General features: G+C 47.1%; 5 protein-coding genes across 5 annotated transcripts in view; 1 reads left to right on the plus strand and 4 right to left on the minus strand.

The window, feature by feature from the left end:
- Nucleotides 1-3,437: 3,437 nt before the first annotated feature.
- On the minus strand, nt 3,438-19,098 carry LOC140216547 (high-affinity choline transporter 1-like). Its single transcript, XM_072286913.1, has 6 exons — nt 18,966-19,098; nt 17,988-18,136; nt 13,714-13,863; nt 5,923-6,052; nt 4,266-4,483; nt 3,438-3,647 (listed from the first exon to the last, which is right to left on the minus strand). Exons 1-6 carry the CDS (start codon nt 19,096-19,098, stop codon nt 3,438-3,440), a joined length of 990 nt encoding a protein of 329 aa, XP_072143014.1.
- Nucleotides 19,099-25,971: 6,873 nt separating this feature from the next.
- On the plus strand, nt 25,972-30,372 carry LOC140216296 (uncharacterized). Its single transcript, XM_072286684.1, has 2 exons — nt 25,972-29,258; nt 30,357-30,372. Exons 1-2 carry the CDS (start codon nt 26,065-26,067, stop codon nt 30,370-30,372), a joined length of 3,210 nt encoding a protein of 1,069 aa, XP_072142785.1. The 5' UTR covers nt 25,972-26,064.
- A 1,949-nt stretch (nt 30,373-32,321) lies between these two features.
- LOC126525025 (organic cation transporter protein-like) lies at nt 32,322-39,695 on the minus strand. The gene is made up of 2 exons (XM_072286914.1): nt 39,681-39,695; nt 32,322-33,716 (listed from the first exon to the last, which is right to left on the minus strand). The coding sequence occupies exons 1-2, from the start codon at nt 39,693-39,695 to the stop codon at nt 32,322-32,324; spliced, it is 1,410 nt and encodes a 469-aa protein (XP_072143015.1).
- A 13,122-nt stretch (nt 39,696-52,817) lies between these two features.
- LOC126525024 (uncharacterized) lies at nt 52,818-74,089 on the minus strand. The gene is made up of 6 exons (XM_055067440.2): nt 73,994-74,089; nt 71,228-71,463; nt 70,030-70,210; nt 69,250-69,393; nt 66,337-66,446; nt 52,818-53,102 (listed from the first exon to the last, which is right to left on the minus strand). The coding sequence occupies exons 1-6, from the start codon at nt 74,082-74,084 to the stop codon at nt 52,818-52,820; spliced, it is 1,047 nt and encodes a 348-aa protein (XP_054923415.2). The 5' UTR covers nt 74,085-74,089.
- Nucleotides 74,090-125,358: 51,269 nt separating this feature from the next.
- The window catches only part of LOC126525169 (polycystin-1-like protein 2), a 31,117-nt gene continuing 12,296 nt past the window's right edge, over nt 125,359-144,179 (minus strand). Inside the window, exons 4-10 of the mRNA XM_050173222.3 lie at nt 142,132-142,497; nt 140,108-140,329; nt 134,674-134,817; nt 130,865-131,070; nt 129,690-129,921; nt 128,584-128,766; nt 125,359-126,344 (exon numbers count right to left, since the gene is read on the minus strand). Of these exons, the coding sequence (XP_050029179.3) occupies nt 126,021-126,344; nt 128,584-128,766; nt 129,690-129,921; nt 130,865-131,070; nt 134,674-134,817; nt 140,108-140,329; nt 142,132-142,497 (1,677 nt within the window). The 3' untranslated portion in view covers nt 125,359-126,020. The remainder of the gene's footprint in view (nt 126,345-128,583; nt 128,767-129,689; nt 129,922-130,864; nt 131,071-134,673; nt 134,818-140,107; nt 140,330-142,131; nt 142,498-144,179) is intronic.

The raw sequence follows: 144,179 nt of genomic DNA on the forward strand, positions 1-144,179 counted from the left end.
GGCCCAGCTCCTCGTCATACAGCGGCAGCCTGATGGTCACCGGCACGTTCATCAACGGCTCGCCGCACAGCCAGCGGAAGACGACGCTGACGGAGAAAGCTGCGAGAGCGCACGGCATCAGAGTCGGGGGGGGGGGGGGGGGGGTTGCATTGCGCTGAACGCGTATAGAGTTTGCCAGTAATCCGCTACCATTAGGCTGTGTCTGGAATTGGCGTTTTATGCAAGCGCGTGAGCACGAAAGCATCGCAGGAACTGAACTAAGCGGTACTATACCCGCCTGGAAGGTGCGTCAGTTAACAACAGTACAATGTCATAACCGACGTGGATTGATTGCATAAGTATGCGCTAAGCAGCATAGAAAACACAGACACGCACGTAGATATGCGCGCACTCGCGTACAGAGCGTAGTATTAACACGCTTTGTTTCGAGAACCACTTTGCCTCACCGTAACGGAATGAAGTTTTAATGCGCTACGGAAAGTGGATGTGTTTTCCTCATGCAGAAAGAAACGGCGATATAACGGCAAATGCGAGAGAAAAGCTTTGAGGCACCGGATCCATTAGCGCACTCGACACACGCCCTGCCTCTTGAAGCAGCGAAGTGTAACTGAAATTGTTTCCGAGCAAGTACAGGTACACAAATATATACAGAGTGGCCCGCATAACTTGAGCCAAGAAGTTAAAAATGAAAGGCGCGTCGGAAGCGAATTGAACCGAACGTATACTATTCGCAATAGCCTGTTGTAACTCAGGCAATTTTTGTTTTCCCACATAACTCACTAATTAATTAATATTAATTACCCAACTATTTAATTGTTAGCTGAGGACCCCAAGTACGATACGCAGATTTGTAGAGCACCTTCAGAAACTACCGATCGAGTTCTTTCATGTACGATACGTCTCGCGTTGTCCTTTTTTCCCAGGTTGCAAAGAAATCCCGTGAAATACGAAAAAAGCCACGTGACGGAGCGCTTGCGCAGTGGTATCGTGCTCCTCCTCTGAAGCGTTCGTTCGTTGAACAAGGTCGGCTCTTTTCGCATTTCGCCCCCACCGAAATGCGGCCGCCGAGGCCGGGATTCGATCCCGCGACCTCGTGCTCAGCAGCCCAACACCATAGCCACTAAGCAACCACGGCGGGTGCTTCGCTCAATTGCGGCTCTGCAGCTGAGCCAGGGCAGCGTTCTGCCTTCCGATGCTGGCGTGAAAGTTGCGCGCACATTCCTGCCGGGCAGATGTGTGCATACCACATGGTAGATTGAGTGTGAAATGCAGTAATATATATGATTTTCTTAAATTGAACACGGACAAGCGCCGACTGTTTTCCGTCCGTCTCGTTCTCGTGCACAATCGAGGTGCCGCGCCTGTAATGCTGCCACCGGTGTTCCGTAGAGAAATATGTAAGTACAGAGCGGAAACTCCCATGGGGCCCTGCGGCCGAGATACTACACTGCCGCCAGTGCCCCCGAGCGGCCGGTCAGACCGCTAATTTTGTCTTCCGAGATTTTAGACGCGTGGTTTAGCTCTGTTTTGGTTTCGTCTTCGATAGCAATGCTTTCGATTCTGGTTTACTTTTCGCTACTAAAACGTTCAACTACGTCGTCTATAGCGGAGCGCTAGAGCTTTAATATTTCATCTTTAAGCATGCTTTACATATAGGCGCTATAAACTCGCGGATCGCAACCTTTTTCTGGAAAAGCCACCAAGCTTCTCAAAGAACCATAGACAGGCAGGATTTGCTCTCTTTATTGAAATTCTTTCGCAGTTCCTAAGCCGCTGTTCTCAGTTGCATACAATATGAAGCAGTTGTTCCATATAAGAACGTTTATTTTTCTTGTTTACATAGGGAATTGAACAGAAAAAATTCCGGATCACGCACTTGATAAAGACAGACACAGATTACAAGAAGAATGTTTTAGCCATAACAAGCAACGCGTGAAGTAAAAGTGGCACTTGCGAAACGGGCTGCAGGCTTATGCAGTGTGCATATACAGTCAGGCACACATCCTTCACAAAACGGTCCCAAAAGCGCATTACACTGCTCCAGCCGCACCAAATGAAACGTTCTTGTGATGGTGCGGGTGAGCCACAGATAACAAATTCTGTGCTTTAAATCGACGGTCTTGCGAGTGAATTTTGCAAAATTACGCGTTGGAAGTAATGCACAGCTCTTGCGGAAACTACTAGAGCAAGAACGCGAACAGGTGGGGGCTCGGTAAACGGCTGCCACTGCTCAGATTCTATGCTGTGCACGTGCAAAGTACGCTCACGCAGCATAACAAACGTCTTTCTAACAATGTTATTAACCCGGGAAACAGCAGAATTATCTCTGCATAGAAAAGAAAACACCTTGCCGCACGAGCGAGGCGACGCGTGGAAAAGCGCATTGGGGTGGGCGCCACCGGCGGCACATGACCGGCGCAGCATCAACGTCTCTATAGCAACGGAATGTGCGGACGTAACCCAGTAGACGTAGGATAAGCTGTCAACCTTTGAGGTGAAGTGGAAGCGGACATCGCTACGCCGCCTGGCGGGTGGTCAGACCCTTACGTGCTCGGCCGCGTAACAGCTCGCGTGTCCGCTCTTTACGTAGGCATGTTTCTCTATGGGCGTTTGACATCGCGCCAGCGTTGTGAGACGCCTAGTATATACTTGCCAGGGCGCTGTTTCAGCTGCGCTGCAGCAGTTGTGTCAAGCTCGGCGTCGCGCCAACATGTCGCCTTCCTGTATTATTATAACACCGTCCGAGATAGCTACCATATCATAGGGAGCTGGAATAATAATGTATTCGAGAAAAATTAACAGGAGATACAGGCTTGGTTCATTCTTCTGTGAGGAGTTCGAACGCAAAACTAGACCTTGCTAAATCGCCTTCACTTCTTCCCATCTTGGTAAAACCGCAAATAAAAGAAAAAGAAAAACGTGACATGACAGCGTATTGAGCTCACATGACGGCGGATCTTTCACGATAAATGCGGTACGTTGACACCTTTCGCCGGAGTCCGTGAGGGTTATTGTTGAATCAATCTCAATCTCGAATTTACCCGATGAATAAGCGGCCAAAGAGCTTGCTGACGAGATCACATACCGTCTCAACATTATAGCTCAGTTATGCCATTAATTCCGTGTGCATGAACAACTTACTGCGCACTTCACACGTAAGGTGACCCTGGTCGGGGTGTGGGGTCATCTCTCGGGTGTGTTGGGCCATCTTTGAGGGTGTTGCGCCATCAGCCATGCCATCAGTCGTACTTCACGTCATCAGTGATGCCATCATGCATACTTCACGATTACAAAACATCAACAGAAAATGCAGTTTCGCAAGTTTCGCCAAAGATTAGATGCATGCCTCCTTGAATTCGTTTTAATGGAATATCCTACAGCAACCACTGAATAAATTTGCGTAACACTGACGCATCTATTGCGATGTGAATCGTAATTCATGACTCACCCAACAAGAAGCCGTATGTGTTGCTGTTCTTGAAGTAGAGGACGCAGAGCAGCTGCGGGAACAGCAGCACGTAGACGAAGTCCGAGCAGAGCAACCACAGCTCGAACACGGAATCCACGGACAGCGCCAAGTAGGTTGCCCAAGACCCGATGGTGAAAACCATGATTCGCAGGACCATGGACACCTCGACGTCGGAAGCCTGCAGCAGGCAGTTGGATACTCTGTGAACGGATATCAGGTGCATGCGCTCTTGAATGGAATTTCTACTTTCTCTTGAAGCCATGAACGTATGCCATTTCGCCATATCCTCCGTCCTTATGGACGTACCACATTTGCTCGTGAAGGACCCATCCTCGTGCAAGGCTATCACAGCCTGTTATGAACGCGTTGTGGCCCGAAGGTTTCCCCAGCTCGGGCTACTCCAGAAGCAGTTTTCGGTGCTTTCAGTACACAAAAGCGCGGCCTTTGTGTTCGGCTTCCGCTGCTCCGAGGCGGCTATTTTCGGGGGCTCGTTCCATGTCTTCCCCAATACGTGTTTCCGGACTGCAGCACAGCTTACGTTAGATATTTAAAAAAAAAACTTCAAATACAACTTTTGCAAAAATTGAAATTGAATTTGTGCCTTCATTCGTTCTGCTATATGTCAATGTCCCACCGTAAAACCAAATATAGAGTTCTCGTGGAAAACTGCATGTTTCAACCAAGAAGGTTTCAAAACCTCTTTGATCTGCCCTGATTTGGCGTTTGGTGACGCGATTGAAAATTGAATGACTGTCCTTCTAAACAAAGCATACTTCTAGAGCCATATGTGACATACCATTGGCCGAAGAAGGGCCTTGTAGACGTTATTGCTGACCATGGCGGATGCACTGAGCATGGAAGAGTCCGCCGACGACATGATCGCAGCCGCGATGCCGATCATGCCCATGATGGTGACCAGGCCGGAGGTCAGGTAGCGGATGGAGTACGGCAGCACCCGGACGATGTCCTTGTCGCGCAGATTAGGCGGACCCGGGTAGCCGGCCGCCGTGAAGTCTGCAAAAAAAAATACGTTCTCTGGGACCGTGCTCACATAAAATTTGTAGACTAAAACAGTTCGCGAGATTTCTTGATGCGCGACAACAGAGGCAGGAGGACAGAACACGTAAAAAACAGGATCAGCGGTTCATTCGCAAGGCTGTTGCTGTTTGCACGTTCTATACGCTCCTGTACTTGTCGTCGCGCGGCAAAAAATATTCAGCGTGAATAGTAAGTTTTGAGACCAAATAAGAAAGCGCCAAAAGTAAATTGGATCAAATCGAATATCAAGTACCTTCCGAATAGCCTTCGAATGATCAACGGGCCTTTTTCTCCATTACTATAAAACAATGTTTGAGATCCCAGTATTCGCGGCGTTAGCAAGTTGCCGTCATTACACTGCGCATTATGGAGCATGCTTTAACAAGAACTCCAGTGGAGCGTTATGAAGAAATAATCAGGGTTCTTCAGAATGAAATTTAAAAGACAGATTTATGACCGTGAAAGGTTTATAAAGGTAACGCGCGTTTACTGCAGCGATGACGGAGCGGGAAATAAAGAACAGTTATTCTATATAGCTAGGATTGTTGCTGCGGACGTTACCACTATTATATCAAATGTTGTTGGGATATTGAGTGCATTCAGAGATAACTCCAAGAAAGCACACGATGTTATAGAACCTGATAAATACTATACTAAACAATTCTATCCAATAATGTATGCTATGTATGGACTAAATTTGAGCGCTAATGATTGCGGTTTAGCTAGAAAAGCTTGACTCCCTGTTCAACCTATCGTGCCCACGTAACTTTCCGTTTTTTATGTCTACTGTGATAGGGGTGACATTTGTCCTGTTGCTTCAGCTTCGTATTTTATCGTGCACAGCAGGCAGTGCGAATTATTCGAAGATTATCGCAAAGATATTCAGGTTTCGCGTATACAGTGACGCCTTGATTCGGGGACCAAATTGAATACAGGGCAATATTGGAATCGTTATTCGCAATTTTTGAATGCGCACTTTTTTTGCGTATTGCGGGCTAAATTTCTTTAACTTGCTCCAGGCGACGGCGAGCAACATTGCCTTTGTCCTGTCCAGCTATGCGGCACTCGCATATCTTCAAAAATTGGCACAAGATACGTTACGTAGGACACCATATATATATATATATATATATATATATATATATATATATATATATATATATATATATATATATATATATATATTTTTTTTTTTTTTTGAAGATATACGTACGACAGCCTTTATATATTGAGGCAATATCCGTGTGGGAAGAGCGCTAAGGACACGGACACAGGTGAAGAGGAGCATCGTGTCGTTTTCAATGTGCCTTTGTCACCTGTGTCCCCGTGCCCGCATCCCACGTCAATTGCATTTCACAACACGCGGACACTTAGCTGGGACACGGCGGGCGCCATTGTATGCGTGCCGAACTTACTCGCGCTCTTCGCCACTGCGCCAATGACCGCGGGCGGAATGGCCAGCGCGACGCATCCCACGGCGGCCAAGTAGGACAGCATGCGGGCGTCGAAGTCGCTCTCGCAGCTTAGCACCCGCTGGAAGTACACCTGCATCACACGTGCACGGATATTGCACGGAGTGAGGAGTCTTTCTTTAATGCAAAGCATTCTCTGCCTCATTCTTGGCGCTTTGCGGTAGCTATAGTCTGCTGTCTCGCCTCGCTTTAAGAACAGCAATGCGTTGCCAATTCGGCAATGGAACTTCTGCCATCGAGCACACCAACCGGATGCTCCGACCATTAGGCCCGGATGGCTTCCTTTTGTCTTTTTTTATTACCTGCGTTTGCTCAGAATATTTACAATAATAAGCGGGAATAAAATATGCCAGCGAATCATGGACCGATTCACAAGTTTCAAAATTATTTTAAGCATTCAAGTGGCTGCAATTCATTCAGCCATTCTGGTATGGTGTTTTTGCTGTTTATATATTTCAATAAATCTTGAGATATGTTCTGTGAAATACACAATAATTGGTATAATGTCAGCATCGGTATTAAACACTGCCAAGCGCTTCTTTCAAATGTTATACAAGGCAATATGTGCATGACGAAGGTCACCGTTAGCGCACTGACAACTTCAGCAGTGGACAACTACCACGCGGGTTCGATGAACACCGAAATAAAGTGCCTGCAAGAAGGTACAGCGGTCTACATTGTACTACATCCGTCAAGAAAAATGCGGGAATGACGAACCGGATGACTCAGACGGGCCTCTGCGTCCTTCTACGATGATGATGATAGCATGCTGTTGAATTTGATTTCCGTTTTGCTAGCTGCGAAGCATCGACGGAAAGAGGGTTTCGCTCGTATGCTTGCAGTCACTGCGATGGCGAGGAGATTATAGAACATGCACTTTGCCACTGTCCTCGATACAGCGCGCACCGGCTGTCTCTACCGGCCACGTTGGCACGCCTTGACAACAGGCCGCTTTCAGAACACACAGTCTTGGAATGCCGACATGAACTGTCGTCGCACCGAAAGTCGGCCGAGGCTTTGTTGAACTTTTTGCGTGGCAGTGGCCTATTAGACTACAATGATTCTATCCCGTCCCGTCCCGTTTCTTTCTTTCTTTCTTTCTTTCTTTCTTTCTTTCTTTCTTTCTTTCTTTCTTTCTTTCTTTCTTTCTTTCTTTCTTTCTTTCTTTTTCACGCTTTTATTTTTATCACCGTTCTTCTTTCCGTCTTTACATCCCCTTTTGCAAACCGGGGGCTTTAACTCTGGCTAACCTCCATGCCTTTATCTCATTTGCATCTCTCTCTCTCTTTCTCTCAACAGTGGTGGAACGGCCCTTTCACCTTTCGGTGCAAGTCCTGGCGCAGGCAAAAAGCCGATTTGGCGCAGCAGCCAGCACTTTTGGCGCAGGATGAAAGGCACGTACGCATACCATATACCACGCAAATTTTAACTGATATAGTTGATATGTTGTAGAGACGGGTTTGCGCGAAGCTTACCTTGCGAGCGCGGTCCCGTAACGACCCGACGCCCGTTCACACCGCGACGCACAAAGGGTGCCGCAGCCAAGTTCGTCGACTACGGCGCGGAGAAGGCACAGTGGAGAGATCGTCAACGCTGGTTTATGAACAAGGATGCAACACAGTGCGACAGTCACGGCTTGTGGGCAAAGGCTCACCGCAAGACCAATTGAAAAAAAAATTAAATTATGGGGTCGTACCTGCCAAAACCACTTTCTGATTATGCGGCACGCCGTAGTGGAGGACTCCGGAAATTTCAACGAGCTGAGGTTCTTTAACGTGCACCTAAATCTAAGTACACGGGCGTTTTCGCATTTCGCCCCCGTCGAAATGCGGCCGCCGTGGCCGGGATTCGATCCCGCGACCTCGTGCTCAGCAGCCTAACGCCATAGCCACTGAGCAACCGCGGCGGGTGGCAAGACCAATTGAGTACGCGCGCCTGCGCTGAATACGACATTATGCAATACACTCATGTCATACCGTGCACATTATGGAATTTTTGAACAAAGTAATAGCGCCAGCACGACTGTGCATGCGCAAGACGCAAAGAGGGCTTTGCGTTTGCGTCGGCGACGCTATTTTGCCCACATAGCGCAGTGACTCAAACTCGACACAATAGTTTCGCGTCAACAAACGTGGCGGCACCCGTCGAAATGGCGGCTCTCGCTGTGAACACATTCGACCTCAATTCTCGTAAATCTGCGGCTATCAAAAGCGATAAGCCGTGTCGTACGTTCTCGCTTTCTCTCATTTGATTCAATAGAGCACGGCACAACATAAAAGAATCGCGCAAGCAAAGTTTATTTGTGCACCTTTGCCATTTTTGCATTATAAGCGTTCTTGCATCTCTCCGTCACCGAAACGCGGCGGCTGCAGCCGCGAGCACAGCCGAGACCTCGAGCTCAGCAGTGCAACGTATGGCATAGCCATTGTAAAGGTTACCCCGGCGAGTCACGAACTTCGGGACGCACTGATAGCTAAGTCGCAAGTGCGAAATGACGTCGCGAAAATCGGTCGCAGTATCTGGCCATGGGAAATAAGTTCAAGGATACATGTAAAAAGTAACTGTAGGACAAACTTTTTCCAGCGACGATACTCGCACGGTTATCTTTTTCTATTTTCTTTCGCAATGGTTCCCATGTGTCCACGCTGAGCGTTTACACATATTACCAAAATTAACAACCTGGCCCATATCCATGGGCCATAATCATAATCTATTCATAATCATAATCATAATCTAATCATAATCTATTCACTAACTCGGACATGCGGCAGCAGACCCGCGCTGGCTAATACCATTCTATACCTATTCACCACGGACGATTCAGATCACAGCGGCTCTTTTAGAAAACCCTGCTATCACCCATAAACATATAAAAAGTTGACCTTTAATCCTAGAATGTGACATCTTCCTTCGGTAAACTGCGCACTACCACGCGGGTTTGATGAATACCGAAATAAAGCGCCAGCAAGACGGTACAGCGGTACTACAATGCGGGAATGACGAACCGGATGACTCAGACGGGCCTCTGCTTCCTTCTACGATGATGATGACAGCCTGTTGTTGCATTTGATTTGCGTTTTGCTAGCTGCGAAGCATCGACGGAAAGAGGGTTTCGCTCGTACGCTTGCTTGGTGCAAATTGCCTCGGCGCAATTTTCCGCTAAAATGCCGTTTTGGCGTAGGATGGCGCAGAGGGCCACTCTCGGCACACTTTGGCCCGCAAATGGCGCAGCTGTTCCACCACTGCTTCTGATAGAAAGGCTGTCAGAGGGAACCATTACCAATCAATCTTACACGATCGCAGGCATGCTTCCCTCCTTCCAAAGCCAGCCAGATCTTTTTAAACACTCGGCGGGCGCACCCCGCGTCACTTCGTCGTCTTCCTTCCTGGTGACAGCTCGTGCTTCGAGGCGACGTGAGACACTGCGCAATCACCGGAACCGGTCCAATTTGTCCAGTACTTTCTACGTAAAAACCGTGCGACGTTGTACAAACTTCATAATCGCCCAGTTTGATCAAGTTGTAACGTTTCTTCGCTGCAGTACAAATGCCATCGTCGTTTTAACACACATATAAAAGAGTCATATGTACGTACGATTGTATAACTCGTGGTCGCTGATTACGTCACAATCCGTGTTTCTCTCGCTTACGCTCGTTTACTATGTATGTAGAACCCAACAATCGCCATGTCGAACGCGTCAAGCTGCTGGCATAGAAAGCATGCGATTGCCGTCGTACGATCGTCCACAACGTGGTTGTCGTGCTGATGTCGTCACGTACACCGATTCGGGATAACCACACACACAACTACTTAATTTAAAGGAACACGCTGATACACCTGGTATGGTTTTGCGGAACCCCAAGAAACGCCGGATAGCCAGGAACTTGCAAAACGCTTCGCATAAGATCAATTCCCACAGTGCGTGGGAACTGCATAAATTTTTCTTACTAACAACACCTGCGTACTTTATAGCCTCATTGCTACATGACGTCAGCAAATGTTCATCTGTCTTCATTCTACGATAACGTCTATATGACGCGAGGTCCGGCACTGCGAGAAGCATCAAATTACGAGTAAAATATCTCACAAGTGTCTCCGAACATTCATAATAGCTGATGCTGATCCTTTTACAGGCGGTTGAATTTCTACAACTTATTGAAGCTATGCGTCAGTACTCGTACAGTACAGTATATGGTGCGCTGGATGATTAGCTCGCAAGCCACTGCGGCAAGCTGGTGTCTATACCGTTATCAGGGGCGTAGCCAGGGGGGGGGCTTATGGGGCTTGAGCCCCCCCCCGAAATTGTTTCGTGCTGTCATGCGCCGCCGACAAAAACAACTCTCGGCGCCGGAAATCATGCTCGATTTTGTCTAGAACGTCCTGAATTCACGCTCGAAAAGACATTTTAGCGCAAACATTGCGAAATCGGGCCGGATTTCGCGGAAACGCCGATGCATGGGGAGTCACATATCGTAACGCAAGGAGCCCCACCGAGCACAATATTTCAAGGGCGTTTTGATGGCGAGCGGGCTCGTCTCAACATCTCGTGGAGGCCGCGGAATCTACGGAGCGCTTGGATTTCAATTCTGAAACTTTGTGGGTATAAAGTTCCATTAACATTTTGATGCGAAAGATGCATTGACATTTCCAAAGTCGTGCTTTAGATGTTCGATTCCGGAACTTTGTGGGTTTAATGCTGTTGTAAACATTTGACGCCAAAGGTGCATCGACCTTTCTAAAGTCGTACATCGGGATACAAGTTGACAAAGCACGCAGCGAGGTCCGATGAGACAAAGCGTTGTGGTGGTTCATTTGTGCCATCAGGTCACAGAAAAGAATATGAATTTTTTTTTCACCTGCGCCAAAGCATCCATGTCAAGACATTAAAGCCACCATTGTAACTAAGTTCTTATTGATTTTTCTACCTAAACTGTTATTCGCGAGGATACATTAGGCCTCTTTCTCATCTTTTTTTTTTTTTTTTTTTTGTTCTCGCAACCCGCGGGCTGCCGATCCAGCCAAAGCGCATGCGTTTTTCTCGTGCTGCATCGACAACCGCGCGGCGCACTTGGATGCGCGTTCGTTTTTCTCTTGACATAAAAATTGTAACAGCGCAAACACATGCAACCACAAAGTAGCAAAGACGAGACTCAAGCGCTTGTGTCACAGCGCTTGTGTCTCGTCTTTGCTACTTAGTGGTTGCAAGTGTTTGCGCTGTTACAATTTTTATGCCAAGTATGCACCAACTCGCCCAGAAAGAAGTTTTAATGAAGTACGTTTTTCTCTGGCCGACTGCAATTTCACCTGGCAGAGTTTTGGACGCTTTCTGGCTAGCAGACGAGAAAAAGAAACAATGCATAGTCGCTCGCCGCCAGCACTGCGGGGACTCGACGGATTGCAACGCGTTCGCTTGTGTGCGCAAGGGAGAAAAGCGGGGAGGAAGCGCGCCGCCTTCTGCCGCACGCGATATATTTTGGGAGTGGAGGGAGGGGGGGGGGGGTGCTGTGATCTGTGAATCTGTGGTTGCGCAACCTGTTTATTTGCCTTGTTTGACGCATTATATTTAGTGACTTTTTCTTAGGTACGTAGATTTATTGGAGACTTATACGCATATTTAAACATCTTGTTGCGAGGTTTTCTGTATATGCGCAGTGAACTTTGTTTCCATTGCCAATTTTTGCCCTGTATCACGCTGTGTCTTCACATTTGTATATTCCATTGTATATTCGAATTTCTAATGTATGAAGGCGAGTCAAATGAAAGTGAGACAAGCCGCCCCGCGCAATAATGGTTCGGTTCATTATTTTCGAGGCATGCGCGTAGCACATACGCATCTCATTTACAAGTGACATGCAGAGGTGAGGTTAAATGTTCTTTAATGTTCTCATACACTGGGTTGAACAGGGTTACGTGACATAATGGACACTCCAAAAGTTGAACAGCTTGGTGTCGTGAGGTTTTTGACAAATGAAGATGTTTCCCAAAAAGAAATTATTCGCCATATGGCTGCCGTATGCGTTGAACATTGCGTTTCATTGGCCACTGTGAAGCATTGTTGCAAACTGTTCAAAGAAGGACATGAAAGTTACAAAGACTATCCATGGCCGGGCCAAAGCCACCGTGCAATCATCCCCAACACAATTGAAAAGGCCGTGGTTGCTCAGTGGCTATGGTGCTGGGCTGCTGAGCACGGAGGTCGCGGGATCGTATCCCGGTCACGGCGGCTGCATTTCGGTGGAGGCGAAATGCGAAAACACCCGTGTACTTAGAGTTAAGTGCACGTCAAAGAACCCCAGATGAGGGTGACGACATTTTGTCTGCAATTGTGACTGGGGATGACTCATGGTGCCGCTACTACTAGCCTGAAACACTACGGCAAAGCTTACAGTGGAAGCATTTGAATTCACCCCTCCCAAGGAAAACAAAGGCCGACATTTCTGCCGGAAAAGTGTTGACTTCTTTTTAGATCGTTAGGGGCCATTATTGATCGAATTTTCTAAACCTGGAGAGACTCTAAATCATTTCAGATATTGTGAAAGGTCGGATCGGTTGCGTGTCGCAATCAAGAACAAACGACGTGGAAAATTGAGCATTGGAAACATCTTGCTTCACAACATTGCCCGTTCCTACGTCGCTGATGTGGTTAATACGAAACTGGCAAAGTTCAAGTGAGAAACGTTGCAACATTCCTCATGCAGCCCAGACCTGTTGCCTTGCGTCTTCCACATTTGGTAAAATTTGAAAAAACTGCTCAAGGGAACCAGATTCGTGTCGGAAGATGAGGTGTAGTCATTTACAGATTTTTGAGGCAGCAATTCAAGGAGTTTTATGAGACGGGAATTACGCGACTCGTTAGTAGGGCAAGTGTCTAAATACTCATGGTGACTACTTTTAAATAAAGTACCCCGTTTATCATATATTCGCATTGGCTCACTTTCATTTGACTCGCCCTCGAATATTTTGCAGAACTCCTGCTTTTTTACATGTGCTCGCAATACACGAGCGGTGACAGCTGCTCCTGCGCAATACATTTTAACAAAGGACAGCGTCATTGAGATTTTGCCCTGGTCGTTGCATATGTACGAAAATGTAAACAAGGTTGTTGAATGACAGATATATATATATATATATATATATATATATATATATATATATATATATATATATATATATATATATATATATATATATATATATATATATATAGATCCCTCGACTAATTCTATAGGGTGGAGGCCGAGCTGCAAAGTGAGCCCCCCACGAACGAAATTTCTGGCTACGCCACTGACCGTTATACAGCTGCACGTTTACGTGAACTTGAACATACGAGTAACAGGACCTGCAGAACATGCGAATAGAAGATGCAGTGCACTTGCGGCATAAAACTGGGCCAGTTTGATTGCTGATAACTGATGCATTTCCGGCGCTTTGGAAGACACGGAAACAAATTAGAAGTTGGAAAGAGGACAGGAAAAGGAAAATGACGGTCTTTTAATGATGATTCAAATCAGTTGAAGACCAGCGTCTTTCATGTCCTGTCCTCTTGCACTCTCCGGATTTTCCCGTTTCTTTCGAAGCACTGGAAATACATCAGTCCAGCGGATCTTTCTTCACAGTCGAGTTTGCATTACTGGTTTCCATCGATTGCTCGAGCTCTCCCCCCCACCCCCAGCCTCCACCCCCGGTGGGAGTAGGGCCACAAGACCTAGTTGCCGCCGGTCTCTCCAGGTGTACCTGCCACGGGATGCCTCCGAGCGCGGTCATCAGGAAGCCGTCGAAAAGCTGGCTCATCTGGCGAGACGCGATGGTGCCGACCCAGTCGCTGTGCGGAGGCCCGATCAAGCCGACGGCGTGGTTGCGCAGGCAGTAGGGCACGCAAATCCACTGCGCGAATGGTGTTCACTCGTGAGAAAGTGCGAGTGCGCTGTATTGCTGCTATAGGGCTTTACACTTGTCAGACGCGCTTCGACCGTTTGTGAATACGGGTCATTTCTTGGCATCGGTGTGCCGGCCTTCCCCAAGCAAGCAGTGTAAACGGCGTTTACATGAATGCGGCAAGTGGCGCTTAGCATCCCATTTCTAGCGCATCGCATCCATGTAGGCCTCGGTAGTGCGCTGTAGGAAGTCGAGTCGCAACAATGCAGCGGAAGAAGGGGTAGTCAGAAGCATCATATACATGAATTCGACGTTAGCGGGTCGAGCCAGAAGTCGAGCTGACCCAACCCGATTCTATCGCACGTTTGCATCCATCTTTACAAGCACCTTGAATGAATCAATCCACCCATTGAAGGCTGTCTGACTGAACTCGCATCGACGCTCACTCGAACCGAGCCACTATCCCTAACATGAACCCGACGACTTGTCCTTGGCCCGACAAGAAGCCGACACAGGTACTTAATTTGTCTGGTCACACGTAAACGTAGCTAGAGACGGATATATCGAGACTCAATATCGAGACACGTGGTGCACATGAACGCTGGCGTATCGCATCGAGGGAGAGAAAAAAAAAATGAGACGGCTGCCGGCGTTTGCTCTCCAACCCGCCGGCAAAACGCATCCGCCCGAAGCAGACTTGGGCTTGTTTCGGACAAAGAGGGATGCACCACACGTAAACGCCGTCACAGCACTCTTTGGCCACGTAAAGCACGTGACTCCAGGAGTGGAGGTAGCGTGGAAATTTCAAAACTCGACTTTCGCTGTCGCGTTTTTTTTTTTAATTTTCTTTCTTTCTTGATTGCCAAGGCCTGGTTCATGCGTCAAGACTAACTTTTTTGGCGTTACGAGGTGTAATAACTCACCAATCAAGCTTAACATAAACGTTCTTCTTCAATGTCTGTCGCTTTAACGTGCACCGAAATTCCAGTACACGAGAGCGTACAGAGGTAGCTCGTAAACGTATATTCTCCAAAATTCGGGTCGTTTATTGCAGGTACCATCATAATCGTCATCACCATCGTCATATATATTCTTATTATATTATGCTGTGTAGATAGCGCTCCAAACTATGCAGACATATAAAACCAAGAATAGGGAAAAGAATATAGTGACAATAGTTCTAAAGATCACATGCACAGCATATGCCCCTTTTTATTTTATTCTTAACAGAATAATTTTTAAACCACCTGTTACGTCTAGTACAATTTAACTTCCTCAGCTAGATTATTCTCAAAGGGGGAGATTATTTGAACGAGAACTCTAAATGAATATTTAACTGATTAACAAAGTTTCATTATTAATTTTTAAACGAATTACATTACAGCACATATTTCAATTTACGAACTGTAGCCGGCGACTTCGAAAATCATGTCCACTTAGAACGAACTCTGAGGATGATACCAGTTTCCAGATATGCATTCCCAGAGTTTACGAAAAAATGCACTGGCGTTCTAGTACCTTTTCGGCTTCAATAAAAAAAAGCATTCTACGAAGAAAAAAGTTAGTGGGACAACAGCGCATTTTTACCTTAAATTTGACCGTGCTTATATCAAAAAGTGGTAACAGCAAAATTCCTCCTAAATGGACGTGTCGTATGAAACCAGTGGCTTCAATTCGTACATTGCAATAGGTATGCCGAAGTAATCAGTTAAAAGTGGTTTAGTTAGGTATCGCTAATTAGTAAATCTTGCATTTCGATTTCTTGTGTAAACAATGTCCTGCCCTTCGAGTAATGCAGCTCAAAGAGTAGATTTGTGCTATATGCCACAAGGGATGCAAAAAAAAATTTTGTTAACGCTTAAGTACGCCAGGTATACAAATACACAGAAACAAATATTCGCCGGCAGTTCACAAGATTGAAATGTTCGTGTGAAGGTACAAATTATGTTCCTCGTTCTTGTCAAACAACACTGCACTCGCGAACAAGCGCGAAGGAGCCAATGAAACATGATTACAAAATTTAAAAAAAATTATGGAAACAGGAATATGCGCAAACAAGGAAAGAATTTACATTCACAATTAGCTTTTATCTATTGCAGATTGCTCAAGGAACTGTATGAATGCGCGTGCTGCACTGTGTTACAATTTATTTGTTATGATGGCCACGCACCGAGCATTTTACCGGAAGTGATATAGCACTCGCATCGTGAGCATGTATCGTCGCGGAAAACCCCTTACGGTGAGTACCATGATTTTTTACAGTGGAAGACGTTTTATTTCTTCTTCGGCCCCGGCACATGAGCACATACGGCGCTTATTATTCCCTATATCTTAAACGAAGCTTTTAGTATTGGTTATGCGAATCCGAAGTTTATAAATTTGTGCCGCAACTTTTTATGCCCCAAAATTTGTTTTCATAGCTGGAGTAAATTGCATCTCAGGGGCTATCTCATACAACCTCGAGTTTTCCGCATCATTTGTGAACAAACTTTCCTTGCACATTTGGTTACAGAGTTTGCTTAGAAAACGAAGTTGCATAATTGTAGTGATAGCATTCCATTCTGTTGAGACGCGCGTGCCATGAACGACATTAGCTGTAATCTCGCATTGGCTTGGATTCCACCAGAATGTGTCGTGAGGAGTCTTTGTCGTAGTGTAAAGCCTTCTATATTTCATATAGTGATCTTTCGCTTAGTATCCCAAGGCTGATTTATTTTATGCCCAACAATGAAGCTTGCGAATCGCTCAGAATTACCCACCGATGAGAATCCGGCTGTCAAGATGCGAAGCGTACTGCGTCGATCTCTGCCGTCGTTTATGTTACATGGCACAGCCTAAATGTTCTTCGCTTTCGATACTCCGATATAAAGAACGCGGGTGGAAAAGCTTGCATCTTTACACGAACCACCTGCGCATATGCTTGAAGGCGATCTTGGTTGTAGACGTCACAAGGTTGATCGTTTGACTACAATTACGGACATGTCGCCCTTGTAGGTTAGACGCAAAATGCAAGTGATTTTTGTGATTGGGAGTATAGCCATAGTAGATGCGAAACGTTTGTAAAGCAATATTCATGAGCAGGCAGAAATTTTCTTGAGTGTACTGTGATTTCGTGCAAGCGGGCCACGTTTCGATCCCGAATTGCTTGGCATGCTGATTGAGTGACTAAGCGAAAATAGCGGCCACGTGTTTTCACAAATCTTAGCGTCTGAGAAAGGCTGGCCTAAGCGCTTGTAGATGCCACAGGTATACACCCAGATATACGCAACGTCTTTTGACGAGTAGTCGATGCAGAGTTTCTTATGAAGTACGTGACAGCCCACGAAGAGCTGCTTCGCTTAAACAGCGATTCCCATAGCTCGTGGGATCCACATAATTTTTTTTTTTGCTACAATCTACAAGGCTGCCGCCATGTGAAAAGAGCTGGAAAACGTGGCAGAGAAGTAAAATCACTCTTTGTCGCGAAACAGCAATGCGGGAAAGGCAGACTTTGCGGACCGTCGTGATTAGCGCGAAGAAACAGATAAAAGACAAGCTAACGTTCCATGATAGAACCTTCCCGGTCATAAATTCCAGCTCACGCGGCTTCTGCCGGGCATGTGGCGCCTGCAGGCAAAACCCATACACAGCGCCATACGATGAGCTGCAGGCCTTCACATCGCAACAAATAATGTTCTTCGCGTTCATGACTTCTTCCGCCCCTTCAATGAGGCACCCTATCCGCGTTTGTTATAGGTGTCTATGTGGCCCATGATGCCATTCAGCGACAGTGATTGAGAAAATGGTAGAGCCATCGTGAAGCGCTAAGCCAAATATGAGCTGACGTGAAGGACGCCCATGTGCTCGGGGGCTTCTATACTCTCCGTGAACGCAATAGGATGGATGGATGAATGTTATGAGCGTCCCCTTTGGAACGGGGTGGTGGGTTGCGCCACCAAGCTCTTGCTATTATACTGCCTAATGTCCTACCTAGGTTAAACAATAAAAAAAGAAATCGGAAACACTATGAACTCCCATAACCAAATTTTCTGATGCCCTATTGCGAACTGTGCTTTTGCACGTCTCCGTTTTTGTACGTCGCCTTGCGCGCCACCTATAGGCGACGGAACTTGCGGATACGCCGCTCTACTCGCCATGAAAAGAGTCGTGCTGGCAAGCTGGAGCACGTCGGTGTGTGTGACCACGTAGACGCCTCCCAGCGATGTGTAGAAGAACACCACGAGCGCGGAGGCAATGATGAAGAAGCGTACGTCCACCTCAATGATAGCGCCGGCGGTGTCACCTGAAGGGAAAAAAAATATATTTTGCGTTTCCGCTAACACTTTCAGTCTGCAGGTGGTACCACGAGGCTGCTCACGAGGCACGCCGCTGCCAACTATTGTGTATGGCACGACCTTTCGATTCTATAAATCTGGCGAGGGTTTCCCCCTCTGCACAAAGCTGCGACCTCCACAACGAGCCGGATGAAGGCTTAAGTTAAGCGCAGTACGGTTGACATTCGAACGCACCTTTTTAACTCGCACTATCATTAAATAACCTTGCTCCAGTGTCTCTTTTCGTTCCGGGCATTAAAGATCACATTTCACATTCATCGCATAACCTGCCAGTCTCGTACGCAAGGACCTCGCGCGTAATTACAGTATAGTTGCGATTACAACAAATTTTCGCGTGACATGACCACACTTTGGCATATGCTATTTATCAGTTCGCGTTTGCACAAGAAACAAAAAATCTACATTAACGACATTCGCGAGGCCGTAAGCTGGGCGTCCGAAATTGGGCGGCGCGAGCGCACCTCTCGCTGCCCCATGTCGTAGGTCATGCTGATGGCGCAGCTTTTTCACTTTAATCTGGGATAGAGTTTAAATGAAAAGCGTGCACCTTTATATAAAGGTTACCGTGAGAAAGTCCGGGCAAAACCGTTCGCACCGGTGGCCGTAGTGTTCTGTGGCCGCCGGATAAGAAGCGCTGATCAGATCATCACTTCGCACATTATTACGGGAACATCGGTAAAGTTCAAGAGCGGTTTAGCCGAAAGAGCTGTTCACATCTAATTCCCTTATTTTACGCAATATATTCCGAATGCAGTTGGCTAGATTAGCAAGACACACCGAGAGCTGCCAAGACGGCGGCAGTCCAGAAGACTTCGCCGACAACGGCTGGAAAGCAGAGCAGCAGCGCCATCCACCGACCATAGCGGTGCTCGAACGGGTCCAGCATCGTCAGCGGCTTGGCCTCGCGCATCTTGCTCGCGAAGAAAGTGCCGCTTTCGTAACTACGAATACCACGAAGATCACATTTAGTGACAAGGAGGGAACACCTATGGAAAATCTCTGTGGGCAGTTAAATGCTCTTAGATCAAACAGTGCCTCTGCAAGTTTTCTCTATGTGTTCGAAGAGGTCATGCGTTATCCGCAGTATCTCATGGAGTCATTAAACTGTAGAAGTCACTAACTTCAAATTCAATAACTTAAAGGAAGTGTCCATTTTGACGTGCTCCGAAGCTTTCAAGTGTCTGGCTTGACGAGTTCAAAAGAATGAGTGAACTATCGTTTTATTCCTATTTTTCTGCGTCATCAGGGTTTAGCAGTTGGTTTCTCCGCCGTCCTTACTGGACTAAACAATACACCTTGTTTATATTTAGCGGAAATAAGAGGCACGGTTTTAGCAGTGAGTAGACAAATTGTTCAAAGTGTGTGGGTTAATGGCGGCCTTTACAATAAAATACGTGTGCAAGTGCTGCACAGCGTTCGAAGTGTACATTTTACGAGCGGTGCCAAATTGACCACGACGCCCTGGCTTAACTACAAGTGCTGCCATGATCAGACTTAGCAAAATAGGGCTGACCACTGTGGTAAATCAGCATTCGAAGTTCAGTACCAGTGTATGAAAAAAAGCTTTTTCTTTTTGAAAAATTTCTTAAGCAAATGTTAAATTGAGTTGCGCGGCAGTTATCAGCTGCGTTTTTCAATGTCCCGAGACAGCTCTGCGTTACACAAGCTTGATGTTCGGTTGAAACTGGTGCCATCTTAAGTGCATAATTTTGACGTTCTCTGTCTCAGTTGCGAGCATTACAAACATTTATTTCACAGTCATTTTTTTTCTCTTTATGCGTTATATTTGCTTCTCCCGCTATCCTCAGTGACATAAGTGAGGTAGCTTGTTTACGTTTGGCGAATGTAGGGATCAGGTGATGGGTGATGCGCAGGCAAAGTTTGAAGTATGTGGGCTTATTGCATCCTTTACAATACATCACACCAGTAACTGCTCCGAAATGGGCTCAAACAGGTGCTCTGAGCAAGTGCTCCACTTATGAGTGTGTCTTACGAGCGGCGCAGAACTTAGCTTATTGCCCTGACAGAACAACGTATACGCCATCGAAATCAAATTTACCGAAAATGGGGGGAATGGGGCACTCTTTTGGAAGTTAAACGCGTGTTGATAAACTGCAACTTTGGCAAAAAAAAATGGCATCAAGTGTTCATAGGGGTCATACAGCCGTTTTCACCTATGCTTGCCAATGTCCTCAGATAATATCGAGTTAAACCAAGTTCATGTTTCGTTGAAATGGAGGCCATGTTTAGTGCATTGTGTGGGAAGAAACTTTAACGTTCCTGGTATAATTAGTGAAGTTGTAAGTTCAACCCTTGTTCTATCCTTTTTTATGCGTTATACGAGGTTCAGAATATGTTCCTCTGGTGCTCTTGGAGAACTAAACGAGTAACCTTGTTTATATTTAACATTAGAGACTGGTTATGGGTAATGTGCAGGCGAGGATCAAGATGCCTGCACTAATTATGGTATTAGTAGTAAATTACGTCTGCAAGCGATCCGCAGAGTTACAGTTTACGAACAACAAAGAATTTATCCAGCTGCCCTGGTAGAACTGGGAACGCAACCAAGAATAAATTTCGAGGTAAGAAAAGACCCTATGATCTAATGACCCTATCACCAATGTTCTGGGAAAATAAGATGCGTATGGATGAATTACTGTTTTTGTAAAAATTTCTAAAGCGCCAGAAAGCATCATATGCGCCAAGGTTGCCAATAGACAAATCATATACGGACAACATTTGAAAGTATGTGATTTAATTACAGCCAAAATATTTTTTTTTGCCCCTGTAGAAAATAAACAGTTTCCATGGAAATTAGGTTGTGATTCTGCAATATCACACAAGTCTGCTTCATTCGTTTTTCAAAAATTATTTACTTTAAAGTTTACAATAATCGTATTACCGGGAATGTTCTCGCAATCACGAAATCAGCCAATAGCTATTGGTGGGCTTCACTGCTTGAGACAATGACAGTGCGAAGGCGAGAGTAAGAGAACAGGGAGAGAGGATAGCAGTGCCTTGAGCAGCCAGTCGCGTGGCAGTTTTACGTGTATTCGTGGGCTTCTTCCACCCTTCGAAAAACACTTTTTTGTAGCACGAATTGAGCAACAGAAAAGTGTATTGGGAGTATTGGGAGAAAACTGTATTCCTGTGCGCTGTTGTGAATGTCGCGGGTCTGTGCGGCCACGAAGGCTCCATGAATGGTGCTGTGCCAGGTGCTGGGAGAAAGAAGGATTCCGAGCGATCTTTAAGGGACCAGAAAAAAGATTATATTCAAAAAAGGTACATGATCAAGTTTTACACACACGGCTCATCCTCTCGGAGAACGCTACATGCTATAGAGTCTTTGCATGTCCGAGCCTCCCTCACAGCCGTCCGAATCCGCTTTTCATGCCATTTATTTCCCTCCTTCCCTCTTCGAGAGAATTCACTGGCCAATCACAAACGCCGAATCGCTCACCACCTCCTGTCTCTATCGTCCCACCGTTGCCCGATCCCACCGTTGCTCGCTCTCAACGACCCCTCGTGTCCCAGTCTCAGCATCCCACCAGGTCGCAAATTGTGAATAAACTGTTGGCGTCCTTTTCCGGGAGTCCTTAACAGTGACCCTGTCATCAATTAGTCGCCTTCAGGATCGGGAGATCGGCCTTCGCGGTAGCAGGAAGGCGTCGTTGTTGTCTTGAAGTGAACGATGAGGCGTGAACAGCTCCCGTGACAGCTGCATGTCTGCCGGTGAAACATCCTTTGCTGCGAGGGATCGCCAAGCACAACAGCGCACGCCTCTTTCGCTTCGATCAAAGCGGTTTTCCTCTCGGCGTGAAAAAACTATTTGCAAGCCGAATACGCTTTGAACTCTTTCTGCTACGTAAATCTCACGATAGGGATCTGAGGAGCGGGCAACGCAGCCGCGTAGATCCTATGTGAGAGATTTTCTTAGTATAGACGAAGAGCGGCATAGATCAGTCCTTCCTCCGTGAAAGCGCTTCGCTCGCTTGGCTGGCCCTGAACGGAAGTCAACCTTGTTTTTTAGCTACAGCTATAGTGTATGCACCCCTGTCGAAGCTACGAGAAGAGCGAAGCTCGGTTTGGTTGCGGGTGTGTCGAACACGCAAAAAGGGGGCGCAAGTAATTGAGCAGGCGCTGCACACGTTGCGGGGGTATAGAAATGTTCGTTGCGGGTTTCTGGACGCCATCGCTTCTCGACGCTGTTCGCTGCACCGTGTGCAATCACGAGCAAGATGCCGACGCTGGTGATTTCTGTGCTGGTGCTCAGCTTCTGCTCGGTGTGCCAATGCACGGGTAAGTGTATTGCCCGTAAGCAATTGCGTAGCATTTACAAGTTTATAAGATATCCAGCATTGTAGTCACAATTGCCTCGAGATGAACACATTTGACTATAAACGTTCGAGACGCACAGGTTGCTCGGTTTTGATTAATTGGGTACCGTAGGCTGCACCGTTGCAGAGTTAAATATAAATCGTTTTGAGTTTTTCGCGTGCCTCAAAGAAACACCGTCACCGAAATGGTCAACCGCTGGAGCTTTACAAACACAAGCTTCAATATTTCTGTCTGTGACGTCAGCAAGGCACTGATTAGGACATAAATAGGATTTATAGTATTCCGTTGACCACCTTTTCTAAACTGTACCAATTTTCCGGGTCATTTACAAATTCAGCGTTTTTATGACACGCGCTATTAGAATATATGTGAGTAAATATCGCGTGACAAAAGTACGGCAAATGCGCGTCTATGTTTTCGGAAGTATTTCACATATTTAGTTTTTCGTGTAGAATAGTCAGCCTTACACTAGCATTCTGCCGTGTCGCAAGTGCACTTGACGTCATGAAGCATTGCGTAGATGCTTGCGAGCTTTTCAAGTGCTGTATCTCCGTCCTCTATCATCAGGTTCGTGGTTGCATTTTTACCCGCGACCTTCTTTTGCACAGTTGCTGCTTGCAAAGTGTTTGCTAATTTACAACCTGGATCGGAATGTGCCAATCTGCGTAGTTCGACCGCAACATTTTTTTTCCTCAGTAGTCTCTGACTTCGAGTTACTTGATTTCGCCACTCGCTCCCAGTGTTTGGACGTTATGAATGCAAGGAGCTGGTAACACACAATTTTTTCTGACGTTTCAGACGGTGACGCTGGCAAAACAAAATGTACCAGACTTATCGAGCCGAAACAGTGAGTCGCGTGCATTTTCATAGACATATAAAACGCATAAAACCACAACGAAGTTCCCTATCTAGCTCTACATTTCTGATGTCATATTAACAAAGACTTTCAATCGCAGTTATCTTTTGCAGTTGGCTGGCCATCTTCGCTAATGCAATCGCTCTCGCGATTGGCTGGCGCCTAATCTTAACGAACCGCTACACCGTATCCCCCGCTTTAGGAACACAAGCGTTTATGTTGTCCTTTGTTTTATTCTTTCAGGTTTCTTGGCCGTTCGCTAGGCTGTCGCTACCCTTGCAAAGGACTTCCGTTGAAATTTCAGCATGAAGACGATGGAACTGTATGCTGGGTGCGAATATTACTTTGTTATTGCATTTGTTCGAAGACAACTAACAACATTCAAATGTGTAATCTCCCATAGAGCATTTAATTATATTCCCTTATTTTCTTCATCTTCCTTTTCATTATGATTAAGCTACAATGTTTAGGCCACAGTGAAGACGATGATAGCGATACGAAAACAATATCCCCAAAGAAATTGCATTGCATTAGTCCTGAAGTTCGTGCAAGAACTACTGAGCAAACATGTGAAGTTGTAAGCTCCCTCCTTATTTATGTTAACGCGGCGGCTAACAGTTCATGCGTATACAACTCATGTGGAAACAACAAAGTAGCGGCGGAAACTTCGCATGGCTAAGCATAGAACAAGAGCCCTATAAGGTAAAACTATTCCCATATGTTTTCATTCCAATCTCCTGACGTCCAATTTACGTAACCACTGACGCAAGAATCGGGTTGTAGCCCGCAGCGTTGTTTGAAAAGCCCAATTCAACGCGCTTCTGGTTTATAGGATGACGCTTTCTTTTACTTTCCAATAGCATTGCCGACATTGAGCAGTTTTTCTTATCTAATTAGCTGAGAAGAGTTGATGAGCATGCTCAAGTGGAGAGACTTTCGGTGGGGTCGAACCAGCACGGTGAAAGTAGATAATCGTTTGAGGAGGGTGGTGCTAGCGTGTGTGATTGGTCCACTTCCCCTTACTTAGCTTGCGGTGGCTCGTCGAAAATCGCGGCCGCATGCAACAGAAGGTTAAAAATGCCGCTAAAACAGGATCCTCAACAAAGTAGAGTTCGCAGAGAAATGTAGAATACATGCCGAAAGGCCTCGATAACGTTATACTGCCAGACAAAATGTTTTATACGCAAATAAGTCCATGCTCCCCAGCAGCTTCGAGCAGCCAGTGACACAACGATCGGCAGGCAGCCATCTTCTATTCCTTTCGGAATGGAGCAATCTCCCACTATTCAGAAAAAAATTTCAGTTTTGTTCGGCATACTATTGCGTCTTTAACGCGTACATGTTACTTTGACGACGCGGTGAGTTTTCGCGGTTTTGTGACGTCGCGTGAAAGACAGACAAAATGGCGCAGCCGAAAAATGTTTGACCAATAGCAACTGATTAAACGACGCCTTTCTGGCTAATGGCGAGAAAGGCGTCGAATGAGAAATGATTTTCCTTTCGTTCGGTCTAATCATGCCATAATTACTGTACACATATCATATCAGATGAAGCATTGTTGCGGTTTTCGTGGCATCGCGTGGCACTAACAGGCGCAGTAGGTGGTGGCTCGGAAATTTTTGGCCAATCGTGGAGGGCTGATTGCAGAATTGGCAAAGAAAAGTTTGGAATTGCTTTACGTTATAGCGCCTCAACTGTTGGTATTAAAGGCTGTATGAAAGGATCGTATTAAACTTTAAAAATCTCTATAGTGTTCAAGCGGTACGATACACTTTAACAAAGTGCAATATCTGTATCTTCATCAAATTCGGAATTATTTCGGAGTAGCAATGCATCAAATGTTGCAGGTACATACTGACGTGTCCGATAGGTTGTACGCCGAAATTTATGGTACTTGCATTTGTATGGCAGATGTCTGCTCGACATCATAAGTGCACGGCTCAGTGTGGTCTTCTCGTCGCGTAGAACACAGTTTAGCACACCTTCGTGCTAAGTAACAAAAAAAAATTAATAATGGCAGCGATACTTTGTGCGTTTCACACCACTTAAGCCTGGCAATGTTGATCTGAATTTGGAGAATGTAACAAGGGGCGCTATAACGTAAAACTATTCCAAACTTTTCTATTCCAATTCTGCTATCAGCCCTCCACGATTGGTCAAAAACTTTTTTCGACCTCAACAGCAGTGAAAGGCCTCCTGGTCTGGCATTGGAATTGCAACGGTTTTGCTGGGAAAAAGGCTGTACTTCAGCAACACTTAGAACAAGCATCAAGAAAGCCAGATATTATCATGTTGCAAGAGACCCTTATTGAGGAAGTAAAGCTCTCAGGTTACCGGCCCCACGCCAGCCCACCAAGCTTCCGGACCGCGGCCGGCAGTAACGGCAGGGGAGTTTGCACCTTGGTGAGAAAAGGCCTCACGTACGTCGAGTACGAGTTATTGAGCAAAAGCCCAATCGAGCACACCATGGTAGAGGTGGTTACCGGGAAAAAGCAGAAGGAAAGCACTTTCCTGGTAAACGTGTACAGTAGCCCGTCACACGGAAAGCAGAAATTCAAAGCACTGTTACACAAAGCGTGCAAAGTCGCGGGGCCCGACAACAGGCTGGTAATCTGCGGGGACTTCAACGCGCCGAATCAAGCCTGGGGTTACCCCAAAACATTGGCAAAGGGCAGGGACCTAATGCAAGATGCTACCGACTTGGGACTAAATCTAATGACCGACCCAGCATACCCTACAAGAATCGGCAACTCGATGACCCGAGACACAACGCCCGATCTCACTTTCGTCAGGAGTAATGGCGGTGGTATGGCGGACTTCGAATGGCGCAACACGGGCCACGAATTGGGAAGTGACCATTACATTGTGGAGGTCGTTGTCCCGCTCGGTGGTAACGACGGAGTTGGCAGAAGCCTTCGGAAACATAGATTTACTGACTGGGACGCGTTTCGAGGATTGTTACCCGAGGAGCAAACCGAAATTACGGACATTGAGGAGTGGTCCACCGAGATTGTAAACAAGGTAGAAAAGGCCACCAAGGAAGTCGAGACGGACGAGCGTGTCCACAGGGTCGACAGCCGCCTCGCCCACCTCATCGCAGCCAAGCAGTCCATCCTGTCAAGGTGGAAGACGCAGAGGACAAACAGAAAGCTACGCAAGAAGGTCGCCGAACTCAACCGCGAGATCGAGTCCCACAGCCGAGTGCTATGCACACAGCAATGGAATGAGGTTTGTAACGCAGCGGACGGCCAGATGCACTGCGGCAAGACGTGGAGCATGCTGAGGCATCTTTTGGATGCGACCACGACCAAGTCTCACCAGCACCACAACTTGGCCAAGATCATCCACAGGGCGCTGACCGAGCACGGGGAAGACGAAGTGAAGAAACGCCTCGACGACAAGTACCTCCCGGTCACTCCCACAGAGACGCACCCGGACTACCTAGGCGAAGCAAACGAGTGGCTAGATCGAGACATTGAAGTATGGGAAGTAAGGGTTGCCCTGCACGATCTCAACAGCAACTCCGCCGCTGGTCCCGACCGCGTTACGAACAGAGCGCTAAAAAATCTTAACGAAGCGGCCATCGAGTACCTCACGGCATACTTCAACACTTGCTGGCGAGCCGGATCATTACCCCGGCAGTGGAAAGCAGCCAAGACCATCTTGATTCCCAAGCCGGGCAAGCCACCCAACATTGAGAACCTCCGGCCGATCTCGCTTACGTCCTGTGTGGGCAAAGCGTTGGAGCATGTACTCATGAACAGGTGGCAGAGGTACCTGGAAGATTCGGGGCTCTACCCAAACACCGTCATCGGGTTCCGAAACAAGCTCGGAACTCAGGACGCCATGATACAACTTAAAAATGAAATCCTCGATGACACTACCAACACGAAAGACAAGCGAGCCATCTTGGGTTTGGACCTGCTGAGTGCTTTTGACAAAGTGAGACACTCAGCGATTCTCGCCCAGGTGTCACGGCTAAACATGGGCAAGAGAACTTATGCGTACATCAAGGATTTTTTGACGGAGCGGACTACCGAAATCATCGCCGGTGACCTGCGGCTCCAAAAGAAGAAGCTCGGCAGTGTCGGGACCCCCCAGGGCTCAGTCATCTCGCCATTGCTTTTCAACCTTGTAATGATAGGGGTGGCCGAGCGCCTCTCACGAGTGGCGCGGGTCCGACACACCATCTATGCCGACGACATAACGCTCTGGGTCCCAGGAGGAAGCGACGGACACATCGAGGATACATTGCAAGAGGCGGTTGACGCTATCGAGGAGCAGCTGGACGGGTCTGGGCTCGTCTGCTCCCCAAGCAAGTCTGAGCTGTTGGTGATTCCTCCGAAAAGGACAGCTAGGAAGACGAAAGGCAACGAACCTGCGAGAGAGCAAGACACAATAAAGATCAGGACGAGCGGTGGTCACATGATCCCAGTTGTCGAGAAGATCCGAGTGCTGGGGATGCTGATTGAGCGCAAACGAGTCAACGGCGAGACGGTCAACCGTCTGGCGGCCAAAGTCACCACGGCCATCCGCCTCATTAAGAGGGTGTCGCACAGAACAGCAGGCATGAAGGAAGAAAGCCTCACCCGGCTATTGGAATCCTTCGCTATAAGCCACATTACATACGTTGCTGCTTTCCACAACTGGAGGCAGTGCGAACGAAATAAGATCAATGCGCTCATACGCAAAGCGTACAAGGCTGCACTCGGACTAGTCGACTGCACAAGCACCGACAAGTTCCTGGCCTTGGGAGTGCATAACACCCTGGAGGAAATCGCCGAGGCGCAGAGGACCGCTCAGCTCGCGCGGCTATCAGAAACAAGAACGGGCAGACAAGTGCTGCGTGACCTAGGCCTGGGACCAAAGGAAATGGGACCCGAAAATACAGAGGTGCCTGTACCGGACGCAATTAGTAGAAGGCTACCGGTATGTCCGGTGCCAAGGAATATGAACCCTGAGTTCCACAAAGAGCGGCGGGCGGCGAGGGCCAAGGCGCTCATCGATCTCCATGCCAAAGACAGGGGTGCCGTGTTTGTGGACGCGGCAGAGTATCCACATGACAGAAAGGCATTCGCCGCTGCAGTCGTCGGGGCATCGACCGGTGCAACGAGAACAGCTGCGAGTGTGCGGACTCGAGGCGCGCATCAAGCCGAGGAGGTGGCCATTGCTTTGGCCATCGCCGACCCTGAGTGCACGACTGTGCTCTGTGATTCTAGGACGGCAGTGAAAAATTACGCCAGAGCAAGGGTGTGTGGTGAAGCCGCGAGTGTGTTGCGTGTGGTCGATCTCGCGAGTGAAAGTCGGTGTGTGATGATAAAGTGGTTTCCGGCCCACATGGGCAGTGATGTGTCGGATCGCGGCAACGCTAACCACAACGAGACGGTGAACGCGGCGGCGCGAGGACTAACCAACCGTGCCGCTGCTACTACAGCCGACCCGTCGTGGTGGTGGGAAACCAAGGACAAAATGACTTCCTATAACGAAATTGTGAAATGGTACCGACTAGAGCGAAGGACTATGCCGCCACCTCATCCGGGCTTGACCCGTAAGGAGGCGGTTTTATATCGACAACTTCAAACGGGGTCATTATTCACCCCGGTGCTGATGAGGCACGTGTGTCGAAGTGTTTATGAAAGTGATCTGTGTTGTGTGTGCCGAAAGGAAAGAGCCACTGCAGCTCACATCCTTTGGGACTGTGCTAAGAATCCGCATGAAGCTGCAACAATAACAACGATCCCGCCGCGGCTCGAGGCCGCAACGAGATGCTATGACCAAGATGTCCAAACCCAGGCCGTCCAGCAGATCTCGACGGCCCTCGAAAGGCAACGACCGAGCGAAACCGGAGGGAGGCTGCCACCCCAAAAGAGGGGCAGGCGCGGTCGACCAAAGGGAGTAGTGCGGCCGCGGCCGAAGTAGAGGCGCCACACGCCGCGAAGACGTCATGGCCGCGTCACGGTAACGCCTCCCTAACAGGGGAAGGCTAACCGTTCTGCAGGCGTTCACAACAAAGTTTCCTCACTCACTCACTCACCACCCCCCCTTCACCTGTCTGTCACGCGACGTCACGAAAACCGCGATACCTCCCCATCTGATATGATGTGTACACACTGATTATGCATGATTTGACAGAAAAAAGATAAACAGTTATTTCTGATTCGACCCCTTTTCGCCATTAGCTCTCGGCTATTGGTAAAAAGTTTTCGGGCTGCACCCACTTCACCTGCCTGTCACGCGACGTCACAAAACCACAAGAACTCACCGCGTCAAAGTGACGTGTACGCGATAAAGATGCATTAATATGCCGAACAAAACTGAATTTTCTTCGGAATAGCCGCAGGCTGTCCCGTTCCGAAAGGAATAGAAGATGACTGCCGCCGATCACTCAGACGCTGGCTACTCGCACCTGCCGGAGAGCATGGGTGTATTTGCGTATAATAAAACTTCTTGCGTGGCGGTGCAATGTTTTCGAGCACTTTCGGCACGTTTCTCCCCTCATTCTGCCAACTCTTATTTGCTGAGGGTCCGTTTTAGCGTCATTCTTGAGCTTCGTTGCATGCCGCCGCAATTTTCGACCAGCCACCGCAAGCTAAGTAAGGGATAGCGGACCAATCGTAAACGCCGGCACCACCCCCTTCATCCGGTTATCGACTTTCAGTGCAGTGGCTCGGCCCCATCGAATCCCACTCCACTTGAGCGTTCTCCTCGCCTCTTGTCAGTCAATTAGATACGACAAGCCGCTCAGTGTAGGCAATGTAATTCGTTTTTCAAGCAAAGAAAAGTGCCCTCCTATGAACGAGGAGAGCGTTTGATTGGTCTGTTCAGACAACCCTGCGGGTGACCGCCCGGTGCTTGCGTCGGTGGTTACGCAAATTTGACGTCAGGAGATTGGAATAAAAATATATTAGAATAGTTTTACGTTATAGGGCCCAAGGACTATAGAAATGTTTTCCGTTCTTTTTGCTTACGCACAGTTACTACATCGGATAAGCTAGATAGCAGTCGAGTTCCGACTGGAATCATTGATATGTGCGATCCCGCGCTCGATCGTCTGTTGCGTGTACAACAAAGGGAATAATAATAAAAAAGAGATGAAATTTAGGTTAGTTGGCACACACAGACACACACAGAGAGAGAGAGACTAAGAGAGACAGAGAACATTTATTTCTTATGAGGTGGGGAAACTTCCTCATAGGGTGGAGCCCTTAGTTCAGGGTCCCATTGGCTCGCGCCACTCCGCGTGCCCGTCGGATCAGCTGTCGCTGCTCTTGCGGGTCTGAGCTGGTCAGCGCAGTCTCCCAGGAGGAAGGTGACAGATTCAACTTGCTGCCTGAGTCGACAAGATGATGACCATAATGCTAAAAAAAACCACTAAGTAGAAGTACTGAGTCAGTGCGAGGCTGTCTAAGTGCACTAACGATATTTAAGTCAGACAGCGCCAGGCGTCATTCAAAGCAGATGTATCCCCATCTGGGGATACATTAATTACAATCAACTTAAGGCCTCAGCCTCTCTGCAAATAACTCTCTGCAAATTAACAAATTTTTTTGCATGCATATAAGGGCGGACGCCTAATTAGGCGCCTTCTTTAACATATACTTTCCCTTGGTGCGGCTTTGAGATAGATTTCTTGTCAAATGAAGGCGTTGCATCAACTGAACAGCGCGTTCGTTCAGTTGAACCAGCAACTATCCAAATATGCACAGATCTTTTTTTTTTCTTCAACTAATATTCCAACGTTTTACTTCTGCTTTACGTTTTTTTCTTTCGAAATATGCAGAAACCTTTCTACGATGGCACCTGCATGGAGGGTCACTGCAAAAAAGATGGGCAGCAAAATGTGCAGCAAAGGCGTTGAAGTATTTTTCTACGCTCGGACAAAACCACCACCCTCTCGCCGTGACGTATGCCGCTTTTGCCCTCGTCTCTATAGGGCCTTATCAGTCTGAATAAATGTGCCTGTAGCTTTAATTTCTACGTCCAAATTTGCCTGATCTTTCAGAATGCTTAAACGTATTTCTCTGATCTAGAGCACTTTGGCATGTGTTATTCACTTCACACATATTCTGGACAGCACTTCCCCACTCCTGGAAGACCGTGGCGAGATTAAATTCCCAAGGAGGTTGAAGTGCATCTCCAATGCGGCCTTATCTATTCCAATAGCGGTGAAATTGCAGATATAGTAAAATAATTAAGTGAGATGTGAACATCTAGTGTACTTACGTTATCTTCACATTGATACATCAATGCAGCTTGTTGCGTGCGACTCGATGCAACTATGTTTGATTAGATTTCTGACTTCCACATCGCTCACTGCAGCCTGACATCGAGCACTCTTTTCCTGAATGCATCAACCACTGTTCGTGACATACTTCTGCATGAAACATCTATAACGTCACTCTTTCAGAATGAAATGTAACGCGACTTTTGCTCTGAACGCAATTCAACCAACGATTTGTCATTACATGCAAGAAAAATGTGTTCGCGTTGGCTCCTCAATAATATGAGAGCATGCGAAGGGAACCACTATAGGATGAACCACTAAACTAAACCAATGTGAACTGCCGCCGCAAGTTTAATTATTTCTGAGGGCACGTAAAAAGTCGCCTTGACACATGGACTTAAATGTATGTTTTGGTGTTTCATATTTTCGGATATTATTGAAGTGCGAATAGCATTTAGGTCTTGGCTACAATGGAACGAAACATGCGAATGACGGTTGTTGGCACAGTAGAGTTCAGATTACTTTTTTCACTGTTCGCTGCCTGAACCCAAGTACGCCGTAGCGAGTGCAAACACACTACACTCGGGAAACTAATAGGAAAAAGAAAGTGCTATTCTATTTTTTATACAGTACCAAAGTCAGTCAAAAGTACTCGCATCTCGTTTAAACGATTTCAATGGGTGATATAACGCACCGATAGAAGAGGCGCAACCAGTCAGGACAGGGTCCTTTGTCCAACATTTGTCTTGCTTTCACGTTGATGTCTGGCGCGCGGTTTTTCCTTGTGCTTCAGAGAGGCTTGCATAGCCATCTTACGCTCATCGGGACTCGTGACGTACGGAGAACGCGGCTTCTCGATGAACACTTCCGGGAGCCACTGGACGGCGAAGATGCTGAGCAGCATCATGACGGCGTAAAAGACGTCAAAGACGAAGCCCGGGCGCACGGTACGAACGCTGGCGAGGGAGGTTCCAATGATCGATCCGATGCCGCCGATCACAATCGACAGACCCATGCCGGTGCACCGGTTTTGCGCCGGGAAAATGTCTCCCAGGTAGCACATAACGACGCTCACCGAACCAGATGCCAGGATCTTCATGGACGCGCGTACGCAGGAGGCCGCGGTGTCGAAGCCGACGTACGCGGAAGTTGCCCTCGCGACGGCGCTCGAGCAAGTTGCGGCCAGGAGGCCCTGGAGCGTGTGGCGCGGGCCGTAGTTGTTCATCGCCCGCGTTATGACGATGTAGCAGGCCACGGAGAAAGCTACGTGCGCCCCCTGCCAATAGAGCCCCGACAGCGTGTCGGTGATCATGAGACCGAAAAAGACGCCGCCACACGCGAACCTCGAGAAGAAGGCGGCTGCGGCGTGGCGACGCATTTTGATGACCTCTAAGACGGCGTCTGACAGTGAGCTCGGCAACATCAACGTATCGTCACTGTGCTGCATCTTCCTCAGCTCGGCGCACAGAGCTTGCAAGTGCTGCTTGGCCTTCTCCTCGTCGACGTGGTTCAACCGGGCAGCGGCGAGGATCACTCGCTTGGCTTTCTTCACCCTTCGTGTAGCGAGGAGCCACACGGGTGACTCGTCCAGCTGCGAGCACCAAGTGGCGAACACGGCCGTGGGGACGATGAAGACGACGTGGGCGAGCGACCAGCTCGGCTCCTGTGCGGAGAGGAGGTTCAAGAACGGCGGAACTACGGTAGCAGCCACCGCCATGTGGAGAAGCGTGGCAACCCAGCGCTGCGCGCTTCCGGTCACTTCGTACAGCAGGACGAACGTCGTCAGGTACGAGAAGGCGCCGCACGTGATCAGCACGAGGCGGTTGACGAGGAAGATGGTGTAGTTGACGGCGACGCTGCAGCCGACGACGGCGACGAGAAGTACGCAGCCGGAGATCGTGCTCACCGGTTTCCTGCCGAGTCGGTCGGCCGCAAACCCCGCCACGGGCATGAGCCCAGCATAGCTTAGGGTCGGTAAAAGCGACGCCACGGTGAACAGAAACTTGCGGTCGCACACAAGGTCGAATCGGCTCACGATGCTATCGCCCCAGTCCTTGATGTCGTAATCCCAGCTGTGACAGCGCTGCTTGTGTAGGTTTTCGGGACTGTCCTGCACCACATAAGGAAGAAAACTTAAGTCATGGTTTCATTAGTGTTTAAAGTGCTCTGGGTGAGAGAACTATTTTAACTAAGCTTAAGCGCGTTGAATGAACCTATTTCTAGCTCTTCCAATGGAATTTTCGACGATGCGCGCTTTCTGAGAGATTCCTATAGTGGTCCTTTCTTTTACCTTTTTACACTGAGCGACCCCTCATAGCAGCCGCCACTTCAACTAAATTTGACGGGCAACACGCGTGCTGCCGCCGCTTCTCGACCCTCCGTCCGTAGCGACGAGAAAGCATAGGGCCGAAATTTTAAAGATCCACCAGCATTTACTCAAACAGCTTGGTCACAACATTGATCCAGATGGTCAAGATCTGTGTGACCGCTGCAGGAACATTCTTCAGAATAATCTCGCCCGTAGCTCGACGCGAATAAGCTGGTCAACATACCCATGCACTTGCTTGCAATCAGTGAAGAGCGGGCGCTGCAAGCAACTCATTATGATGAAAAAAAAAAAACTGCAAATTTGCGCACGCGTACTGCGAATGCGCTGCTGAGTAAGTGTTTGCTTTTCTCTCGAGACGTGGCGCATGGCAGGATACGTGGGAGCAAAGGGGGAACGGACGCATCGCGTTTTTTCTTTTTTTTTTCAGGCGTGGAAAGCTTAATCTACTTGGTTAAAAAGGACTTCAAGTTCTGATAATGCGACACTCAAATAAGTTCTGATAATACGACATTGAGAATGCGACGCTTTGGACTCCTGAGATGCGATACAATGGGCTCTGTGGATACATTCTTTTTGTTACACTCCATGAAACCGTACAGCTATTTCCGCGATGCACGCGGTAACGTGTTTTTCAGCCCAACGGTAAGAACGCTGCGATATACACACCGGCAGATTAACACAGCGCCGAGACTGTCGAATCATTCGTAGGTCGGCAAGTGCGACACGAATGTCTGGTGTCGTGGTGTTACCAGAGCACAGGCTTGCCTTGCTGAGACGTGAATCGTGTGATGGCTCACTGGAACTTGACCGTGCGCCGTCACACCAGTAGAACACGTCCAACAGCCTATGTCAGTTTACGCAATTGACAGCACAGCAATTGTCCGGCATGAGTACCGTCGAAAACGCTGAGCCTATCGCGGAGGAAACTGGTTTCACGCGGACCCGCCCGACCACTTGATTTGTAGTTGTATGTGGTATTAGCCGCCGCGCTCGTTTCGTACTATCGTCTCCTCGCGTCAGCTCTCTGTCGCGTTTGTTTCGATTGTCATGGTTTGCGATTGTTTTATTGCGATAGCAATTATGTGGACACGACAGGAGAATTTCTGCCGTCGGCGTCGCCGTTGCCGTGAGTTTCGCTATAAAGGCCAAGGTCGATAAAATCGTCCCCTGCGCGCCGTATGCTGTATGTGCGTGTGGAAGCTTGCGAGGGTGGACCGGCAATCGCGGCTCAATCTGGCGTGTGCAAGCGATGAAGGCGGGCCGGAAGCGCGCTCTCTCCTTTTGCTCGCGAGGCACGGAGGTGACACGATAGAGAGAGAGAGGGGTGGGGAGCGTTCTTGTTTTGTGGCTGTTGCTTACGGCGCGGCCGCGCGGGCGCCTATCTTCAAAGCGATCTGCGATGTTTGCGGAGTGCGCGTAGAGCCGGTAGGGTCGCGTGCGCAGTGTTTTCGACGTTTCATTCGCGTTGAAACGAGAGAAGCACGAAGTTCAATTCGATCGCTGCTTCTGCCGCAGTTCCTCACTCCAGCATTTTGACAGCGAGTTTTTGCGCTCATCGAGCGAGATCTGTTCATGCTCAACTGTGCGCACATGACACTGTGCTTTTTAATTTAGGTAAAACACGTTGACGGGATAGTTGGTTTGAATGCATGATATAATGTTTAGGCGTGACTGCACGAGGACGTAGAAAGAAACAGACACAGAGATCGAGCACTGTCTGTGTGTGTGTCTGTTTCTTTTTACCATCTCGTTCAGTCGCGCTTCCACATTATGTCATAGTTAATTTAGTTAGCAAGCGAATGTTTACAAGTTTACACGGCCGATAAAACTACTTTCTTTACTTCGAATAGTTGTCTACTAATTTGCTAACGCAATCGGCGCTTCGCCTTTCGGGCGAAACTGCGACCTTTTTTTTTATTGTGAGTCTAAACCGAGACGTCCAGATGGAAAAGTTTTTTTTTTGAGACAGTGCGCCATATTCGATTCTGTACGAGAAGACGGACCCCGAATACAGGGACGCGGAAGCAACACCCAGTACCTCATTCTCCTTGTATATTGAACGCGGCGACGTGCAACAGAAGGGAGCACACCAGTATGATTATGATTAGTGGCAACGACATCATCATTTTCATAAGGCATAACTTGCGTTCAAAATGAAGAACGTAAACACAGCGCCGATCTATCAGCAGACGAAGAAAAAAGCACGCAACATCTCGCACCTACACGCAGAGTGAGATAGGAGGCGACATTGTCATGCTGTCACGTGACTGCCACACCGGCTTGCCTCCAGGTGGTGGGGCCGCTCTGCGGCAGCTGAGTTTGGTTTGGATGTTGTGGCGAATGGACGTGCTATTCAGGGCTCCGTGGCGGCGACGAAATCGTAAGTTTTTGTGCATGCTTTGAGCTTGCTTCTGTTTTTGATCTGCTAATTTTTTGCCTTTAAATAGTAATTGAGTGGTTTATCTTCTTTCTTTCTTTCTTTCTTTTTTTGTCTCTCGTATTTCGGGTGCGCGGGTGTGTTTCGTGCACATTTGGTTTTGCTGGACTGTTAGAGCGTCCTTTCGCGCCACGTGCTTCAACACGTACAGCCGGTTGGGACGTTGAGTGTTTGTAGTCTTTAAATGGTAGCTTGGACGTGGCAAGATTAATGGCTATTAGGTGGTTTTACTGTGCGTGTTTTTGGTAGGAAAGTGAGAGCGTGGCCGCGTGGTTTAGCGCGTGCGAGAGCGTGTCATACCTTCAATCTCCGCGGCATTGGTTGCTTTTGAAACAGTGCTGAGAGTTGCTTTGCGACATTTTGAGGATTTGGATCCTGTGCATATCGGTTCTTGCTAGAAGGCACGTGCTCTGCATTGATATAGTGGTATAGTACTGTAGTATTTGCATCAGTAGCAGCATTATTATAGTATTATAGTATTTGAAAAAAGCCATGCAATACATGGCGAGAAAGCCGGTAAAGCAGGCTGTGCGTGGGGGGGCCCTTAAGGCAGATGAGGATACGGATGAGAATGGAGAGGGCATCGAACCAACCGGCACACAATGTGGTGTCGATACTAGACTGCAGAAAATGAAGGCTTTCCAGGAAGAGCTTGTCAAACAGGTGCAGGAGCTCAAGAATGAGCCGGACAGGGAGCGTGATGCACAGAAGGTAGTTGAAAAAAGACTTGAAGCAGCCGAGGGAAAGCTGAACAAGGCCGCCATTGTGAACGAGAATGTGCGTGACAATGGAACGCAGACATCCGACGCGACAAGCGAGGGAGTGTCACCAGGGTACGTAGAATTCGGGCAGCGTGATGAAGGGTTAGCTGGAAAGAGCGGCAGCTACCTCGAGGCCGCCGCCCGGCAAAATCTGGAGCCCAGGGGACAATGCCCCTTGTCGAGTTGGAATCACGCGGAAAAGGACAAAGGGAAGCATGGAGAGGTAGGAGAGAGTGAAAGGGTAATTATCGCCAACTCGAACATGACTAGTTGCTCAAAAGCAATTGTGGACAGGGTGAAAGGCCATAAAAGAGTGGCGGTAGGGACATTTCCAGGGCGGACACTGGGTTCTGTCATGGAGCGAGCGAAAGAAAAACTCGCGGAAAATGCCCACGTACGCAACCTTGTCATAGTAGCAGATGGGCTAAATGACGTCCTGAACAGGAAAGGGACAGGACTAGCTCAGCGCTTGGCGAAGGGGGTGTGCGACTCGCGCGAGCTATCCCCTCAGGTGCAGATCGTGGTGCGCACGGTGCCGGAGGTGCCTGTATGTGACAGTCACGTACAAAGAGCCGTAGTGGCTGCTAATGAGGCGGTATGGAAAATGAGCCGAGAGAAAGCTTCGAGGTGGTCGAAGTAAACAGGGACGTGAGAAGGTGTGGTGCTTTTAAACGAGACGGGATCCACTTCAATTACAGGCTGGCACAAGAAGTAGGCTGGTGAATTGGTGATCGCGCTGTTGCTTTATTAGGGGTCCCAAGGGCGCTCAGGAGGCCTGAGTAGATAGTAATGAAGAAGGTCCCCTAGGGGAACCTCAGAAGAGCATCGCCGTCGATAACAAGAAAAGGAGGAAAGCAAGAAAGAGAGCTCGCCATGCAATAGGCTACATAAACATGCAGGGTGGCAGAGGAAAGGAAAAGTGGGCAGAGATTGAGGAGCAGTTAAATAGAGAACAAATAGGGGTGTATGCGGTTACAGAAACGCACCTTAGAGACTCAGAAGAGCCGTCAGTTATTGAGAATTATGTTTGGGAAGGGTGCAACAGAACAAAGTCGGAAAGAAAGGGAGGGGGAGTTGGAATGCTCATCCATCAGGGAGCCAAATGGAAAAGAGTAAATTCAATATGTCAAGAGCATTTTCGTTATCAGGTACAATGAGTGGAAGAAAACTTGGCTGAGAGTTACCTATTTGTGGGCCGGAAGTAATTGCACAGAGAAGAATAAAGATTTAGTGGAATGCATAAGCGCTGATATTAAGGGTTTCGGGAATGGTGCTGAAATTGTCCTATTGGGTGACATGAATGCCCACATACAGGATTTAGATGGCTATACCGACAACAACGGGAAGTCAATGCTAGACCTTTGTGAGCAAGATAACCTTGTTATCGTGAATACAGGGCCTAAGTGCGAAGGGCGGGTCACGTGGGAAGTGGGAAACCGGCAATCGACCATTGATTACTGTGTGATGACAGAAAGAATTCATGATAAGTTGAGAGAAATGGTCATTGATGAGGAAGGGTGTAGCAGCGTAGGGAGTGACCATAAACGCATCATCTTAAAGATGGGATATGTAGCTGGGAAAGAGAGCAAGGAGCGCAAAAGGACCAGTCCAAATCTGAAGGCTGAACAAATAGCAAATATAGTCATTAGAGTCGAGGAAGAAATTGGCAAATGGCCAAGTAAAGAGTGGGAATATGGTGAGCTTCTAAGTGTAATAACGACAGAAATATGGAAAGAGAAACAATATGTTCGTTGGAAAGGAACAAAGAAACCGGAAAGCTGGTGGAACAGGGAGATACGAGAAGCGATCGCAGAACGACAGAAAGCATCTCGAGAGCACAGGGGTGCGATTTTGTAGGAATTCTATTAATTTTTCTATGCCTTTTGCCGCCATCACTGAGCAGCCATTGGTCGAAAATGACCGGGCCGCGCCCATTTTGTCTGTCTCACGCGACGTCAGGAACCCGCAAAAACTGTAATCGTCATCGTGACGTTGATGCAGTCATTATGCGGAGCAAAAGGCACGGATTTTTAGCACGGCCAGAGGCAGGGTCGTTTCCGAAGGCATAAAAAAAAATGGCCGCCCCTCTGATCGCTATGGCCGTGGCTCTTCGCCGTCGCCGACGTGAACAGGGAGAGCCAGACGACGCGTTTGACATGCCGGATGACCATTTTCGACGGCGTTTTCGCCTCTCGAAGGGAACGGTGCGGTTGTTGTGCGAGGAACTGGCGGGGGAACTAGAAGCTGAGCGAGCGACGGGACTGTCGGTGGAGCGGAAAGTGTTGTGTGCGCTGCGCTTCTTTGCTACCGGGAGCTTCCAAGCGTCCGTTGGGAGCGAGGAGACGATCCGTGTGTCGCAGTCGACGGTGAGCGAGTGCGTGCGACGTGTGGCAGAGGCTGTCGTGAACGCAGGGGCCCGCAACAAGTGGGTCCATTTTCCAAAGACAGCCGAGGAAAAGGCAGCCGTGAAGGAGGGTTTCCTTCGGCGCGGCGTTATCCCCGGCGTCATCGGATGCGTAGACGGCAGCCTCATAGCCATTATCGCACCCAAGGTGAGCTCATCGCACCCAAGGGTGAGCGCAAGGCTGTGTTCATGTGCCGCAAGGGATACTACGGCCTCAACTGCATGTTCGTAAGTAAAACTCACGTTTTCTGCGATCCTTTTTGAAAGTTACGTTGCTCTCGCCAACGGGCACTTTCTCTGGTTTACGTTTTACCTCAGATCTGCGACGCGGACATGAAAATCTTGGCCTTGGACCCTCTGCGACCGGGGTCGGACCACGACGCTTTCGTCTGGCGGACGACATGGTTGCGCCGGCGGTTCCAAGCGGGGCGCATCGTGAATGCCGGGGAATACCTCCTCGGTGAGAAAAAAACATTTTTTTTGGCGCAGTCACGCTTCAGCAGCACGCCGTGTCCGCTCCAACCCAAACCTTTAACCTAACCACAAGAACATGAGTAAGTCCGGAGTAAAAAAAGAAAATTAAGACATTGACTGCCACCATTGGCAATGTTCGAAGTGTTAAGTTACAAGCACATTATGTGTCTGCGAGGAGCTGACGAAAGCAACACGTATTAGTGCTTACTGCACCCAGTGACTGCCAGAAGCAGAAGAAATGAACACACATTACTGCTACTACTGTCATTGATAGCACCAACAAGTGTCGATTTCTTGTTTGTGGCAGGCACCGAGTAGTGCACTTGTAAATTGGTTAAGAGTTTGTGTCGGGTATGGACATGCTCATTAACTCATGCTTTTACTTGGGACTTGCAACCCTGAAGTCTACCTTTGTTGAATGATGCTGTAGCTTTCGTCAGTTGACAACTTGCCTCTCGTCAGCGGAGTACTCAATGTACTATTTCCATCTTTGTGCAGGTGACAGTGGCTACCCCTTGGAGCCGTGGCTCCTGACCCCGGTTCCTGGCCATCCTTCAGTGCACACAGCCGAGGGGCAGTACAACACAGCACATGCCGCCATGCGTTCCGTAGTGGAGAGGTGCATTGGGCTCTTAAAGAGCCGTTTCGGCTGTCTTCAGCGATATCGCACCCTCCTCTACGAGCCGGAACGTGCAGCCAACATTGTCGCGGCATGTGCTGTGTTGCACAACCTTCGCCTTTCTGAAGGCGACGAATCAGGCGATGACAGCGATGACGACAGCAGCAGTGGCAGTAGTAGTGAGCTTGACAATAACGGCGACCCCATGCCACACAGTCTGCCCCGAAACACGGGGTCTAGAATGCACTACTTGAGAGGGCGGGCTGTTCGCGACAATGTCATTGGCATGTTTGGCACAACCCGTGCGCAGCACATGCGTTATCTGAGGAGTGTGCGGCGGCAGCTGCGACGTCAACAGCAGCGTCAGCATCGCTAGGTGCATGCACACAGTTTTAAGTAATTGCATTGTGCATTTCATGCTGTGAAATTGCAGATACATTTCCCGTGCTAAGTTGTAGTTGATGTCTGCGTAATGCAAAGCATTCATGACTTGTTGAGAAATGTAAAAGTTGTTGAAAAAATTAAATTATGGGGTTTTACGTGCCAAAACCACTTTCTGATTATGAGGCACGCCGTAGTGGAGGGCTCCGTAAATTTTGACCACCTGGGGTTCTTTGACGTGCACCTAAATCTAAGTACACTAGTGTTTTCGCATTTCGCCCCCATCGAAATGCGGCCACCGTGGCCGGAATTCGATCCCTCGTGCTCAGCAGCCTAACACCATAGCCACTGAGCAACCACGGTGGGTACATAAAAGTTGTGTAGTGAAGGGTTATGTAAAGCCTGCATTTATAGTAAGTAAAACAGTATCATTAGTGGTGGCATATGAGATTGAAAGCAAGCTAAAAATAAGTGCATATTTAAAGTGTCTGCCACAATTTGCTTTTTGCTGCTGTCATCTAGATGCATGTAGCCTGATTCTTACTCGTATCCCCTTACGCATTGATGGGCATAAGCGCCTGTCTCTTCACTTTCTACTAGCACAGAGAAGCTCACAGAAGCCAAGATGTACAGTGCACGTCACACCTTCCGCTCCATGGAACGTGCTGTTGCACGCGCAGCTTCTAGGTCCTTCACCATTTTGTCTCGCAACAACGGCAAAGTTCCTTTCGAGTGACAAAAATGCCGTCCAACTGGTCATCCGACATGTCAAACGCTGTGGCTCCCGCGAAGTGTGTGCACGCACGAGCAGTTGAGAGATTTTAACAAAGTGACCTCACTTGTATATAGCAGAACTCAGCAATGTCATACAGTAATATTTGTACAGTGCAAGCTAGCACTAGAAATGTGGTTGCGATGTGTAAATAAAAGCACTAGAGGAAAACTGCACCTTTCTGTATTTCAGCCTTCAACATACACTTGTTTATGTACACATCACATGCGACAGTCTCTACATTGAAGAAGTGTGAGAATCATGAGTACTCAGTAGTAGAGACATTATGCAACATGTCACAGACACGTTGGAATAAATATTGGATCACATTGTTCTTGCATCATAATATATCACAGGTAACGGCATGCATCGTTTAAGAAAACTGTTGTACACTGCACAAGTACACAGTAATAACAACTGGCTTAAACTGCACCAGAAACAGAAATGAGCAGGTGCTTAAATGACACGCCAACCGAATATTTATAACAGCGAAATGTATAGGTACATCACTACATGTGAAAGGAACATGCTGTTGTGGCGCTCTGAAACTGAAAGAGCCATAGCATCATACTTTGATATTCAGTAAGACAAACTGCATAAATATTACACACAAATTGCACCACAAGGGCTAAAATACAATGTATCACAACCTGAAAGATTACTGAATGACAACAAAATGTTTGATAATGAGACAGATGTGCAAGAAAAGACATTCCAGCTCAGTAGGTAGCGACACAAACAAATATGCAACAAACAAAAAATAAACATTACAAATGAAAAGAAGGAGCATAGGCAAGGAATTTTCATAACTTTTTTTTTTCTTTTTTGCTGTGTATATTGACAAGTTGCTTTCGACATTATAGTAAGGCCTGAAACTTTCACAATTCGATGACAAGGATTAAATTGTAGAACACTTGCAGTGTGGCGTCGTGCTTAAATTGACATGACAATAACTAGGCACCTCAAAATTGCAGTGCCACAGTCGGAATGCCCGCACACACCAGGCCTACAGGCACTTTTGCAGGTGAGCCTGATGGTGTGCACGCTCTTATGGCTGAAGTAAACCTTGAAGAAAAAATTCATGCTGCAATGGCTATGCTACTTATGGTTGCATTAAAGGGTGACTTCAGCAATTATTTATTTGCAAACTAGCAATATTTGCCCTTCATATCATTAATACATCAGCAAATTTTAAGATAAGTTACAAATTCCTTGCCTATGCTACCTTTGCGTCCTTTAATTATGTGGGGCCTGAGAGGGGGGAGGGGCTTGGCTGCCACCATGCCCCAGTGCAGCCAGCAACAGCTGAAGCAGGCGCTCGTTGGTCTCGTGCGACCGACGCGCCGCTTCGAGGCGCTGCGACTGCACTTCCCGCATTCCCGCCACCTCCTCCCCGAGGTGCCGCAGGCTCTCCATGTGGGCCTCGTGGTGCTGCCGCAGGCTCTGCATGTGGGCCTCGTGGTGCTGTTAGCAAATATGTGTAATTAGTTTAATTACAGAAGCTCAGTAACAAGGCCTTCGTGTGTTGCATTCATCCGCATTTGCAGGCTATTGTCTTGTCATTGTAAATTCAAACGCTTGAAATATCTTTCTGGCCCATCAAACTTGTACCGTCGCATTCCATTAAGATGTGTTACATTGCTATACCTGCTTCCTTGAACTCAACGCCACTTTTTTCTTTTTGCCACATAATTGCGTAGATATTTACACATGTTATATCACGTGAATGTGTACAAGATATCACCACAGGACTACACGTATACGTTATGCTTGTTCACTGATTAATATAATATTTAGAGAGGTCATATGCTCATCAATTTCATACGCAGAAAAACATACATCTGTGGCCTTACACATACCTGCCGGTTTTGCTCCAGCAGTTGTTGGCGGAAGCGGGTGTCCTCTTGAACTCTGGCTTCCTCCAACTGGCTCTGGCGAGCGTATGCGGCAGTAGCCGTCACCACAGCACCATCGAGTTCCTGCTGCCTGGGCTGTCTACGGGGTGCCCGTGGCTCTCGAGGGGTAGGCTGCGGCACCTGTGTGGTAGGCCGAGGCACCTGGGGGGTAGGCTGCGGCACTTGCGGGGTTGGCTGAGGCACCTGGGTGGTAGGCCGCGGCACCTGGGTGGTAGGCCGAGGCACCTGGGGGGTAGGCCGCAGCACCTGGGGGGTAGCCAGTGGCTCTTCATGCAAGGCAAAAGCAAAGACTGCTCATTCCCTGTTATCCGACCTACACAGATTGATTGTCCTAACCAGTCACTTTGAAATGTCATTATAGCTGCATAGCTACAATAATGATACACAAAACAGGTAGTTAGAGCAAAAGATGCCACAGAAAGTTGCTGGTAGCAGTAACCCATAAGAAGCACAAGGAATCTCTATTACAACATCATGTCATCTGTAGTCTTGCATTTCTCCTCCATGAATAAGAGCTGGATGTTGGACACAAAGGTAATAACAGCACAGTGACGTACTTTACTTCATAGCAAGATCATACAGCAACTGCAAACAACAATGCTACTACAAAAGCTAGGTCACTGCCTTACGTGTAAGGCCACTTGGCCCAGCAACAGCTGCAGGGCCCGACACCACGAAAGCAGTTGTTGCTGGTGGATGTCTGCGGGAACCGCTGGGCCCTGCAGCTTCCTCTGAACTTGCTTCGTCCTGCAATCAGAGTAGTGTTCAGACATTGCGAGCAGTGTGTGCAATGCGCATCATGTACACAAGTTGCTGCTCAGAGTACATAACCTATATTGTCACTTGCACAAAAAAGGGCTTAAAAATTTTGCAATATTGTGTTACAATGTAATGCTGAAAATTTGTGAGGTCACAGCAGGTCACACAAACAACACTTTTTTAAATCCAATGTACGCACCTCGCTATCGGCGAAGTACTCAGGGGGGGGAAACAAGGACCCCTCCTGTCCTCATAAGGACGTCGAGGACACGGCCGTCGACGCCACCCACTTTGCCACCTACAGTAGCCCTGCAAACACGGCAACAACGACAACGTGAAACGGCGTTACTGTCAGCATCATTAGAAGCTCACCTCTTCTCGCTCGCTGCCCTGGCCGCTTCTTTTTTCGCTTTATGGGCCATCTTGGCCCAATGGTTGCGCCAACGGCTGGTGGTCTTTACTGCTGGCCCCTGCGCGTTAAGGACCGCCGCCACCTCCTCCCACAGTTCGTTTTTTCGAGCAGCAGTCATACGTGGCGAGAACTCTGTAGAAGCTCTCGCCAGGTATGGGTGCTGCTCGATGAACTGCACGAGAATAGCCGCCTGCTCTTTCGACACCCGCGGCCCTTTTGCTGCCATTTTCTCTTTGTCAACTTGGGAATTTCAGCCAGCCCGCAACACAGTAAGAAATTTAGAGGCAAACATTCTGTCTAAGCTAAGCGCCTGCATAAAGTGCTCACTACGACTTATTTCTGCCTTTTTATACCACTAATGTAAAAAAAGGTGAAGTCACTACTCACATTTAATGTTGTAGCAGCTTTTTTCTCGGAGCGTATCAGTGCAGGAAGTATTACCGATGCAGCGATAACTTTGACGAAGCTATCGTTATGTCATGGCGGTGCCCTATGGAAAATGCCTTGACAGTTCTCGATCCACTATGTTGGAAAGGTTCACCTCGGGGGCTACGGATAATTCTTCTTGGCCCTTCCTAAAGAAGAAATTATCATACGTCAGACATGCAGCGAAAACAACACGACAATGCAAGCACTACACGAGCAATAGTTACTCACCTCAATCAGTATCTGACGGGGGCGGGGCCGCAATTACGGGCACGCAAGGGGCTGTCAGCTGTTCAGACAGACACGCTAGGGGCTGTCAGCTGTTCACAGGTAAACAAAGGCTGCCATTTTGCGTGCGCTCAACGGCATGGATTGGATGCACATCCGACTACTATGTGGCTACGACTTCAAAAATAGAGCACTTGCGTTTGCATTTCCTTGGACTGCGGCAGCTTTTGCGTTGTAATGTAACAAAATGAATTTGCTTTACGCAGCATGGAAGTCCGCTTTTATTAAGTGCCATTTTACAAAACAAATTTGCTATACAGTCCCGGAAAAAGAGAAGAGAATACGAAAGAAACATCCGGCCAATGAAGGGAGCTTCTGATTGGACGATCCAAGAAAACGTCGTGCCTACGTATACACAATTTCCAAAATCGGTGACGTCACGCGACAAGGCATTGGCATTAAAAAAGTCATTTCTACAAAATCGCACCCCAGGCAGGCAAAGAAGGCGCAGTTGCCGCATGATGAAGTAACCACTAAATGGGAAATATACCGGGAGAAAAAGTCTATGGTTCAAATACTGGTGCAAGCAAAATTAAAAGGTGAAAGTGAACGTTGGTTGTCAGAAATACGTGAGAAAAAGAAGGCCGAACCTAGAATATTTTGGAACCACATAAAATTATTAGGCAGGAAGTCAACAACAATACAACATATCCTAGATGAAGATGAAAAAAGACGAAGGAGAAGCGGCAGTAAATTACATCCGGAAAATAACAGCCGAATCTTTCCAAGACAATGACGAGGTTGTATTTGAAGAAAAAAAGAGCATGAAAGAGACCCAAGTGGAAAAGGAGCTCGTGCTGACAAATTTCAACTGAAAGAAAGCGGGAGAGAAAATTCCGAAGCGCACAGCCACAGGGCTAGATAAGGTTCCTGTTAGGCTGATTAATGAACTAGGACCAAAAAAGTAAGGAAGCTCTGGTGAAAGCAGTGGAACAAACTTTAAAAGATAGACGAATACCAGACAGTTGCCAACAAAGTAGAATGAATTTAATTCATAAAGGCAAGGAGGAGAAAGATAGAATTCACTCGTCTAGACCGTTGACCATTACATCGGTAATATACAGGCTAGCAATGCAGGCAATCAAATTAAAGCTTCAAACTTGGGCAGAGAATAATGGCATTTTGGGAGAACTTCAGAATGGCTTCAGAATAGGTAGGCGTTTAGATGATAACTTAGTTGTTCTTACTCAGGGTATTGAAATATGAAAAGTAGAAAGCAGACCGTTATATGCGGCCTTTTTAGACATTACAGGAGCCTATGACAACGTAGACCGCAACGTTTTGTGTAATATCCTGAAAGGGGAAGGCTTAGGTGACGATTGTCTACAGCTTTTGAGAGAGATTTAACTAGAAAATACCGTTTGCGTTGAATGGGAAGGGATGAGGAGCGAGGAGAAAGTTCATGTAAACAAGGGACTGAGACAGGGGTGCCCTTTATCCCCGCTGCTGTTTATGATGTACATGGTGAGGATGGAGAGGGCGCTAGAAGGAAGTAATATCGGATTTAATCTCTCATAGAAAGAGGAGGGTACAGTTGTAGAGCAGCACCTTCCTGGTTTATTTCATGCGGACGACATTGTGTTGCTAGCTAACAAGCAAAGTGATTTGCAACGTCTGGCTATTATCTGTGGACAGGAACGCAACAATTTAGGTTTGAAATTTAGTGTTAGAAAATCAGGTGTTATGGTATTTAATGAAAACAGTGAACAGGCAGTGGAGACACGGGGCCAGGAAGTACCTCGGGTAACAGAATATAAATACCTTGGTATATGGATAAACGAGGGCAATAGATATATGGAAACACAGGAAAAAACAATAACAGTGGAGGGGAAGAGAAATGCAGCCTTAATGAAGCACAGAGCGCTATGGGGATACAATAGGTACGGGGTACTCCGAGTTATGCGGAAAGGTGTAATGTTTCCAGGACTTTTGGAAATGCCGTTGTTTGCTTTAAATCAGGGGTACAATCAGGACTCGATGGGAACCAAAGGTCAATGGGTCGCCTCGCATTGGGCGCTCACGGGAAGACTACAAATGAAGCTGTGCAGGGTGAGATGGGCTGGACTAGTTTTGAACTGAGGGAAGCTCGCAGTAAAATTGAGTATGAAGAACGCCTGAGGAATATGGAAGAAAGTTAATGGGCTGGGAGAGTGTTCAGGTACATGTACAGGAAAAACATTGATTCACAGTGGAAGAAAAAAACTAGGAAGCTTATCAGCAAGTATGTGGCCTGTAGGGTAGGCAACACAGCAACAAAGACGGTCAAGCAGAAAGCCAGAGAGGCTGAAATAATCTCATGGGTGGCGGCAATGGAAAGGAAACCTTCCATGAGTACCTACTTAAGAGGAAACAACGAAATCAGGAAAGAAACAATTTACGGTAATTCAAAGGGGAGCTTATTACTTTTCGAAGCGAGTTCGGGATGCCTTAGAACACGCACCTATAAAGCGAGATATAAGAAGGAACAAGAAACATGTGCTTGCTGCGGTAAAGCTAGGGAAACTATGGAGCATGTTTTATTAGAATGTGAAGACGTCTACCCAGCGGGTGATTTAGGCACCACTGGCCGCCTAGAAGCGCTTGGGTTCAGCGGGAGCAGTGGAAAAGCAAACAGGTCCGCAATAGGCATTAGTAAGAGGCGATTGGAGGATTGGCGGACGAAAAGTGGGGAAACGAGAAAAAACGGAGACGTACAAAAGCACAATTCACAATAGGGGATCAGAAAATTTGGGTGTGGGAGTTTATAGTGTTTATTCTTTTTATTGTGCAACTTAGGAAGGACATTAGGCAGTATAATAGCAAGAACTTGGTGGCGCAACCATCCATCCATCCATCCATCCATCCATCCATCCATCCATCCATCCATCCATCCATCCATCCATCCATCCATCCATCCATCCATCCATCCATCCATCCATCCATCTATCCATCCATCCAGCTGCGTTTTGACACCGGCGGCGCGCCGCGCGCGTTTCTCCTTTAGAGGACCCTGTTCCTGCGGCGAGCGTCGGCGTCCTCAGCGCGACCTAGCGAACGAGCACAGCGAAGGATGAAATAACGAAGGCGCAGTGCAGCGAGGGATGAACTACGGTGATATTGAAGAGAGTGCGAGGAGGAAAGCGGGAGAAGGTATGGCGAAAGCGTGAGAAGAAATGTGTAGTGCCGTGCAAGACGGGCTCCGCGGCGAAGATGGTTACGAGATGGCGCCAGAGTAGCCTGCGTCGTCTGTTAACCGATGACGCCGCTGATACCCCATATGGGAACAAAGCGCTGCATGAGCGAAGGACTGTCTGCGGCGGCTGCTTAGAATTGCGCCCGCGCGTATCACCTACGCGCTGCCTCTCGCATTCTCCCGATTAGCGAGGCAGACCAGTCACACTTCGCTCCCTTTGCAACGTGCCGCACGAGATAGATTGTCCGCGCCAGCCAATATATCACGAAATTAAAACATCTACAGTGCTGCGTTCAAATTACGAATTATGGAGTATCGCAATCGTCGGTAAAATTTTGTGTTTCCAGTTTCCAACCCTACTCATCTTGACTTTCGATTACTGTACATAACGGGAAAGCTACACTGTGCGAACGTACGTGCAGGGAATGCTCACCATTGAAGTCCTTACATAAACGGTACATTGGCTGTAGCTTCCATCGGCCTCGACAGGGACCGACAGGTTCTTCCAGGCGTCAGCAGTGAGGTGAGCCAGATCATCGGGAGGGCGGCACCAGTGGTTCACGGGCCGGGCGATGATTCGGTACGCCATCATCTCCATAAACACCGCGCTAATGCCTAGCACGGCACACCATAAGACACGATGTTGGTATGGCCCGTGCTTGATGAGTGCGTAGAGCTGCTCTTCGAGAGCGGTCATCGTTACCGGAGCGGCGCATGCACCGTCCACGGGGCTGATTACCTCAGTGGCGACGTAGGTAGCCTCTGAGGTGCAGTGCGGGCTTCGCCGCCTAGATGGAGGCCCTTGTTTTCCTGTGCTGCATTGTGTGTTGGTCACCTTGGTGATTTCCTTTCTAGACATGTTGCTGACTGGTCTGTGAGACTTCTACAAGAACTTCAGGCACTTCACTGATGTTTTCAATGTCGTTGGTAGTCGCGTTACGCAAGGGTGGTACTTCTTCTCCCACAGCGACATGCGCTCGTGTGGTTGCACGAGACAGTTGTCGTTTTCATCTGTCCTTTAAAGACGCGCGATATTATTATACGCATGCTCTGCCGAAAAGAAATCTTGGCTCGTATTCGCGAAGCTTTTCGTTCGTAAGGGCTCTTTGCTATTCTCTCGCCACATTCGCTAATAATATGTCCAGCATTGGGATTGGCTGGCATTTACTCTTGCGAATAATTCTAGCGTAAGAGCTATTCATGAATACGGGCTCTGGGCCATGTACGTACGCCATGTACACTGTATTGAGATTATTTATGAGACGTACTTTCAGATTTAATGCTCGGTATTCCTTGGTTGCACCAAGCACTTTGCAGTAGATTGATCGGTCGTTTGGCTCCCGTCTCGCCTCGTTTCGGGCTTCTTGTAAATTCCGCGCAACGCTTATCACGATGACCGTCAACGGTAATGCGTTTAGCATTGAATCAATATAGCGAAACGAGGTATTGCCACCGTCGAAACGAGTTATATACGAGGCCTGTACAGCAGCAGGACTCCTTTCGCATTTTCCTGCGAACACCCGGCGCCATCTAGCACCGCTAAACGCGAAGCCTGCGCGCGGCGTTGCATACTTGATTTGTCAAATCACGTATGCACCAACTCTCCCAGAAAGAAGTTTTAATGAAGGCCTCAGAAATGAGCGGCGAGCGCGTGGCGAACGCTAACATACGCGTCATGCGGCAACCGAGCTCCTCTCTCGCACTTCTTTCTGGACACTGCACCATCTAGCGGCGCTACCGAGAAGTCCGCGCGTGGGCTTCGAGAGGAGAAGCGTGGTGCGCCGATGCTTGCGAACGCTGGGAACCATTCCCTCGCTTGCCGCACACCCATGCAGTGCCAAATACTCGTGTGGCGAAGTTGGCGAGTGGTTCACTGAAATGCGGCGCATACCCATTGCATGCATGGCGTTCGCAGCTCGGTAAATCGTTGGCGGCAAAGACGTTGACTGAAAAACGACACATACCCAGTGCATTTATGGCGCAGCCTGCAAAAGCGTCGGATTGCTGTCCTTGAGGAATCCTTATGACGCGAGCTCGATTCCCCTCAGCATGGGGGAAATTTGAGGGATCTTTTTTATCATTGTAGAGCGGCGCGTTCCCCTGTGGCACATACGTAGTTACCCAAGTCGACGTCAAAGACGCTCATTGAAGAGCGGCACGCACGTACTGGCACATACTCAGCAACCTAAGTTGGCATCAAAGGAGTTCGTGGAAGGCTGTCAAAGACATGCACTGTGGCGTCTGTCTCCAATACTGGCTTTATTTTTGCAGATATCTCCATTCGGCTGTGTGTCACAACTAAAATGTTGTCAAGTCAGTAAGACATACGCGTACATCGACATCTTCAACTGCCTCCTCATTACGGAGCTTGCTGGCCCTCCATTCAGAATTACATTTTTTAAGGATTTCGCGTGGAAGCATATCTCATACATAAATAACTATAACGTGCGTAATGAAACCCCTGCTATAGAGTAGTTGTACTGTGTAGGAGACGTCATGGTATCTGACCAGGCAGCGCCGCTGTTTCAATTGGCATGCGGCAGGGGGTAGAAGGGGGGGGGGGGGGGGGTTACGGTGCTGGTAAGCGCCAACATTAAGCAGGCGAGGTTGCGCATACACCTTCGGAGCGTTCTGGCTGCTGCGCTAATTCTTTCGTAGTTAACACACCCTCTGATCAGTTCACACAGAGTGCGCATAGCTGAAGACATTCTTTTTCACATTTTTTGTGCATCTCGACCCGAGGCCCCTCACGAAATTTTTTTTAACTCTGAGTAAACACAGTCAGGAGGCATTGCGTTAGACTAGGGACATGGGAATATTCGAAACTCTTGAGTAACATATTGAACAGCCTCCTATTCGATTCGATCTTCGAGTCGAATACTCGGTATTCGTAAATTCGAATATTTTTCGAATACCTTTGGAATACTTCAGATCAACTGCGCCCAAATAAACTTAACATTTGAGCAAAACTATGATAAATGCTCAGCCTGCAGACGTAGAGAGACATAAAACATGAGAACTTTTGCAGTGGGGCAGGCTACGTCAGTTATAGTTAGCTACATTTTACAGACCGTGCAGCGATCATTCACATTCCCTGAAGAGCCCTGTGCATTCGAAGAATCTACTTGCCTTGCCTCTAATGCTCAATTCGCGCTTTTAGTTAACGCTTCACAACGTACTACGTAATGACAGAAACTTGCTAACAGTAAAAATACAGGGACGTGAACATTGTTTTATATTAATTGTGAAAGCCACTGTGCATAATTCGAAAACTATTTGAAAAGTATTCGATATTCGATTTGATTCGCTTCTGGCACTATTCGATTCGTATTCGATTCGATCAGAAAAATGGCTATTCGCGCACCCCAACCTAAGAAACAGTAAGCTACCACAGGGCAAGTTGTCAAAGGACAAAGGTAAAACATTTATCGCAAAGTTTCATTAATCCTTAAAACTTACTGCTCGGCAATTCAACTGCGGGTGCATTCATCGATGTTTCGTGCAAGCGGCTTTCCTCCTGCTTAACGAAAGCCCGTGCATTGGCCTCGAGCACGCATGCTGCTTCTCGAGAGACATGTGTGCCGAGCAGCGCCGTACGTTGGCGCTACTCAGTTTGTACTTAGTTATTGCGCTTGTTTATCAATCAGTACCGCGCGGCAATGCCAGAAGACACCAACTAAGCTAAGCTACCGAGCTTTCTTTGCTCTTCAATAACGTGAACATGGTTCCACGGTTATCGCGCACTTTGTAAAATTTGATCTGTGACAATACAACATATATCGCTCGCTTGGTGGAGGGCAGCGCAGCGGCCATGCGGCTTTCAGCACTACCAGTGGTGCCGTGTATTACATATTCGGGGAGTCTTTCACCCGTTCATAATAGTGCGGAGTGTCATTGTAATGTAGGCCTGCAACAAGCGCAGGTAACATATATTTGTTAACACGTACAGTATCGATAAGTTACAAGAAAGTTGGGTTCGTTAAATTTTTCGTCTAGGTGCATTTCTCCCAAAATGTCCAGTCCGTGTTCATATGATGTCGCGTAGAGCACGTGCGAAGTCGCTACAACGTGGGCGACATGGGCACTTGTTCTTCCGACTCCTTCTTCCTAATGGAGGAGAACAGGGGACCGCGATAGGCGCGCGACAATGAGCTCTTGGCCTGGGCGACGGGGCTTAGACCCCAGAGCTGGGCATCGCCCTCTGGAGTCAGGGCCTCGGTCTGCATCTCTTCGCTGATGGTGCCCCGTTCGTTGTCCTCCAGGCTTGCAGTGCTGCGCCGCGGGGCCGCTAGCGTGCTGCTCGGAATCTGTGGCGTGTCGACCTCCGTGCGGTCCTCCAACACCGCCTGTCCGAGTTGAGAGAATAAGAGAGTGATTTCAGCATTCCTCACGAAACGTGATAGAAGACCTAAGCAAAGGCGCGTGAACGCAGTCATGTAGATAGATTATAATATGTGATTGATATAGCACGAAACCAAAAGTCAGTTGAAACCAAAAGTCAGTTGAAAAGTCGGAAATGCTATGAGCCACTAGCCAATAGCGCGAAGCCAGAAGTGGATGTATACATCACTCAAGTACTACTGATTGTGGCACGGAACGAGCAAACGATTGAATTTTTGTAGTGCAAGGATAAGAACCTACTAGAATACCTTCAGAAATGTTTTATGCTGATGTTTACACTAAAACACATCAATTTAATTTAATAAAGCAAGCGTCACGCTAGTTTCAGCGTCTATATTGCTACCCTCATAGCGGCAACACCGGGGAGACGTCGCTCGATGTCATCGCTCGCATGGGGTGCGACTTGTAGGAAACAAGCGAACGCGACAGCCATCTCCATCGCGTCGCTTGTCGCTGTCGCGTGCAAGATCGCTTGCATGGGGTTTATACTTAACTCATACGGAACTACACTGCGACGGCGACGGCAGAAATGCGCCTAAAATGTCCATATAACTGCTATTGCAATAAAATTCAGTCTTCTGAATCTAAAGAGGCTTGGCACCGACGCATTTGTCTCGAGTGCGATTAATAGGCATTCTGCGAACGTCTCGTACGGACTGGCTGGGAACTTGTGTTGGGGCCGCTTCTGTGTATACGTAGCGTACCACCGCGTCGGTTGAACCCACGTTTTTTTGGAAACGCGTAGACGCTTGTTTCACTTGTTTCATTCCACTATTCGGCCCGTAACTCTTTTCCTTCGTAAAATTTTTTTTGTTTAGTTGTGTGCTGATGAACTTGTGTCGCTTTGCTAGATGCATAGCGAGATAGAGTTTCCCATTAAACTATTTGTGATCAACAGTCTTCCAGTGTGTCAATCGCATTCAGGCAGAATTTTGAGAACACGCCGCACGTTGTCGCGGTAGTTATGGTGGCTCCGCTTTACAAGCTCCACCGATATCCGGTGAGGAGCTTTGCTTTTCTCTAGCGAATTTCTCAGCACTCGCTCGAATATTCAAGAAGCTCCTCCAAAACAGCGAGTCCCGAAATTCAGCTTCTTCAACTTTTTGAGCACGCTCGCTGCACTGGATGTTGTGACACAATTAGAGAAAGAGAGCGTGGGCGTTGTGGCGTAGCTAGGCGTGTACTGAATCTTATTGGGACATGTTTGTGACGCTTTCTATGGGGCCCAACATTATTGTAGCTTATTTCGGCACTTTTTGGGCATGCTCGCTGCACTAGACGATGCGACACAGAGAAAGAGAACTCGGCCGTTATGGCGCAGTTAGGCGTGTACTGAGTCTTGTTCGGACATGTTTGTGACGCTTTCTATGGGCCCCAACAATATTGTAACATATTTTGGTACTTTTTGGGCACGCTCGCTGCACTGGATGCTGTGACACAATTAGAGAAAGAGAGCGTTGGGCGTTGTGGCGTAGCTAGGCGTGTACTGAATCTTATTGGGACATGTTTGTGACGCTTTCTATGGGGCCCAACATTATTGTAGCTTATTTCGGCACTTTTTGGGCATGATCGCTGCACTAGACGATGCGACACAGAGAAAGAGAACTCGGCCGTTATGGCGCAGTTAGGCGTGTACTGAGTCTTGTTCGGACATGTTTGTGACGCTTTCTATGGGCCCCAACAATATTGTAACATATTTTGGTACTTTTTGGGCACGCTCGCTGCACTGGATGCTGTGACACAATTAGAGAAAGAGAGCGTGGGCGTTGTGGCGTAGCTAGGCGTGTACTGAATCTTATTGGTACATGTTTGTGACGCTTTCTATGGGCCCCAATATTTTTGTAACTTATTTTGTCTCCGCTCCGTACGGAGCGGCGGGCGAGGAAAACAACGAGGCACCCTATCAGCCCCCAGAGAGGAACGTCCCTTCTCCCTCGCCTCAGCCCGCTCCATCGCGCGTTACAGGAGAGGGCACACATCCGGGCTGCGTTCATCGCTTGCGTACGCGAGATTGACCCGCGTTCGCCTTCTCCCCCTCAGGCACTTTAAAGGCTAAAATAAACCCCATGAGCGCGAGTTTGGGCGCGACAGCGACGAACGACTGCTTCGAGCGACGGATCGGGCCGTCGCTTGAACAGATCGCTGGGTCCTGTCGCGCGATCGCTCGGTTCTGCAAGTCTAGAATTTGTCGCTCGTCGCCCGGAAATGCTATGAGCGACTGCGAACGCCCGGAAATGCTATGAGGCATTCTGCGAACGTCTAGTACGGACTGGCTGGTAACTTGTGTTGTGGCCGCTTCTGTGTATACGTAGCGTACCACCGCGTCGGTTGAACCCACGTTCTTTTGGAAACGCGTAGACGCTTGTTTATTTGTGCTTTTAAGTGCAGGAAATAAGGCCGAGAATAGGGGTACGCTTTCCTCATATCTTATGCATGGCTTTGTTTGGAATGAGTCGAACGTTTTCTACGCTATGTTTATAAAATCACATCACCTTTCTTTATGCGTAATGTCAACCATTGACCACTTTCACACGTTTCGCCTCAACGCGGAGTTTTCCTACAAGGTCTAAATACCAAAATGACACATGCTTTTAATTTACTTTTTTTCAACTGATACCATCCTGTGGAGCTTCGTACGGGAACTGCTGCTGCTTAATCACGTGCTGCTAGAAGATTGGATAAACGGACAAAAAGCCCGGAACGAGCATTTATATAGTACAAAATACCTTTCTTCATTTCACAAGCTGTCTTGCCCCTACTTTATGAAATTCCACCTTGCACAGATTCGATGGAGGCTTGTAAAGGTCGCTCGCAATCATATTCATTTTGCTAAATAAAAAAATGATTCCGCACCAAGACAGCACGCGATTGAGGAGGAGGAAAAACTTTATTTGCTCTGATTGGTTAGAAATTAGCGGTGGCAGATGTGGTCGGCCGTCTTCACGGTCTTCTTCCCCATCTGCGCAGGATCGACGCCCCTATTCCAGGGGACCACTGAGGGTGGCTACTCGGTGAGCGTGCCTTACTAGTCCATGCTGGACTTTCGGGTCGCTGCTGGAGAGCACCCTCTCCCACTGCTCCGCACTCGGGTCTTTTATTTGAAGGAATTTTTAATTGTGAACGCATCGCCATGTAATGTGATCTAAGGTAGGCTTGGCGCCGCACCAGGGGCAAATGTCTCTATACTGGGTGGGAAACATCTTGCTTAGTGTGTTTAGATTTGGGTATGTTCCTGTTTGCAGCCTCTTCCAAGAGGTTGCTTCATGGTTATTTAGGCTGCTGTGGGGTGGAGAGTATTTGATTCGGATCCCCTTATAGTAATTCAGAATGTCTGAGTAGCTTGGGTTGACTGGTATGGGTTCCTCAGGGTCGGTGCTTGTGGCCGCTCGGTTTGTGTGCTCTCGAGCTCCCTTGTCCGCCCTTAGGTTCCCTTCTATTCCAGCGTGTCCCGGTACCCAGAAAATTGTATGCCTGACTTTGTTGTTAGCCCTGCAAGAGCGGAGGATGTGAAGCGCTCTGCGTCCTATTCTGCCGTTCATGTAATTCCGACATGTAGCTTGCGAGTCGGTGAGTATTGTTAAAGACCTTTCGGATCGGTAGCTCTCCACTGCCGCTAGAGCTACGGCTATTTCCTCAGCTTCCGTTACCGAGCAGTCCTTCATTGACGCGCTGAAGATCTCTTTGTAGTCCTGGCTTATTACTATCGCAGCTGTCTTTACTATGTGCCTCTTTGGTTGGCGTATACTGCAGCATCTGTGTATACTGTTGTGTTTTTTGTGGCCAAGTACTTTTCGACGTATTTCGCCCTTGCGTCCCTTCGCGCCGTGTGGAGGTTTGGGTCCATGTTTTTGGGTAGGGGGCTAACAGTGTATGTTTTCCGATATTCACCAGGAATCCCCTCCGTTCTTTGGGTTTCTTTGATTCCGCGAAGCCTAGCATTATTAGCAGTTCCCTTCCCATTTTTGTCTGCTGGAGTCTCATGAGCTGTGCGATACTTTGGGCTTCTTTTAGTTCTTCGAAGGTGTTGCTTAAACCAAGTGCCATTAGTTTCTCTGTCGATGTATTGTTCGGCAGGTAAAGTGCTGTTTTGTACGCTTTGCGTAAAATGGTGTCTGCTTCTTGTATTTTCTATTTGGTGCAGTTGAAGTACGGGAGTGAGTATGCGACCCTGCTGACCACCAGGTTCCCAAGCAGCTTAAGTGTGTCTCCTTCTTTCATCCCATGTCTCTTTTGTGACACCCACGTGATCATGCGTGCTATTTGGGTTGTTGACTACTTGAGTGTTTTCAGCGTGTGGGTGCAGCGTGTGGGTGCAGCGCTGGTTGGATTGCACCCACATTCCAAGGATCCTGATTTGTTGGCTTTCTGGTATCGGCTGCCCCTTTAGCCGCATGTTAAGGCTTTCTTTGCTTTTCTTGCCCCGTGTAATTCTCAGAAGCTCGGATTTCTCCGTTGAGCACTCAAGGTCTCTTTCCCCGACGTATTCTTCCACGCAAGTGCCTGCTTCTTGCAGATAGCTTTCTTTTTGGCACAGCGAGCCTTTAGTGGCCCAGGTGGTGATGTCATCGGCATACATGGCGTGTTGCATGCCTTCGATTTTGCTTAGTTTATGCCCTAGGCCAATCATTGTGATGTTAAAGAGTATCGGGGAAATTAAGTACTAAACCTTGGGGTGTCCCCTTGTTTCGTGTGGGGAATTTTTGTGATCGGATCTCTCCCAAACCTATTGTTGCTGTTCTATTGGAGAGGAAGGCTTTGACGTATTCGTGTACTTTCTTCCCGCAGTCTACGTGTTAGGGCCTTCCAGGATTGCCGCGTGGCTGACATTGTCAAAAGCTCCTTTTATGGCTAGTGCCATTAAAACGTGCTCTCCGTTGTATGGTATGTTGCTGAGAACGGCATGTTTAATTTTTAGAAGGACATCCTGTGTCGAAAGCTTGGATCGGAAACCGAACATACTATGGGGGTATAGCTCGTTTTCCTCCATGTAATGTTGTAGTCTTTTTATTACTATCCTCTCATATAAGTTGCCTAAGCATGATGTGAAGGAGATTGGTCTTAAGTTTGTTGCCTGTAGCTTTTCGCCTGTTTTGGGGATCATTACAATCACGGCGTGTTTCCATTCCTCGGGTACCGTTTCGGCAGCCCAGTGTTGGTTGAGGAAGGTTGAGTAGTAGAAGCAAATACAAATGCCGCGCCGCTCAGCGCAGTCGGCGTAAAGCGTTCCAGCCAGCGTTCAAAACGCGCACATTCATAACCGAAAGTGTGGTTCCGATATATCAGCCGCTTGGTGCGCTACAATCAATTCGGCCACTGGGCTCTACGGGAGTGTCCTCTCTCGTCGAATGTCTTTCTCTGTGGTTGTTGCCCTTAAACTGAATTATTCGAAGAGGTGGACATCATTTACACAATAATGAAAATGCGTATTTGACTGTCTTTTGACCAAATAATTATAAGTAACAACTTTTCTGTACATTCCGGTATTTAAGACTTGGAGCACGAGAGTTCGCAAGACATTTCCATTTACAAAAAGAAAAATTGCCTCGTAACAGGTTTGATGTACGTCCCCATGTTTTGCGACGAAATGCATCAGTGTTCCACTTAAGTTTCTCCTACATTGCTTCAGAAAAACGACGTTAAGAAGTGTATGAAATGACAGTACCTTTTGCTGCAATTTCGAACTTATCTCAAAACTGCTGCTAGCTTAAAAATTCGCTCGGAGTGAACGTGGCTAGAGCGCTCGCCGACTCGAATTCGTCAATTTCACTTTGCGCACAATAGCGACTAGTTCAAACTAAATGAAACTCTCTTAATTAGTCAATTATACATTTCAATTTCTCGCGCACGCAATTCTTCCCTCTTCGAGTAATTCCGCGCAGGTAGCAGAATATGGCGCTATCTGAGAGAGTCGAAATCTGAAAACTCTGTTAGGAAAAAACACCAGTCCTATTTACAAATTGTTTACAAATTCTTTACAAAAACTGTTTACAAATTAAGGTGTCCCAACTCTCATGCACCATGATAATAAAATATGCAAATGCCCCGTAGCTGGACAGAACCAATGTAATGCTGTTTGCTGTCGCTTGGAAGTATTAAGGTTACTTTTGCATTCCGCCTAATTACATTCGTCTTAATTAATTACCTCAAATATTTTAATTGTATGAAAACTGTCAATAATAAAATTGCAGAGAAATATGAAAAACTCGAGATACAGCTTTGAGTTGCTCAATGCGTGCTACATAAAAGTGTTTTTCCGAGCGTGAAAGATGCCCGCGAATACTGTTACGTTCGACCGGCGGAGGCTTGCTATCTTCGGGGAAGCGACCGTCGGAAAGGAGCCACCATGTCAGCTGCGACGACTCGCTTTGAAGGACGAAATCTGCCTGGCCCGCTGCGATGACTCACATTGTGAAAACAGCGATGCGCCGAGTCAAGAGCACATAGGCGCCACCATGGCTGAGGCGGCGACTCGTTTTGAAAGGACAACAATACGTCAGTCCCCAGCCCGACCGCGCCATCATTTCTAGGGGCGGGCGGCGGAGCAAGTTTTGTTAGTGTTTACGCCGTCACCGACACGCTCTGTTTGGAGCAGAGGAGCTCCTGGAAGGTATTTTGCGGTGCCGTCTCACGCAGCTTAGAAGTCGTCAGTCAATGGACAGACGTGGCGGCCACTGCCTGCGGAGTTGACTGTGGGATAAAGAGGCGCCTGCTCGGGTCAAGCACCGTGTCTGCGAGAACCCTCTCACCTTGGTGTGGTCAGTGCAACCAGTGCGGAAGTGAGTGCGTAAACCATCCCCCTCAAAGGCGGGTAGGCTACGATAACTTTGGACGCTCCCTTTGGTCGAACGACCTAGGGATCTAGGGAGGACAGTATTTATAAGCAGCTGTTGTGCGGTTGCTGAGTGTGCATTCCTCTTTCAGTCATGCTAGACTGATGAACTGTAACGTTCTCATGTAGATGCTGTAAATAAGCCCAATATTCCTCGTTCTCGTTGAGAACCAGTATCTCCCTTCAACAACGTCCTCAGCGTGGATGAGTTGGACGACGGCATGGGCCAGCTGCCATCTATTTCATGCCCGACCCCAACCATTACAACTGGCTGACAGCGGTGAGACTGACTTGGCGACATGGTGCTGTGTCTGCGGTGAGTGCTTAGTTTTTGCTTTGACTCTCTAGACTTCATTTTATGGTTGTTCAGTTTAGAACAGTAGGGAAGCTGGATTGTTGATTGTTAGCTAGGTTGTGCTTACCTATAGGTATGTTTAGCGAGCAGGACCAAGGTAGTAAATCAGCAATCATGGAGTTAAAGACAATGCTGAGAGACGAAGTGTCGATTGTTGGTGAGAAACTGGGCCTAGAGGTACACAAGGAAATGCTAAAATGAGAATTATTGCAGCTGATTTCCGAAAAGGCCATTGAGGAGAACATCGAAATTGAGCTAGAAATATTTAGGAAAAGAGAGAAGAACGGGACAGAGAGGAACGCGAGTTAAGAAAAATGCAACTTGACTTTGAAAGAAAACGTTTGGAGGTGTCTCATGGAAGTGAAGGGGCTCTGGGACGATCAAGTGAGGCAGAATCATACCGCATGGAGAGGCTTTTAAAGCCATTTGAGGTCGGGAATGACATAGACTTGTGCCTAGGAAATTTTTAAAAGACTTGCGAGAAGATGAACTTCGGCCCGAGTACATGGTCACAGAGGTTGTTGTCAATGTTGCCGTGTGAGGCTGCGGAAATAATCGCCAGGTTCAGTGCGCAGGGTGCATATGATTATGCAAAGATTAAGGCTAGTCTTGAAACAGTGCCGCCTTTCAGCCAAAGCTCTTCGGCAGAGGTTAAGAAGCACAAGCAAGAAGGACAGCGAGGGATATCCGGAGTTTACATAGCTTAAAGGCCAACCTAGTCGAATGGTTGAAAAGCGTGGAAGCGTACGAGAGCATGTGTCTAAAGCAGCTTTACAAAAGCATCCCACAATTTGTGAAGCTGTGGGTGCGAGACAGAGGAAATGTAAACACTGTGGAAAAAGCGCTGAATTCGCTGAAGAGTACGCACCTCGTAGAAAGCTGAACGGATTGGGACGGAAATTGGGACGATCGAAATGGACCGCGGAAACCATTTCCGTTCAATAAAGGTTCGCAGACTAGACGACCGGAGCCTGTAGACGTGGAGGAAAAACCATCAGAAAAGAGCGAGGAGAAATCAAAACGGGGAAGCCCGTACAAAAAGAGCAGAAAAGAAAGTTCGAATCTTTTAGACCGATCAGCTGCTATATATGCCACAAACTGGGAGGTATCGCTGTAAACTGCGGGAAGCCGAGCGCATTTTTCTCCTACGTGGATGAAAAAGACGAGAATATGGAACTTTTACGCCCATATCTTCACGACCTGCAAGTTAATGGCAAACCATGCCGGGTGCTGCGAGACAGTGCCGCTACTATGGACATTGTCCATCCGTCTTACGTGACGGTAGATGACTTAACTGGAGAAGTAGCATGGATCAAACAGGTTGTAGAAGAACACGGCGTGTGTCTACCCATGGACAAAGTCAAAATCAGTGGACCGTTCGGGGAGCTCGTGATCGAGGCTGCAGTTACCAAATTTTTGTTGCTGCAGTACCGTTACATTTTTTTCAAATCGGTCGGATCAATAACTGCGGGACAAAGGGCTTAAATTGGCAGAGGGCGTAGTACAGGCGTTGACGCGAGGCCAAGCTCGTAAAATCGCGTCGCTTTCAGCTGAAAATGCAAAAGCTGCTCCAGCGGAAGTGGCAAAAGAGGTAACTTCAGTAACGGAATCCGAGCTAGGCACGATGGACAACATAACAGTTGAGGAAAGCCTGCCAGTTGACCAGCTCAGTGAGAGCGTATCACTGTTCACGCCTCCAGGAAGAGCCAGCTGACGCAGCCACAAGCGAGACAGGGTCGTCACTATCACCGGCCTCAAAGAACTTTGATCAGCTCTTACGGGTGGACAGAGAGTCACTGGCAGCCGAGCAAAAGAAGGATGACAGCTTAGCTAAACTGCGCCACAGAGCTAAAGAATGCATTACTAGGAGCAACGAGACGATACAAGAGAGAGAAGGATTGTTGTGTCGGCACGACAGATACCGAAAGGGTAGGATTCTAGATCAGTTAGTGGTACCCACTAAGTACACGGAGGACCTTTTGAGTCTCTGTCATGGGAATGGGTGGTCTGGCCACCTAGGCATAAACAAATCAAAGGAAAGATTTCTTATGGAATACTACTGAACTGGCTGTTTCAAAGTCGTAGAAAACTTTGTAAGATCATGCGACGCCTGCCAGCGCTCGGGTAAACTAGGAGAAACCTAGAAAGCTCCCCTAAAGGTAGTGCCCTTAATTTCAGAACCTTTCAGACGACTTGTGATAGACACGGTAGGGCCTCTACCAAAGACAAAGTCGGGTTACAGGTGCTTGTTTACCATGTTGTTTCCGGCTACGAAGTTTTCAGAAGTAATCCCTCTGAAAGAGCTCAGCTCCACCGAAGTAGTAGACGCGCTTTTGACAGTATTCGCACGAGTTGGGTTTCCAGCCGAAATTCAGGCGGATCAAGGGTCAGTATTCACGAGCGCACTGACTTCCACATTCTTGCAAAAATGCGGGGTAAAGTTAATACACAGTTCTGTCTATCACCCTCAGTCAAACAGTGTAGAGAGGTGGCATTCAGTGCTTCAGCGAGTTTTGTGGGCGCTCTGTTACGAGCACAAGTAGGACTGGGAGAATTGCCTTCCGGCCACTTTGTTTGCTTTGCGAACGGTTCCTCATGAGGCTACATGGTTCTCGCCAGCAGAACTAGTGTATGGGAGCACACTCCGTTCTCCACTGAGAATGTTAAGAGAGATGTGGGAGGAAAGAGTAGAAAGTCCAACAGTGGTAGAATACGTGCTAAATCTGCTGGAACGGCTAAGTGCAACCCAAGAACTAGTCCAAAAGAACATGGAAGTATCTCAAAAGAACGCCAAGTTGTATTACGACCAAAATGCGAGGCTTCGTACGTTTGACGCCCGAAACCAGGTAATGATCCTCAAACATCCAAGAAAGAACAAGCTTGAAGTTCACTGGGACACATTCGTTAAAGTGTCGCACAAACTTCCAGATACAAACTCTGCTCTGAAAATGCCCGGTCGAAGGAAGGAGGTGAGGATATACCACTGCAATTCGATGAAGCCGTACGTAGAGCAGAGCGGAGTCGTTAACTGTACCATCAAAGAGCAGGATGACACTAGTAACACGTTTAAGGAGTATAAGGTGACCTCCAACTCTGAAATCAGCCTAGAAGTAGTAGTAAAATATTCCGTAGGCTCGCGCGCTCTTGTACCCGAGCAGCTGGATGAGCTAAGAGGGCTACTGGGGGAATGACTCGACAGATTCAGCGATCGACCAGGTAGAACCGAACTAATAACATATGAAATAGAGCTGGCATCAACCGAACCCGTAAGATCAAAGCCTTACAGGGTGTCTCCACAACAGCGAGAAATTATGGAGGCAAAGATAGAGCGCATGCTATAGTTGGGAGTTATTGAGCCTGCTGAAAGTGACTACACGTCACCGCTAATACTTGTAGAAACCCCTAACAAGGGCCCTCGTCCGTGTCTTGACTACAGGAAGTTAAATGCCATCACAGGCATCAGCTGTACCCATACCCAACATTGAGGAACGAATTGAAAGAGTTAGCGCTGCTAAATACATTTCAACTATAGATCTCGTGCGGGGATACTGGCAAGTTCCCCGCTCAGAAATTGCCAGCCGCTATGCCGCATTTATCTCGCCTGTAGGCACTTTTCACCGTCGCGCCCTCAACTTCGGGCTGAAGAACGCGCCGTATAGCTTCTCTAAGTTAAAGGATATTGTCCTAAATGACTTGCAGGAGTTCGCCTTGCCATATCTTGATGATGTAGCGATTTTTTCGGACAGCTGGGAACAGCACGTATCGCACCTCAAACAGGTGTTCTCACGGTTGAAAGAAGCAGGCTTAACGATATGAAGGCGGAAAAGTGTAGATTTGGCTGTTCACTGGTCACTTATCTGGACCATGTTGTCGGTCTGGGCATGAGACGGCCGCAGGGCTGAAAATAGCTACGATTGGATAATTTTCACAGCCGCGCTCGAAAACAGACATTCGTTCATTTTTGGGACCTGTGGGCTACTATCAACGGGACATTCCGAATTAATCGCAAATGGCAAATCCTTTAACGGACGCCCTCCGAAAGGGAGCACCGAGTAACGTACACTGGGATAAGGACAAAGAGAACGCTTCCAAATGTTTAAAACGCTATTGGTTTCTCGTCCTGTGCTTCACACGCCAGACTACAGAAATAAATTCATAGTTCAGTGCGACGCAAGCGACATGGATATGGGCGTAGCACTTAGTCAGGTCGGCGACGATAATGAGGAACATCCTATAATCTATGCAAGCCATAAATTAACTGTAAGAGAGGAAGCCTACAGCGCTTCAGAGAAAGAATCTGCTTGTTTGGCTTGGGCAGCCCAGGAGTTGTCGTGCTACTTGTGCGGAGCGAGGTTCATCTTAGAGACCGACCACTGTCCTCTGACGTGGCTCAATCAAATTTCACAGAAAAATGGCCGCTTGCTCCGCTGTAGCCTCACTCTCCAAGAGTACAACTTCTCCTTTAGATATAAGATGGGAAAGTTGCATAGCAATGCGGATGGTTTGAGCAGGCTAACTGGAATTCTGCGTTTAGGAATCCCTCCTAAAGTTTGGGGTTGTTATTGTTAATTTTATTAAGCACAGGAAATCCCCTCTCATTTAGCAGGACTCCCTCCATGATTGCTCAATTTGTCAGCACCAAATTCCTTCAGAAATTGGCGTAGCAAAATGCAGCATTTGTTGTTTATGCACCTATGTATGTTTTATTAAGCCTAGTGGGTCTAAAGTGAGATCCAAGATACATCATCTGGGCGCAGAGCCGTGTTGTGGGCTTCGTTTTCTAGTTGCCTATCCTTGTTGGATGTTTTGGGGCGGCGTCATGATTTCACCGCTGGTCGCTGCAAGCCAAGGCATCCCCCCCTTGCCACCAGCCATTTTCTTCCTGCCCAGCGGTTATCAGCACTGGCCAGTGGAGATTTTCCGGGCCATGGAGGAGCTTTTCCGTTCGGCCGGCGGGGGCTGGCGATCTTCGGGGAAGCGACCGTCGGAAAGGCGCTAGAATGTCTGCTGCGACAACTCGCTTTGAAAGGACGAAATTTGCCTGGCCCACTGCGATGACTCACTTTCTGGAAAAAACGATGCGCCGAGTCAACAGGACATCGGCGCCACCATGGCTGCGGCGGCAACTCGTTTTGAAAGGACAACGAGACGTCAGTACCCAGCTTGACAGCGCCACCATGTCTAGGGACGGGTGGCGGAGCAACTATTGTTAGTGTTTACGCCGTCACCGGCAGGCTCTGTTTGGAGCAGAGGAGCTCCTGGAAGGTATGTTGCGGTGCCGTCTCACGCAGCTTAGAAGTCGTCAGTCAATGGACAGACGCGGCGGCCACGGCCTGCGGAGTCGACTCGCGGATAAAGAGGCGCCTGCTCGGGTCAAGCACGGTGTCTGCGAGAACCCTCTCACCTTGGTGTGGTCAGTGCAACCAGTGCGGAAGTAAGTGCGTAAACCATCCCCCTCAAAGGCGGGTCGGCTACGATAACTTTGGACGCTCCGTTTGGTCGAACGGCCGTTTTCCCTCAACTAGGGATCTACGGAGGACAGAGTGTTTATAAGCAGCTGTTGCGCGGTTGCGGAGTGTGCATTCCTCTTTCAGTCACGCTAGGCTGATGAAATGAACGTTCTCATGTAGATACTGTAAATAAATCCAATATTCCTCGTTCTCGTTGAAAACAAGTCTCTCCCTTCAACAACGTACTCAGCGCGGATGAGTTGGACAAGGGCATGGGCCAGCTACCATCTATTTCATGCCTGACCCCAACCATTACAATACGCGCAAAGTGCCTCGAGTGGCCAGTCACACGGCAATTTGCATACTTTTAAATCACGGTGCACGATTGCTGGGACATCCTGTATGAAAAGTCGTCCATAGGTAGCTCTGGAGCATAGTGTCACTTAGCACGTTTCATTCGTCCGTGTAGGTAACAGAACCTTCACACGACACATCTGAATTGTGCATGTAAGTGTCACACTGGCGAATGTCGCCTTATAGCTTGCCTGTTTCGACGACAGGGCGCTCCGAATGCAGCAACAAAGAACGAGAAGCCACGTGACTGCGAACTGCACGGTTCCTATGGCGATCAGGACCAGGGAACTGAATGGCATCACTGCGCAAAGAGAAGGACGCGGGGTGTCTATTGCAGCCATTCAGAGTCGATTTCGGTTCAACTAGGTGGCATGCACAATTCCCGAGCAACGAAATCTCGCGAGTATAGCCATTCGCGGAAAGTTGCGTAAATATTTGCAGAGAAGGCTTAGGAGCGAAGCTTTCGCACCAAACCACGATAACTAAATATGTTTGACATCGCATATGGCAGTTGAGATCGGTTTGGGCTGGTTAGTGAATAAATAATGAGAGGTTAATAGCGCGCGAACAAGACACCGACAGGGAAGGCGAGCGACGTACACAAGCGCTTGTGTGTCTCGCCCTCTTTTGTCTATGTCTAGCTTTTGCGCGATTATTCTGTCGCATATGGAAGGTTAGCATTGAGCATACTGAATTATCATCATCATCATCATTTATTTACCCTTAAAGGCCTTTGGCTTAGGGCATTACATAAGGGGGGGGGAGCAGTCGTTACGTATACAATGGTCGGTAACAACAAAAAAGCAATACAAAGTGCAGTGTTCATGTTCAACATTAACATCATCAGAAGCATCAACACTAAGATAGACACAGCGGCTCAAGAACAACTTGGAAACAAAACAAAACACGCATACACATTCAAAACACGGCAAAATAACTCAGCCCTTGAAATGTGCTGTAAATAAGTGCCTGAATTTATTAGGTTCTATTTCAGTAACTATGGAATCGGGTAAGTCATTCCACAATGTAATGGAGCTAGGTAAAAAAGATTTATTAAATGAGTTTGTGGAGCCATGTATGCGCTGCAAACTTAAAGAGTTGAAAAGACGGCGTGAGGTGCGAAGCGGTGGGTGTAATACAGAATTTCTTAGCTGTGGGAAGGTATAGTACAATTTGTGAAATAGACAAAGCTGTGAAATTTTACGCCGAAGTGCCAGGGGTTGAACATAAAGGGATGCCTTGATAAGAGTTATACTGTGTCGTCTCTCATACTGCGATGTGATAAAACGGGCCGCGCGATTTTGGATGGCTTCAAGCTGATCGATTAGATAGTTCTGATGGGGATTCCAGATCACCGAGGCATATTCGAGTTTCGAACGGATGAATGTTACGTAGGCGAGTTGACGGGCAGAACGGGGTGAAAAAGCGAGGGATCGTCAGATAAACCCAAGCAACTTAGAAGCATCTGTACAAAGTTTTGCAATGTGCTCAGACCATGTTAGTTTGTTGTTCACGATGATTCCAAGATACCTGTAATTAATATATACCTGATAATTAATTAATACCTGATATAATTATTATTTTAAGTCGTCAGTGACCATTAGGCTGCACAGAGTGAACGCGGATGGCTACTAAAGATTTCGACTAACTTGTCCACATGATTAGTTTCAGTTGGTTATGGAGTGAACTGAAGAGCGAACATCTCCAATAGGCTGCGGTCCGCGAGAAGCAGTGGACGAATAAGCCCAGCTGTGCCGCAGCCGTCACCCACGACATTGCTTCCAATTCCCCGCCCGTCAACAATGCCACCGAATTTAGAAGGGCCCTGAAGTAAATCTACATACCGAAGCAGCTTTCGGCACCTTCCTGCCCCATATCTTTGTTAAAATTTAAGGCTTCTTTCATTGCAGTCTATCGTCTAGCCCTTGGGAAAGGGCACACTTTGTTCCAAAACGTTATTTTTCAGGCAACTTTCAATTTTAATAGTTTGTAGTGAATACGCATCGCGCAAGGACGATACCGGGTAAACAACAAGTGTGAAAACTATACTTATATAGGCCTGAGGAAGGCAAACAGAGACAAAGTTATACAAGTATGATGTTATTTAAATACTCAGTTAGTCTTATCTGTGTTTTATTTTGATGACTTTTTCAATTTTTGTTGCCATCATGCTGTGATCTTAGGCTCTTATTTCACCGCTGACTCATAATAAGTTGTACCGTAGTGTTGTGTTGTGGGTCCAAGCCGACATTACACGACTAGCAGTCTTAAACAGCAGGAGATGTCTGATAATACCGACGAAATTCAAAAATCAAAGTGCAGCTATTGCGTTCAGAATAACGGAGTGTGGCTTACCAGTTGCTTTCTCCATTATTGTAGATAGAAAATTATATTGGTGAACCACTAGCGAATAAAACATGTGCGTTGGATGGGCAAAAAGTTTAATCTCTAAAGTCTGACTTTTGTTAACGGCCGGTCACCTTTGTCTAAATTGTAGAGCGCTTTATATTGAGCAACGCAAAGAACGTGCAAACCGCTTGGGTCCCGGCGAAATATAAGCCGAGTTAGGGTATCGCAAGCCACATGCGTCTCCCATTGTAAAGCTCGTAGCTATCGTGATTACCGAACATCCGTTTGTACACGAACCATTCTTTCGTGTAAAAGACTGTAAGCCCGACATGAGATCTAAAAAAAATAATATTAAAAACAAACCTCGCTTTCTTTCTTCAATTTCCTATTATGTTTGAACTTGCCAAGTGACATTGGTGGAGGTCAACAGCCACCGGAAACGACGCACATTTACATGCGAGAGCCATGCGGCTAACGTCGCCGAGGTAGACAACATGTCTCCTTGAAAAAGAGGGGGCCGCGCACAAAAACACAATACAAAGAACAGTGCGGACCGGCGTTGGGGCCGTCTATTCTCGTTATCTTGCGACGTGTGTTTTGTACGCTGCCCCCCATAGTCCTACTATCGACATTACTGACCACTTGACTATATCGAGGTTTCGAATATTTGAGTCTCCAATTACGGCCGCTCAACGGACAACCTATAGCACTGCGAACAGAGGCCAGCGCGTTTCCGCAATGAAGCCGATGCTCACAGCACATGGAGTTGCCCAGCTGCTCTTCGTCGCTGTTGTCGCCGCAGTTGTTGATGTTGTCGCACTGGTAGTGCTTGTAGATGCAGCGCCCGCCGGCCACGCACTGGAACTCGTGCGGCGCGCAGCGGCCGTCACGTGACGAGGCTGAGCCGGGAAAACAAGCTGTGTCGGTAAGCGGGACACGACGATTTGTGCGCGGAAGTAAGCGTACATTTAACACGAGGCTCCAAAATTTCATTTTTTTTTTAAGGATTAGAGACGCCCTTTGCGTCTTGACGAGGGAAAGCTACATAAAAGGCGCCTTATGTAGGCGCAGACTGAAATGTAGAACACGAATAAATAAATCAAAGCCCAGCTTACGCCTCTTCATACAGGACGGCGGAATGAGCTATTGCTTCCTCGCAGGTGGATAAACTGCTATACGTCCTGTAGCTATAAAAGTGAGGTTTCGGTATTAGACCACGTCAACGGCACACACATTGGTGAATGCAGGAAAGCGGACACGCTTTCACTAGTTTTGACTTTACCGCAAATTAATTTCTTTTGTCCCCTGCTTTGGGCCTTAACACAAAGATTTTCCTACTTGTGCACGTGGTCTTCGACATTCTTGCAATAATTTTCTCCCTTTTCGCACGTAGCTGCCTCAACAAGGCTAACTTGTAAGACAGCGATAGCGTATCTGCTACCACATGTCGCAATTAAGTCAACCGCAGTACTACATCACGGCGAACGTTCAACGGCGACCGCCCACCAAGGTGCGGCAGCATGCCGGCAACGAACCTTCGGTGAAGCTGGTGACGACCACGGCGAGGGTGTAGCCGTCGAAGAACGTCGACAGTGGCGTGCGCGAGTGAAGCCTGAGCTGCAGCGACTGTGACGTGGCGAAGTAGCGGTACTCGTCGGCGCGCACGCGACCGCAGCGCTCGTCCTTGTCGCTGGGGATGTGGAACTTGGTCACGATCTGCGCGACCCAGGACAACGTCCGTGTTTGCTTGGAACGCCCAAGCGCGTGCATGCTCAATTTTCATTCCTCAAAAGAATAATTTTCGGGGATTTTACATAAGAGGCGGCCGGCGGGCAATGCAGTGTCCACCGACCTACAGTGCAACTATGCGCGGCTAAGGGATACGTAATGAAAACTGAAGGCACGTAGTGATACGTGAAGGAGGGTTAAGCTAAGCAAGAGGAAATTGCTCCAAGTTTAAGATTGCGAGAATGCTGGCAGCCAGTCCATGGCTGTCTGCTTCTGTTCTTATATCGAACGTTCTGCACTCTAAATAATGTGCCGTGGTGTGGCGGAACAGCCCATGATAATTTCATCCTTGAGTTCCCAATGATTCTTGCAGGGTCGTGCGAAAAATTAAGTGTACCTTAACGAGGCATAAATTAAGCTAGGAATCATGAGTGCGAAGTTTATAACGAAGTCGTCTATGCTACCTCTTTAGAAGTTTGTAAGCGCCATAATCAATTCATTTCGTACCTGTCTAAGTGATGGAAAAAAGCTGTGGTCATAGTCAGCTAAGGTATTCATACGCATGACGGACTGAATTTCCATAATGTGTAGCTCAACATATGCCAAAGGTGGAACTTGTTATATTGCGTCTGCGGCAGCTCCAAAGGAAATGCCGACGCAGGCATTCTTTCCTTCCACGAATTTTTTGTGCGTGTGATAACCTTAGTCTATGCGTTGGCATCTGTTAGTCAACTTTATGTAGTCCGCCAAAAGAAATACCTTACACTTGCATTCTACTTGCATTCCGACACTAGTACATGGCTGGCATATCTCCGAAGTTCGCAAACACCTAAGCGTGCTGGAAAGTGAGCGTAGTATAGAAAGCTACAAAATTCTCAGTCTATGGAATCACGGACAAAATTAGCCTAAACCATACTGGCCGCGCCATTAAGACCCTTCACAGCGCTCATTTCACGAGAGAAATTGTGGCGCACGCTAACACGCGCGCGCACACGTCAAACGTACGTTGACGTAGTCGATGCAGGATCGGTTCAGCACACCCGAGCGCAGGTTCATCTCGACGAGGGACACGATCAGGCCCGCCGTCCCCTTGGTGGACAGGTCGATGGAGCAGCCGTCCTTGATGCTGCCACGCATGTCGCGGAACTGCGTCGCCGTCACGATGGCCGCGGACTTGCTCTGCGACGTGTTGCGTAGGTCCTTCTTGTTCTCTTTGTTGTCGCAGAAGTCGTTCAGCGACACTGCAGCGTGAACGAAGAGCGAACGACCACACGGTCAACGCCACGCGGGGCTCGTCGTTGGAAAGCTGACTATACGCAGGAACAGAAACACGAATACAAATGACCTACCCCTGCACGTGTCTTGCAACGTTCGTTTGTTCGCAGACGACTGCGTCATTTATAGAACAATTACTAGCCCATCTAATCAAGACTTACTTCAGGAGGGCATTAACTGTTTACAGCAATGGTGCGACCGGTGGTTGATGGAACTTAATCCTAAGAAATTCAACTTGATGGTATTTTCTCGTCGGCGCGACCCATTTCCTTACCGATACACAATTAATAACATTCCCGTGTGTGCTGCGCAGTCATACAAGTACCTAGGTGTTACTATATCTAACGACTTATTCTGGCGAACACACGTCAGTAACGTCATTTCATCTGCTAACAAATACCCGCCGTGGTTGCTCAGTGGCTATGGTGTTCGGCTGCTGAGCACGAGGTCGCGGGATTGAATCCCGGCCACGGCGGCAGCATTCAAATGGGGGCGAAATGCGAAAACACACGTGTACTTAGATTTGGGTGCACGTTAAAGAACTCCGGGTGGTCGAAATTTCCGGAGCCCTCCACTACGGCGTGCCTCATAATCAGAAAGTGGTTTTGGCACGTAAAACCCCATAATTTAATTTAATTTTTTTCTGCTAACAAATCGCTGGGTTTTCTCAAGCGTCATCTAAAATGTGCCCCCAAACCTGTTAAACTACTGGCCTACCAGTCAATAGTCCGACCGAAACTGGAATATACATGCGCCATATGGAATCCACACCAAACATATCTCATCAACGCACTCGAAGCCGTTCAAAACCGCGCCGCAAGGTTCATCCATTGTAATTATTCATATGACGTGAGCATATCTTCCTTAAAGAAATAATTGAACTTACTTCCCTTTGTACGCGACGACGCACTGGAACCCTTTCACTTTTCCATAAGTTTTATCACAGCTCGCTTAATCAACCACCCTATATCCTTCCCGCAGCCCGAACATCTCATCGTACACGGCACACTTTTCAAGTGGGCCGCCCTTGCATGCGCACTGTTACCTTTTCCACCTCATTCTTTTGCCACGCCGCTACAGATTGGAACAACCTGCCCCACCAAATCGCCGCCATCATTTGCCCTTGTACGTTCATGGAGAGTGTCACGGCGCACTTTTCACAATGAAAATGACTTGTGTTAACAGACTTATATGCTCGTGCAACATTAGTTTGTATTTTTAGGTCTATGTATTTGCGCTGACGTATGTAACATCTTAGCTCATGTAGTTTTTTTGTTGTTTGCGTGTTCAGTTATGTATTATGCAAATTATGTACTAATGTATTCCCACCCCTTATGAAATACCCCTATCAAGAGGTTTTTAAGGTAATAAAATGAAATGAAATGAAATGACTCTTTTTCCACAATTCCTGCGTGTGTCCCTGCTTTCCAATGGTGAGCTTCGACGACCATGCCATTCTTCAAGCTTAGCCAAACAGTGCATGAACTCGCTCTGCACCCCATATATGTGCACTGAAGCACGTTGTTCAACGTCCTTGAGCAGAGATTTAAACAAGTACGAAAGAGAGCACCAGCTGCATTTCAGCCCATGCAGGCTTACAGCTAATTTCAAAAGAAAGAAGGAAGTAAATAGACCTCAAAAATCATTTAGGAGGAGAAGAAACAAAATTTTGAAAATATATACGCCAAAAGAACACAATTAGAACACGTACACTTCAAGTCTGATGCAGTGAGACACCGAACTGCAGGGAGAACCGAAAGAACAATCAAAGTAGGAGTGCTTTTTTTACTCAATAATAATTATTTATGAACATGGAGGCCCGTTCCATCCCATTTCATGTATATACTGCATAGGTATTCCTGAAATGCATTGTGTATAAGTTATTAGGCATAGTCCTCCCGTTGGTCCCTCATCAACTTTACATAGATAAGCACACTTGCGCAGACTGTCTTTGCCCCATACGGCGCGCCCTAAGTAGATTGTGCAAGATGAGATGACGGCGTAAGTGCCTTAACAGCTAATGCACATGATGAAGGCTTAAAAGGGACTGAATGATCATGAACAGACGGCAACACGAAGTGACAGAACACCATGTATGGGGAATATTAGGCTATTCACGCGTCTAAATGGAGCACAGTAGAAAATGAAGTGTATAGTGACTATACCATGTAAACTTCAAGCGACCTATCGAGTGCAAACTTAGTATTGATGCCATAAACAGGGAGATCACACATTAGTGAGACCGTGTCAAATACTGCTTCTCATATAAGGGTTAAAAAGGTTTCATTGGTGCGGCAGCTTTAATACCAGTGAGTGCTGAAGACAGGGAAGAATCAATGCACAATCAATACAAGATATGAATCCTGCGTTATATTCCAAAGAGTTACAGGCCCCAGTGTGCGATCATCAATGCATACGCGTACCTAAGTGCGCATGTCCTGAGCAGCTTTCCTTTCAGACCAGTCATTCCACTAGAGGTAGGTGACAGTCACTCACCGATTTCGTAGTAGTTGGGATTCACTGTCCAGGCGAATGCTTCGGCCAAAGGAAGAGCGAGAGCAGTGACCAACACCAGCGGGCTCATCATCTTCTTCTTCCTTTCACGAAGAGGCGCGTGGCCGCGAGGTGCAGTGGTGATGATGACAGACACGTCATTTGGGAGCGTAAATAAGAGATGTGGTAATAAAACATTAAAAGTTAATGATGAAATCAGGATGCCCGAAAATTCTGCTCTTAACCGTTTGCTTGCCCTTGCTTAGCTTGTGGTGGCTGGTCGAAAATCGCGGCGGCGTGCAACGGAAGGTTAAAAATGCAGCTAAAACGGATCCCTATAACGTAAAGCTACTCTGATCTGTTTTAATTCCAATGACCTTACGTCACATTTACGCAACCACTGACGCAAGCATCGGGCGGTAATCCGCTGTGTTGTATGAAAAGTGCAATCAAGTGCACTTCTCATTTACATGATGTCAATTTCTTTTCATTTCAAAGTGAATAGCACTGGCTACATTGAGCAGTTCTTCTTATTTAATTGGCTGAGAAGAGACGAGGGGCTTGAGTTTCGGTGGGGCCGAGCCATAAGAGTGAATGTAGATAACCGGACGATGGTGGTGGCACTGGCGTCTGCGATTGGTCTGCTTCCCTTTCTTAAGCTTGCGGTGCCTGGTCGAAAATTGTGGAGGCGCCCAGCGGAAGGTTAAAAATGCCGCTGAAACGGATCCTCAGCAAAGAAGAGTTGGCAGAGAGATGTCGTATACGTGCCGAAAAGTCTCGATAGCGTTATACTGTCACGAAAATTTCTTGTTATATGCAAATAAATCCATGCTCCCCGGCAGCTCCGAGTAGCCAGTGTCACAGCGATCTGCGGGCAACCATCTTTTATTCCTTTCGGAACGGGTAGCCTCCGGCTATAAAGAAAAAAAATCAGATTTGTTCGGCTTATAGATGCGTCTTTAACGCGTACGCGTCACTTTGACGAGGTGAGTTTTCGCGGTATTTTGACGTCGTGTGACAGACAGGCGCAGGGGGAAGGGGGGGGTGTCGAAATTTTTTTGACCAATCGTAGAGGGCTGATTGTAGAATTAGAATAGAAAAGCTTGGAATAGCTTTACGTTAGAGCGCCCCCCGTAGATGAATGGCTCAAGTAGTGGTCGAGTCCCCTCTGATGTAACAATCTTCTGATATATCTTGGGGACGGGCATTTCACATTTTCATCGGTCCAAGATCACACTACGGTCATTAATGGCTAACGCGAATGTTGAAGCGGTGCCTGTGTTGTAAGTGCAAATAATATTTTGGAGACATCTTCAGTTTTAACCATTTTGTCTATTTTTGTTTGCGGTCCAAACGCAGACACGAGGAACACAACCGCAACATCGAGAAGTCGCTGTCAGCCACTCCAAGGATTGCATCCCCTGGTGAAATGCAGAGGCACGGCAGAGAGATCCCTCTAGAACTACAAGCAGTCGCTCATCGAGCAGTTGTCGCCGAAACGGTAAATGTGAATGTGAATGAAATGGCGAATGTCTTAGTTGCAGCCTCTACATTCATTGTCTTTGCTTGCTGATTCCATCGCCTCACTTCCGCCTCAACGGCTCAGACCACAGGTTCCTGGCGTCTAGCACACTTTAAGTTCTGCGACTCGAACTGCTGGGCCCTCGCGTCTATCTCCCAGCCGATGAGTCCTTTCGTTTACATCACCTCGCTTCAAAAGCCTGCATATATCGCATCATTTCTATAGCTCCCATCAGATAATATATGCGGTCCTATACTTCGAACGTAACACGTTCATATATGAAAGCAGGTTTAATGTTTACCATACGATTCAGCTGTGCGAACCATTGAGGCTCCTATATAAAGCAGGCTGCCACTGAAGACATAATGGCTTGAAACATTGCCGCAAGCTCAGAAGCACCGCCGAACGCAACGAACATATCGAAGACGTTCACTATTTCCATGCATCTGCGTGGATAACAAGCGAGCGCTGAAATGGCGCCAAAATGACCGCGAAAAAGCTCATGGTTTAAATCCAGTTCTGGAACGGCCAGAAATCTTGCAAAGCTCAGAGGAAGGCATTAAAATAATGGTCTTGGTGATGAAGATGAGCTTGAGTTCGTTTATTCCCCGATGGGGATTGCGCATATCAGCGGCGGGAGATCAGACAAGAAAGAAAACAGCAATATGCACTGGACAACGGGAGACCAATTTCATCTCTGTTGGCACACCTATAGTCATTAAGTGTCTCGTTTGTACACTTACGAGAGAGAAAAAGAGAATCAGCGAATACGGCGCACAAATGGTAATACAAATGCAGTGCAAGTGTAATGCTAATGATGCAAATACAGCGCAATATTTAGGCAAACGTATAGCGATCAGGAAAAATGTAATGTATTGAAGCAATTGTCTCGATACACATGCAGCCGCCGTTTCAACGCTCCCCCCTCCCCTTCCCTTACCCCCGTTCCAGAGGCACATTAACTGCACAACACATGTTCTTTATGTAAAGGATCGTCATAGAGTCCACTGTTCGTGTTCACCGATGCCATTCCAAATAGTACTTATTGTGCCATGACGTCAGAGGATGGTGTTGACTTTGCACAAAGTTGAAAAGCGGCGTCTGCATCGACAAATACGCGACGTAACGAGAAATATTCGAAGTGTCAATTCTTCTGGCGAAAACATGATCAATCGCACCACCAGTTTTCAACGTGGAGAGGATGACTGTCTGAGGTGACAGCTGATGACACGCACACCGAAGGCGTCTTTCATGAAGATCGGTAACTACCGCTTTCCCGTCTTTCGGAAGTCTCGCAGTACCTTCTGCTGGCGCATATCATCAGGTGATATGGAAAACCCTCAGCATCTTACGCCATGGCCGCATGCTTTAACTCGCCCGCGTGGCGATCCAAATCACCTTCAGGCACCCAGATCCCGTACCGTCAATACAGGTTGTTGTGAAAGAAAAAGTGAAGTCAGACCTTCAAACCTGCCTTGCGCACCACGCCTTTCTCGTATACTGGCTTCAAAACTTGTACCTTCTTCAGGTGTACGTAAACGGACGGGTTGTGAGAGGCGTCGCGCTTACCATTCGTTACCAGTTGGTAGATATCCACCGGCACGCTGAAGATTTGCCAGACGATGCCAAACTGCGCGCCGTGTATGAGGGTTTTCGATAGGTGTGAATAGAATTCGAGGGGCACCAAACATTCGGTGAATTCGTTTAGTGGAGGTAGGTACGCAGGGCGATCCGGATACTAGAAGCCTCGAGGCACGCTGTTCTTCTTCAACGTTCCCTTGCACCTGGAGCTCGCCACGAAGCTTTACGCGTCTTCGTTGGGGAAAACGTCACTCAATATAAAGTTGTGGCACTTCAACATCGACCATACATCCGATTGGAACCATAGTCCTATCACAGACGCTGCGTAGCAAACCAAACGCGTCGCGCATATTTTAGGGTGTAAGTTTGGGCTGCTTGGTGCAATACTATCGTGGGCGTACAAGACAAAGGTTGAGCGAGTGCGTATACAACACGATGACGTGCTTGCCTAGTCTACGTGAAAGGATCATGGCATGCTCGTCCTTACCTGTCTACGACCTCGTTCAACTTTTTGCGCTGCACCCCCTTGATGCGCCCATAGTAGTTGTCGGATTTAGAAGTACCATTGTTGTTAGTCTGCGATCGTCCGTGTTTTCTATCTCGTTCCTGTTCGTTTGCGCCATTCTTCCTTGAGTAGTTGTCGGAGTACGTGTTCGCGCTGTTCTCTCAACGTCGTCACCCGTTGGCCCTTCGCCTCGCGTTTGTGCTCAAGGGGCTCGTCATGCTACTCGTTGCATACGGCCGCCAAGCGTCGTTGTTCCGCCTTGCGTTTCTAGATGTAATGCTCACCACATTCCTTGATGCTCATGGCGGCCAAGCATCGTTGATCCACATGTCGTTTACGAGCCAGCAAACTCCTGCGTTCTGCACCATGCTGCGCAGCGTAACGAAGGCGTTCTTCTTCCGCAGTCGAAATGATGGCGATGATGATGATAGTGATGGCGATTTCCTTAATATGGCACATACCCACGACGGGAGATTCGCCAAGAATCCGGTTCTGCATTTGAAATAAAATAAGCTTATATTTAGAACTACAAGGCAATATAAGTGTCAAGTGTTACATCGTGCATATTACTCAGTACGATAGCAATGGAGACATTACTCATTCTCTGCGTTTATTCCATCCTCTTTTTCCTCCCTCTTCGGCTGCTCTAAGCACGCACCTTCTGATGGCGCTGCGGTAGGCAGCGACGCCTTATATAACATATCCCCTGTTGAAAAAAAAATGGTTGTCCGTTACTTCCGGATGTAGTCCTGCAGTTTCTTGGGTGCCTTCTTGTTGCGGGCGCTTCTCCTCACGCGCTCTTCGTATCTTGGCAAATTAACTGATGCGTGCGCCCTGCAGCAGGTGGTTCAGCGTTCAGGGGCGCATTATCTGCGCTTGATCTGTCAAGTTGTGGCGGATGGCTTACAGCCGCACTAGTTGAATGACCGGATGCCGGAGACCACTTCATGACAGCAGTGGTAACTAATTTAATTCTGCTGATAGCTTCACGGTGAACGGCCGCTAATTTGGAAGCATTCCACACCCGCCTATCTTCCAAGAGTTAAGCTAGAGGCGGGTCCGCGCTTTCCAATAATCTTCTTGGGCGCCGAAAACTGTGAAGATAGCTTCCCATGAACTGCAGGTAATTTAACCCGCACGTAGTCACCAACGACGAAGTTGGGTTCCTTGGTACCGCGTTTTTCATCGGTGTAGCGCTTCGACGTCATTTGCTTGAGCTTGATGCGCTCTCTCAACTGCTGTAGGGCCTTTGAAGGGCCCGTGCTGAAACATTTATCAGGCAATCTGACAATGTCAAGTCTGGTTCGGAGTTGGCGTCTATAAAGAAGAACAGCGGGTGCAACACCAGTAGTCGCATGAGGCGTACAGCGATATGTTTGCAGGCAATCAAACATCGCTGTTCTTAGATCACGACGTTCTAAAAGGTTAATTGAATATAGGACTTTAATACCCTGTTAAATCTTTCCACCAAACCATTAGCTTGCGGGTAATACTCAGACGAGTTGTAATGCTTGATTCCGCGCTCTTTCAGAAAATCTTCAATATTTGGTGAAGAAAATTGTGGTCCATGATCGGATACGATACCACGTGGATATCCTTCTCTTGCGAAAAGTTCAAGTAGGAATTTTCTAACAGTAGACGTGGTCGCATCGCGCATGAATGTCACCTCTGGCCACTTGCTGTAATAATCAATAAGTGTAATGGCAAATAGGCAGTCAGCTGAAGCTTGCGTGAAAGGTCCCACAATGTCGATCGCAACTTTTTCTCAGGCTTTCTCGGAAAGAGTGCCGAGTTACATTGGAGCTGCGGATGTGCCTGCTGATTTGTCACATGACTGGCAGGCTACACATGTGCGTACAAGTGCGTACAAGTTCTTCAATGTGATTATCCATGCACGGCCACCAATATGACTCCCGTAATAAGGCAAGCTTTGGTACGACTAATTTCGACTCATGAGCCAGATCCATAAGACAGCGGGTCAAAGTTGAAGGCACGACAATCTTGTCACCCCGGCAAAGAATGTCGCTAACAACAGAGAGTTCAGATCGCGCGTGAAAGTAAAGTAGCAGCTCTTTTGACAAGGATTTCTTGTCAAGCCAAGAAGTAGTGTTAAACTGCTCAACTTGAGAAATAGCCTGATCGGCGGCACTTGCTTCTTGAAGCTCTTGCAGGGTAACTACTGGGGACAAGAGACACATAAATTCTTCTTCGGGTGCATCACGGATGAAACTCTGTACGGGCAGCCGGGAGAGTGCGTCAGCCACAACGTTTTCGCTACCCTTCCTGTATTCCATGATGTAGTTGTAGCACAGCAACCGTGATAACCAGCGCGCAATCCTTAACGGACGGTGACCTGTGCCTTTCGTTGAGAGGAGCGTAACCAAAGCAGCGTGGTCTGTCCACAAGATGAAACGTCGGCCCCACAGGTAAACGTGCCAGTGCTCGCAGGCCCAGACGCAGGCAAGGGCCTCACGTTCACCGACGGAGTACTTCCGTTCATGCGGTTAAAGAGTGTGTGAGGCGAACGCGACAGTTTCTAGTGATGTTCCGTTATCCTGCTACAGTACAGCACCTAATCCATATCCAGAGGCATCAATTTTAACGTACACAGGTAGCTGAGGATGAAAAAGGTGAAGAACTTCGCAAGATGTTATCAACGTTTTCAGCTGCACCAAGCCGGTTTGGGCTGTCGCAGTCCAAGCGAAAGGCGCGTTTCCTCGAAGCAAAACACGCATTGGCTCCACAACACCAGAAAAATGCGGGATGAACTTGGAGTAGAAGCTTGCGAGTCCCAGCAGCGAGCGAAGTTCATTGATATTTCTAGTTGATGGTGCCTTGGTTATCGCCTCGATAGATGATATCAGTGGGAATAACCCTTTGGCGCTGACAACATGGCCTAGGAAAGTCAACTCTGCGACGTCAGAAACACATTTATAGTTGAGCCTGAGGCCAGCGTCAGAGAGCCGTTTCAAAACAGTGCGCAAATTGACCAAGTGATCCTCTCTGGAGCATACGTACACGTTTATGTCGTCAACATAAAACAAGATGCATTGGCATCCTTGGAGGATCATATGCATCATCTTCTGAAACGCTGACGGTGCCGATGCCAGTCCGAAGCAAACGCTCTTAAAGCGAAATAGTCCATCGTGTGTTATAAACGTCGTAAGATCACGACTCTCTGGACTTAGTGGTAACTGATGGTATGCAGAAGCTAAATCTTGCTTGGAGAATTGCTGTGCACCAGCCAAGCTGTTCAAAATTCCTCAGTTTGTGGCAGGCGAAAACTGTCCACTACTATAGCTTTGTTTGGCTCTCGTAGGTCTACGCACATGCGAATCGAGACCCACTCTGAAGAATCGACGCGTTCAATGATGTCCTGAGCTTCGAATTTTTGTACTTCTGCCTAGAGTTGCTCAAGAATGACGAGTGGTAGTCGTCTCAGTTTGCTGGCCACTGGTTGAACAGATTCGCGAACTGTGACCTTGTGAGTGAAACCTTTGACAGTTCCTAGCTGCTTTTCAAACAAGTGCTCGAACTCGGAACGTAATTCAGTAGGGATCACAAGAGTTTCTTGCGTCATTAGCAGACACCTGAGAGGTGACCCTTGAATCTTCATATCCTGAGCCGCGATACCATCTAAACCAAGAATGGTTGTTCCTCCCGACACAACGTGCACAAAGACAGAAGTGCATCGGCCATGAAATGAAACTGGAGCAATGAAGCATCCTTTTATAGGAATTGCTGACTTAGAATAATCGAGGAGCTGGACGGATGTTGATGTCAGAAGAAATACAGTATCGAAATGGCGTCGGTAAAGTTCTTCGGCTAGAATTGAAGCTGATGATCCAGTGTGAATCAGGAACGACACGGAAATTCCTTCAATTCCCGACACTGCATAAATTCCCTTCTTACGGCTCCAGATGTGACAAACACTTATGTGATCGTCCGTGTCATCTGTATCTGCGTCGTCTTCCGTGACATGTAGAATTTTTTTTCTGACTTTCGGGAAGACTTGCACACCTTTTCCAGATGGCCAGTCTTTCCACATCTGCGACACTGATGTGTCGTAGCTTTGCAGTGAGGCCTATTCGCCAGATGGTCCAAAGAGCCACAACGATAACATTCTTGCTCTTTCAGAGCTCGACGACTTTCAGTTGGCGTCTTATAGCACGTGCTCGTGCCACAGTGATTTTCTCTCATATTTGACGTGTTTGTGTTTTTAACGTGACGCACTTGTGCTTCGTGTCGTGCAAGTTCTCTCCCTTCTCTAGTCGCCTGATCATGCTGTCTCGCAATGGTAAGGACCCGGGAAAGCGTAGGAGACTCTTCCAGTGAAAGACGTTCACGCAAGCATTCGCTAGTGGTTTTTTCTATAAGCTGGTCGCGCATCATGTCCTCCGCCAAGTCACCGAAGATGCGCGCTTCTACGAGACCTCGTAGCGCGGTGACGCAATCGACCGCAGTCTCACCTGGGGTTTGTGCACTTCGACGGAAACGGTGACGCGCTGTGGTGGCATTGACAGAGCTCTTGTAGTGACCTTCAAGCGTCGCAACAGCGCAGTCGAACTCATCTGGGGCAGGAGTAGTCAACGTCCCTCCGATGGCGCTCGAAGCCAAAAAGCGCGGGTCGTCCTCCGACGTGAGTGAGACTCCGGCACTGGCTACTCGCCCCTGCCGGAGAGCATGGGTTTATTTGCATGTAATAAAACATTTTTGCGTTGCCGTGTAACGTTTTCGAGAACCTTCGGCACGTTTACGACCTCGGGTCTTTAAGGAAATGAAATGAAATGAAAAAGTTCTGCCAACTCTTCTTTGCTGAAGATCCGTTTTAGCGTCATTCTTAGGCTTCCGTTGCATGCCGCCGAGATTGTCGACGAGCCACCGCAAGCTAAGAGAAAGTGGACCAATCGCAGACGCCGGCACCACCCTCTTCATCCGGTTATCGATATTCAGTGCAGCGGCTCGGCCTCATCGAATACCTCTCCACTTGAGCATGCTCCTCGCCTCTTGTGAGTCAATCAGATAAGACAAGCCGCTCAGTGCAGGACACGTTATTAGTTTTTCAAGCAAACAAAAGGGACCTGCTATGAACGAGGGGAGCATTTCATTGGTTTGCTCAGGCAACCCTGCAAATGATCGCCCGATGCTTGCGTTGGCGGTTACGCGAATTTGACGTCAGGAGATTGGAATAAAAACATACTGGAATAGTTTTACGTTATACGGCCCCAGTTCACGTTGCGCCGCCTTCCTCAGCAGCTCGTGTCGCCGCAACACAATGGCGCCAAGACGACCGCAGCCGCATAGTGAAGAACGGAAACGCAGTAATGCAGAATATCAGCCTCAATACAGATTACGCCAGAAACAATTCAGCGATGCAGCGCAGAGCGGGGAGCTACAGGAACACGAATGAACATTGCGTCTACGCTCCTCTTCTACGTCGTCTCGTGCCGCTCTCTCTTAACAGTTCGGTGTTGCAACCGCGCTTCTCCTGTTCACAATTCTTTCGCGGTCGTTCTCGCAATTATACTGAACACACCAGCATAAGACCACGAAACACCATGTCATTACTACAAAATGCTTACGCATCATTCAGATAAATTCCAAAGGAGGTTCTGCGTGGAAGTTTGTGCAATGGTTCTAATTAAGCAAAATATGTTAAGTTTCGCCACACATTACAGTTGACATGCCTCCAATTGCCCCCGAATTCTAAGTCGGTGCCTTATCCTGCTCCCTCGGGACTCTGGGAAATAGTGCTGATAACGGCAGCATATGACACTCTGGAGTGCTTCAATAAATAGTTTTATGCAACGACTGTAATTCACCTATACATATAAAAGAATTATCCTTCGTAACTCTCAGCATGCTTCCTACTTCAACGAAATATAAACAGCGCGGTGACCTCACAAGCCCACCGAGGGGACCGCGTAAACCAGTTACATGCCTCGTATAACGCATGAATTTGGGAACAACTATTCAGTAATTATTTTAAAACACGTAATCTATTTACACGCGTGGAACGATCGGTACATGTCACCCAGAATGACCCCCATTTTCAATTAATAAGAACAATGATAGTAATAATAATATTAATAATAATAACCTTTGGTCCTGCCAGGGCAGCGGGGAATCTTTGTGAGCGCGCATGCACACACACACACACACGCTGCAATCTCCACCACAACACCCGCAACGTTTAAGGTAATATGGTTTAATGTGAGGTTATCCAAATGCCTAAAGGTGAATGTTTGCGACGCTGATGAATCGCCCAGCGGCCATTTAGATGACACATGACACAGGTGACACATGAACTCACCAGACATTATTCCAGCAGGTAATGCCGCTTTGGCGGCTGTCTAAAGGTGCCATGACATGCTTGACAGGGAGGCTAGAGTTTTACAGCCCAACCTTAATATGCATATCGGAATTTTACATTACACCAAAAAAGTTAAATTACTGTAGTTGGCTGACTAATCATAGTGGAATTGGGAAAAAGAAATTTCCTGCTGAATGTACTGTAACTGTCTTGCTTATGCTGCTGAGACCGAACTGGAGCGGCCAGCTCTAGAAGGGGATGGAGGTATATATGGGAGTAAAGGACATTGAGAAAGAACAAAAGCGGAGTAGGCAAGTATGTATGAGTAATAACATACAGACCACTTGCGTCTCAAGTTACGAGCTCATTTACGATGCACACACTGAGTCGCCGGCGCAAAACAAAGTTACCATAATCCAGCATTGTTACCCGAGTGGCCGAGTCTTCCCGGCAGATTTCCAGCATGAGTGTATATACTCTCAAATATATAGCCTAGCAGGACACTCGTGGTGTTCGCCACTTGATCAGCCGATGAAGAAATCAGCAGACAGTGTTGCTGCTATAAAAATCTGCCATATTCCGTAGACGTGATGTGCGATTGGTCGAAAAATTTTTGCGCGAAACGAGACTTGCGGAAGGAACTGAATTCCAGCGATGTCATGGGGGGCACATAGCATGGAACTAAAGTTTCGGCCTGTAGTACTTCTTGAGACCTACACAGTGATACGTTAAATTAGACGCGACGCGCCTAAATATGATAGAAATTTGTATTAGTCGAGAAACTAGATTTCCGCAAAACTTTCCGTGCAAACTGTACGCACGATGAAACTTTACGCGGTGTAGTCGGCTTTTTCTTTTCTTTTTTTTCTTTTTTTTTTGCCGACTGAACGCTGACAAACGCAATCTGCCAATCGTCGTCGGACCGGTGTACCATCGACCGGTGTCATCGGTCTAGTGCCCGGGATATCGATCACTGAGCGATAATTTCGCAATAAACAATGTCGCTTCTTGGATGTCAGCCGCTGTTGGTACTGTACTCGCACTCGAAAAAAAAAAAACAGAACAATATACGGAAAATATAAACGTAGAAACATTTACACATGCAAGCCAGCACAAACATGCAAATATTCGGCAACGTTTTCTTCGTTGCTCAAAACTGCCGTTTCTCTGGAAATATCAGACAATTCCACTGGCCCATAAGGCTTTATAACTTTCCCTGTGACAATGTTGGTTAGAAGTAAACTGTTTTTCTGCACACTCAATTCGAAGCGCCCGCAGTGTATGCGAGTGTCAACTAACGTCAGCATTTTTCTCTCACCGTTATCGAATACGGCCGGTTAAACAGGCGACAGGATTTGTAAAAACTGTTGTGCTAATGCGTTATTTCAGTTTTAGTAAGGCGCTTCTTGCATTTAATATCAAGCAAAAAAAATTAAATCGTGCGCCCTTTCAATAGAGCTATACGTAAACAAACCTCAGAAGCCACTACAGCTGACAAGGTGAACAGTAGCGTCAAAGGTTAATTATGTTGTCAGTAGCTGCGAATGCCCGAGAGTTGTCAGATTATGTCAAGATCACGACGAATAGGTCAAGCAAATAATTGCCCACAAATATTGAGAACATAAAATTCACTGATATTTCGCAGAGTCGTGATTTGATGCACGAGAAAAAAAATGGTGAGAGGAAGAAGGGTGGCACTGTAGTGTAGTGGCCGCCATTAAAAGCCAACTGTAACAAAGTTTCTGTTTTACTAAATTTGTTATAAGTGAATAGTACATATCACTAAAGCGACCTTCGCTGAGTTGCAGGGATAGTTATTGCGTAGCTTTCTTCTTAGCAGCCTTTAAACAGCACCTAAGCAGACGACGCGTGAATCTGGTGCTTTTCACTATGACGCAAGTCCCAGCACGCTGCCACGGAACGGCGAGTGGTAATGGCGTCGTCGTTTTCTCAGATTCACTATCAAAATCGACTATTTCTGCGAACCTTTCGCGATGCTTCCACTCGTATTTCAAACGTCCAGTTTTGTCACTGGAGGCTCCTACATATCTATACTATCTTAAACTATAGTTTTCTTAATGTCGTCCCAAATTTGGTTGCAACTGGCTGGCCTCTAGCTGCAGCGTATAACGCGGCGAAGAAACAACACTGAGGATGGCTGCATGAGCTCTGACCTTCGAACTGGAGCAGCAGTTCAGGGCGTCGTTGGTACTGGCAGCGTCGTCGTCCCCACCGCAGACGCACGCGTGGAAATCATGGCACGGGTCGGCCGACGCATCCATCTTGCTCAGCAGCCAGCGCGCGTGCTCGAGGCAGCCTCCCGCTGAGCAGACGTGCTCCGTGCGAGCAGCGAACGCTGTCGCCTTGCGCACCAACACCAGTACGAAGGCCGCGACAAGGGCCAGGCGCAGGACGATAGCTGAGCATGGCGTCACCTTGGGTACCGAGCGCTTCTCCGCGCCGATCGCAGTCGGTACCCGCGACAACATCCTTGGAGAGGACAGCTGCTCGCCATTGAAGGGGAGTCAAATCAGAACCGTACTCTGCCAGTATTATAAGAGGATTAGGAAAAAAGAAACGTCTGTGCACAACGCCTCATATTTCGAACGAGGCTTGGAAGGTCGTTGACGCCCGACCTCGCGCTTTAGATTCGAGTGACGCCTTCATACATTCGAAGTGGAACGAAGGCAAACCAACGGTAACACTTATCGGCGCCGCTCTGCCTACATTATAAAACTATATTTTCGGCACTGTTTTTCTTGAAATAGAAATGTCAGCCCCCTAGCACGACACCGCAATTGCTAGCGTCTAGGTATCGATATTACGAGACATTGCTCCAAGCGATCTCCCCACCTACGTCATCGTTTTTTTTTTTTTTTTTACTTGGAACTGGCGGAAGCGGCAGGCCTGCCTTCTAAGCCTACATCGGCCCGTCGGGGTGCTGAATTTTGCCGGAGAGATACGCAAAACACGAGGAGATGTTACGTAGGCGAGCAGTATTAGCTGAACCACGAAATTTGTTTCCATGCAACTATTATTCCTGAAATGTGAATTGGACCCTGACGTGTAAATATGCACAAAGTAGCTTTCCAGTTAACATTTAGTCTTGTGGACCACTTTTACAGTGCACGGATACAGCGGAGTTGCGCAGCACGCACAATCATGCGGTCATCAGCGGTCCCCTCTTTTACGTCTGTGCTAACAAAAACGGGATTCAAACGAGAGTTTATGACTAATTCGACTTGCTACTGGTATGGAGCGTATACGCTGTGCAAGTTGTTAACATAAGCTTTTAGAATTAGTGTCTGCGCACGCCCAATATACATCCCAGTCAAGAAAATATGGAAATGATGTGCCGTACACATGGATTTGCATGAACTTCGTCATAATTTCTCACCGCAAAAGTCAGTTTACTTCTATATTATCCTCATTTATCCTCCAGGTCTGTTCCGACTGTCTTTGTAATACCAGACACGAAAAAAAATTGTTTGGATTGTCGAAGATAATAGCCACGGTTAGTGTTACTGCGCAAATATATTCTAAGTTTAGCTAAGCGAGTACACTGACAGCTGTAGAAATTGATTTATGCCATGAGAATTCTGTAATGTAGTGAATCAGTTGTGAATGTAAAATAACTGATGTCAAGAAATGAAAAATGAACCACAATAACTGGTAAAAAAATAGCTATTTCCAATGATTTGCACAGCCTTTGTCAGATCGCACAAAATCCATGCGCTATCCGCCGGACCATTGTGGTTAAAAGGATGCAACGTTTCTTTCCTCTCTGGTTCTCTTGTAGCATAAAATTTTGAGGGCATGTGCCTATGTATATGTATGAGCATACGCTTGTTTGTATAAGGATAGGCCGTGCCTAAGTATAGGTATAAGTATACGCTTTCATTTCCAGCACATACACACTGCCGGGAGCCTTTAGCGTGTGCTGTCGACTTCCGGGCTGATCCCATATACTTTCTGATGCTAAGCAGGCGTATACAGATTTTGCGACCTTACAAAATGGGCAGGAGCGGACGTGGCGACAGTTGTGGCAGGATACACTTTCCATCAGTGCTATTTTCACGTCTTGTCACTATCGATTGCTTTGAGTTGAAGCACCACGACGTCCAAGATTTATCTTCGCTACGTATACTCCAGCGCCCAGAACTATGTATGTGCTGGAAATGAAAGCATCGTGTAAAATGACCTATTCGCAGCACGCGGCTTCAGGAGGGTGGCGAATCTAGCTTAAAATTGTCCGTAGAGTAGTTGGAGCAGTAAATTGATCGATGAGGCCAGGATGACAGCGAGTTAAAGTGTAGCTAAAGTAAGATGCATTACGACTTGCATTTGAAGTGAAGTAGACATGACCTAAAATAAAGCGACGAAATAACGGAAATAAAAGTAGAAACAGTTTGCCGTGTTCTGCCGTGTGACTTAGAGGTCTCTCGGACAGTGGCGAAAAAAGAAAGCTACAATTTCAGAGATTTACGTGATGCCAATTACGTCAAGTTTCGAGTTACGCCAGTGAGTCAAGCGCATAGGCCGTTTCTGGTCAGATAGAGTGAATAAGTAACAGAATTTGCTTGGGAAGACACTAAAGAAAAAATTCGATCTGTAGTAGATGAGCCGTCTAAGGTACGAGAAAGAAGGCCACTCTTACTCAGGTGTTTTGAAGAGACGGAAAAGATGCAACAAACTAAAGATGGATAGCAACACCCGCCCTAATGTTCCCGAAGTAGTTCACCGTGACATCACAGGATTTTCACGGCTTTCCTCGGTCCTCGATTGTACGCTGAAGATTGTACTAGACTTCAGATTAGCGGATTATATCCTGAAGGCTATATTATATCTTGAAGGCGCTTTCGAGAAATACTATACTGCACCACAACGCCCAAAAAAAATTACTTGGCGTGACCATGACATGCCGGCACTGGAATTTCGGTAGAAAAAAGTAAATTTGCATCTTAACTTTTTTTTAAAACATCAACCGCATACAGCGACATTTATGAAAATTTGGACGAATACTTCATCAATTTAATCTGGTCAAGTGTTTCGACTGTCTCCACCGGAAACTTACGAGCCGGCGGCTGGACAGCGATGTACGTCTAGGCGCGAATTGGTGGAATTCGCGGTTACGGACGTGCTTTTCCGGAAGCCGCAAGCGCTCGCAGTCCAGCCGACGTTCGCTGTCCGACAGCGGGCGACACCTCACGCGCTGGTGGTGCCGTCCCGGCCCGCACGAGGACCTGCGTCCGTCCCGGAAACGTCCCTTGATGTCAGCGGCGAGAACCTTCGGCCACCCGACGCCCTCTGGCGAGGCGTTCCGGCGCAGGAGCGACCTCTGGCCCCGGAAACAGACGGTCTTCGCGAAGGTGCTCCGACGCTCGGACTGGTTCGACGGGAGGCGCCAGAACTGTCCCGGTTCTTCCTCCTGCGACGCGGCTTCTTGCGGGGACAGTCTCTTCCGACGACCTTTTGCGGCGGTGTGCACTTGCAGAAGACGGCGCCTGTTCGGTGACGCTGTCGGAGGCAAAGGGCTACGCGAGCCTTGCGAGGCTGTCTTTTCAAATGACGTGGTTCCTTTTCTGCGCTGGCCACTCACTTCCGCTGCGGTGCTCGCCGAACGTGAAAGGCCTTCGTTTGAGAGGCTGCTGCAACGATAACTTCGCATTGCAGCTCGGATGACGTGTTTCCGCGACAAAACCTAGAAAGGATGACGCTATGAGATGAGAGCTTTTTCTTCTACTTGTTCTTCTCCTTGTCCTCTTAAGGTGCGGCCCCTACCTACTATGGGGATTAGGGAAGACTTTGGTGGATAAGGCTTAATGAACATGTATCATTATGTTTTACTCGTAAATTGACGAAAACCTATAAATTTTATGTTGCAGATGCAAGAAAAATGTCGCAGTTTCGCCCGTAAGGTGAAACATCGATTGCGATACCAAATTTGTTGACCGCTAGCTATACGAATTAAGGACAGTAGTTTTATCGGATGCATAAACTTGTAGGCATAGGCGTAGGAACTAAATTACCAAGCCTGGTTTCATGGGAGCTTAAGCAAACATGAACACATCTCACTCGATGACCGCGGAAACTCGCTCTTTAAACGCTGGAGTGAGGAAGCGCGCCACGAGCAGCGAGCGAATTGACCTTCGTGTTGTGCCTCGCATCAACGCGATCTAAGCCGCGAAAAAAAAGCGTGTGGCCGGCCTCTGTCCCCGTAGCAGTGAAGAAGAAACTAGGAATAAGCAATCTGATTGTTGCCTATTCCTAGTTTCTTCTTCACTGCTCTTAGGCATCCTCTGTTCCTGAGAGCATGTTCAATTCTATCCATATTATACTTCCTTATGTCAGCTGTCTTGCGCTTGTTGATTAACTTCGACAGTTCTGCCAGTTGTATTCTAGCTGTAGGGTTAGAGGCTTTCATACATTGGTGTTTCTTGATCAGATCTTTCGTCTCCTGCAATAGCTTACTGGTATCCTGTCTAACGGAGTTACCATCGACTTCTATTGCACACTCCTTAATGATGCCCATAAGATTGTCGTTCATTGTTTCAACCCTAAGGTCCTCTTCCTGATTTAAAGCCTAATACCTGTTCTGTAGCTTGATCCGGAATTCCTCTATTTTCCCTCTTACCCCTAACTCGTTGATCGTCTTCTCACGTACCACTTTCTTCCGTTCCCTCCTCAAGTCAAGTCAAAGCCGGCAATATCATTACTAATATGGATGAGATAGTTCAAGTGGCTGAGGAGTTCTATAGAGATGTGTACAGTACCAGTGGCACCCACGGCGATAATGGAAGACAGAATAGTCTAGAGGAATTTGAAATCCCACAAGTAACACCGGAAGAAGTAAAGAAAGCCTTGGGAGCTATGCAAAGGGGAAAGCCGCTGGGGGAGGATCAGGTAACGGCAGATTTGTTTAAGGATGGTGGGCACATTGTTCTAGAAAAACTCGCCACCCTGTATACACAACCCCTAATAACCTCGAGCGTACCGGAATCTTGGAAGAACGCTAACATAATCCTAATCCATAAGAAAGTAGACGCCAAGGACTTGAAAAATTATAGACTACTCAGCTTACTGTCCGTTACCTACAAAGTATTTACTAAGGTAATCACAAAAAGAATCAGGAACACCTTAGACTTCTGTCAACCAAAGGACCAGGCAGGATTCCGTAAAGGCTTCTCAATAATAGACCATATTCACACTATCAATCAGGTGATAGAGAAATGTGCGGAGTATAACCAAGCATCATATATAGCTTTCATTGATTACGAGAAAGCGCTTCATTCAGTCGAAACCTCAGCAGTCATGGAGGCATTACGGAATCAGGGTGTAGAGGAGCCGTATGTAAATATACTGAAAGATATCTATAGTGGCTGCACAGCCACCGTAGTCCTCCATAAAGAAAGCAACAAAATCCCAATAAAGAAAGGCGTCAGGCAGGGAGATACGATCTCTGCAATGTTATTCACAGCGTGTTCGCAGGAAGTATTCAGAGACCTGGATTGGGAAGAAGTGGGGATAAGAGTTAATGGAGAATACCCTAGTAACTTGCGATTCGCTGATGATATTGCCTTGCTTAGTAACTCAGGGGACTAATTGCAATGGATACCCACTGACCTGGAGAGGCAAAGCAGAAGGCTGTGTCTAAAAATTAATCTGCAGAAAACTAAAGTAATGTTTAACAGTCTTGGAAGAGGGCAGCAGTTTACGATAGGTAGCGAGGCACTGGAAGTGGTAAGGGAATACATCTACTTACGGCAGGTAGTGACCGCGGATCAGGATCATGAGACTGAAATAATCAGAAGAATAAAAATGGGCTGGGATGGTTCTGCTGGGGTGGTTCACTGTTTGGGTGGTTCGACCCAAACAGTGACCACCCACAGTGACCTTCAGACAGCCTACACTGCTGCAACTAAACTTGATCGAGCCGAGGTCCTCAAGCCCCGCCCAAGGATCACAAGAACAACAACGCCTCCTTACTACTAAATTCTCATACGCACCCCCAAACGTGAATAACATCCTCAGTAAATACTAGCCGATTCTCACCAGCAACCAGAAACTTTATAAGATTTTTCCCGACCCGCCCAGAGTAGCCTACAGACGCAACACTAATTTTAAGGATGTTCTTGTGCATGCCAAACTAAAGACAAAGAGGAAGTTGGGAACCAGTCCCTGTGGCCGCCCCAGGTGCTCTACATGCAAACATATTGAATCTACTACTACAGTAAAAAGTACAGCGTCGAATTAAGCACACAAGGTAACTTCGGCTTTCACCTGCACATCAAGCAACGTAGTCTACTGTCTAGAATGTGGAGCTTGTAGCAAACAATACATAGGTGAGACTGGACAACAAATTTATACAAGACTCAACGGTCACCGCGCGGACACAAAACATAATTTACCTAAAGGAGTAGCCAGCCACTTTAATGAACATGGTCATATATTTGACAAAGCAAGGCTCTATATACTACAAACAAATTTCCGTTCACCTCGCGAAAGGAAATATATGGAATCATACCTCATACACAAGTTTAATTGCCTACACCCGACGGGAATTAATTTGGCACGTGGCAACTTAGAATCTTTAAAAGCGGTAGCTTAAATCTGAAATTCTCATATCACCAATCAAGACACAAAACACATTATGCCACCAGCTTACCTTAATTCTTAACCTCACCTACTCTTCGATTTCTGAAATTTGTTCCTGCCTACTACTTAATTTATTATACTCTTTCAGGTTTTTAGGTTTATATCAACTGTACAACGCCCTTCTCCCATGTACACTTGCCCCCGGCCACTTCTGCGCACGTCACCCTCCTATTTGTTATTCCGGTTTCGGTTCCCCCCCACTGTCCTTTCCCATTTTTAAAAAATTTTTAAAACACCCTCACCAACGCATTCCAAAGTCAATATGCCTTTTTCGGCGCCTCAACCCACAGGTTCGCCATTTCTGGATTCCTCCGTAATGACACTTACGTAGAGCGACTGGGGCAATGCTCCTTGAAAGGCCATGCCGCTGCCTGTCAGTCACCCCATTGCACCGCAGACTCCTCGTCGCCATCTTAACTACTTCAAAATTACTCGACGTATTGCTGCTATGCTACTCAAGTCACTCTTTGTACTCATGTTCTTTTTTCTTCCGTGTTACTCGCGGACTGACCGCCTGACCCGCTCTTCTAATGCTTATTAAAGCAATGAAGGAGGCTAGTTGGTGAACGTTGATGGTTATATAGCGCTTAGTTTTACACTGTCGATGAAGGACAGGACGTGGACGGACGTAGCGCAATTGCAGCGTTGCGCTACGTCCATCCACGTCCTGTCCTTCACCTAATATCGTTAGTGTAAAACTAAGCGCAATATAACCATGAATCTTCTAATGCCACAAAAACATGCCGCCAACGACACCCCTGAATTCTCCCTAACCTCTCGCCTCCCCTACGCCCTCCAATGCCCCCGTCTTTCTTTATTTTTTTTCTTTCTTGTTCTGTCTCTCTTTCTTTTTTTTTCATCTTGGTGTCACCCCGAATTTTTTTTGCTGCTTTTCTTTCTTTTCTTTTCTCCCCGCCTTCCCATTTTCCCGCTGTTGTCCCCTCGTCTTGGGAAGGAAGCTCACAGACGTCGGACGGCAGCGCTCATTACCTCTGAAGGCTCTCTCCCTTTATAACCAGCCGCCTGCGACAACACCCGCACGTGACGTCACTGCACTAACCCTTTAAAACTAACATGCCGATGATGACGAGGCCGCCTTTGACGAAGATAGGTCCTCCTATCGAAGCGTTGGCCAGCCTTTCTGAGGCACCTTATCCCTGTTTACAAACTTTATACCACAATGTGCTATTCCATCTGTCAGCCCCTTTCTTGATTTTGGGCTTCTTCAGATGAGTCGCAGGAACAGAGTGGCCCAATGAGACGATTGAACTTCAAGAGGCAGAACTGTATGGTGGGGCGTAGACATCCACGGCACGGCAAGTAAGAGTAAGACGCAGACAAAAAAATAAAAAAAGAACGAAAGAAGAAATAGAACAGCCGACCCGTAACATGTGTTGTGTCTTTTTCTCCGTTAAATATATACAGATATATTTATAGTCCTTAAATACCCCTTGTGCATTATATTGCACAATGCCTGCAATATCTTTCAACATCAACTCGAGAACGATGCTTCCCAATATTCATCCTGCATATGAAGTCCGTTGCCTGTGGAACTGTACAGAAGTGGTTTACCGATATCCTTGTCAACCGCTTTCAAGAAATTTGACACTTAGTTGATCTAGACATCTGCGTTGTCCCGGGCGGTGGATAACAACCTTGAAGTGTGTTTTAAGTTCCTCGTGATTGCATGAAAGTCCAAAATGCAGCTGCAAGTGGCAATGTACTAGACGTAGTTACGTCTTCATCTCTACGAAATTCAGTTTTTACCATAGCAAGCATCAGGGCTTGCTTCTTACATGTAAGTGGAGGTGCAGCCTTCGGCATCTAATTGTGGCATTAACATTTTAAGTATACCTTTAATGTGCGTAACATACCAGTAGACAGCAGAAACTAAACGCCAACTTGAAAAGCGAATAAGTCCAATTGCTGTATTAGGGTCTCAGCAGTATTTCTGGCACAGAAATAGTTCTCGCACAGAAATAGTTCTCGCACAGAAATAGTTCAAAGAATAAATGCACATACTAAAAACAACAGGAGCATACTGACGTTTCCGCCGCGGTCCAGCCTTCATCAAGACACTTGATGAAAGCCGCACCCCGGCCCAAACGTCAGTAAAGAAAGTTCAGTTATTTTTCCTACGCGCTTCTATTCTTCGAACTATGTGATATACAGTCACAATTATAAAAGGCCAACAGACAGATTTACCGCAGGCGCCACATCGTACGTGAACTTTTTCGGTAATGGCAACTGATCAATAAACCCATACATGACACGTGAAGGCATCAATGCTGCCGTATTCGAGTCCTCGCTATGTAATGAACGAGATGTGTGGGTTTATTGAGCAGTTGCCTTCACCCAAGAATTTGCGTACTTCGCGGTTCCTGTGGTAGATAGGATGCTCTATATCCGCTGCCATAAGTGGTGGCGCTGGCAAACGCTCTCAGGGTTATTTCTAGCAGACAGACATAAACACCCCAGAAAGTGAATGGCTAAACTGCGGAAGCTCAACAGCTAAGAACATCGCAGGTATAATGCGAAGACGGGGGTTCGAATCCCACCTGCGGCCAGTTGTTTTTTCATCCGCTTTCATTTCTATTTAGTTATCAGTTTAATTCAATTAAGCACCACGGATCATTCAGGCTATGGTGTCCTTCGTGGCATTGTTTGTGGGCTTGTTATCTTCTAATAAAAATATGTCCCCTCGATTTCTTTTTTTCTCCTTCCTATATATATTGACAAGATCTCTCTCTCTCTCTCTCTCTCTCTCTCTCTCTCTCTCTATATATATATATATATATATATATATATATATATATATATATATATATATAGAGAGAGAGAGAGAGAGAGAGAGAGAGAGAGAAAGGTTCTTAGTTCGTACGCCGCCTCTGATCAAGGCAACACCTGACTTCAGTAAACTCAACAAACAGGCTGCCATTGGGAATTAGTATTCTACAATGTATCACCCCTATCTTATCAATAATCACGTAATTGAGAAATCTGCACCGTACAATCAGCCTCTCTATAATGGTTTCATCAATTAAAATATTGCATTTGATTGATTTAGGAGAGATACCAGCCGTTCTAGAGGCATTGCGCATGCTCAATAAAGAGTACACGAAGCATACGCATCCAAGCGAATATCCATACATATTCCACAGTTAGTTTAATTCTCCGCAAAAGAAGTGGATAAATACGGATCATGAAAGTTCAGGCAAAGAGACCTAACCTCTCCACTGACGCTTAGAATAAGTATTCAAGTTGTTCAACTAGGAACCATTAGGAATGAGGATCAACGGGGACCATCTTGGCAACATTCAGTTTATATTTGTTGCTAGTCATTTCAATGGTGAATGTGTGATCACTTTCATGCATATAATGTAATATGCACCTTGCGGGCATATGCCACGTGGGAAGAAATCCGCATCAGCATCCACGAGATAGCGATAGTCATGACGAGAAGAAGAAACCATACAACGGCCACCACCATAGTTTTCGAGCATTTCGTTTAGATCGCCCAGGTGCAGGCGGTAGGCTGCTAGCAATAGTTTCATCAAAAATCTATCATAAAGTAACTGTCACTTTTGAACATGCGTGTTCACATTGGGAACTGTTAGGATCAGGTTATTTACTGCCTGTGTGCGCTGCGTGCTTCCCGAACGGAGTCAAATGCACTGATTACCTGGACTCATTGTGCCGAAACTTTTTAAATGCAATGCTCCTGGCAGATTTTAATTCGCATCATACTTCTGGGGACTTAAAACGGATGTTTGTGAAAGAGGTTGGGGAATTGGGTACATGACAGCAATTTTCAATGTCACGATGCAGGTGGAATTACTTTTCTGTGTGGACGATTATCTTCTGCAATATACCTGACTTTCTCTTCTGCTCACACGTCTATCTCATCGTCACACCTTTGACAATGGAACAAGCAGCGATCACTTACCCATTAGTTTTTAAATTGTGCTTTCCCGCCAGGCTCCTATTGTACGGCGAATACGGCTAATTAATTATAAAACTCATAAGTCAGCTATAAATTCAGACTTATCAGCGTTGATCCGTTGTGATAAACAATGGAGAGCCGACTCTGTGGTGTCGCTTTTAAACACCGCTACTCAGCCTGCTGAGTTTACGGTTGTGTTGGGCAGCTCACCATCAAACTCATCTTTGTGGAATTAAGCATGCACAGGAGATTACAGGCGATGAAAAACAGCGCGGAAAAGTCTCCAGCATAATAATTCACCGAAAATAGGATGGACAATACCTTCTTTGCAGCTATGTTTAAACGAACTGTGGCGTTAGCTAAAGACGAACAAAAAAAAGAAACAAATTGGCTGTCTTCGTCTTTGTCAGAACCAGAAAGAAGATCGGCACTTCTTAAGCTTTTTCGTAGGCAAAAATCTGTTCAGCAGTCCATATGGTCACATTCTGCTGTTCTGTCCCCCAAAGAAGCGGAAGATTCACTAAATGAGATCGCGAAAGGGTTTGAAGCGCGCTTTTCTTCACGGTGTCCAAAACCTGGATGTTGAAAAGTTCAGCACCTGAGTTTGTAGAAGGTACCAAGACAGAATTATCCGATGTTATTATAACTACACATCAATCGGCTCCTGGAGCTGCTATGATTAAAATATTGTTTAACCCTTTCCCAAATGACCTCTTGAATATTGTTAACTGTTCGCTACAATAAACAAGGATTCTGAACTCCTGGGAAATTGAAAAAATTTTCCTTTTACTCAAACATCCAAACCTGGGATATGTCTTCGAAAACAATCGGCCGGTTGCCCTTACATCGAATCTCGTCAAAGTTGTAGAATATGTAATCCATGTCCGGCTCAATTAATGTCCTTTTTACGGGGTAATCTGAGCTCGATACAGATAGGATTTAGGCCTCTATGTTGCATATGGTCAGCTCACGTTGATTCGACGCAGAGGACTATCAAAAGATGTATCAGCATTGGTAACTTTAGATATTGCAAAAGCGTATGAAAGTTTTCAGCATGGAATTTCGATTTCTAGATTAGTAAGCTGCGCTGCTCCAGACAATTTAGTGACCTGGATACAATAGTTTCTTTAGGACAGAGAATTCTTTTACTTCAAGGATGGGGTGACATCGGGTACATATAAACAGAAGAGAGGCGTACCACAGGGATCAATTCTTTCGCCACTTTTGTTTTCTTCCCTATTCGTCAGGATGTCCAACCCTATCTCTAGGCTGACTACATTGCATTTTTCTCCACATCACGGGATATCAGCACATTATAACGAGTTTTGCAATCGTTTTTGTCTGAACTCGAGCCCTGACTGGTCGGACCGTCTTTTTCGCTTAACGTCAAGAAATGCACGTTACTTGTCTTTCCATCGCCAAGTGCTGTTTTTATTTCTCTCCATTGTCGAAGTACTCAGGGATAACTTATGATGGTAGGTTAAACTGACCGCAGTAAATCAAATCAAATGCTGGTAAAGGAGAACGTGCAATGGCATTGTTGCGCCGGTTCAGTAATAAACCCACAGGAATGCGTATACAGCTACGTTGCCGATCATTTATAAGCTTTACGTCCGCCCCATTCTCGAATTAGGCTGTGTTCTTTTTTCAAGATGTGCAGCATACAAGCTAAGACCTTTAATACTACTGGAAAGGCAAGCGCTGAGTCTCCGCCTTGGGCAGCCAAGTGTTGTGGCAAACGATCTGTTTTATCTGCAGTCTGGAATTATTCTGCTTGAATCCAGATTTAAGCAACTTATTGTCCTGGCCTTCCTGAAGCTTTACGATGCATCACTATTCAATTTGTAACCAGCTTTCATCAATTCTCCCGAATCATGTTTCAGAACAGGTTGGCGGCGTTACCGACAGCCACAAGGTTTTGTTCAGGGGCTGTTATCAAAACTTCAAGTTCGTCTACCGAGCTTGATTTTGCCAAAATTTATTTTTCTTCAAGGTAAAACTGATTTTGCGTGACATTTTTCCAAAACACGCAAAACTTCTTCTTGCGTGCATGCCTGAACGTCTTCTTCAAGATCATCTTAGTCACTTTCCCTCTCACTTGGTTAATTCTACGACCGCAACATAACACTTAGAGAAAGCCGGAGTTGGCATGTTTTCAAATCAGCTTAACTGATCTTTTGCTCTCCGTCTCACTGATTACAATCCAATATTCTTTGCTGAATTTCTGACAATTATTCTGGTCATCCAAAAATTGGGTCTACAGAAATTTAAAGTAATAGTTTTCGCAGACGCGCTTTCGGTCTGTAAACATTTAACATTTAATAACCGGGCACACCTGTTGAGTACATTTTCGAATCTTGTCCGAGACAAATTCTCTGATATCCGCTTTGTCTGGATCCCCGGACACAGCGGATTCTTTTTAAATGAATCGGCTTACTTGCTCGTATCGTCTTCACCGATTGGTCCTTTCTTAAATGTTGTTCCTGATTTCTCTTTTAAAACATGAGCTAGATTTGAACGCTTTTTATTGTTGAATTATAATGAATCATCTATATTTACCGCAGATGGTTATCGACATCTAAAATGTTGGTGGAACATGAGCAAATACGTTTCATGTTAATGCGAGATCACGTTATCAAGCTTCCCCGGTAGAGTTCCCCACCTAAACTTTTACCTTCATAGACCTGGTTTATTCGTACTTGACCTCTGCTCCTTGTGTAATGAACCAAACCATTTCTTTCTTTCTTGCCGTTTCTTCTCCTCCCTCCACGGAATATTCCTCATATTTCCAACTAGTAATCTGGGTTTCTCACTTATAACACCAAACATTTTGTCTTTTGGTGCCTGTCAATTAGGCGCAAGTCATGGTCCGATGATTACTACGCTGCACAAGTTTGTTGAAGCATCCGGTAGGTTACGGCTCTAGGGTACATAACGTGGGACACCAAATTTTATTTATTTTTTAGTTTTCAGTTTATTTTGATTTCTTTATTTAGTTAGTTTTTATATAGGTCCTCTCAAAATCTCTGTTATCAGTTAGTTGCCAACGGCTTCATTCTGAACGTTCGCTTTTACCCCTTTTGGTACCATATGGGTGTACGTTTCATTTCATCCAGTGTGGCCAATCCCACTCATGGGTAGGAGGAGCCACGTTTTGAGGTAACATCAGCAACAATATATCCCCCAGGGTGGGTAAGTGCCAGAACATCACAAAGATCTCATGCCGCCGTTTTTCTACACAAAGAAAACTCTTAGAAAACTCATTTAGCAAACTTGGGCTATCGCTAACCACACCAACCATTCTTTTTGGGGGCGCGACTTCATTGGTATCCAGCCACAGGAATGCTTTTCTTGCAGTTTACCATTTTATTATAAAGGCAGAAAGAGTTCCTTGCTGAATTTCTAAAATCATCAATTATTTCTATTATCTCGTTTCTTTATGTTAACTTACATTATCAAAATTCTTAACAATATCTTCATTACACTTCTAAATTACATTTCTTTAGTCCCATGCTTTACTACTCAAATCTAGTTTTGCTTTAATTCTAAACATACCGGACCCCGCCTGCTTCTTGGCCAATATGCCATAGTGGGTATGCGCCAGTGTTCGGGAGACAAGACAAGGATTTCCATCTATATCTACCGCCATGGTTCTACCGCTGATTACCATCGGAATACTAGGCATGATCTTCCTGTGCGGCTACTACAACCAGTACTTGCCTCTTCCTGCATTCAGAATCGGCCAGCTATATGGTGAGGACGACTTCTACGGTGCACCACCGCTTTTAGTTCACAAGCATGACTCTTCGCAAGCGCGGACTCCTCCGCGTCCAGTCGTCGACCGCGTCCGCGAGGTAACCGAGCGAATGGACTATCAGCGCTATGAGAGCGTCGCCCAGGCTCTTCAGGTGGTCCGTTACACGCGCGACCTCTCAGTTGAGTCACTCATCATTCTACTACCATTGCTCCTCGGCGTCGCCTTCAAGTTTTGCTGCCGACGCAAGCTAAGCGGACCGTTATCGAGTAACTCCCAAGCCTCACATTGTAGCAGCTCGACTCTGCATAGCCTGTTTGGGGACAGACCGTTGGGAAGCCCAGAGCGAGATGACCGAACGCTGCGAACGTACGGGATAGGTGGGCGACGCTCTCCGGACGAACTGCCGCCCGTCGAGTTCCCGGCGTTATCGAGTTATGCGGAAGACTGCAGCGCAGTGTGCGAATTTTCTGACCGTGAGTTGTTACGCTCAAGAAGTACACTGACGGAATTGCCACCGCTTACTGAGGAACGGCTTCTCTACGCGAGCCACGAAAGCATCACAAGCCAGGAACTAACAACTGCTGGCAAGATCAAGCAATGGCTTCCGGGCATCACGTACCCAAATCAGCAGGGTCATCGGCCTACCACGCACGAGCAGGTTCCTATGAGGCTCAGCAATGCCCACTCCCGTGGCTTCGGAGGTGGCCAGGAAGAATTACGTTCGAGGGAGTGCTCCTACAACCTTTCAGCCAGCAACCAAGTTATCGCAATGGGAGATGACGGCACCGATTTTCGGGGCAATTTCGCGGAAGAGCTGTATTACCGTACAAGCTCAGTGAGTACCGACGGCACCGAGAAAATCCAAGTAGACAACGACGATGAGAACCAGCCTTTACTAGGGCTTTCGGATAACTCTTCTGACTACCAAGGCAGTAGCGACGAAACACGACACTCAGGAGGGGGAGACGGTGACCGCTCCGAGGTGAACAACAGCGGCCTTTCGGAAGAGACTGCGTACATGAAGCTGCCGAGGTTGGAGCGGTCGTCCGAAGACGTGAGCACTTGCTTCGTGGATTATGCAACCCAAGAGGCGGTCGCTGCAGCTGTCGATCGCCCGGTGGCCACACGTGGGCATCTGACGTCCTCGGAACAGCGGCCTCGTAATGCATTCGACCGTCTACTTGAGGCCTGCAGGCAGCCAGAGCCCGTAGTCTTTTCCACCATCCTGCAGGAACTTGGGGTTGAGAACTGCGTGAAGCTTCACGAGAGCGAGCATGCCGACATCTTCCTCGCGTCCACCGTGAGCGGCGACACAGTGGTGCTCAAGGTCTGCGACTGCGCACACAGGACGAAGTACCTGCAGTGTCTGATCAACGAGATCCGTGTCGGTTGGTCCCTGACGACGCTAGCCGAAGGGCTGGAAAACCAAACAAGAGGCTTTCCTCGTTTTCATTTGACGCGCTGCGTTTGGGACAGCTATCCCCCGCTACTTGAAAGCGCGCGCACCAGCTGCTTGAAGAGGCGGGAGTCTGCAGATTTCAGAGAGTCTGGGCGAAAGCTTTGCTCGCCATATGTCGTCCTCTGTATCGACAACGGGGGTGAACCGCTCTCCAAAATGACGCTAGGGCAGTTCGACAACGCCTTGCAGCTTCGCTCTGTCGTCCAGCAGGTAGCGCTAGCGGTAGCTGTCGCTGAGGCCGAGCTGGAGTTCGAGCACCGAGCCCTGACACCTGGACACGTGCTATTGAAGCCCGCGCGAGGTCGTGCAGCCCATTACCGCTTCATGAATAACGCTGTGTCCGTCGAGTTACACGGATGGGAGGCCTGCATCGTTGACTTTGCTGCGTCTAGGCTGTGCCCGGGTGGGGGAGAAATGCCCGTCTACGTCGACCTGCACGGACTCCCTGAGGAGAAGAGGAACGCTGTGGGCGACAGGCTTGTCCTCATTGACAGAACTGTTGGGCCCGACGCGTCCCTCTTCCGCCCGTACACGAACGTGGTCTTCCTCCATGACCTGGTTCGCGGACTACTGCGCACCCACGAGCCAATCTTCGCTAATCGCGCCCTGTCTTCCTGGACAGATGCCGAGCGGGAAGCTTGGGGGGACCTCACACTGTGGTCAGAGGAGATCCCTGATTGCAGCAGCGCCAGAGACTTTGTCATCGCCCGCGTTCTGTCGAGCACTACGTTCTTCACGTCCCCGGCGAAGGCCGAAGAAGTCTAGAGCCAATGAAACCGTCGACCTCGTGGAGGATGCACTCCTCCTTTGGTATTTACGCAGTCCGCGTTATGTGAATGGATAATAAAATTAGTTCAGATTGCTAAGAAAAAAGACGTGCACCCTTATAGATGCAAGCTAATTGTTCCGTCGCTAACACTTAAAAGGCTGTGAATAAGTGTTTACTTTTCACGACAGTAAGCTAAAAGACCTACGTGGTGGGGGGGGGGGGGGGGGGGTACGTACAGTTTGGCACTGCCTAATAATTCTGACCACCGGCTGGTGAGCACTGAAACACACCACATAAAAATTGGGCCCCGATAACTATTCAAATATATTTCGTGCGGTTTTCGTCGTGTCAATCGCAGCTATTGTCATGTTTGCTTGCCATGAAACTCGACGTTGAAGGTTCTGTCGCCAGCAAGGTTAGGATCTTATAACCCTTAGAGTTGAAGGAGTTAGCTTTCTGCGCGGTAACTCTTGGCAAATCGCCTTGTCTTACTGTCACGACCAGGGTGTCCAAATAGAACCGGAACAGAACCCGAAGAAGAAAAAACTTTATTAAAGAATAGTCCGGCAGTTCTTGCTGTGGTGGCCTAAGGTGACGGCTCGAAGTCCTTGGGCTTGAGCGGCATCTTCGGCTTGCCGGACGGCCCAGAGCTGGTCTGCCAGCTCTGAACTTCTGATAGCCGCCTCCCAGCGGCGGCGACGCCTACGGAGAAGGTCCCCGGTGGCTCCCGCATCCGGGGCGGCGTCGGGAAGAAGCGAGCTTGAGCCTTCTCCTACTCTGGCAACGGCCGCGATTATGGACGCGTCGCGAACGGAGCTGGTTTGATTACTGTTGTTGCCGGCACACTCCCAGAGCATGTGTCGCAGCGTTGCTCTCTGTCCGCATGTTTTACACGCGTCTGTTGGATATAAACGCGGATAGCAGTGGTGTAAGATAGCGGGGCTAGGGTAGGTGTGTGTCTGGAGCAAGCGTAAAGTTACGGCCTCGTTCCTGTTCACTCGAATTTTCGCCCGGAACCGCAACCGAACCAAACGCCTACTTTTTTCGTCATTTTGGAACTGAGCTTGAACCGGACCGAATCGAAGGAACAGTTCCGAACCGGTTCCGGGAACGGAGATTTCGAGCGCAGCATTCTGTTAAAGAGAGTACTTTATCTGCTCGAACCATTGTTGAGAAAAATTTGAGACGCTTCCGAGAGATAATGCGGCAGTGTCGTTCGCCCACGCTCTGCACATCCCGATAGAACCAGCACCGCAAGAGCGGCACCGCGCTTGCAGTGCCGGCCACACAGGTTGGCGCCGAGAGGGGCATTTTCAGGGCTTAAGCACATCGTCATCGAACGAGGTTGAATCCAGTAACCCTTGACGACGTCCTCTTCATTCGCTCTTCTCATTCTTCCAAACAAACATCTGCAGCATTGACTAAACAGATAATAAAATCTATGGAAGCGGCAAAGGTGTCACATTATGCTTAATGGTAATCGTACAAGCCATTACTGCACTCTAATCTAAGAGTTGTTGCGGTAGAAGATGCACTGGAAGATTGTTCTTAGAGCTTGAAAATATCAGAACGGAATAAAATTGAAAAAGGTAATACGCGCTACATAATTAAGCCGTACGTCCAATAAAATTCTGCAGGAAATTTTTACTGCGAGAAACGCCCATTAAAATATGCGAAATATATTTAGCTATGCTGATGATACAGCTCTCTTGTGCGCCTAGGACTCTCCGGACCATGCCTTTATTTGTGCCATTCAGAGCTTGATGATATCTACAAATCGTTCCCTTCAAATAAACTAACATCAAATACACAGAAAGCCAAGTATATTGTTTTTATTCACCGCACAAAGTCCTGGAGGAACACTCATGTACACTTGCATTATGCACTAAATAATTCAGCGCCCGAACGAGTGAATTCGACAAAATACCTAGGCGTCATACTTGACGAGTCTTTTAACTGGAAAGCTCATATCGACGAAGTCTGCAAGAAACATAGTAAAGCTTGTTTTCTCTTGTACCAATGCCGAGACTATTTGTCATACCGACATTAAGAATAATTTATTCCAGCAATATTTCATAGCCACTTAACTTGCTGCTTAGTTAACCAGGGTCACACATACCGCACATGTCTAGAACCAGTTACAATACTCCAAGAAAGAGCAGTACACTTTATGACAAATTCTTACACAGCACACGATACTACCACTCTTCCAAAGCCCAAATGTGCCGTTCACATCTCTAATTGATTATAAAACAGCACTAATGGTCTATTATAGTATAAGCACTAACTATTCCAGTCTGCTTATCGCAATTTTAGTGGCACGATCATCGAGTGACATTCTTTCTTGCGTGGCACTTCCGGTTCACCTCCTGAGACGACGGGGGATCGAGGAAATTCAAAAGAAATCAGAAAAAGAAATCGAAAAAAGTGCAGTACGAAATTGATGGGTTTCATTATAGATATGATGTCAGAGCATAAGCTTAGTTACAATTTGAGTTGCTGAAGTGTCTGTAATAATTAGAACGAATTATTGGGCACAGCGAAGCGCATCGACCAAGATCACTAACCACGCGACTTGTTTGTATCGTACAGGCTCTGCTCCTGGCATTTCGTCGGCCACTATCGACGCCGGAAGTTTTGCCGTGGAAGACACGCGATTTGACCGCCTACCGTGCTGGGACCTTCCTCACCGCCACGGGCATTCCAGTCACATGGACTAAACAGGATTTTGTGACGACGGTATAAAGGAATTCCTGTACGTGGGTCTCCTCAATGGCCCCAGCGAAGCGCATGGACCAAGGTCGCTAACCATGCGACTTGTTTGCATCATACAGGTTAGTTACCCCTACTCTGTGCGTAACGATGACACATTTCTAGCTTTCTGCCGTGCCCACAAACCTGTATTGCCATCGTGTATGAGTGATTCCTTTCTTGCAAATTGCTACTCTGTGGGGATCTTGAGGAAAATCCCGGACCTGCTGTTGAAGATATGTTAGAAAACTTATGGATGGTCAACACGCAATAAGGACTGACATTGCTGACTTGAAGAACCGTCTTGTGAGAACAGAAAATGCGATATCAAGCTTTGAATCCCGCCTGACCGAAGTTGAAAGAAAATTATAATCAACGTATCAGGCAGCAAATGCGACTGCTGATTTACGGACAGTAGTTTCCAGAATTCAAGAGACTTGATCAAAAGACAGCATATGTTAAGTTCGTGGACTTGGGAAATCGTAGCAGGAGATCAGTCTTGATGGTATTTAGCGTACCAAGCATTCCAAATGAGTATGACTCAACTTTCCGCGAAAAATTAATCAAAGTAACATTTCAAGAAAAACTAGGCGCGAACGGCATTTGAGTTGATCGCATTCATAGGCTTAGTAAAACTCGGGCAAACAGACCAGTTATTCTATATTTCCACGACTACAGAGAAAAGGAAGCAGTGCAACGCAACGCGCGGAAACTCCACGGTGCGAACATATACTTACAGAATGATTATTGTGCGGACAACCCTTGTAAACGCTACTTGCTTTGGGCCAGAGTAAAAACTGGTAAAGACAAAGGGAAAAGGATCAGAACGCCAGAAGTGTGGTAACCAAAACGGACCCATTGGAATCTATGTTGCTCTTACGTGATCCGCATGTCTGCCTGATTACTGAAACTTAACCGCATGACGACATTCGCGACGATGAAATTGCTCCACCGGGATACTGTGTGTATCGGCGTTAACAGGGGTTCCCGAAGAGGCCGCGTGGCTGTTCCTGCGAAACAGTCTGTCGATATTACTACTTGTGATCAAATTGCCGATCTTGAAAGTTTGCTGCTAGATGTATGTTTTTGTGGGATTAAATTTTTCCTTCGTGCAGTGTATCGCTCTCCTGATGCAGGCTATGGGCTGTGTCTGTGTATCTGTTCCTTTCTACGTCCTCGTTCAGTCGCGCTTATACACTCTACACTCTGCACTTATAAAAACTGCACGATCACTTAGTTAGCCCACGTGACAGAATTGTCATTATCACGGGTTATTTTAACCTTCCTGCCGTCAATTAGGATCAATTAAGATATGGACGTTCCAGAGCAATCGATGTCATCTTGGATATGATGTTTTCTTTTTCTAAATTTTGAGCAAATGGTGCGTCAGTTCACGCGTGGCAGGTTCATTCTCGACCTGCTGTTTATAACAGAAATGTTTAATGGTGCATCGGCATCAGTGCTTCCGGGAATCGCAAGCTATGATTTGATCTATTTTTATTGGGAAGAAACGAATAATAGGCGCCTAATTTAGCAAGAAGACTCCTCAGTTGTTCGGGATTTTCATAGCGCCGATGACGTTTCAATAATTTATTATCTAGATATAAATCCCGACTTCGCAGTAACCGACATTGAGACTTCATGGAAGAGGTTTCGTGAAACGGTTAAATATTGTGTTATGAATTTTACACCTACTAAAGTTATAAGAAAGCGACGTTTCAACCCTTAGATAAGTATGGATATTATTCATACAAAGCGTAAAATCAAGCGACTCCGCAAGCAGAAAAAGACGTCATCTTCTATTTTTCTTGATCTGAAAGATAATTTGTTTATAAAAGTAAGTGAGTCTCGCAGTGTTTACTTCAACCATAGTATTTCTCAGTTTATTAAAAGTGACAGCCAGATGTTCTGGCATTTTTTAAAGGAAAGTAAGCAAGACATTTCTAAAATGAAAATTGGCGACAGCGTAATTACTGACGCTCGACGGATCACAAAGTATTTTAATAATTATTTTCGTAGTGTGTTTACGAGGGGGATGGTTACGTACCTCAGAGCACAGGATCACGCATACCCGATGATTTAACAGTGACGCGTGAAGGCGTCGTGTCAGTGCTTCTTAATAGTAACCTTAAAAAAAAAACCTCCGGACCGGACGGTATCCCAAATGGTTTCCTGCGTCGGTATGCGGAGCAGATACCTCAGTTCATGACACATTGCTTCAATTCATCAATTCCAACAGGTGAAATTCCGGACGACTGACGCCTAGCATGCATTACACCGATTCACAAAAAAGGGAACGGTTTATCTGTGAGTAACTACCGGCCCATATCTATTAGAAGCACTTGTTGTAAGTTGCTGGAGCACGTCATCTCTAAGTACATTAACGATTTTCTTGAAAATCGCGATGCGCTATCATCCCATCAACATGGCTTTAGAAAACACAGGTCTACAGTTACACAACTTGCGTCTACAGTACACGATTTTGCACATATCCTTGATACGGCTGGTCAGTTGGACGCCTTGTTCCTAGATTTTTCGAAGGCCTTTGATAATGTGCCACACGGGAAGTTGTTACACAAGTTGGCATGCTTGGGTCTTCCGTTAAATATTATTAATTGGATTGCTGCCTACCTTCGGGAGAGGCGGCAATTTGTACATATTTAAACTAGCTATTTAGTACTCTTGCATGTTACTTCTGGCGCCCCGCAGGGAAGTGTTTTGGGACCGTTATGCTTCTTGACTTATATAACTGACTTGACAGACTTGATTGACGGTGGTGTCTGCATTTGACTGTTCGCGGATGACTTCGTTGTTCCTAAGGAAATCTGTAATCCAAATGATCATGCACTATTACAAGAAAATCTACGGGCCATTGGAGACTGGTGCATTCGATGGGACATGGAATTAAATACAGAAAAAGTTGTACTTTCTCGTGTTGTGAGAAAGAAAATGCCCAGCACGTTTACGTACTCAATTAACCAGCGTAACATACAGGAAGGAGATAAATGCACGCATCTCGGTATCATTTTAAATAACAAACTTACCTGGTCATCACATATATCGGCTATTTGTACTTCAGCGCTACGAAAATTGGGGTTTCTCAAAAGATAACTTAAAAGTGCACCTCCTAACGTCAAACTTCTAGAATATAATACATGCGTTAGGGCTACATTAGAATATGCCTCCATTGTACGGGACCCCCCTAACAAAAATGATATCCGAGAGTTAGACAGGGTGCAAAGAAAAGCAGTGCGCTTCATATTCAATAAGTACAAAATGACTGACTCACCCTCCTTACTTCTGCAGCAACATAACATTCCATCTTTACAATCCCGCAGAAAAGTCAATAGGCTGGTTTTTCTTCATAACTGTTTTGCAGGAAACATAAAAGTAAATATGCCAAATTGCGCGCGTTCCTACTCAGGAAAACTAGACACACCCATAGCAGGACACTTGCCCCAATATTCACAAGGACAAATTTATAGGGATACATCTTTTTTGCTTAAACAGTGTCGGACTGGAATGCTCTACCTCCCGCTGTTTTTTATTCAAATGATTTTGTACGCGACTTAGAACGCCTGTATTATGATTGTAATTAGTGTCCCATGTCTTACATTATCTATCATTTTTCTTTTTCTTCCTGTCTGATTGTTACTTGCTTGTCATGATTCTGTTTATTACTTGTATGCCACTCGCGGATGGACCACAGGTGGTCTGCAGTTTTGATAACTAAATAAATAAATAAATAAATAAATAAATAAATAAATAAATAAATATTTAGAAATCACGGAGACGATCGGGGACGAAATTCAATATAAATCAGAAATACTAGAAAAACAGTACAGTGCGATATTCATGGTTTCATTATTGATATATCAGAGTATAAGTTTATTACAAGTTGAGTTACTGAAATGTCTAGACTAATTAGAACTGATTAGAAATCACGGAGACGATATGGGACGAAATTCAAGATAAATCAGAAAAAAAAATGGCATAAATAGTACAAGACAAAATTCATAGGTTTCATTATAGATATGATATTAGAGCATAAGTTTAGTTACAAGTTGAGTTACTGAAGTGTCTGAAATAATGAGAATTAATTATAAATCACTGATTACCGTACACTAAAGCACGGAATCGTAGAGACCCGCCTCGTGAGCACGACTTCGGCGAAATTCCTGGAAACCGAGAAATATAAAACGGAAGTAATGACGCCACTAATGACGTCAACAAGGTGGCATGTGGAAGGTGGCATGATATTTAACTGGCTAATTAATAGAAAACAATTGCCTCTGAGTTCGGTTTGTGCCTTACGTTCGCCTACAGTTAACCTAACGAACACCAACGCCGAGATGCGAGTGCCACTAAAGGCACCTAAGCCAAAGATTACCATTTGTCATGTCCATTTGTCAGATTACCATGTCAGATTACCATGTCGCCTACCATTTCTTTATGTTCTCGATATGAAAGCCATGGAAAAATAAAAGTCAATTACCTCTCTCTCAAAAGAAAAAAAAATATGAGGTAGGAGAAAATTTACGGCTAATGGAGTCGCCGTATGGAATAACCTTCCACTAGAACTAAAAGAGAGTAACATTGGAACCCGCCATGGTTGCTCAGTGGCTATGGTGTTAGGCTGCTGAGCGCGAGGTCGCGGGATCGAATCCCGGCCTCGGCGGCCGTATTTCGATGGGGACGAAATGCGAAAACACCCGTGTACTTAGATTTAGGTGCACGTTAAAGAACCCCAGGTGGTCGAAGTTTCCGGAGTCCTCCATTACGGCGTGCCTCATAATCAGAAAGTGGTTTTGGCACGTAAAACCCCATAATTTAGCTTTCTTTTTTTAGAATAGCATTGAAAATACATTTCTTAAGTAATATGTAGCCGCTTAATATATTAAGCGCTGAAAGCATTTTTCAAGAAGAGTAACTATATAGCGATTATATAGCAATACTACAGCAATTACATGGACACTCCAGGCAGATCTCTGCCGTCGGCGTCTCCGTGAGGTTCCGCGTAAAGTTCAAGGGCGATAAAATCGTCGCCCCGCGCCTTATGCTGTATGTACGACTGAAAGCGTGCGCGGGTGAGCCGGCGAACGCGGCTCGATCTCGCGTGTGCGAAAGAGGAATGCGGGCCGAAAGCGCGCCGTCTCCTGTCGCGCGGGAGGCACGGGGCTGAGGTACGGCTGCTGCTTACGGTGCGGCCGTGCGGGCGCCGTATCTTGAAAGTGACCTGCGACGTGGCACAAGTGTGCGCCCACGCGGGCCTTATCTTCAAACACACAGAGACAACGCTGTCTCTGTGTGTCTGTTTCTTTCCACGTCCTCGTCAAGTCGCGCTTACAGATTATATCATTGTTAATTTAGTGAGCAGGCGAATGTTTACAAGTTTATACGGTCGATAAAACTACTATCCTTACTTCGTATAGCTATCTGCTAATTTGCTATCGCAATCGGTGCTTCGCCTTTCGAGCGAAACTGCAACTTTTTGTTGTTGTTGTTGTTGTTGGTGTTGTTGTTGTTGTTTCTTGGAGGGGGGTACACGGTTTGATTAATGTCTCCGAACACTGCGAAAGCCTCTGATTTCCTTTCATCGCCGTCATTCCCACACATCAGAAACTTACGCTAAAAGTGGCGTTACGTTAAACTCTGTTTCTTTAACAAAATATTTAGACGTTCTGCTGCCACACGAACTTAATTAGCCTTCTCGTGTAACGAACATTGTCAATTAAGCTATGGCGTAACTTGCGCTTAGCCCATCCTCCTACTAAATTGCTAGCTTACGTAACGTTCCGTCATCCCAAACTGGAATATACGCGTAGAGCGCGCCTATAGTGTTCCTGGATATTGTCCTGCAGGGAGCAGAGTTGCGCATAACTTATGTTGAATTCGAATGGCGGAGTCGGAGCAAGTTTTTCTGCTCGTTTCGGAGCAAGTTTGTTTCAATGACAGACTGAGGGAGGGAGTAAAATGTTCCAATGAGAGTGTCGGAGGGGATTCAGAGCGGGAGTCACTCCGTGGAGCAGGAAAAGATGCTCCGCCAAAATCGGCGGAGTCGACCGTAACTCTGCGTGACGTATTTCCTTTACCACGTTTGTCTGCTGCGAGGCGCCACCGGTCCCGACTCGTGAGGAAGCAAAAGCTGCTGCACGCTTGGCGAGATATCCATTCCGCACTTTTAAAAAACAACAGTTTAACGGCACTGAAGAGACAAGTGACCGGTGCGGCGGTGCTGGGAGCAAACAGCGGAAGGAAATGACAACACGCAAGGTAACCTGGGTAACTTGGTGATAGAACTTCCGCTTCCGCCTTGCTCCGGCGGCGCCATAGAGTTAGTAGAACAACTCTAGAGGAAAAGCTAGGCCGGAAAAGTGGGAACCTCTAGGGCGCCGCCCTGTTGCTACTGGTCAATGTAGCCAGCGCAGTTATTATTGAAAGAGCTGAAAAGAAGTACAGGTCACCTTATGCTTTGTCATTTAAAAACGCATACCTGATGGCTTTATGAAGGTGGTGCGTTAATATTAAGTTTACAGAAAGCGATCGCTAAGTGCGTGACTTATGTAAATCATGATGTACGCATTCATGCAATAAAGGATGACGCGCATTTCGGTTTCGAATCTCTTTTTTGGATGCGTAATAGTTTCGCACAGTTTAGATTTGACATGCGATCGCGCGTCGATATTGGACGCTATGGCACATTCGTGCCTTATGTGCCACCGAAGCCCCGAAGTGCTCTGGCATATACCTTCAAAGGTAAGTAAACGAATGTATCTCCTTGTTCAGAACATCACGCGAGCAGACAGCTCTTGTGATGCATCGCAATCGTTTGAGAAGCGTCACAGTAGAGCATTTTTCTACATGCGGAGCGGTGTTTTTATTTGCAGGTTTCCCTTCAGTAGGAAATTGCTGGACAGGCGGACCAGCGCACCGGAATTGCACTGGCGAATCCACAAGCAAGTCATAGAATCTGTGTAATTGTTTCACTTTGAACAATCATGCTTCTACAAACGCGCTACAGTAGAAAAACAGCCCGATGCCGAGCATTTCTGTTCCACGAAGCAATCAAGAGGTGAGTGCCTAATACGGACGAAATCGAGTGCATGAACACACATATTAATAGCGTAGGCGTTTTATTAACTGTGCAATATCTTCAACACCTCCTTGCATGCCATTTCATGTGGCATATCGGTTCTGGTCACAAATTTGTGCAGCGAATCTATTTGCATGACTGAGGTTTTTTAGCGCACGAAAAGGGACGAAAGACAGTGGCAAGACGCGGAGACCATGATCGACTCCGGGCCTGTGGGAACGTTCACTTGCACTTGATGCTGAGTCTTTTACATGTATCCATAAACTGCAGATATGCACATCAGATCCCTACGAGCATTTTCAAAATTCAATTATTTTAGACAACAGGCACATATGCAATACTGACACAATCTCAAATGCCACTTAGCAGCTTAGATACATTTTTGTTGAGTACACTCGCAGGTAAAATAAGTAGATCACGTGGACAGCTCCAGCTCATTTTCCTTAAATCAGTGTGTACAAGGGGTATATGCCAAAATAACTTTTTTCTCGCGCACCGATTATTTTGCTGTATAAGCAAGAGAACCCACCACATTAGTGTAACATGTCTTGTACATCACACTAATACGTGCTTTAATTTACCAAGTCAGATGAGTTACTTTTATGGATCATTCAGTCAAATCACACTGCAAGCTGCATTATTCAATCTTCAATTGGATTTTGCAAATGTTTAATGAAACATGTTTTCCTGTTATGCAGATATGCAATGGCAAGCCCTTCCGTGTGTTCCAAAGGTAAAATTTAAGCTCTAAAATAAAGAAGACATTTCTAGTCAGAAACAAGAAAAAACTGTGAATGCAGAGTATCACAAGCCAAAGGTACAGAAATTATGAGAAGTGTCGGATGATTTCAAGGAAAGAATGCTATTTCAAAATGCAAGACTCTTTAGTGGAGGTCAAGCAAGTCAGTATAGGTAAAATACTTTGCAAAATTATGCGAGTGAGGGGATGTCAAACAATGGGCCAGGAAATGCGTTGTTTTTCTGCAAAACAAAAGCTGATGATTGTCATTACATAAGTCACTTTAGCATCATGAGACTGCTGCTTGACAAATTCAGAAATAAACCAAGAAACAAGACCCGCAAAAATAAAAATAAATAATGATTCTCTCTCCACACTGGGATAAATAAAAAGAAACACATCACATCTAATGTGGACATATCAGACGCCTTGTGAAACAGTTTCGAGCTATGGCACTTGCCGCATAGATGTGGGGGGCCTTGCACTAATAGTGATAGTTACCACTGCATTTAGAAATTGAAAGCATTCATGCAGGCAAGGATGATTCTTCATATTTTTGGCTACCACTTCAAAGGCCTCCACCAAGTGTTACAATGCTGCATGCAGCCATACTAAGGATCTCGTAGCAACACTTGCAGGTAAGAAGCAGAAGCAAAGTGCTGGTGTGTTCTGGACGCAATGTTTGAAAACTTTTAGGCAAGAAGAGTGCAAGAAGCAGACATAACAACTGCATTTATTTCCATAATTCCCCATTTGAATGGCCTTTTCTTTTTGCTTAGACAATGCCTATGCCTAGAAACAGCAGCTCCCGCATACAGACTCCGCAAGCCAAGAAACCGTGGAGGCAAATGCAGGTAAGAGGCAAAAAGCAATAGCATTGGTATCGACATTCATCTAATTTCTTTTTCTTTCGTTTAGGCAGCCAGCACACCTCGAACAGCCACCTTGACTGCGGGTGTCCTAGTCGCCAAGGAAACATTTGAGGGAAAGTGACAGGCAATGTGAACAGCCACTTCTCTATGTAAACGATACTCTTTCTCTCGGATGACTCCTACGCCTCGCCACGCCAGCACACTTGTGCACAAAGATGCCCCGGAGGCACGTGCAGGTCAGAGGCAAGAAGCAGTGGCACTGGTGTCGACATTCACCCAATTTCTTTCTTTTTCTTACACTGAGGCGGCCAGCACACCTCGAACAGCCACCTTGACTGCGGGTGTGTCAGTAGATTCCTGTTGTACATATGCTCATAATAAATTTCAGTAAACTTGGACTTGATAATAAACTTGAAGGCAAATAAGACATTCATGCATTGTACACATACAACATATGTTATATTTTGCAGTGCTACAGAGCGTATTTTGAAGCTTCCCCCTATATTTTGCACCTTTAATTACGTATGTGTTGTGTGGCCCTCAATGCAGTTCATGTTGTAGCAGCTGCTTTGTCAGTGTATCGCACATTGGCTTAAGCTTTTGATATCCACATACTTCTCTCACATATACAAAATAAGGTTCTAAGTAGTCCTCAGTGTTACAATAAAAACTGAAAGTAAACAATCCGATCGTGGAATTGTGTTTATTACAGGGATTCCTATGACAGTTACTGACAAATTGACATCTTGACCTGGTCAATCCGTCATGGCGAAGAATTGCATGAAAAAGGGGTATGTGTGTGTGTGTTTGTAGTGGGGGGTGATAGGATTAGGGCAGTACGAAAAAACGCACCAACACCGTCCTCTAGACCCCTTCCGTAAAGTTACCGTAACAAAGCATATTATGCAGAAAGTTCATAAAAGTAACTCTGATATTACTACATACGCCCGACGACGCGAGCTACATATGCCATGACTCGCATTCGCCACTGCACCGGATGCCCTCCATATTATTCTGGTTAATTGTGTTCACTGCACCAAGGCAAAAGAAAGATCGTGGGCGCCGGTGCCTTTAAGGTATCTCTACCTTGCGAGGCACCGCTGCGCGTGCCAGGGGAGCTGTCCGTGCGAACACTCCCTGGCACACACCTGCCTCGGCGGCCCCAACCTACGTACCATTCTGCTTCGAGCTTTGATCCCCCCACTGTCCCTTGGGTGCCCTGGAGTTCCTGCGACGCCTGCTTTATTATAATCTCAGGTGCTCTCCTGAGACTTCCGTTTGTCGGTTACATGTGCCCTACAGCTGGATCAGTACTTATAATAGTTTTTTTAAAAAAAAACCCGATCCATCGTTGCGACGATAGATCGCGAAAGCGGCTTTTGCAACATACCGCGCCCGTGCGAAGAGAATTACGGAACGCCAACGAGGAATCTGACCACTGCTTCGAGCTCGTAACCTCGTCGAGTGACACTCCTGCAACAGGCGTGACCGCTGAAAACCGCATACTGCCGGAAACTTCAACAGGATCATCCTTCGGTTGCATAACTGCCACCTGCACGGTCAACATGGACCACACCCACACCATCCCGCAACATAGAATAAAGGACCAACGTATAAAGCCCAAACACATGGCTGCACGCACACCACTTCACGACACTACAGGCGAGACGCCATGCTGCTACGCTGCTACGGTTGCCTGATTAAAACTGACTACTGTCACCAAGTCTAGCAAGCGTCTTAGGAGCTGGCAACCTCAGCGCGTTGCAACATGGCGGCGCTCTTGCGGTTCCCGATTTCAATGCATGGGCCATATGGGTAGCTTGTCCTTTAGAGCCAGTATAGTAACTCTATGGGCGGCGCAGGCTGTGTTCCACTCGCGGATCTGGAGGCGTTGCTCTACGCCAGAGTCGAGTGCTCGCTCGCGGAGTCCGTCGGCTGCTCCGACTCCGCCATTGGAATTCAACATTATCCGGCGCCGCTCTCACCGCTATTCGCCGAGCGCTATCGCGTGGTACAAAATGACGTAAAATGTTCAACTGCACCGCTGCGAAGCCAACTTTACGGGCGTGACACCGGCTCGTCGTTTCCGTCAGTGCAATCGACATTGCAAACAGCGGACCGTCGAGCGTGCGTTTCGTTCATCGGCTCCGGGTTGCAGGTACAGTACTCGACGATATTGTGTCAAGGACCTTGGTGAAATAATATGAAACACATCGTATTGACACTTGCATTCCAATATGACGGGGTGCAGCACACCAAACTGCACAAAGGGCAAGGACAGTAGCAAAACTTCTTATGCGGTGCCGTGCGGAGGAACAGACGTGCGCCGGCAAATAGTATGGACACTGCGTATGGTCGGAGACCGGTCGGCTCCGAAAGGGACCAGGATATGCTAGGTGAGTTGGCCTTGTGTACAAGTAAAGCAACATGTATATTTAGTAACACCCCTGTTAAGGCTTACATGCAGTAGCATTCTGCACACCCCCTTCTCTCTCTGATAGAGAACCGTCCAGGTGCACAGATACACGCCTTGTTTCAAGAGCACAAATCACGACTCCCACAATCACCTTTTTGGCAGTCGGACCTCTGCTACCCACCATGGCTTCTGCAAGCACCGAAAATAGAAACGTCAATCGAAGGGCTTAAAAATAAAAGCAACGTTTCCACATTAGCAGCAAAACAATTAGCGTTACATCACCTATTTGACAAGTACCAGGAATCTATTCACGTCTACACGGACGGGTCTGTTTTCAAAGAAAGTGCGACTGCAGCTTATGTTATACCATCCTTAGAGGTAGAGTACGCTTGTCGACTGGGACGCACGTCGTCACCAACAACAGCGGAATTAGTGGCCATTCTCCAAGCCACTCAGTTTATTAAAAGATATGAGACACCAACAAAGTGGGTAATTTGCACGGACTCCTTATCCGCTTTAGCATGTCTGGAAAATATTGATAGCAGCCAACCTCACGCACTTAGGCTAACTCAGGCTAATGAAAGAAAACATGAAGTGATATTACAGTGGGTCCCCTGCCATGCTGGTATAACAGGCAACGAACTAGCGGACTCATTGGCAAAATCGGCCCATAAAGATGCAGAAATTCAGCTCATTCCTTTATCACCAATGGACATAAAACGGATATTGAGAGTATTAAAGAAAGACTTGTGTATACGTCAACATGGTTTAATGAGAACACTAAGGAATCAATCCTTTACGAAGTAGACCCTGACCTCAAATACCAGCTTGATGTACAACTTTCTAAGAGTGCCGAGACATTAATTCATCGACTGAGCCTTGGGACAGCATACACCAAACATTTCCTACATTGAATGAAACAGGCTCCTTCCCCGGCTTGCTCATGTGGCCAAGACGATGAGGATGTCCGTCATCTACTCCTCGAATGCCCCATATACGAGATGCAAAGACGGCAGCTACAACAAGAGCTACACTCCATTGATCCTCACCGGCCTTTCTCACTCGCAAAATTGCTGGGCCCATGGCCATCGAAAATAGCCCAGCGAAAAGCATTGAACGCGCTTGAACATTTTTATGAAGACACAGGCATCATTAACAAATACTAGGTATTGCACTGAATAATCGCACGATGTCACTGTAACGTTCTTCTATTATTTGTAATTATTAGTGCTTGTATATTACGTGTTATACATTTTTTTTTTGTGCGTGAATTGTTTCAACACTGTGTAATTCTCATCTCATCTCATCTGTTTATATGCTCATCTAAGCCTACATCACGGCCGTTTGTGTGTGTTTGTGACTTTGTTTACGAACTCATTGTGGTGCAACTCGCACTTGACTTTTATACTGTTATGTTCATGGGCGTATAGGACTGTGCTGTGGATTTCTGACCGTATGAAGTGGTTTCTGTTTCTTTTCCTACATATTTTTTTATATTGTTGTTTCCGCTACGAGAAAAGGAGTAGCCGTCACCATTATAAGGTGACTACGTCTCTTTCTTTTATTTTCACTTCAATAAAAAAAAAAAGGCTGACATGCGTACGCCTGGCATCAGAGGTTGTTCTCTTGCATGATTTTTGGCGTATATGTACAGCGCGACACACGCGGGACAAAGAATGAAGGACACGTTAAGTGTCGTGCTGCAGATACACGTCAAGAACGTTAACCTACCAGTACGCCCAATTCGCTGTGTTGCTTGTGCGATTGTTCTGACTATGCGGATCTAGACAGTGTGTTCAAAACAGAGTAAATACTAGGAGGTACAATTTGCCCGTTGTACCCTGGTTTTTCTCTCCTCTGTCATTTATTTTATTTTTTGTCGGTGTTTTAATTTTCATGTAACGTTGATTGATATGCTAGTGCTTTTTTTTTTTTTGTAATGCGCGAATAACCGGACACAAAAAAGAGGCACACGACACAAGTGTGTCTCGATATTCGCTCTGCTTGCTAAAGAATGCGTTCGTACCAACATGCCCGGCTAACCACTATTCTGAAGTTATATTAAATTTACCTACAGTTCTGTAGTCACATTTTGGTATCGAGAGTCATCGATAGACATACAGATGGTTGTTGTTTGCACTACTTTGTTCGTTCGATGTTTAAAGACTCGTGGGCTTCTGCTAGATATCAGACAAAGCACAGCTGTTGAATATTTAGCATGTTTCTGCGGTTAATTGTGTTTACTTATCACTGAAACTGCTTTTATCCAGGGCCACTCACAAACTTTGCAAGTTTGTCATCATGATGTGACTAGTGCAATAAGATAACCTGTTGTTATTTATCATAGCTTACTGCATTTCCAGTTGCTATGAATCCTCTCCCCCCCCCCCCTCCCCAAGGCTCCAAGAACACACACTTTTGCCCTGCTGCCAGCAGCCATTCGTCATCCATTCCCTTGTACGAAATTAATTTGGTGTAGAAGCTCCTGCACCTTGAATCTTTTTCCACTTGCAGATTTGCTCCTACGAAGCAGCTGTTTAGTCTGCGGTACGAATGAATCGTAAAAATAAGCTTTGCATAAGATGTGTGCATGTGAACATTTGAAATGCGTTTAAATCTACGTGTCTGCACCACATATATCGAAAACGTGCAGCTTCTGCGAATGACGGCTAGTGATAAATGAAGCCCTAATAACGAAGCCTACGGGATTATCTGTCTGAGCTATAGATGTCGGATGCTCGGTTGCCATAGTCGGAAGTTCGAATCCTTCTATATTTTTTTTCTTTTTTGACGATGGTGAGCTTGAATTTCACCTCCTCCGGTGCACTACATCTGCAAGCTTGGAGTAATGCCTGACACCGGCAAAAGATGCTGAGAGCGAGTGTGGCTATACTAATCGAGGTACAACCAAATTAGGAAGGCCCACTAAGTTTCAGCAAAGACACTCCCTTACCAGAACAGGAATTGGCCTCCCTGGTGCAGTATTCGGCCACTCCCTCCCTGATGACTCATTGAATCAACTGATGGCCCTCAGTCCCCAGCAGCTGCGCTGACCAAGGTGGCGGCCGGACCTGTAATGCAGCAGAGGGTGCTAAGAATCTCTGGACCCGGACAGGCCGCCAATGGAAACTGACCCTGGCAACCTTTAACACCCGAACTCTGTCGAGTGAGGCTCGACAGAGATACCAGCAGTCATAAAGGCATTGCGTAATCAAGGAGAACAGACCGCTTACGTAAAAACCTTGGAAAATATCTAGAGAGATTCCACAGCCACCTTAATTCTACACAAGAAAAGTAGGAAGGTATACCTATAAAGAAAGGAGTCAGACAAGAAGACACAATCTCTCCAATACTGTTCACTGCGTGCTTGGAACGAATATTCGAGCTATTAAACTCCTGACTATCATTGTAAAGGAAGGTATACAATCAGCGCATTTTACCAGTGCTAACATATGGAGACTGGCAAAGAAGCTGGAGAACAAGTTAAGCACCGCTCAAACAGCGATGGAACGAAGAATGCTAGGCATAACGTTAAGAGACAGAAATAGAGCGATTTGGATCAGAGAGCAAACCGGTATAGCCGATATTCTAATTGACATTAAGAGAGCAAAAATGGAGCTGGGCAGGTCATGTAATGCGCAGGTTAGATAACCGTTGGACAATTAGGGTTACAAAATGGGTACCAAGAGAATGGAAGTGCAGTCGAGGACGGAAGAAGACTAGGTGGGGCGATGAAATGAGGAAATTGGCGGGCGCTAGTTGGTATTGGTTGGCGTAGGGAGTAATTGGGAGGGGGTAATTGGAGATCGCAGGGAGAGGCATTCGTCCTGCAGGGCACATAAAAGATGATGATGATGATGATGATGATGATGATGATGATGATGATGATGATGATGATGACTGACATAACTGAAGACACGATCGTTCCCTTGGCGACGATCATTAATCGGCGGGCTTCGGCAGCCAAAATGCGTTGACATAGTCGTCCACTTTACGTGTGTAAAATTTTCATCAAGCACTCTTTAAAATATTCCTTGCCTTCTGGCCTCGGCGACAGAGTTAACTTCATATGCATGATGAAAAACATTGCACCGCTTTTTGTTGCTAGCTACAGCGCGTTTGCACGCGAACCTTTCGGCTGTCAGTCAGGATTTTATTTCCGGGAGCGAGGTCGTACCCCCTATATGTGCGTTCGTGCGTGTGTTAGTATACGTGCGTGTATATACGCACATACAAACTAAACACCTCGGGGGTTTGGAACCCTGCCGCCCTCCGGCTAGGCCGATGGCTCGAGTGTTGCCTGCATTAAAAAGTGCAATAATGTTAAGCGCTTCCGAACAATTGCCGCATGTAGCTTGCCACCAGCAAAGAAAACAGCAAATGGAACACCGCGCGGCATTTGCCGCCTGCGTGCGCGAGGAATGGCTTCGCTGAGTAGCTGGGAGATAATGGCGGACCTATGCACAACTTAGCGCAACTCTTTGTGTCTATGCTAAGTGTATATATTTCAAGTAGTGCAATTATGGACAACAGGCGATTTTTTAACAAATTCCCGAAAATCAAAAACGGATCACCCCCGTTTAGTGTTGGCTTCTTGTTACGGGGTGTTAAGTTTCTGTTTGAGAGTAAAGCTTGTGTCGTAATTTTCTTTTCTTTCTTTTTTTTCTTTTTGTTCTTTACTTCACATCTCCTTATGCTCAACATAGGACGCAGAGCCGAATTTTGCCTTCATTCCTGTTTGTTTCCGTCGTCTCTAAACAGAGTTATACAAGGTGCCCTAAGGCCTAAAACCTTTCGGAGTGGCACAGGGACTTGATTCCGCGTGCATCTTCGACCTGTCCAAGGGGAAACCGTCATACTTGTTTTGGCTATAGCGCCCGCCCTTTATCGAAATCCAGGCGGCCTATTCGTTGACAGTGGGTTGATTTCACTGAGGATCAAAATTAGAGCTATAACCACTCCTAAGAGGGCATTATTCTTTAGAAACGAGATTCTCGTTAGAGTCAAGGCGCGTCATTAGAAAGAAATGGAGTCTGGTCATACAAGTCGCGTAAGCCGAGCTGCAGAAAACGGCTGGTACCTTCTCCCAGATGCTCATGCTCGATTATAACAACACAAAATCACACCTCACTTGGATATAGGCCGACAAACTGGTGGCCAAAACAGAAAGGACATTAGGAAAGTGGCAATGAAATATTGAAGCGGCGATAACCTACTTGTCTCTCTACATCAGCATCGCAACTACCCATGACAACTGTAGACAAACTTGAACGTTGCATACAACCTGTGCGTCCTACTAACCCTTTGTGGGGCTCGAATTACCTTCGCTTTGCCCCATCTGCAACTATTGATTGAACTTCGCAGAATTATTGATACGCCCTGAAGGCGAAATAAACGTGTAATACCCCAGACACACGGGCACTCTAAAGTCCTTTAGGTAAGGGGACATCTACCGGAAAGGCGTTCAAGTGCAGTGACACACGACAAAGGAGTATCTCCTTTACGGCAAAGGAAATCGCGCAACTACTTTTCGAGCGGAAAAGGAGTTACTCTCGCAAACAGCGTGCACAACTCGTCAATAGAAGGAAACCTGCCACACAACTACGGTGCACATAGGCATTTTTTTTACATTGCGAAAATGTTTTAATTGTTAGCGGTGATACAATTTGTCGAATAGTGAAGATTTCCTCTACCTATACTCTCAAACGCTCGCATAACGTCGCTAGTGCCGCCATGTTGAATTCCGGCAGTGTCGTCGTCGTTTGCTGCGCGCATGTGGTGTGTTCACGTTGCGAGATGGAGACTGCACAATCAGCGCCCGCAGGAAATACCCAGAAGAAACCACAGTTGTTGGAATAACACATTGAATAACACGCGTTACGCCTGCGCGCACAAAGGAAGGGACGACAAAGACGTGAAAAAGGACGACAGAAACGTGGGCATGCGTGGACATCACCAGAATAAACATCACGCACAGCAAAACACCGGCTGCACATAGTTGCTGGACCAAGTTAAATGGATGCTAACAACGCCTCCGGCCTACTTCTTGCCTACCCTGGCATTGAAATCGCCCATTAGTATACTGTATTTTGTTTTGACTTTACCCATCGCCGATTCCACGTCTTCATAGAAGCTTTCGACTTCCTGGTCATCATGACTAGATGTAGGGGCGTAGACCTGTATAACCTTCATTTTGTACCTCTTATTAAGTTTCACAACAAGACATGCCACCCTCTCGGAATTCTATAGCATTAACGAGAAGGTGGCATGTCTCGTTGTGAAACTTAATAAGAGGTACAAAATGAAGGTTATACAGGTCTACGCCCCTACATCTAGTCATGATGACCAGGAAGTCGAAAGCTTCTATGAAGACGTGGAATCGGCGATGGGTAAAGTCAAAACAAAATACAGTATACTAATGGGCGATTTCAATGCCAGGGTAGGCAAGAAGCAGGCCGGAGACAAGTCAGTGGGGGAATATGGCATAGGCTCTAGGAATAGCAGAGGAGAGTTCTTAGTAGAGTTTGCAGAACAGAATAATATGCGGATAATGAATATCTTTTTCCGCAAGCGGGTTAGCCGAAAGTGGACATGGAGGAGCCCGAATGGTGAGACTAGAAATGAAATCGACTTTATACTCTGCGCGAACCCTGGCATCATACAAGATGTAGACGTGCTCGGCAAGGTGCGCTGCAGTGACCATAGGATGGTAAGTACTCGAATTAGCCTTGACTTGAGGAGGAAACGGAAGAAACTGGTACATAAGAAACCAATCAATGAGTTAGCGGTAAGAGGGAAACTAGAGGAATTCCGGATCAAGCTACAGAACAGGTATTCGGCTTTAACCCAGGAAGAGGACCATAGTGTTGAAGCAATGAACGACAATCTTATGGGCATCATTAAGGAGTGCGCAATAGAAGTCGGTGGTAACGCCGTTAAACAGGAAACCAGTAAGCTATCGCAGGAGACGAAAGATCTGATCAAGAAACGCCAATGTATGAAAGCCTCTAACCCTACAGCTAGAATAGAACTGGCAGAACTTTCTAAGTTAATCAACAAGCGTAAGACAGCGGACATAAGGAACTATAATATGGATAGAATTGAACAGGCTCTCAGGAACGGAGGAAGCCTAAAAGCAGTACAGAAGAAACTAGGAATAGGCAAGAATCAGATGTGTGCGTTAAGAGACAAAGCCGGCAATATCGTTACTAATATGGATGAGATAGTTCAAGTGGCTGAAGAGTTTTATAGAGATTTATGCAGTACCAGTAACACCCACGACGATAAGGTGAGAGAGAATAGTCTAGAGGAACTTGAAATCCCACAAGTAACACCGGAAGAGGTAAAGAACGCCTTGGGAGCTATGCAAAGGGGGAAGGCAGCTGGGGAGGATCAGGTAACAGGAGATTTGTTGAAGGATGGTGGGAACACTGTCCTAGAAAGGTTGGCCGCCCTATATACACAATGCCTCATGACCTCGAACGTACCGGAATCTTGGAAGAACGCTAACATAATCCTAATCCATAAGAAAGGGGACGCCAAAGACTGGAAAAATTATAGACCGATCAGCTTACTGTCCGTTGCCTACAAAGTATTTACTAAGGTAATCGCAAATAGAATCAGGAATACCTTAGACTTCTGTCAACCAAAGGACCAGGCAGGATTCCGTAAAGGATACTCAACAATAGACCATATTCACACTATCAATCAGGTGATAGAGAAATGTGCGGAATATAACCAACCCTTATATATAGCCTTCATTGATTACGAAAAAGCAGTTGATTCAGTCGAAACCTCAGCAGTCATGGAGGCACTCCGGAATCAGGGTGTAGATGAACCATATGTAAAGATACTGGAAGCTATCTATAGCGGTTCCACAGTCACCGTAATCCTCCACAAAGAAAGCAACAAAATCCCAATAAAGAAAGGCGTCAGACAGGGAGATACGATATCTCCAATGCTATTCACAGCGTGTTTACAGGAGGTATTCAGAGACCTGGAGTGGGAAGAATTGGGGATAAAAGTTGATGGAGAATACCTTAGCAACTTGCGATTCGCTGATGATATTGCCTTGCTTAGTAACTCAGGAGACCAATTGCAATGCATGCTCACTGACCTGGAGAGGCAAAGCAGAAGGGTGGGTCTGAAAATTAATCTACAGAAAACTAAAGTAATGTTTAACAGTCTCGGAAGAGAACAGCAGTTTACGATAGGTAGCGAGGCACTGGAAGTGGTAAGGGAATACATCTACTTAGGGCAGGTAGTGACCACGGATCCGGATCATGAGACTGAAATAACCAGAAGAATAATAATGGGCTGGGGGGCGTTTGGCAGGCATTCTCAAGTCATGAACAGCAGGTTGCCACTATCCCTCAAGAGGAAAGTGTATAACAGCTGTGTCTTACCAGTACTCACCTACGGGGCAGAAACCTGGAGGCTTACGAAAAGGGTTCTGCTGAAATTGAGGACGACGCAACGAGCCATGGAAAGAAGAATGATAGGTGTAACGTTAAGGGATAAGAAAAGAGCAGATTGGGTGAGGGAACAAACGCGGGTAAATGACATCTTAGTTGAAATCAAGAAAAAGAAATGGGCATGGGCCGGACATGTAATGAGGAGGGAAGATAACCGATGGTCATTAAGGGTTACGGACCGGATTCCAAGGGAAGGAAAGCGTAGTAGGGGGCGGCAGAAAGTTAGGTGGGCGGATGACATTAAGACGTTTGCAGGGACAACATGGCCACAATTAGTACATGACCGGGGTAGTTGGAGAAGTATGGGAGAGGCCTTTGCCCTGCAGTGGGCGTAACTAGGCTGATGATGATGATGATGATGATGATGATGACAGCAAAACACCGGCTGCACATAGTTGCTGGACCAAGTTAAATGGCTGCTAACAACGCAAAAACGCGAATAATATAAACGACAGTAAGCATTATTAGCCATCAACAATGAAAAAAAAATATATTTTTAGGTTCTACAGTAGCTAAGTGTAATTAAATACGCAGCTTTTTAAAAATGTTTTCTTTCTTGTGGCTTTAACAGCCAGCGCTATTCTTCTTGCGGCGTTCATCTGAGGAACTACCTAAAGAAGTTCAGTGCGGTGCCGTGTGTCATCGGCGCAACTCCTTTCTGCAAAGGGTCCTTCAGAGTAGCAAAAGGGGTTTACTGGAAAGGACTTTAGTTTTGCCCGTGTGTCAGGGGTATAAGACACCAACCGAAAAAGACGCATAACAAGTTTTGGCACCCGTTCTGATGTACTCCTTCGAACAGTCCCTATATGTTTGTTTTCTTTCTTTCTTTCTTTCTTTCTTTCTTTCTTTCTTTTCTTCCTTTCTTTCTTTCTTTCTCTTTCTTTCTTTCCTTCTTCCTTTTCCTTTCTTTCTTGCCTTCTTTCTTTCTTTCTTTCTTTCTTCAGCAAGCGTGAGATTAAGTGTCTTGAGCGCTCAACACAGAAATGTGTGGCCCAACGCGCCAGAAAACCGTCCAGGGGGTCAAGCCATCTCTACAACAGCGGCGGGTACGTTAATCATTTATTGCTTATTCTAAATTTGAATATGAACCGAAATGTCTATTTCATTCTAGGAAACGCGCACAGAAAACTGCGCCACAGTTCTTCGAGCAGTCCGCGCTTCCTCGACCGCGACGCGACGCGTCACGGCCTCAGGTCTTCCGGCAGCTCGGTGAGCGTGTTGCGGAGGCTGTAGTCGTCCACTTCCGGCGGCCTCGGGATGAGCCGGGCGAGGCAGGCCGAGATGAGGATCACCTTGAGCGGCTCCAGGATGATCTCGTTGTGGAGCAGGCCCGTGAGCGATCGGAAGAGCCACTCCTTGGAGCGCTTGTCGCCGTACGAGAAGCCGTACAGGCAGATCACCGCCGAGCACACGAGGGAGCCGGCGAGCGCCACCACCCAGCCGACCAGCTGGAACCACCAGGGCAGCAGGCCCCGTCGGCCTTCGCGCACAAGCCGTGCATACTCCTGCGCGGGCGATATTGGTTTGAGGCATAACGTGGGATGACGCGTTCGTATATACAAAAATACGCAGGCCATTTCTGTGCCACGCCGGAGCCCTGTACAATAGCGAACAAATGTCAATGAATCTTGGAAATGATATGACTTCCCGAATCCTTCGTTATGCAGACGACTTCAATGTACATATGTTGTGCATGACAGGACTCGCAACAATAAAGGCTAAGCGCGTTTAACAAAACAAAACTTTTATTTAACTTGAATTCAAGAGAATCTTAGTGAAAGAAGCCACTCAATTTACGACTGTAGGCTATTTTAAGGCATCCGCAGGTTCACAAATGCTTGGGCCACTTGTCAAAGTATTCGACTTTCCGTTTAGCCGGGTTTCTTTTTCGTCGGGGCCAAGGGGCCTACCATGCTACACTGCATAGTGTGGACATTCCCACGATGTCATTGTTGTGGTATCGCCTCGCGCACAGCAGCTCAGTGGCGGCTGCGGAGAACAGCGGCGACACCCCTTCGTGCACCCGACACTTTCACCCCCTAAGCCACTCGCTTGTTCCCGCTTAACTAGTTACCCAACAGGTGTGTGAATTAGTGCTGGCTTTAGCCTAGATACTTTTTGTTACTTCCACATCTCCTATTCCACATTTCATAAGATAATGCTTATTTTATTGTCAGACATACGGATTTCAGGATTCGGCAGTCTAGAGGTTCGTGTGATGCTTGCGCGCCACGAAAGCCAGACACCGCGAAAGAAAACTGCCAAGATCGTCATAGACATTTTAGCATGTTATGGGCTCCATTCTTTCTAGCTCCACTTTTTCCCAACCAACGGGAAGGGTAGCAAACCGGAGACTTGCCTTATAGTGAGCCTCCCTGCATTTCTTCTGTCTCTCTCTCTCTCTCCCCGAAAACAGATTTTACGCAGCCCCAATAACCTCCAGGTAGGATTATACGAAACGCGTTATGCGCGGTATTCGTATTCCTGTAGTTCTTTCCTCTTTAAATGCTTTTCTGTGTTTTATGGCAAAATGAGTGGTAAAATTGTGACCTTTTTAAGAAAGAACGAATGTGGGCTGTACACTGTAAAAATGCCTAAACTCTTAAATGTGTTTTCATATACTCTACCCTTACAGGTAGGGCCTTACAAAAATTTATAGAGGACGACAACTGAGTTCTAACTAGACGTGCGTTGACAAAAGACGTAGTTGAAAACTATGTAATCATTCTGACAGCCTTGGACCCTGTTGTGCCCGTACAACCAGCCTGGATTCCGAAACTACCAGATGCAGAATTTATCCTGCGAACGCCCTTTGGACGAACCCTGGGCTGCGCCGAAAGGCACAGCGCACTAACGCTCTCTTGACAAGTCAAGATGCTGCGCCGCCATTCAACGTCGTCCTGTGGAGGAGCGTCGGCGAGCGGCATGTCCAAACGTGCAACAAAGTGCTAGACAGCCCGGCACCGTATTTCCTTTATCCTGGAGGTCACCGCTCGCGGCAAATTTGAAGCGGGTGGCCAGCGCGGTCGCTGGTTGGACCTCTTGGACGACCGTCGAGTGCTGGCTTTCTATTGGGCCGTTTGAGTGACAATCGTTTCTCGGGGGTTTAAAAGCTCCAACGCCGCCGCCTGGAGAACCGGATCCACCGAACCACAGTGAGCAGAGTGCCGCTCTCGAGTGGAGTGAGATGTGTTACGCGTTGGAGTCTCTCCGGACGTTGCCGTGCGGGAACAGTCGCGTTTGCTGTTAGCTCTAGGCCCCGTGCCGATCCGATCTTGACCTGTATAATGACCTGTATATAGTGTATAAAGTCCGTTTTGATATTCTCACCGACGCCTGACTCGGAGTCTTCGCTACCAATGCTCTGTCACGAAACGGGTGACGAGCGCTACGGGACCACGTCAAAGTTGCAACAGCCCGCAGAAATATCCGACAAGAGAATTTCACAGGGAGACATGTCAAACCCTCCTGACGAATGTTTCTGTGCGCCCAAGGCTGTCAGAATGATTACATAGTTTTCAACTACATCTCTTGTCATCGCACGTCTAGTTAGAACTCCGTTGTCGTCCTCTATAATTTTATGTAAGGCCCTACCGGTAATGGTGTTACCAGTGCGACAAGAAAATATGCTTAAGGGTGTGAGCATTTTTTACAGTGTATCTTTCAGGGATGCTGTGGCTGTGGCAAGCTAGCGCAGCCGAGGCAATGTTCCGCGCAGCTTTACACGAACACGCGCGTGCACACCTGCAGCATCTGAGTGCGGTGCTCGCTGCGCGACTCGGAGTAGTTGTGCGACAGGTTGTCCAGGTAGCTGAACAGCGAGATGCGCGGCCGGCGGCGCTCGGGCGCGGCGCTCAGGGGCCGCGGGCGGCAGTTGCTGAACACGAAGATGACGAACACGCCCAGCGGCACCGTCACCAGGCTCACCTGCGAGCGAGTGCCGTTCGAAACGAGAAACGTCGCGGACCCGCGGCAAGAGTCTAATGTCAACGACATGTATATACTGCCTGTGATTATTCCGCGAAAGGGGTCGAACTGGCCATTTATTTCAGTCGAATCCCTTTGTGTGTTATGTGTGCTACCACAGAGTGTCCTCGGTAATACGTGGCGTTACCACTGGCCAACGCAGCAACGCCAAGTGGCGTACACACTACCGACCAAATCTGCATTTAGTTCGGCCTCGCCACACGGCAGCTGCAGGTGTATTGTGAGCATTGACGGTGTGCGAGGCCGTAAAAAGGAACATCCGCTAAGCAACACTGCTAGCGTTACTATGGTTTACGTTCACATAGTCACCACCCACTTGTATAACGTACGCCAGTGAGTGCGGAAGTCTCCTCCTTGCATGCCTCCTCGTCTCCGTTATACTCTAATCCTGTAATTCACTACACTACTCCCACTTTTCTTGCTGGTCATCGCAATATTGTCAGCAGAAAAAGCTCCGCAATTAAAAAAATTCTGACTGGCAGTGATTTCCACCCCAAAAAAACAACTACTTGTGCCGCTGCACAACCTATTGGAGCTTTATGGCTGCCAGCACCTTCGCTTATGCCCTGTCGCGCTGTAGAAGAATGAAACAAGGTTTACCTAAACAGTGAAAACAACAACAACAACAACAAACTGTCAACAGTCGAACGTACGTGTTTTCTAATCCTGACGAGCTTCCGTTGCCGTGAACATGGGACACCTAACAAACCCATAAAAGTCTGATGTGCTGCCACCATTCTTTCCAAATCTTTTCATTATAGGCGAGTGTTCGTTCACCATCAGCTACCCTCGCCTCAAAAGTTTGCGCGAACACCGGCAATCGAAAAATGCGCTGCGTGCAAGATGGTCTCGGGCCGGCTCACCTGGAGCCCAAGCAGGAAGTCGTTGAGATGCACGGGCACCTCGAAGAAGCTGAGGTGCTCGCCGTCCGAACTCGTGTCCACGTCGTGGTACATGACGTTGAACATCATGGCCGACAAGATGACGAATAGCGCGCAGGTGACGCGCTGGGCGCGCGTGAACTTGGAGCTGCGGTAGCGCGCGATCACGTTGAACCACGTGTGGCCCGTGAAGAAATGGCGCTGCAGACGGCGCCTGCGGATTTTACAGGACGCCGTCAGCGACGAAAAGCAGCGTTAGACCAGATGAAAGACCCCGTCTATTAACACATATGTGTGGTGCAGCACCTGTCATTGACAGGCGATACTGCAGCCTACCGCAAGTGTCCAAAGAACATTTTCCGCGTTAACTTACCGATGAGAACCACGACACAAATGCTTTAGTGGACCCTCTGCGATTTCCCTTGAGTCACTGATCGATAAAACTGTTTCATTTGCTAATAAGGAATGCCGATATCTGCGGCAGGTAAAACCACACTACGCATAGTTAACAGAAGTGTTTGCATTCTGCACACTCAGTATGTGATGCTTGCGAACCACCATGATTACACTAGTTGTTGTGTTTGTCCGCTCAGTCCAACAACAGATTAAGTGCACGGTGCCGCACCTGATATTTGTTTCCTCAGATTTCTTCGCCGAATACAGTTACAATGGTGGCTTTAACAGGAGCTAGCAGGAGTGTAATAGGTACAATTTCGCATATTTTTTCGGTCTCTACAACTTGACAAAATATGCATTTTTTTTCTGACGTACAAAAGAAAACTATCTTAATAAGATCAAAGGTTATGCCATTTCATGTCTTTGAACAACATAGACATGCAGTAAATTGAATGACAGCGAAAAAACATGCTGACACCGCAGACTTTTCACAAGAACTAAAATTTCAGTAGACAGACACCAAAACATTCCGCCCTCTGTACCACGCCCGCACATAGGACCCTTAAAGCAAGAAAACTTTCGCGTAAATTTGTGCTAACCGTTAGCCCACCTGGCCCTCCTTATATCCACCGCTTTATTTCACCTAGGCACTGTGCAGCGTGACGTTGCTAATGCTCTCAAGACTGTTGCGTTATCTGCACGAAACGATTGTGTGATTTCAGCCACATCAATCACAAGGCAATTAATGTGACGACGGTCACCGAAAGAGCGTCCAGAAGTCTGCCTGCTGCTGTCCGTCGGCTGGCCGGAAACGGAAACTCTTGGGGGAATCCTGATCTCCCTCTTCGGGCTGCAGCCACTGCTCGACGAAGAACACCCAGACCAGGTCTTCGAGCATGTCCTGCACCACCACAGTGTGCAGAAACCACGGAGCGCGAGTACCGCGGGCCTCCAGGGTGAACACCACCTGTGCACAAGGACGGCCTGCTCGCACTCAACGCGATAACTATCGGCCTGCCCAAGAGAGATGATCGCAGTACGCAATTATGTCCAAGTTGAGCCAAAACCTGCTTCTTGGACGTGTCGTTCGTGATAGTTACGTTTTCTGTGTATCTGTGTGTCTTGTGCGTCGTCGTGCATGGATGCGTATGTTCCTGAGAGTGAGAAGGATAGAAGCAAAGACAGGCCATATGGACATACGTTTGAAATATGCTTTGAACGACGCAGTTTGACGTAAATGCCCTTCGTACTTGAGGCCTCCCGAGTCAGCACAAAACATCAATTCCGTTTTGGCCAACAGAAGATCCCGATTTACGTTACACCCGCTGCAAATAAAGAAGTCTGGTATACGTAAACCGTGCGGTGATGATCATGCCCTGAAATTATTATTGCTGCGCAAGCTGCAAAAACAGAAAGTTCAATAGAAATCTCGCGCGCCCTTGTTCTCACAGCAGCCATTCTCCACTCTAAGAAGGCTGTCACCAGTCTCGCCTACCACATTACCCGTCCCTGTTAAGAACGGCCAGCTGCAGTGCAAGTTTGCCAGCCATTTACGCCAGCGGTAGCAACCTCATCTTGGAATGCCGCTGCCAACCTCTAGCCACGGCGTGACTAAGTCGACTTTGGGTCGGAAACAATACGCACGTCCTCCACTCTCCGTCACTTCAGCTAGGATGCGTTTGACGAAGCAGGCTTTGTGCTGAAACCACAACCGTTACGCACTAGCCTCGTCGCCGTTGTGACTGAAGGAGTTCGATGAAGCAGGCTTTGTGCGCAACACAACAACGCGGATCTGATGTGCTACGGGTGGGGGAGTTGCCGCGGGAATGTCGTGGTGGGCTCCTTCCCACGCGCCGACCAAGGCGCAAGACAATGTGCTACCCGGGCGCACTACCCGGGCCGACTCCGAGTTCTACGAAATTCGTGTGGTGTCGGTTTGACCGTTAACACGTGTGTGTGTGCATGTGTGTGTGTAAACCGTACCGCGGAGAGGCGGCTAGTTGACGAGGACTAAACGAACGTTCGCGTCATCTTGTATCGCGGGAGGGCCGAGTGTTTAAAAACTGCTGTTGTGCGGATGCTCGACACACTTTCTTAAGCAGTCATGTTAGACTGAGACACTCTCTCAAGCAGTCGTGTTAGACTGACGTACTTTCTCTCGCAGCCATGCTATACTGATGAACTGCATGTGAATACTGTAAATAAACCCATATTCCTCGTTCTCGATGAGAAGCAGTCCTTCTCTTCATCAACGTCCTCAGCGGGGATAAGTTGAACGACGGCATGGGCCAGCTACCTTCGAATTCATGCCGGACTCCAATCTTGACAACGGATCACGAGCGATGGGATTGAGCCCCCAATCCTGAAATCCCACCTAAAGCTCGCAAATTGCCAGCAGTAAGGTGAAAAACAAGGTTATTTCCGGGAAACACAGAATGAACAAAACTGCCAACATATATGCGTTGTCAGAAAAAGAGAGAGAGATAGAGAGGGAGAGAGGGGAAAGAGGGAAATAAAAGTATCAGGGCTCGTGAAGAAAACTTGATACGACACCGATACAAGAGCAGGCAGGAAAGGAAGGCAGCTCGCATCCTTGCATCATCACCGCGCAGCATTTCCTTTTCTTTCTGGTTCCGCTGCTGCTAAATATTTTGAAAGGTGTTTCGGGAAAGCGTTCATTGGAGGGCGTGTTCTTCTGGCGTACAGATTTATCCTCTGATGGAGTTTGGTGAGGGGCCCTGTGATTCAAACGACGGACAAAATAGCCGCACCACTCCACGGTCCGTGGAGGCGTCGGACGAGCGTGAGGCTGCTAAGGGCGCTGCAGACCAGGGTATCGAACCAGAACTGAGCAGAAAATCCAGAGAGAGAAAAAAAAAACTATTTTTGATCGAACCAGAGCTGAACCGAAATGTTTCGCTTTTTTTTCACGCCGGAGTCAAACGAAAATAAAGAATAATGATTTTTGGTTCAGGCTGGTCACCCTTTCCTGGAGTTGTTAATCCGCGGATTGCCTGCTCTCAGCTCAACTATGCTACCTCATTTGTAAATGCACACCATCTACCCCTGATTTAAGAAGTAGTAGCACCATTAGCGCGGCTTTTGGCGTATCGCGTCGGGGGAAAGGCATGTTATAATGCACTTGTAAGCGTTTGAAATCGGTGACCGTCAAATTATTTTCCATTGGTAGGAGACCTTTATATGACCGTTGAAATGACGAAGCGCTATGTGTATGTCAGAACTCCACAGCTAATTCAGCGAGACCTGTAAACAATGGAGCCCGGTGGGCCAACAAACTTCCTACGCGCGTCCTGCGGTCGCCAGCACGTGTACCCTTCACGATGGTAGCAGAAAGTAAATCTGGGCACGGGGTTGTCGGCATTACGCGAGATGTCTGTAGCTGCATACCCCTGGCTAACCTCATCGCCATTCTTCATACCCTTCTTTTTGTCATCTATCCATTCTGTCTACAAAGATGAGTAGCAGGCAAGAGGACCTCCTACGTTTCAATAAATTCTTCTTTCTCTCCCTCTCCCTTACTATAGCTTCGCTTCACATAGATTCCTGCGCTGGTGTTTGATCCGCATAATTTTGTTGTAACCGCTATCCCTACGTGAGGCCTCAAGAACAACACGCGTAATCTTTGCATGCAGCTTTCAGTGCAGCTTTCAATGCAGATCACCAATTTATGCTATTTTCCCGAAATCATTTTTTTGATAATGCAAATAAAACTGAGCCGGTTTTAACAGTTACTTTTTCCGCTTCAGAGTTGAATTCGAACTGAACCATTTTCGCTGAACCGAAAAAAAAAAAACGGGACGAAAAGGTTTGTTCTACACACTGCTGTTGACTAGCTATACAGGGTGCCCAGCCTAACCTCACCCAAGCTGTACAGCGAAAAAAAAAAGCCTGAAAGAACATGGTGCAAGGCGCGGTTTCAAGACCTATGGTGTTTGGTCGTCAGAGATCTGACGATCGAACTTCGTAGGTCTTATAACTGTATCTTGCACCAGGGTTTTCGAACTTTTTTTTTTCGTTGAACAGCTTGGCTACAGTTAGCTGGGAGAACCTGCATACGGCCAAGCTACCAGCCAAGACGAGCGCGTCGAGTTGGCGCGTCATGCTGCGAAGGCTACACTGGCGGGTGTCCACCAGCGGCTTTGAGGTCAGGTGACAGCGCGACGATCTCACGCGCTCACATCCCGCACGAGAAACGACGATATAGTGTGCCTTACTTTTCTCTAGCGTTTTGGCGCGAAACAATGGGCACGGTGCCGAAACATCGCACTTTTCGCAGTTCATATCGCGGCTGTTGCTGCAAAAGAAATAAGAAACAGATCCCTGACTCATCCGCGCGGCAGGCACGCGTTTCTGCCACAAATGCAACCGTAACTTAACGGCCTGCAGTGCAATTCGCGGGCGGACGCCGCTGAGCTAAACCACACGACAGGCGCAATGTAACAGCAATTCTGACGCGCCGAACTGATTCGGACAACAGACAAATTAAGAAGTACCGGAGCGTTATTTCAAGCACAGCAGCACAAGCAAGCGCCGGGTCAAGCCCACTCGCCTCGGTGATTTCTCCCAGAGCACGCTCGGTGGTGGCCAGGAAGTAGTCCTCGGACTTGCGCTGCAGCGTGCCCGGATTCACGTTCTCGTCCTTCAGCAGGAAGGTGCGCGACGAGCCCTCCGAGCCAACCAGTTGCAGCCACACCTGCGCATAACTCGTCCCTATATTCGCCATGTCTGGCGCCTCAGTACGTAATCTCTATAAGTGGTCGGGACTGCCGACTGCGGCAGATAAAATCACGTTAGGAGGAGATGTGGTGAGTAGGGCACGTGGTGTAATGAGTTAGCTGCTCTTTCAGAGGAAAGGGAAGAAAGAGCAGCTAACGGACTGAAGCACAAGCCGTATACTGTTAAGAATGGCCGTACGGGCCAGCTTTCAGCCCGCTGCACATGTTCCAAGCCCACCAGACAGGGAGCTCTTCCGAGTACTGCGGTCGGCAGGCAGCCACGTGGCGCGCGATCAACTCCGGAAATTGGTACTTGGCCGAGCCACCCGGGACAAAGCAGTTCTACGAAGCCCTCTGACGTCGGCAGTGAAAGCTGGGCGGTACCGAGAACTGCGGATGACCGGCAGCCACGTGGCGCGCGACCAACTCAGGAAATTGGTACTTGGCCGCACCACCCGAGACGAAGCACAGTTCTACGAAGCCCTCGGTCGTCGACTCCGGAGCCTTTGTGTGTATGGGTTCGCACCTGTGTGTTTGCGTGTGTGTGGGCGTAAACGATAGTGCGGGGTGGCGGCAAGTTTACAATGCTTGGACGAACCTTCCCGACCATTCGTGCTCCGTCCACGACCGAACGATGACGTCGAACTATGACGTCAAGCGGAGAGCTTATAAGCAGCGTTTGCCGGCTGCTAGGGTGTGCTCGTGTCGTGATCATTGTCGGGAGCTGAGTGCTCTGTCATGCTCGAAATGTAGTAGTGAGCTGTGTGCTCGTAATCTGTTTGCTGTAGGTTAGTTTTGCGGGCTCCATATGGGAGTCGCGCTGGGCGGCCAATGTATGTCTTGTTTTAAATGTAAATCCTGCAATTAAAGCCTGCTCGCCTAGTCCTGTCGTCCCAAGGTCCTCGCTACGACTACGACCGCTCCAATCCTGATAATACCCATAGGGAAGAAACTGGAGAAGAATGGAGAGTAGCGGCGTGTGTAAAAAAGCCTGTGAATGCGGGAATCTTCATAGGAATCGGTTTCACGGCGAAGCTGTATACCTCTACCACCCAATGCATTCGTCGTGTCTGTGGAAAAAACGCAACCAATCACAGCGGGAGGCGCGCTCCGGGTGCGCTGCTGGGTTCCTTGCAGTACCACCAGATGGCGCTCGCCTCCGCGCATGCGCGAAAGCGGCGGCGCCAGCCTTGCGGGGGAAATAACCGGAAAGCTCGCCTTCGCGCCTAGCGTTCGCCGCAAGCGTTTCCGGTACAGATTACGGTTGCATAAGCTGCAGTAGCCGGGAAGCGGCAACTGTAGCATACGAAGTGCAGAGTCACATAACTACGCTTTTATATGGAAAAGAAGAACCCGCGTAGCAAATGATTTCACTTGTTTTGTGATAGCACTATGGAAAGACCACGCATAGTTAGGACTCCCGAAGGCAGCGTAGACAGGATGAGCGACAACGGGAACAGCAACGTCAATATGCACAACGGCGTCGTGCTCAGCGAGAGTTCCGTTTCCCCCATGGTGCTTGCCTCAAGAAAAAGTTTGGCTAATCGTACCAGGAATGCGAGCAAAAGCACAACTCTTGTCTCCAGTACTCAAGCAGCTTTCACTGCTCTTGCTGCACGAGGCATACAACGAGCATCACCTTCTATATACTGACACTACAACCACGGTGAATGGCTCTGCAGGATCGGTGATCTTTCCTGCAAAAAAACTCCACCGTAAAGATTTGACTGCCTCACCAGACTACATCGACTGCCGTGGAACTCGCTGCTATTCGTTGTGCACTTCACGAAATTCCTCATGAACAGCCCAAGAAATGGAGCGTGTTCAGTGACTTCAAGGCTACTCTACATTGTTTGGTTTCCGCCTTACGCCGTGGACCCCACGAACAACTAGTTCTAGAAATCAGACTGCTGCTTCACCATCTCGACGAGCAAGGCCATGATACCACATTACAGTGCATTCCAAGCCACTGTGGCACAATGGGCAATGAACATACCGATGCAGCTGCACGATCTGCACATGAGGAGGGCTTGCCAGACTCCATACCATTCTCAAGAACAGACGCAGCAATGAAAATTCATGTGCTTGCAAATAAATTCATAAGGTGTTTAAAGGAGCACTAAAGCGAAACAATAAATGAGTTTAGACTAATGACGCATTGTTTGAGAACCCTGCAGGCAGTCATTTCAAAAGAATAGTTTGATTATTAGATGAGAAAATGAAGGTTCAAGTATGAGTATTTGAATTTCGCGCTCAAACCCCAGCGCCGGTACGTCAGCGTGACTTCAGGGATTCCAAAGTATGTTTTCGCACTTTGGCCGCGTTGGCTGAATAAAGGTTCCCGAAACTTGCCATGTTTAATCATTGGTTCCTTTAGAACACAATGTAGTCAATCTGTACTGCTATATATAATTAGTAGGGCCCAGAAGATGCCATCAATATTCATGACGTCACAGCCCCCAGGTGCGGGAACTTAAGTAAGCGTCGCCACCCGTATTTCGTACTTGCGCTTTTTCTGGCTTACCAAACGTCTTATCGTTGTAAGAGTGGTGTTTTTGGTGTTGTAGAACTCTAATTTACTGATGCAGAAGAAATCATTTCTCACTTTAGTGTCCCTTTAAGAGGAAGCTTTAGCTCGGGTGCTCCTATCTAAATACATGTAAAAGGAGAATTCGTTTTTCTCGGAAACCACTGCAGCAAATTTGACGAGGTTTGTTGCATTTAAAAGAAAAAATTAAAATCTGGTGACTGTCTCGAATTTTTGAGTTAGGTCGTCAATTTTTTATTAAATATTGGCAAAAATTGAAAATAAAAAATAACGATACTATCAATCTTATAACTCTAAGTCAACAACGAAAAATTATAATACAATTCTGTGAATTCGATCTAATAGTACATCTAAAGCTTTTTTCACAACGTATAGCCATCGCAGTGCTAGAAGGGCCAGAATCGTTCTGGATGAATCATTTGTTCTGGCTCGTGGTTCGAATGGCAGACTAACACTCGCAGTTCCGTCAGTTCCGCCGCGTTAAGTTAGCAGGTTGACCTCGTCGTTTCCTTCCTTCACTCGATCATGCTTGGTGGTATGGCCAATGTGGTGCATACTCTGCATACCCGTGTTTCGCGCAAAGCTCCCTATAAGAAAGTCAATCTATGCCACGCGGTAACAGTATATCAAACATGTGCTGTTACTTTTATATAAGATGCCTTCAATACTATACTCTTCTCCCAAGCACTGGTACGCGTTCCTTATACCCGTGTTCAGAAACTTAACGTAACAGTCGGTGCATATCTACCATTTTCAAGACAAATGTTATTCAAATAACTACTCTTTTATTCTGCGAAAGCGCAAGTATTTTCATCTACCTACCTACGCTTGCGTGCAGTAAGGCTGATGTAGCCAGCATACATCCTGTATGGTTACACAGACCTGTGGCATGGACGTGTACATATCGGATCACGAGGATGGGGTGCCATCATTGATATTGTGCTTCAAACCCTAACGGCGACCTTAGTTCCGAGAAACATAGGCAAGGACTTTCTAAAGCACCAGTTAATGCACGACGACTAGTCCGACGATGTTCGTGTCCAGTTATGCACTGAAGACATAACTGCGCATTTGTAACACTGAAGTTGACTGGTACCCGCGTGGTTGCTCAGTGGCTATGGTGTTGGGCTGCTGAGCACGAGGTCGCGGGATCGAATCCCGGCCACGGCGGCCGCATTTCGATGGGGGCGAAATGCGGAAACAGCCGTGTACTTAGATTTAGGTGCATGTTAAAGATCCCCAGGTGGTCGAAATTTCCGGAGTCCTCCACTACGGCGTGCCTCATAATCAGAAAGTGGTTTTGGCACGCTATACCCCATAATTTAATTTTGAAGTTGACTGGTAAGACTCATGCGCTCCGCATTATTGCGTTAATGATAACGCTTTCCAACTTTCTGTCACGTGATTTCAATTGAAGCGAGGCATGCTTTGCGCATACCACGCATTTATGTCTTCATATTTGGAAAGTGCATAGTAGAACTACGTGCCACGTGCTATTTGCTTTGTCTGATTGCTTCCAGAATGGGAACCAACTGGGCAAATGGCAACGCGTGCGCTTTACCAGCAGGGAAAAACTAATACGAGTGATTAAATCGGTGTGACGCCCGTTCTTGCGATTATGTGCAGCGTAAACTACATAAGGTTGTATGCCCGGAGTTAAGACCATCGATTTACACACCCATTCACGATTCGCCTGAGGCACTGACTACGAAATATAGGTATAGTTCGCCACAGCACCTTTACCAAAGAGTCGAAATTGTGGTTTTCATCACGTTCAAGTTTATTTTTGGCAACAAAGAGGCATACCATGTTAACGAGATGGGCCTAAAAGCAACGAATGCCCGAGAAGCCTTCAGACCCCTCGCACCCGGTATCACAGATCTTAGTGCACCCCAAAAAGAAAAGATGGCATGATAAATAAACGATATGTCAAGAATCAACTTGTATGGTATTTATTCATTCGCATAGCTACATTCACCCGAAGACGATAATGTGGCTGGGTACGGGGCACAGGAGTCAATTCCAAAAAATACACAATGGAAAGAAGACACATTCTGTTCGACAGTGAAAAACCCAAAGGCGTTTCGCACATAAGCAACACATACATATGAATAGCCTGTATAAAGGAACGCAATGCAAAATCGTACCGGATTAGCCTATGCGTTTAAATTTCTTGTACAAAAATATTTCACGTTATGAAGGAAACTTCAGTAGCAAGAATGGCTCATGCTATAACGTTCATTTTCTTATGGAGAGATATGGTATAAGGCAATGTGCTTTTTGAAACAATAGATGGACAATCTGGTTAACAAACAGAGTCATAACTAACTTTTGAGGGATTATTAGTGATGTCACGTATTCGATATAGATATTTCTTGACACCGTAATGATTTTTTCCGTTGGGATAATTGTATGTCACAAATAATACCTATGTTTCATTAAAAAGATTTAAAAATTCATCCGGTTCAGATTATAGATGACGAATATTTTGCATGATCAAAGCGGGGGCGGGAGCCATCTACGACAAAAAAAGAAAAAGAAAAAGCCATCGTGACATCGGGAGAGTCGACGTCGCAGCGACGCATTGCCGTGTAAGACGGTTATGCCCGCACTTTAATAGTGCAGTTATTGCGCATTCTCTTAAAGATACCGTAGGGAGCGTGTATACAGTAGCTTCACGTGACGCAAAACGAGATCAAAAGACGGGCACAGGCACGCGCCTTGCTGGTGGTGCCGGCGTTGCGACGGAAGCCGGTGATGATGGTGACTATGTAGGGCTGCTGGTCGGTGGGCAGGTTCTGTTGCAGGTCGGTCACCGTGTTGTAGACTTCGTCCCGCTGGTCTGCTCGGCGAGCCCACAGCAGCACGGCGCCGTACAGAAGCCACAGGGCCAACACGCAGCTGCTGACCAGCAGGTGGCGCTCGCGGACACCGCGCGACACCTGCGCATGAGGGAATGCGATCATCCGGTAAGTGATGTCATCATTGCACCGCGAATTTCCGCCAATAGAAACATTGTCACGCCTTTTGTTTTACACTATGCGAACTGTACGAGAAATGACTATAACGAGGAGAGAGAACTCCAGGAACTAAAAAATATATTTAGCAACCCGGCAGCGCTCTTACATGCAGACAATGAGGCAAGTAACGCACACATATACACAAAGTTTTGTACGTGTATTCCTCGACCTAGTTTGATAGTTTGTGATGGATTACGTCCGCGCTCTTGCTCGCTCCCTATGATGGCATCAGAAACCTTGTATGCATGTACAAAAAGGTCCCCAAGGCACCGGTGCATCCTAAGCCTTTCACTACACCAATTTCAAGAGCCTAGACAACGTAGTGATGACAGCATACCTTAACGAAATCATTTGTCTTTGTGGCAACGGTCAGATGCACTCGAGGATCTCTTGAGTGACCCTAAATACAGCAGCGCAGTTGTTAGCCTAGACCAGCACATTTATTATTTGATGAGTTCCTCTACATCTATTCCGTAAAACAAGGCTGTCCTAATGGAGAAAGTCGTATATAAACACAGAGCTTCACTTCTTCGCTTAGCTTTTGCCAGATTGGCGGCAGCGCCGACAATTACATGACGTCCCCTATACCACCGGGTTCCTTGCGAAGTCAAAGGTTCCCTGTTTAAGCAAAAGAAGCCTAAGACTTTTCAAATATCTTTTTCCACATTGAACTATAGTCTTCATAGGGCTGAACGCATAATACGCCTATAGTGAGCAACTTTCATCTACCATTCATTTCCTTGTCTGTGACCTTACATATTATTTCTAGGGAAATTCGAAAGTGCCCGTCGCCACTTTTTAACTCTAACAAACATTGTGCTTTTGAAGAAAGAAGCCGTAAAACAATATATCTTCTGACTTATATATGCCTCGACGTTTTGCTGTTTCTTACTATTTCCCTTTTGGCACCGCCGTTCTCTGCTCATACAAGTATTCAGCGTGTCGAAAATGAAAAAAGGCGTAGATTGTTTTTATTCAGCCATCTCAACTCGACCAGAGTTATTAGGGTTTGATTGAAATCACACGTATCATCTTGAAATTATGAACACTGGTGTGTGATAACTACGTTAGGGAATTTCGCGACTATAAATATTCCATTTAGTTTTGCCTGGTTCCTTCGTTGAGATGGATCATTGTTAAAGCACTTCTGATTAATCCCCCAATAAGGAAATGTGCAGCTGTTTACGTCAGTGACGCATTCTAACAAGCCATTCATCACCACTCGCCATGTAATTCCATTACATTCTCCATGCCATCCGTACCCCAATTGGTCCAGAGCTACTCCCCGTTAGACGTGTCTGTAGCCTCTAGTTCTGTCACTCCCACGACGTACTACAACGCCCAAACATTCAGTCAATCGCGCGCGATTTTACTCAGACAGACCTAATCTATATCACCTATTATCAATTTCTTGTCATATAGACTTCTTCCAATCGTTTGCACAACTGATTCTTCTTGAACATAAGATGCGTTCAACGGGTGTGGAAAGGCGAGCGAATTGTGTCTTGTCCTTCTATTTTGTTGTCCGCGTTGGTTAGGCGCATCTCGCTCCCACTATACTCAACTTGCCCGTTTAGCTGCACTGGCCATGCTTCCCGCTTGATTAGGTCCTGTGCAGTTCGAGCCGAGATGAAACGGTGTTCTTAAGCGAAATCTCGTGATTTAAGAGGACGACACGCAACACGATGCAACACGTCGGCCAGAAGGATGTTTCTGCAGCCCACCTTCCGCCAGGATATCTCGTTCGGCGCCACCCAGTGGGCGCCGGAGAACCACGACAGGTGCGAGCAGCGGCAGTGCAGCGTCTCCAACGACGAGTCGAGAACCGCGGCGCAGCCTCGGCCCGACCACGTGGGTCGCCGCCAGCTGCGGCAAGCCACCAGCGCGGTCCACAGCCTATAGCGGACGCGACGCGGGTCGGCGGGCCGCAGGGCGCCCACCCCCCACTCGAGCTTCAGACGAACGGCCACGAACAGCGGGCGACCGCCCAGAGCCACCCGCGGCACCAGCGTGCGGTTGGAGCGCCACTCGGGACCGGGGCTGCGCAGGAGCTCGGCCTCCGTGGGCTCGCGACCAGCGCTGAACGTCACCTGCGCGTGAGCGGCGCTCAAGTGTAAACCGTCTTGAAAACTGGGGTGCTCTGCGGGAAGGCCCGAGTTTGGCAAAATTCGGGCTCTCCGCGAGCTCTGGTGTGGCCCTCATAGGAGTGAGCTAATGGTATCGAGAGAAAATTTAACCCTCCATGCGCCTGCAGCATCATTGGCATATTTACATTTCCTCTTGGCTTATCACTTGGGCGTTACCTCACGAGCGGCCGCCAACGAAGGGGATTACGTGGCCAAACCGGCCCCTTCTTTCATTCGTTTGTCTTTCCATCCAATGTATTATACCTATGCAAGTAAGTTATAGAAAAATTGTTATCTTGTAACATACTCGAAAGAAGATAAAGGTTCGCGTGAGAATGCGCCACGCCTGGAGTGTTCGCATTCGTTGATGGAAAGACGGATAATGTCCTAAAGAGGAGACACGTCCGTGACGCGCCCCAGAAAGGCGCAGCAAGTGGTACGCGCCGAGTGTGTAGATAGATAGCGGGACAGTCACGGTATTGCGATATTGCGTTTATAACCATAAGCGACGCTGCCGCATAACATTACCCATGCAGTCTTCTGTGTTTTAAGCGGGGAAGCGGCGTGCGCAGGGTGCACTGCGTGTTGACATACGTGGCACAATGCTTTATATCGACATTGTAATTATCTGCCGCTTTCGCGCGTTCCGCGCAGTCTTTGTTCCTGAATGGCTATGCGCGCTGCCAAGTTGAAGTCCCACCATGACAATGAAGTCGCCCCAACTAGTCCCTGTCGCAGCTTTGCCATCTTCGTTCAGTGACTGCCATTGAGCAAACTCAGGCGAGCGACAAACTGGGGCATCCTGCATAGCACCCCAAGGCTCTTCAATCCTGCCGGCTGCGAATATCCCCATATAGCTGTGCCGAATTCACAAAGCTTTTCCTTCGTAAGGTTTTTTTTTTTTTGCCGTTAGCCAGACACCTTATTTAATATGTCTGATGTCGTGATTGGCTAGCCCCTGCCCTACTAGTGGTTCCAACACAAGAACTTCCTGTGAATAAGGGCCCCTAACTTTCGAAATCCGGATATTGTGAATTCTCGAACGGCAACAACGATATGCTGATTGTAGCGTTCAGCTATGTACGATAACTATCGCACGCCACGTTGCCGAGCACAAGGAAAGGAAAAACAAGCTGAAAGAGAAGATGCATAACGCGCTTTAAGCGATACAAAAAAAAAAAAACAATTTATACACCCTTTTCAGCCGTCCTTTCCATTTTAAGCACCACTTAGGCGTCGACAAGCGACGAGAGGCAGAAGGGAAGTGTCTTTTGCCGCTCATGCATGCACTGATGGCGCGTCAGTCAATTAAAATAAAAGGTTTGCATCCGAAGCAAGTCTGGAGTTCTAAATAAAGTTCTTCAACTGCTACTTGTCATCCTTGAAGATAATTAGCCCTGCAATGCTAGCGGTTTCCGGCACCGAAATAGCTCGCTAAGTTTAGCGGGCAAAAAACAGAGCGACAAGTCGCGGTGGTACCTCAAAACCTGCCCGCGAATATTTCCGACCCACATTTTTTTTTCTGTCTGAAATCAATTTTGCGGCAAAATGCAGGAGAAATTATTCGTACATGTGCTTGAAACATGATGTGCATTTTGTTATTTGTAAACATAACGGGCGTTCTGCATATTGGGCACATAAAAAAA

The sequence above is a fragment of the Dermacentor andersoni genome, chromosome 3 (assembly GCF_023375885.2).
Source record: "Dermacentor andersoni chromosome 3, qqDerAnde1_hic_scaffold, whole genome shotgun sequence".
NCBI classification, from domain to species: Eukaryota; Metazoa; Arthropoda; class Arachnida; order Ixodida; family Ixodidae; genus Dermacentor; species Dermacentor andersoni.

Coding starts and splice junctions, on each gene's coding strand:
- LOC140216547 (XM_072286913.1), bottom strand. CDS start 19,098: ATGCGCGAGGCCAAGCCGCTGACGATGCTGGACCCGTTCGAGCACCGC. Junction 18,137..18,965: donor CGCCGTCTTGGCAGCTCTCG/GTGTGTCTTGCT, acceptor TTTTCCCTTCAG/GTGACACCGCCGGCGCTATC. Junction 13,864..17,987: donor CCAGCACGACTCTTTTCATG/GCGAGTAGAGCG, acceptor CCATTCGCGCAG/TGGATTTGCGTGCCCTACTG.
- LOC140216296 (XM_072286684.1), top strand. CDS start 26,065: ATGCAAGATGCTACCGACTTGGGACTAAATCTAATGACCGACCCAGCA.
- LOC126525024 (XM_055067440.2), bottom strand. CDS start 74,084: ATGATGAGCCCGCTGGTGTTGGTCACTGCTCTCGCTCTTCCTTTGGCC. Junction 70,211..71,227: donor CCTGCATCGACTACGTCAAC/GTACGTTTGACG, acceptor TGGGTCGCGCAG/ATCGTGACCAAGTTCCACAT. Junction 53,103..66,336: donor GCGCCCTGTCGTCGAAACAG/GCAAGCTATAAG, acceptor CAACTCGGACAG/GCGGTGTTGGAGGACCGCAC.